General features: G+C 32.2%; 1 protein-coding gene and 1 long non-coding RNA gene across 2 annotated transcripts; both read right to left on the bottom strand.

Moving 5' to 3' along the window:
* Positions 1-26,099: 26,099 nt before the first annotated feature.
* On the bottom strand, positions 26,100-29,406 carry LOC119609632. The gene is given in 1 exon segment (XM_037964476.1): positions 26,100-29,406. A coding segment is annotated over 1 exon segment (2,598 nt). The 5' UTR covers positions 29,013-29,406; the 3' UTR covers positions 26,100-26,414.
* Positions 29,407-66,967: 37,561 nt separating this feature from the next.
* LOC119609633 lies at positions 66,968-140,747 on the bottom strand. Its single transcript, XR_005231944.1, has 3 exons — positions 140,703-140,747; positions 86,769-86,803; positions 66,968-67,044 (listed from the first exon to the last, which is right to left on the bottom strand). It is a non-coding gene; the product is annotated as an uncharacterized LOC119609633 (long non-coding RNA).
* Positions 140,748-144,179: the final 3,432 nt, after the last annotated feature.

Genomic DNA, 144,179 nt, shown 5'->3' with positions numbered 1-144,179 from the left:
TTGGATTGTGGGGCGGTATTTTGGTTTTTATAAAACAAAATTTATTGAATTTCGAAAGGTTTACTTTTGACTTACTTTGTGTGGTACCAATTCTCGTGGAAGTTCAAAAAGTACAGTTCTTTTTATACCCACCATCAAAAAAGATGGGGGGTATATTGATTTTGTCATTCCGTTTGTAACACAGAAATATTGGTCATAGACCCACAAAAGTATATATATTCTGGGTCCTCATTAAATTCTAAGACGATCTAGACATGTCTGTCCGTCTGTCTGTATGTCTGTTGAAAGTACGATAGAGTCCGAGTGGAAAGAGCTAGAGGGTTGAAATTTCACATACGTATTTCTTATAGGTAAGGTTTGTTTGGTATTGAAAATGGGCAATATCAGTCCACGTTTTCGGATAGCCCCCATACAAGTGGCCCCTCGAAAAGCAGCTTTAACAGCCATAACTTGTTTAAAAATACGAATATAGCGATGAAATTCGACATAAGTAAGTTTCTTATGATCCAAAATCAATATGCCAAATTTTATGAGGATCGGTCCATAATTGACCCTATCCCCCATATAAGGTCCCCTTCAGAAAATGACTTTAACGCTCATTACTGGCTTAAAAATACTAGTATATAGATGAAATTCGACATAAGTAAGTTTCATTCGAGTCAAAATCTATCTAAAAAATTTTATGAGGATCGGTCCATGATTGACCCTACCCCCCATATAAGGTCCCCTTCAGAAAATGACTGCAATGCTTATTAATGGTTTAAAAATACGAGTGTAGCGATGAAATTCGACACAAATAAATTTAATACGAACCAAATTCTATCTACCAAATTTTATGAGGATCGACCCATAATTGACCCTACCCCCCTATATATGGTCCCCTTCAGAAAATTACTTTAACGCTTATAACTGGCCTAAATATACGAGTATATAGATGAAATTCGACATAAGTAAGTTTCATTCGAGTCAAACGAGGTTTGATGGTGGGTATATAAGATTCGGCATAGCCGAATATAACACTTTTACTTGTTACTTCTTATTTTATACCACATTTGATATGAGTTGAGTTGTGGGCTATGGTTGCTAGCCATTAAGTAATATAACAAAAAAGAAAATTCTATTCTGTATATAAAATAGATTAATAAAGAAAATATAGAATAATATTAATATTAAGTCGCAACAAAAGTGGGCTACAGTAAAACTTTAAACGTTATCATCCCTTAACAGTTCATTCTATATCCAAAATTAACTCTTTAATCCAAAAGTCTATAGGAACCTCGTTCTCCTACTAACTCCCCTCATGCAAGATATTGTTAATGATAATAACTATGTACTATGGCCAAAATTACTCATACCAGCAATAAAAAATCTTTTGTTGCAAACAATACAACCACATAGCAAACTCTGTTCTTCTATTTAACAAGTGCATTTCCCTTTTGGCAACATGAAAAAGATAATTTTTCTGTTTCATTTTTTTTTTGGTTACTAACTGCAACACAATGAGAATATGCCAGTCTCTCTAGATTAAGTTGCAAGCGGTTTTCATTTCTCTGCACTTTTATTATTTCATTCTTTTTTAATTCATTATTATTTAACTTCTGTTATTAAAAGTTGTACTTGTGTTGAGTCGAGTGAGTTTCCGTTAATAAGTTTAGTTTTACATGTAAATAAACCTTTAAAGTATTTTACTTTTAATAATCACCAACATTAACCATTATACTTTTTTTTACTGTTGCGGTACTTGCAAGTTGCAACATTATTTACCTGCTGCCTTTTTTTGTTTAATGTCTTTTGTGATAACTTAGTTTAAATTGTTATTAACAAGCTTGTATCCGGCAAAAAGAGTTACAGGGAAGTTGGCTGTTGGTAGGGTTTTGTCTGTTTTGTTTTTATGTATAAGAGTTAAAATTAAGATAAATGATGCAAATTGTTAGACAGTATTGTGTTTTAATAAAGCTGCTAGTGAAGATTATAAAACTATTAACTTTTGGTGGTGAAATTTTAAAATAAATTATTACTAAAGTGTTGTTGTTATAGTGTGTAGTGTGCACAGACTATTGTCTATACTTTGAAGAGACTATTGTCTATACTCTAGCTAGATTATAGTCTATGATCAGGACAGACTATAGTCTATATTCTGGACAGTCTACAGTATTTACTTTGGACTGACTATAGTGTACACTCTGGACATACTATAGTCTTTACACTGGACAGACTATAGTCTTTACTCTGGATAGACTATAAAGTATTCTATGAATAGAAGACGATCTATGCTCTGAACAGACTACAGTCTGTACTTTGAACTGGCTATATTCTCCACTCTGTATAGAATCCGGACAGTCTACAGTTTTAATCTGGATAGGGTATATTCTATAATCTGGGTATATTCTATAATCTATAGTCTGGACAGACAATAGTATATAGTCTATTCTATGGACAGACTATAGTCCATTCTCTGGATCTTTACTCTGGACTGACTATAGTCTAAATTCTGGACAGACTTCAGTCTTTACTCTGGACAGACTATTGCTTATTCTCAGACTATAGACTATAGTCTATTCTCTGGACAGACTATAGTATATACTACGTATAGACTGTGGTGTATACTATGGATAGAAAACGGTCTATGCTCTGGACAGATCATAGTCTGTACTCTGAACAGACTATATTCTACACTCTGGATACTCCAGACAGACCATAGTCTCTACTCTGGGCAGACTATAGTTTCTACTCTGGTCAGACTTCAGTCTTTACTCTGGACAGACTATAGTCTATACTCAAGGTAGACTTCAGTATATTCCCTAGACAGACTACAGTCTATACTCTGGACAGACTATAGTCTATACTCTAGACAGACTATAGTCTATACTCTGGACAGACTATAGTCTATACTCTGGATAGACTATATTCTACACTCTGGATAGACTGTACTCCAACAGACTATATTCTACACTATGGATAGACTATAGTCTATACTCCAGACGGACTGTAGTCTCTACGCTGGGTAGACTGTAGTCTCTACTCTGGACATACTATAATCTTTACTTTGGACAGACTACTGTCTATATTCTAGTCTCTACTCTGGTCAGACTTCAGTCTTTACTCTGGACAGACTATAGTCTATAGTCAAGATAGACTTCAGTCTATTCCCTAGACAGACTACAGTCTATACTCTGGACTGACTATAGTCTATACTCTAGACAGACTATAGTCTATACCTTGGACAGACTATAGTTGTTACTCTGGAGGGACTATAGTCTACATTCTGGACAGACTACACCCTTTACTCTTGACAGACTGTAGTCTATAATCTGGAGAGACTAAAGTCAAACTATTATCTATACTCTGGAGAGGCTAGAGATCAGACCATTGTCTATACTCTGGACAAACTATACTTTATACTCTAGATAGTCTTTAGTCTACACTACGGACAGACTTTAGTTTATACTCCGGACAGACTATAAAACATATATACTCTAGATAGAATCTTTTGTATAATCTAGGCAGACTATAGTCTATGCTCTGTCTAGAGTATGGAATGGAGCCTGTCCAGAGTATAGACTAGAGTCTGTCCAATTAAAGAGTATTGTCTGACCATAACAGAGATATTGTTTATCAACATTATGTTCAGAATATAGACTAGTCTATCCAGGGTATATAATATAGTCTGTTCATACTGTAGACTATTTGGAGTATAGACTATAGTCTGGACTGACGGATTGATATACAGGCGGATAGACAGACATACATACAGACTCATAGACAAACACAGACAGTCGGGCACAGAGACATACGTATATAAATACAGAGAGAGACAAACGAGCAGGCACACAGAAACAAGAATAGAGTGACACATACTGATATACAAACTGATAAACAGACAGAGGGACTGCTATGCAAACGAACAGACAGACAGACAGATAAACAGACAGACAGACAGACATACAGACAGACGGATAGACAGACAGACAGACAGACAGTTATATAGAAAGATAGACGAACATATACGGGCACATCGACGGACACACAGACAAACAGATAATCAGACAGAAAGACACATAGACAAACGAACAGACAGGCCAGATTATAGGAGAACCACACAAGCCGGTAGCCTGATTCTCTCTGCTATTGCCGACTTAAAGCCTATACGCTGGATAGTTTATAGTCCATACTATAGATAGAATATAGTCTATAGTTATACAGATTATTTTTTTCTTCTGTTTCCAGCTTTAATAACAAATCAAGAAATGTGACAACAATCTCCCCAACCCTTCTCAAGTTCCTACGTATGGCAAAAACGGAAGTTAAATTTTTTTAATACCCAAAAATATTAAAATTAAATTCAAACTTATTTCTATAGTTTTAAAAATTTTTACACATTTTTGTCATGTTTCACAATTGTTCAGTAAGAAAACGCGTGCTGAACGAAGCGCTCTAACTTTGTTGAATCTGCAAAAAAAAAGGAAACACAATTGACTACATTTATACTATTGACACGTGATCACAAGGAAAGTGCTGTGATGCTGCTATTATGCGTTAACCAGCTTATTCATTTTAAAAAGCTTCTATTTGGCAGAGGGTGTGTAAACTCAACGGGAGGGGGGTTTTGCATTATGCAACAACAATCTATATTTAATATGATAATGCAATTTTCAACTATTTGTTGTTTTGCTACATGACTCTTTAAACTTCTAAACGAACTTATCTTTTAGAACATTATTACGTTTATCATTGTCATAATCATGTTCGGAATGAAAACAGAGAAATATAAGAGTCATGCAAAAATACCATGAATTTTCTGATACTTTCACTTATGTACAGCTGCTTATAGGAGAAAGGATATGTATGTAGGTGGTTTATGTAAGGGAAATATTTATAAGGATACACGCTCAAATAATAAAGAAACTGTTTTAAAGACTATAATCGTTTAAAAGGGGGGGTTATTGTTATGCAATCTGTGCATGAGGATTTTGTTAGGGAAAATTTTGCAGTTTCATATAAATTTTAATAAAAATATGATTATAAGTGGCAATGATTTAATAAAAATTTTTGTTTAATTTTAGAAATTTTTTTGAAGATTTAAAAATTAGGTAAAAAATATGAAATTAGGGCAAACTACACGATAGACTGTGGTTAGATTTTATTCTCTGGTCAGACTATGCATAGACTATAGTTTATACTGTATTCAGATTATAGCAAGACTTTGTACAGATCTGTTCAGTAATTACAATGGCCAGACTATAGTCTGTATTCTATTCTGACTATAGTCTAAACACTGTTCCCACTATTGTTTATCCTCTGTTCAGATTATAGTCTATGCTCTGTATAGACTGTAGTCTATATTCTGTTCAGACTATAGTCTATAATCTGTTCAGATTATAGTCTATACTCTATTTAGACTATAGTCTATACTCTGTTCAGACTATAATCTATACTCGGTTCAGACTATAGTCTATACTCTGTTTAGACTGTAGTCTATTCTCTGTTCAGACTATAGTCCATACTCTGTTCAGACTATAATCTATACTCTGTTCAGACTATAGTCTATACTCTGTTCAGACTATAGTATATACTCTGTTCAGACTATAGTCTATACTCTGTTCAGATTATAGTCTATACTCTGTTTAGACTATAGTCTATACTCTGTTCAGACTACAATCTATACTCTGTTCAGTCTATAGTCTATACTCTATTCAGACTATAGTATATACTCTGTTCAGACTATAGTCTATACTCTGTTCAGATTATAGTCTATACTCTGTTCAGACTATAGTCTATACTCTGTTCAGACTGTAGTATATACTCTGATTAAACTATAGTCTATACTCTGTTCAGACTATGGTCTATACTCTGTTCAGACTATAGTCTATACTGTGTTCAGACTATAGTCTATATTTTGTTCAGACTTTAGTCTATACTATGTACAGACTATAGTCTATTCTCTTAAGAGACTATAGTCTATACTCTGGACAGTCTATTTACTGGACAGTCCCTAGTCCATACTCTAGTATAGACTATAGTTTATTCTCTGCTCATTCTATAGTCTATACTCTGTTCAGATTATAGTGTATACTATGTTTAGACTATAGTCTATGCAATGGCTAAACTTTAGATATAATTTGCTCAGACTTTAGTCAGATTATAGTCTATACTTTGTTCAGACTATAGTCTATACTCCATTCAGACTATAGTCTATACTTTGTTCAGACTTTAGTCTATACTCTGTTCAGACTATAGTCTTTACTCTGATCAGACTATAGTCCATACTCTGTTTAGACTATAGTCTATGCAATGGCCAGACTTTAGTTTATAATTTGCTCAGACTATAAGCTATACCTACTCTGCTCAGGCTATAGTCTTTACTCAGTTCATACTATAGTCAATACTCTGTTCAGACTATAGTCTATACTCTGTTCAGACTTTAGTTTATACTCTATTCACACTATAGCCTATAATCTGTTCATACCCTATTACAATCATTTATATTAAAATTTTTATTTCATTTTTTAAAATTTTCCACATTTAACACTTCCATTTTTATTAATTTAAAAATAAACTTATTTAAATTACATTTCTTCCTAATACGTAAAAAATGAAAACAGCATTTCATTAGCACTGAAATTACTTTCATCATGTACTTGAGTCAATATATTGATGCTGTAATTTAACACTTACACCACCTACCAATTCAATTCAAATTCATTCAACTCAATTTGATACAAAAAATCAGCAGAAATATAAATCTTTATCATCATCATGAGTGTATGAATGCTGTATATACTTAAATATAATTTAGAATATAAAACATGTACATTTTTTTGTTACAACATAAATACCACAATATTTCAATTACAGTGCAACATTTAGACGCACATTGAAATTTTTCAATGTCAATGTTTCAATTTATATGTATAAGAAAACATACCCACACAAAAGGCAACATTGGAATATTAAGAAGAAAAAAAAGAATGAAATGTTTACAACATACGAAAGTGTATGTTATATTTGTAGTTGTTGCTGCAGCCCACCTTATTCTCCTTAATAGAATGGGGGACGTTAAGACACGTAACAAAAATCTGAAACCGACCCATTCATTTATTTCAAACATTAAAGAAAGTTGGTGGTTGAACGACTACAACAGCAGCTTGCAACATTTTAAATTATATATTTATACTCTTCACCTTCATGGGAGAAGGGTATATATAAGTTTGACATTCTGTTTGTAATTTCCACGATATAATTTTCCGACAATTTAAAGTATATACATATATATAGGATCTTTATAGATAGCGGATTTAATTAAGCCATGTCCGTCTGTCTATCTATCCATCTGCACGTCTGTCTGCTGTCTGTCTGTCTATCAGTCTGTTTGTCTGTCTAGCCGACCGTCTGTGTATCTGTTAAAATAAATTTTCTGAAGACCACAGACATCTGTGGGATCCAAGTTTTCAACAATTCTCTCAAGCATGTTTTCGAGAAGTTTCCTATTTAAAATCAGCTATGGGCAGAGAATAGAGTATAGTGTGAACAGAGTATAAACTTTGTATTGATAATGATATGAATAGTATATATATTATATATATATTGCCCAGAGTATATAGTCTGTACAGAGTATAGACAATAGTGTGATTTTAGTATAGACCACATTATGATCAGTGGATAGCCTATAGTCTGTATAGAGTATGTTCTGTAGTCTGAACAGTGTATACAATATATATTATCCAGGGTATAGACTATATTGTGTCCATGGTATGTACTAGAGTGTGTCCAGTGTGTAGACTATACTCTGTCCAGGGTATAGATAAAATTGTGACCAGGGTTATACAGCATATAGTCTTTAATGTGAACAAAGTATAGACTATAGTGTAAACAGAGTATAGAGTACTGTCTAAACAGGGTGTGGACTATAGTCTGACCAAAATATTGTCTATAGTCTAAATAATATTATTTAATGAGTATAAACAATAGTCTTCCAGAGTAGTGACTATAGTCTGGCCAGAGTACAGACTATAGTCTGGCCAGAGTACAGACTATAGTCTAGCCAGAGTACAGACTATAGTCTGGCCAGAGTACAGACTATAGTCTGGCCAGAGTACAGACTATAGCCTGGCCAGAGTACAGACTATAGTCTGGCCAGAGTACAGACTATAGTCTGGCCAGAGTACAGACTATAGTCTGGCCAGAGTACAGACTATAGTCTGGCCAGAGTACAGACTATAGTCTGGCCAGAGTACAGACTATAGTCTGGCCAGAGTACAGACTATAGTCTGGCCAGAGTACAGACTAGTCCGGCCAGAGTACAGACTATAGTCTGGCCAGAGTACAGACTATAGTCTGGCCAGAGTACAGACTATAGTCTGGCCAGAGTACAGACTATAGTCTGGCCAGAGTACAGACTATAGTCTGGCCAGAGTACAGACTATAGTCTGGCCAGAGTACAGACTATAGTCTGGCCAGAGTACAGACTATAGTCTGGCCAGAGTACAGACTATAGTCTGGCCAGAGTACAGACTATAGTCTGGCCAGAGTACAGACTATAGTCTGGCCAGAGTACAGACTATAGTCTGGCCAGAGTACAGACTATAGTCTGGCCAGAGTACAGACTATAGTCTGGCCAGAGTACAGACTATAGTCTGCCCAGAGTACAGACTATATTCTGGCCAGAGTACAGACTATAGTCTGGTCAGAGTACAGACTATAGTTTGGCCAGAGTACAGACTACATATAATATAGACTATATTATGTCCATAGTATAGCCAACAGTCTGTCCAGTGGATAGACTATAATATGCCCAGAGTATAGACTATAGTCTAGCCTGAGTATAGACAAAAGTTTGGACAGAGTATAGACAATAGTCTGACAGTAGTATGTACTAAAGTCTAGCCAGCGAGCAGACTATAGTCTTTCCAGAGTACAGACTATAGTCTGGCCAGAGTACTGACTATAGCCTGGGCAGAGTACTGACTATAGTCTGGCCAGAGTACTGACTATAGTCTGGCCAGAGTACAGACTATAGTCTGGCCAGAGTACAGACTATTGTCTGGCCAGAGTACAGACTATTGTCTGGCCAGAGTACAGACTATAGTCTGGCCTGAGTACAACTATAGTCTGGCCAGAGTACAGACTATAGTCTGGCCAGAGTACAGACTATAGTCTGACCAGAGTACAGACTATAGTCTGGCCAGAGTACAGACAATAGTCTGGCCAGAGTACTGACTACGGTCGTGCCAGAATGCTGGCACGCGTACAGACTATAGCCTGCATATAATATAGACTATATTTTGACCATAGTATAGTCAACAGTCTGTCCAGAGGATAGACTATATTATACCCAGACTATAGACTATAGTCTGATTTGAGTATAGACAGTAGTCTGTCCAGAGTATGGACTATAGTGTATAGTCTGTCCAGTGTATCTACCTTAGTCTGTCTGGTTTACTGACTCCTACGATTATGTATTTCTCTGACTTTATTCCTCTTCACCCACTTCTTAGAAGAAAATTCTTTTCATATTATTTAAAAAAATCATAATAAAAGTTAATAATTTTTCACTTTCTACCAATCAATGTTAGCAACAATGTACATATTAAAGTACATAATTCCTTTACCCTAAATTTTCCAAAAACCATTAAAATTAGCAAGAAATTTTGTTATAAAAGAAAGGAATAAAATTCATTTTACTACCACTTTCTCTTATAAATACACAAATAAAAAGTATTATTTCATGTTAATTTTGATGAATTTTAACAAGTACAAAAACATTTTCATTTCATTCTTTTTTTTTACGAATAGATTTTGCAATAATTCTATGTTATATTTTACTAAAATATATACATACGTACATATATATTTTATATTTTATTACTTTCTTTATAAATTTATACATTCATACATACATTTTTCATTTCAACAAAACCCTGTGTAATTTATTTTGAGGGTTTTACTCAAGAAACCGACCCAACAGCCATCAACAACAAAATACTGCTAAGGCAAGCAGACGAACGAATGGACGACTAGATAGAAAAACAGATGAACAAACTGACAGACAATTCCTTCAACTCACTTTAACCGAAAATTTACATATAAATTAGTAAATTGTACAATAACAACAACAACAATATCTTTATAGAAGTTGAAGAATAAAGGAAAAACTGAACAGCAGCAGTAGCAACAGAAAACTGTTAGAAAAAAGTTCAAATATTAAATGAAAGCAAAAGCTTACAAATTTAAGCTATAACAAGAACATGCTTTTAGAAAATACTCCAAGTATATCCTTTTCATGTTTTCACCCATAAAGGATAGATGGCTGAAACGAAAATAAAACCCTATAGAAATTTTTAATTCATAGTACAGTGGGTAGTTTGGTTTGGAGTTAGTAAGAGTGTTGTTGTACATGCTGTTCTAATTGAATATTACAGTCCACAATTAAATGCATACAAACTTGTGGTAAACCCTTTTTTTTTGCTATTTTTGTTGTTTTATTTTTCCTTCATCATCTAGCTGGAAAAAAAAGAAACAAAGTTTTCAGTTTCTTAATTTTTTCGGTTTGTTTTTGTAACAAGTTTGTTTTTCTAAATTATCTTAAGAAAATTGTGCAAATTAGAAAGTACACGGCGAAAAATACATGATGAAATAACTTACTCTACAAAGATTATTAAATGGCTCTGGAGAGACTATAGACTGTACTCTGGCCGGACTAAAGTCTGTACGCTGGCCAGACCATAGTCTGTACGCTGGCCAGACCATAGTCTGTACTCTGGCCAGAATATAGTCTGTGCTCTGGCCAGACTATAGTCTGTACTCTGACCAGACTCTAGTCTGTACTCTGGCCAGACTATAGTCTGCACGCTGGCCAGACTAAAGTCTGTACCCTGGCCAGACTAAAGTCTGTACCCTGGCCAGACTAAAGTCTGTACTCTGGTCAGACTATTGTCTGTATTCTGGCCAGACTATAGTCTGTATTCTGGCCAGACTATAGTCTGTACTCTGGCCAGACTATAGTCTGTACTCTGGCCTGACTATAGTCTGTACTCTGGCCAGACTATAGTCTGTACTCTGGCCAGACTATAGTCTGTACTTTAACCAGACTATAGTCTGTTCTCTGGCCAGACTATAGTCTGTACTTTAACCAGACTATAGTTTGTACTCTGGCCAGACTATAGTTTGTACTCTGGCCAGACTATAGTCTGTACTCTGGCCAGACTATAGTCTGTACACTGGCCAGACTATAGTCTGTACTCTGGCCAGATTATAGTCTGTACTCTGGCCAGACTATAGTCTGTACTCTGGCCAGACTATAGTCTGTACTCTGGCCAGACTCTAGCCTGTACTCTGTCCAAACTATAGTCTGTACTCTGGCCAAACTATAGTCTGTACTCTGGCCAAACTATAGTCTGTACTCTAGCCAGACTATAGTCTGTACTCTGGTCAGGCTATAGCCTCTACTCTAGCCAGACTATAGTCTGCACTCTAGCCAGACTTTAGTCTCCACTCTAACCAGACTATAGGCTGTACTCTGGCCAGACTATAGTCTGTACTTTGGCCAGACTATAGTCTGTACTCTGGCCCAACTATAGTCTGTACTCTGGCCAGACTATAGTCTGTACTCTGGCCAGACTATAGTCTGTACTCTGGCCAGACTATAGTCTGTACTCTGGCCAGACTATAGTCTGTACTCTGGCCAGACTATAGTCTGTACTCTGGCCAGACTATTGTCTATACTCTGGCCAGACTATAGTCTGTACTCTGGCCAAACTATAGTCTGTACTCTGGCCAGACTATAGTCTGTACTCTGACCAGACTATAGCCTGTACTCTGTCCAAACTATAGTCTGTACTCTGGCCAAACTATAGTCTGTACTCTGGCCAAACTATAGTCTGTACTCTAGCCAGACTATAGTCAGTACTCTGGCCAGGCTATAGCCTCTACTCTAGCCAGGCTATAGTCTGCACTCTAGCCAGACTATAGGCTGTACTCTGGCCAGACTATAGTCTGTACTTTGGCCAGACTATAGTCTGTACTTTGGCCAGATTATAGTCTGTACTTTGCCAGAATATAGTCTGTACTCTATAAAGACTATATATGTATTGGTTGGTTTTGAGATTGTTTTTAATAATACTCCCATAATTTCTCTCAGTGCTTACAAATACATGCAATTTGTTCCACTTAAAAGTTCACTTTTGTTTTCTTTTCAAAAAAATATTCAAATTCACTTAAAAATAAAAGCGTCAAGAAGTTTTCTTACCCATTTTATCCAAAAAGAAATGGAAAACAGCAAAATAATAAATATTTATTAATGAAAATTTGTTTTAAATATCAAAAATGAAAAATTAGATATTGACATGGTAGTAAGGGAAATGCCAAACCCTGTAGATGTAAATGTAATAATAGAGTACTTACTTGACTGGTACAAACTTTACAATTTTATAAAATTTAGCCAGAAACCATCGATTATGATTATGAGCGAAATTATATTTCTAGAATTAGCTACTTTTATATCACCAAGTAATGCAAGCTTGCGAATTTGGAAGGAATTTACGTACAATTAGGGTTCTGGTAACATGTCCATACTCATGGAGCAGTTTCCTAAAAGTTTTTTTTATTGAAATATTTAAAACAATCACATGATAAAGAAAATAATAATTTTTTTCTTTGACAATAATAATCACAAAAGGTCTATAATTTAACGCCAATTATCACCAGCTTGTATTAATCACAAAATTGTTTTTATTTTTTAATTTTTTATTAAATATTATTACAACTTTGGTCTGCTTTTTTGTTGCGTCTCTGGTGGTATTTAAAAAAAAAAAAAAATATATTAAAAAAAATATATTCATAATTTTTTTTCTCTCCTACTGACAGATTCACTGAACTGATCTGTAATTTATTGTAAATTAATTGATTCTGTCTTTATTATTTGAATGAATGCTTTACATCGCAATTTTTTTTCAGAATTTTTTACGATTTTTTTATTCATTCTATAAAACCATAAAAGTAAATAAATGTGTACAATGTTAAAATAGGGGAAAATATTGATAATACTTGTCAGGCCTTCATCCATGTATCACGAGTGCATACAGGGGAGTTTAGAGTAAATCATTTATTTTGATTAATTACAAATGTTTAATGGTAAGAGCTTTTATATAGATAGCTTTTTGTTTAACAAAGAATTTTAATCTAGCAATGCTTGAAATTGCATTTTTTTTTATCAAGCAAAATGGTATAAAATTTATTTATTGGAATTAAAACATTTAATTTATTTAAATATTAAATTTGAAGGTTTTAATTTTTCCTAGGCACATGGATTGTACTCTAACCAGAGTATACAGAATTGTCTGCGAGAGTACACACAATTTTTAAATTTTTTTTATAGATTATAGTCCGTCCAGAGTATAGACTACAGTTGGTCAGAATACATATTACAGTTTGTTTTGAGTATAGACTACAGTCTGTCCAGTGTATAGACAATAGTATGTTCAGAATATAGACTATTGCATATTCAGAGTAGAGACTATAGACTATACCATTTGTACAGAGTATGGAATATAGTCTGTTTACAGTATAGACTATTATTTGGTTAAAATATAGACTATAATCTATCTCAAATATAGAATATATGTATATAGACTATAGTCTATGCAGAATATAGACTATAGTCTAGTCTGAGTATGCTATGTGCAGACTATAGACTGCAGTTTGCACAAAGTACAGACTATTGTCTGCCCGGCGTAAAGACTATAGTCTGTCTATAGTAATGTCTTTTGTCAAAGTATCTAGAGTATACACTATAGTCTGTATTGAGTATAGACTACAGTTTGTCCAGAAGATAGAATATAGTTTGTCCAGAGCACAGAATATAGTCTGTACATAGCATAGAATATAGTCTGTCTAGAGTAAAAACTATTGCCTGTCTAGAGAATAGACTATAGTCTGTCCTGCGTATAGACTCCAGTCTGTCCTAGAGTATAGACTATATCCTGTAAAGAGGAAAAACTATAGCCTGTCTAGAGTATAGAATACGGACTATAGTCTGCCTAAGTATAGAATATAGTCTATCCAGATTATAGACTATAGCCTGTCTAGAGTATGTACTACAGTCTGTCCAGAGTATAGACTATAGACTGTCCAGAATATAGACTATAGTCTATCCAGAATATAGACTATAGGGTGTATTGGTATAGACTACAGTCTGTCCAGAGCACAGACTATAGTCTGCACATAGCATAGACTATAGTCTTTCTAAAGTAAAAGCTATTGCCTGTCTATGGAATAGACTATTGTCTGTCCTGAGTATAGACTCCAGTCTGTTCTAGAATATAGACTATAGCCTGTAAAGAATAAAGACTATAGTCTGTCCAGAGTATAGACTATAGACTGTCTAGAGTATAGACTATAGTCTATCCAGAATATAGACTATAGTTTGTCCAGGATACGGACTATAGTCTGCCTATGTATAGAATATAGTCTATCCAGAGTATATACTATAGACTGTCTAGATTATGTACTACAATCTGTTCAGAGTATAGACTATTTTGTCCAGAGTATAGACTATAGTTTGTCCAGAACACGGACTATAGTCTGCCTAAGTATAGAATATAGTTTGTCTAGTGTATAGACTCCAGTCTGTCCTGAGTAGAGACTATAAACTGTCCTGAGTATATACTATAGTCTTTCTAGAGTAAAGACTATTGTCTGCCTAGAGTATAGACTTTAGCCTGTCCTGAGTATAGACTACAGCTTATCCTGAGTATAGACTATAGACTGTCCAGAGTCAGACTGTAGTCTATCCAGAGTATAGACTATAGTTTATACAAAGTATATAGTATAGTTTGTCCAAAATACGGACTATAGTCTGTCTGAGTATGGAATATAGTTTGTCTAGAGTATGGACTTCAGTCTGCCCAGAGTAGATACTATAAACTGTCAAGAGTGTAGACTATAGTCTATCTAGAATAAAGACTATTTTCTGTCTAGAGTACGGGCTATAGTCTGTCCAGAATTTAGACTATAGACTGTCCTGAGTATAGACTTTAGTCTGTCCAGAGTATAGGTTTCTGTCTGTCCAGAGTATATACTATAGAATGTCCAGAGTAGAGACTATAAACTGACCTGAGTATAGACTATAGTCTGTAAAGTTTAAAGACTATTGTCCGTCTAGAGTATAGACTATAGTCTGACCTGAGTATATACTACAGTGTGTCCATAGTAGAGACTATAGACTGGCCTACCCATAGTGCAGACTATAGTCTGTACTGAGTATAGAATATAGTTTGTCCAAAGTATTATATAGTCTGTCAGGAGTAAATACTATAGTCTGGAATATATACTATAGTCTGTCATGATTGTAGACTACAGCCTGTTCTTAGTATATAATACAGTGTGTCCAGAGTAGAGGCTATATACTGTCCTGAGTATATACTGTAGTTTGCCCAGAGTATAGGCTATAGTTTTTCCTTATAAACAGTCTAAAGTAAAGAGTATTGCCTGTTTAGAGTATAGACTGTAGTCTGTCCTTAGTATGGACTTTATTTGGTCCAGAGTAGGGACTTTAGTGTGTCTAGAGTACAGACGATTGTCTGTCCAAAATATATAATAGTGTCTGTCTAGTAGAGATTTTAGACTGTGCTGAGTATAGACTATAATCTGTTTAGAGTAAAGACTATTGCCTGTCTAGAGTATAGGTAATATTGTTTAGACTATAGGCTGTCCTGAGTATAGACTATAGTCTGTCTGGAATTTAGACTATAGTCTGTCTAGAGTATAGACTGTCTAGAGTATAGACTATAGTCTGTCTAGAGTATAGACTATATTCTGTCCAAAGTATAGACTATAGTCTGTCTTGAGTATAGACAACAGTCTGTCTAGAGTATAGACAATAATCTGTCTAGAGTAGAGACTATAAAGTGCCGTGAGTATAGACTGTAAAGAGTAAAGTCTTTTGTCTGTCTAGAGTATAGACTATAGTCTGTTCAGAGTATATACTACAGTGTGTCCAGAGTAGAGGCTATAGTCTGACCTAATTAAAGATTAAAGTCTGTCCAGAGTAGAGACTATAGTCTGTCCAATAATCTGTCAAAAGTATATATTAGAATCTGTCCAGTGTATAGACTATAGTCTGTCCAGAATTTAGTCAGTATTTCCAAATGTTTCCAAAACCTTTTTATACTTACCTTTTCAGAATATTTCTACTAGTTTAAAAATCCATCAAGCATTTTAATAAAAACTTCACTATTTTAATTTTTTTAATAATAATAATTTTTATTTTTTCTTAAAGTTTTTTTTTTATATTAAATATTTTTTTTTTTCTTTTTCATTTATTTTCAATAATTTTAAGAAATTACTAAATATTTTTTTTTCATATTTGTTCTCAGTATTTGTTTCAATTTAATTTGTATTATTCTAGGTTTAACTTTAGTTTTATAATTTTATATAGAGTTTTGTTTAAGAATGTATGTATGATTTCTTAGGGGTTTTTACTATAATAATAATAATCCTTGTTTCTTTGATATTACTTTTCATTTGTATATTTGTTTGGGAAAAAATTTTAATGAAATAAATGATGATGTGATAAAAGGCAATTAACAGAGTCGAGTAGAAAAGGTTATTTATAAGTTCCGTAAAAACTGAAAAACATAATTTTCTGCAACCCTTGACGTATGCAGAAGTCTTTGTTTTTAAAAACACCTAACAGTATGCAACTTTTTACAATCAAACCCTGTTAATTGCATTTATCGTTTAACAAAAATTTTATTTAAAAATACTTTTTTTTAAATTTTATACTATTTCATTTTGTCTTAAGTTTGTTTTCTGTTAATTATTTAAATTTATTTAACTTTTTTCTCTTGTCTTTTACTTACACTTCATTAAGAATTCAATTACTTTTGTGGCTGTATTTTACCTAAATTTAAATTAATTTTAATTTTTTTCTCTTTTATATATTTAAATAAATAGTTTATATTTATTTAAATTTTAAATAATTACTTTTTTCTTTTATTTAAACTATTTTAATAATTAATCTTTTTTTTCATTTCTGTTTTTGTTTTCTTTAGTATATTTTATCCCTTGTATTGGTTTTTCAATAATTTGTTCCTTATAATGTTTTTTTTTAACTTATTTCTAAAATATTTATTTAATTCTATTTATTTTATAAATATATATTGCTAAACTAGTAAGAAATTTTATTTTTTTATGTATTTTTCTATTTATTTACTTTTAATATACCAATGATGAAAGTTTGAAACCAAATAACTTATATATTTTTAATAAGAAATATCGATTATAAAGATTTTCAAATAACTTTGAACAAGATCGGCTTTTATAATTTAAATTTGAAAATATGTTAGTTACCGGTTATCAACATTTCATCATTGATATTTGTACTCATTGCATATCTACATAGTAGTTTATACTAGAGTATTTATTTAATTTAGTTGTTTTTCTTGTTGTTTTGTTTTTTTTGTTTTCATTTCATTATTTATTTTTTAGATTTTTATGTTTCTGACATGTGTTTTGTTGTAGTTGTTGTTGTGTTTGCTTACGAATGTTAAATAATGGACAAAAAAAAAATAATTGAAAATTAAAGTGTTAAATTGAGGCCAGATTGCTGAGAAGGTACAATGAAAAATGTAATGGAAAATGTAAAAAAAAAACTTATCAAGACAATTCAGTTCTTTTTTCGTTTAATCAAGAACAGTCGATATAATTGTGATTGAATATTAATTAAATAAACTTAAAACGAAACTTGAATAGGACGGAACTAGAACAGAACTAGAAAAGAACTAGAAAAGAACTAGAATAGAAACAGGAACAGAACTAGAACAGAACTAGAACAGAACTAGAACTAGAACTAGAACAGAACTAGAACAGAACTAGAACAGAACTAGAACAGAACTAGAACAGAAACTAGAACAGAACTGAACAGAACTAGAACAGAACTAGAAACAGAACTAGAACAGAACTAAAACAGAACTAGAACAGAACTACAACAGAACTAGAACAGAACTAGAACAAACTAGAACAGAACTAGAACAGAACTAGAACAGAACTAGAACAGGACTAGAACAGAAACTAGAACAGAACTGGAACAGAACTAGAACAGAACTAGAACAGAACTAGAACAGAACTAGAACAGAACTAGAACAGAACTAGAACAGAACTAGAACAGAACTAGAACAGAACTAGAACAGAACTAGAACAGAACCAGAACAGAACTAGAACAGAACTAGAACAGAACAGAACTAGAACAGAACTAGAACAGAACTAGAACAGAACTAGAACAGAACTAGAACAAACTAGAACAGAACTAGAACAGAACTAGAACAGAACTAGAACAGAACTAGAAACAGAAATAGAACAGAACTATAACAGAACTAGAACAGAACTAGAACAGAACTAGAACAGAACTAGAACAGAACTAGAACAGAACTAGAACAGAACTAGAACAGAACTAGAACAGAAACTAGAACAGAAACTAGAACAGAACTAAACAGAACTAGAACAGACTAGAACAGAACTAGAACAGAACTAGAACAGAACTAGAACAGAACTAGAACGAAACTAGAACAGAACTAGAACAGAACTAGAACAGACCTAGAACAGAACTAGAACAGAACTAGAACAGAACTAGAACAGAACTAGAACAGAAATCTAGAACAACTAGACAGAACTAGAACAGAACTCGAACAGAACTAGAACTGAACAGAACTAGACAGAACTAGAACAGAACTAGAACAGAACTAGAACAGAACTAGAACAGAACTAGAACAGAACTAACTAGAACAGATAACCAGAACCAGGAACAGCAACTAGACACAGAAATAGAACAGAACTAGAACAGAACTAGAAACAGAAACTAGAACAGAAACTTAGAACAGCACTAGACAGAACTAGAACAGAACCTCTAGAACAGAACTAGAACAAGAACTAGTAGAACAAGAACTAGAACAGAACTAGAACAAACTAGAACAGAACTAGAACAGAACTAGAACAGAACTAGAAACAGAACTAGAAAGCAGAACTAGAACAGACTAGAACTAGAACTAGACGAACTAGAACAGAACTAGAACCAGAACTAGAACAGACCTAGAACAGAACTACAAACAGAAATAGAACAGAACTAGAACAGAACTAGAACAAGACTAGAACAGAACTAGAACAGAACTAGAACACTAGAGAACTAGAACAGAACTAGAACAGAAACTAGAACAGAAGTAGAACAGAACCTAGAACAGAACTAGAACAGAACTAGAACAGAACTCGACAGAACTGACAGAACTAGAACAGAACTAGAACCGAACTAGAAACAGAACTGAAAACAGAACTAGAACAGAACTAGAACCGAACTAGAACCGAACTAGAACAGAACTAGACAGAACTAGAAACCAGAACTAGAACAGGACACTAGAACAGAACTAGAACAGAACTAGAACAGAACTAGAACAGACTAGAACAGAACTAGAACAGAACTAGAACAGAACTAAGAACAGAAACTAGAACAGAACTAGAACAGAACTAGAACAGACTAGAAAACTAGAACAGAACTAGAACAGAACTAGAAACAGAACTAGAAACAGAACTAGAACAGAACTAGAACAGAACTAGAACAGAAGAAACTAGAACAGACAGAACTAGAACAGAACTCGAACAGAACTAGAACAGAACTAGAACAGAACTAGAACAGAACTAGAACAGAAACTAGAACAGAACTAGAACAGAACTAGAACGAACAGAACAGACTAGAACCGAACTAGAACAGAACTAGAACATGAACTAGAACAGAACTAGAACAGACTAGAACAGAACTAGAACAGAACTAGAACAGAACTAGAAACAGAACTAGAACAGAACTAGAACAGAACTAGAACAGAACTAGAACAGAAACTAGAAACAGAACTAGAAAGAACTAGAACAGAACTAGAACAGAACTAGAACAGAACTTAGAACAGAAACTAGAACAGAACAGAACAGAACTAGAAACAGAACTAGAACAGAACTAGAAACAGAACTAGAACAGAACTAGAACAGAATAGACAGAACTAGAACAGAACTAGAACAGAACTAGAACAGAACTAGAACAGAACTAGACAGAACTAGAAACAGAACTAGAACAGAACTAGAACAGAAACTAGAACAGAACTAGAACTAGAACTAGACAGAACTAGAACAGAACTAGAACAGAACTAGAACAGAACTAGAACAGAACTGAGAACAGAACTAGAACAGCAACTTAGAACAGAACTAGAACAGAACTAGAACAGAACTAGAACAGAACTAGAACAGAACTAGAACAGAACTAGAAACAGAACTAGAACAGAACTAGAACAGAACTAGAACAGAACTAGACAACAGAACTAGAACAGAACTAGAACAGAACTAGAACCAGAACTAGAACAGAACTAGAACAGAACTAGAACAGAAAGTAGACAACAGAACTAGAACAGAACAGACAGAACTAGAACAGAACTAGAACAGAACTAGAACAGAACTAGAACAGAACTAGAACAGAACTAGAACAGAACTAGAACAGAACTAGAACAGAACTAGAACAGAACTAGAAACAGAACTAGAACAGAACTAGAACAGAAACTAGAACAGAACTAGAAACAGAAGAAACTTAGAACAGAACTAGAACAGAACTAGAACAGAACTAGAACAGAACTAGAACAGAACTAGAACGAACTATAAAGAACTAGAACAGAACTAGAACAGAACTAGAACAGAACTAGAACCAGAACTAACAGAACAGAACTAGAACAGAACTAGAACAGAACTAGAACAGAACTAGAACAGAACAGAACAGAACTAGAACAGAACTAGAACAGAACTAGAACAGAACTAGAACAGAACTAGAACAGAATGAACAGAACTAGAACAGAACTAGAACAGAACTAGAACAGAACTAGAACAGAACTAGAACAGAACTAGAACAGAACTAGAACAGAACTAGAACAGAACTAGAACAGAACTAGAACAGAACTAGAACAGAACTAGAACAGAACTAGAACAGAACTAGAACAGAACTAGAACAGAACTAGACAGAACTAGACAGAACTAGAACGAACTAAAGAACGGAACTAGAACAGCACTAGAACAGAACTAGAACAGAACTAGAAAGACTAGAACAGAACTAGAACAGAACTAGAACAGAACTAGAACAGACTAGAACAGACTAGAAAGAACTAGAACAACTAGAACAGAACTAGAACAGAACTAGAACAGAACTAGAACAGAACTAGAACAGAACTAGAACAGAACTAGAACAAACTAGAACAGAACTAGAACAGAACTAGAACAGAACTAGAACAGAACTAGAACAGAACTAGAACAGAACTAGAACAGAACTAGACGAACTAGAACAGAACTATAACAAACTAGAACAGAACTAGAACAGAACTAGAACAGAACTAGAACAAACTAGAACAAACTAGAACAGAACTAGAACAGAACTAGAACAGAACTAGAACAGAACTAGAACAGAACTAGAACAGAACTAGAACAGAACTAGAACAGAACTAGAACAGAACTAGAACAGAACTAGAACAGAACTAGAACAGAACTAGAACAGAATAGAACAGAACTAGAACAGAACTAGAACAGAACTAGAACAGAACTAGAACAGAACTAGAACAGAACTAGAACAGAACTAGAACAGAACTAGAACAGAACTAGAACAGAACTAGAACAGAACTAGAACAGAACTAGAACAGAACTAGAACAGAACTAGAACAAACTAGAACAGAACTAGAACAGAACTAGAACAGAACTAGAACAGAACTAGAACAGAAATAGAAACGAAACTAGAAGAGGAACTAGTACAGAACTAGTACAGAACTAGAAACAGAACTAGAACAGAACTAGAACGGAACTAGAACAGCACATAGAACAGAACTAGAACAGAACTAGAACAGAACTAGAACAGAACTAGAACAGAACTAGAACAGCACTAGAACAGCACTAGAACAGAACTAGAACAGAACTAGAACAGAACTAGAACAGAACTAGAACAGAACTAGAACAGAACTAGAACAGAACTAGAACAGAACTAGAACAGAACTAGAACAGAACTAGAACAGAACTAGAACAGAAACTAGACAGAATGAAGAATACGTTCGAAGACAGACACACTTAGCTATGTTCGGACACGCATTAACAGGACAAACAAAACGTATCATCTTAGAATTGTATAAAGACCCTTATATTTAAGCTTGTGAGGTTTGAGGGGAAACTTTTGGATGTTTTCCAAAAGGAATGATAAATCAATATGCACTTCATCTTTTTTTTATTGGATGTATGTAACATAAGGAGTCCTGTGTGGTTAGCAATCTCATCTATAAATAATAAATATAATTTATAATAATAATATTATAAAAAACCCAACACTTTACGCAAATAATAACCTAGTAAATAAAATTAATTAAACCAAAAACCAAACGATAATAAAAACCAAACTTGTTTTTTAGTTAATATATTTCATTAATAGCAATTAATTTATTATTCTTGGAAAATGGTTATAAAGTTTTTTGTTCAATGTAAAACTATGTATGTGTTAGTGTTGAGCATACAGTGAGTGACAAATAAAGTTCTGAAATTCATATGAAATAGTACTTACCTGTAGAAAAAGGTTAGGGAGGAATTCTTCGCCAAGTGATAGTTTGAAAACAGGGCTACAAGACAGACAACCTTTGGCACGCCAGATGTATGGACAAACCGAATAAAAGTGAAATTTATAGTTAAGACGTATATATCTTATTACTGTTTGGTATTAGAATATCTCATTCTTCAAAACCATGGAAATATTGAACAAAATATAAAAAAATAGTGGAAGACATAACTGGCAGTTTTAGCTTTGTTAGACTAATATTTGGAACCTTTTAACTGGAGAACTGTTTGATGAATTTCGTAGAAGGTTATATCTAAAGAAAGGTTAAGAATTCAGCTTTACATCAATGGTATTTTTGTGCAAAAAAGTATATGGGAGTTGTCTTAAATAGCATAAATAAGCTTACGCCCATTTTTTAAAACAACTAGTGGGCGTGTCCAAACATAAAACTCTTGCTGTGTTAGTTTTGTCTCTTACTGTATGTGGGAAAATGATACTTCATTTCGATCTGAGTTTCTTTTTTCATTTTAATGATAAATTATAGGATTTTGTATAAATATGAAATATTATTTTTTAAATATTTATTTGTTTATATTTATAAATATAATTTGTTTTTCTTTTTTGTTTGTGGTGTATTTTTAGTTAATATTGCATATGTATGAAGTTGTTGTTTTGTGGTTCAATATATATATTTTTTTTAAATATATTTTACATAAATAATATTTATGTTTTTTCTCGCTTTCTATAGGAAATAATAAAAAAATAAAAAACTAACTATTTTTGTGATTGGTTTTTATTTATATTTATAAATTTTTATTTGTATTTTTTTTCTCGTTTTTTTTAATATATATAGTTTTTTTATAATTTGTTGTTATAGTTAGAGGTTTGTTTTATAATATTAAATTTAAATTTTATTTGTTTTTGTTTTAAATAAATATAAAAAAATAATATAAAAAAAAATAATTTCAAATAACAAAAAAATACATAAAATAAACAATAATTTTACTTAAAATACTTGATTATTTTTATTAAAAAATAAAATGACTGAGAATCCCCAAAGGAAATTTGTAGTTCAGAATAAAAATTTAAAAAATCTTAATTTGTTTTTTTTAAAAAAATATTAAACTATGGCAAGATTAGGCTGCAAATAACAAAAAAATTTTCTTTGTAAATTAGTTTCAAAAAATTTTATTAGTATATTTATTAATCATGCTAAATTTCCTTTAGGGATTTTTTTTATATTAAATTATTATTAATATTATTTCTATAATATATTTTCACCTTGTTCTATTAATTTTCATATTTATTTATTAAAGTTTTTTTTTCATTAATGTATTGTATACACCTTGTTTCGTATTAAATTTTAATTATTTATTATATTTGTTTATATACAATGTAATATAAATTTTTCAAACTTAAACTAAAATCACTGGAATTTTTTTTGTGTGTGTCTTTTTATTAAAAAAAAATTAAACTTCCAAACAATTTTACAAAACATTTTCTTTAAAACTGTTCAATTTGTTTCCTTTAACCTTAGCTAAAGAGAAATGTTTTAATTTGTTTCTTCAAAATTTTAATATTTTGTTACTATAAATTATTTACAAAAACCTTTAAGATATATTATAAAAATTTTAATTGGTTTTCGACTTAAAAATTAAATATTAATCAATTGCTTAACATTTCCCAGACAGTTTCATTTTTTGAAATCAAGGTCGTTTATGCAGAATCAATTCAATAGAAATGAAGTAACACAGAATTTGAACAGAATTAGAAAAGAACTAGAACAGAACTAGAACAACTAGAATAGAACTAGAACAGAACTAGAACAGAACTAGAACAGAACTAGAACAGAACTAGAACAGAACAGATCAGAACTAGAACAGAACTAGAACGGAACTAGAACTAGAACAGAACTAGAACAGAACTAGAACAGAACTAGAACAGAACTAGAACAGAACTAGAACAGAACTAGAACAGAACTAGAACAGAACTAGAACAGAACTAGAACAGAACTAGAACAGAACTAGAACAGAACTAGAACAGAACTAGAACAGAACTAGAACAGAACTAGAACAGAACTAGAACAGAACTAGAACAGAACTAGAACAGAACTAGAACAGAACTAGAACAGAACTAGAACAGAACTAGAACAGAACTAGAACAGAACTAGAACAGAACTAGAATAGAAACTAGAACAGAACTAGAACAGAACTAGAACAGAACTAGAACAGAACTAGAACAGAACTAGAACAGAACTAGAACAGAACTAGAACAGACTAGAACAGAACTAGAACAGAACTAGAACAGAACTAGAACAGAACTAGAACAGAACTAGAACAGAACTAGAACAGAACTAGAACAGAACTAGAACAGAACTAGAACAGAACTAGAACAGAACTAGAACAGAACTGAACAGAACTAGAACAGAACTAGAACAGAACTAGAACAGAACTAGAACAGAACTAGAACAGAACTAGAACAGAACTAGAACAGAACTAGAACAGAACTAGAACAGAACTAGAACAGAACTAGAACAGAACTAGAACAGAACTAGAACAGAACTAGAAACAGAACTAGAACAGAACTAGAACAAACTAGAACAGAACTAGAACAGAACTAGAACTAGAACAGAACTAGAACAGAACTAGAATAGAACTAGAACAGAACTAGAACAGAACTAGAACAGAACTAGAACAGAACTAGAACAGAACTAGAACAGAACTAGAACAGAACTAGAACAGAACTAGAACAGAACTAGAACAGAACTAGAACAGAACTAGAACAGAACTAGAACTAGAACAGAACTAGAACTAGAACTAGAACTAGAACAGAACTAGAACAGAACTAGAACAGAACAGAACAGAACTAGAACAGAACTAGAACAGAACTAGAACAGAACTAGAACAGAACTAGAACAGAACTAGAACAGAACTAGAACAGAACTAGAACAGAACTAGAACAGAACTAGAACAGAACTAGAACAGAACTAGAACAGAACTAGAACAGAACTAGAACAGAACTAGAACTGAACTAGAACAGAACTAGAACTGAACTAGAACTGAACTAGAAACTGAACTAGAACTGAACTAGAACTGAACTAGAACTGAACTAGAACTGAACTAGAACTGAACTAGAACTGAACTAGAACTGAACTAGAACTAGAACTGAACTAGAACTGAACTAGAACTGAACTAGAACTGAACTAGAATGAACTAGAAACTGAACTAGAACTAACTAGAAACTGAACTAGAACTGAACTAGAACTGAACTAGAACTGAAACTAGAATGAACTAGAAGACTGAACTGAACTCGAACTGAACTAGAACTGACCTAGAAACTGACACTAGAACCTGAACTAGAACTGAACTAGACTGAAGTAGAACTGAACTAGAACTGAACTAGAACTGAACTAGAACTGAACTAGAACTGAACTAGAACGAACTAGAACTGAACTAGAACTGAACTAGAACTGAACTAGAACTGAACTAGAACTGACTAAACTGAACTAGAACTGAACAAGAACTGAACTAGAACTGTACTAGGACTTTAAACTGTCATGAATGTTTTTTTGAATTGTCTTTGACTAAACGAATTTTTGATTTTTAACTAAATGTTTTAGTCATGCGCACAATTAAATATCTGCACCGAAATGAATTTTACTTTTAAGCTGCCCTACACGACCCTTAATCTAATGCAAAAAAGCTGTCATTTCTATAGTCTCAAATGTACCCATTTTACCATCCCATATCAAATCGCCCCGAGAACCGCCTCCTCCTCCTTTCAGACCATTGTGTTCTCGACACTTTTTCAACGAGTATCAGTGATATTGATGTCTCAAGCTGCCTGTATGATTATTGTTGTTATTAATATTTAAGGTGTTATTTTTGTGTAGTGTTGCTGCCATACTATTGTTGTTATTGTTGAGAGAATTGCCATTGAGGGAACTTAAAGTGGAACGCCGACCCGTGGTATTACAGCTGCCATTACGTAAAGGTAGGGCAGGCGGTGGTGGTGTGGGAGGTGTGGGGCTGGCGGAAGGACTAGCATGGTGATCGGCAGGATTGATGCTATGATCGATGGGCAGCGAATAGTGGGAATTGTTGTGCAAGTAATCACCATCCAAAGTTTGGGAATATAATTTGGGATATTTTAGGGCAGAGGAATTATTGTGATTGAAATGGTCCTGTGTTAGACGTATATGACGATCGGTTGTGTTAAATTTTGGGGTGGTATTGATATAGGAACCAACACCATTGGGCACTATGGGCTGGCTGTAGATATGATTATTGGTTAGAGAACTTTCTTGCTGCTGCTGTTGTTGTTGCTGTTTACTGCAGCTATTGCTGTGACGTGGTAGAGATGTTATATTGGGATTTTTTGTATTAGACAGTTTACGCATATCCTGCTGAGAGTGATAATTACTGGGTGTTCTGGTATTATTGGTCATATATTTGATTTGATTAAGTTGGTTGACAAAGGTGGTGGTATTCGTAGCAGGGTTATCAGGTAGAGGAACGCAGCCATTATACAGTGAAGCGCCATTGGGCACTTGTAATTGTTGCAAAGTATTATTGGCTGATCCCCGACCTCTGTGTTGAGGTGGGGGTGGTGCTTCTAGCTATAGCTCTGTTACTGGTATGGGACGGGTGCCCATGTAGGGCATAGCATGTTGTCCATAACCACTAGTGGTGGTGGCATAAGGTGCTGTGGAATTCATGGCACAGGGTATTTGGGGTTGCCGAGTCATATAGTCTTCATCCGAGAAGGTTTTTTGATATTCACGTTCTTTGCGTCCTAAAGCTGAATTGCCCCATCCGCCCTTTAGTAGCTCGCGGATTCTACGTCGACAAGCATAAATGCTTAAGGCTAAAATGGTTATAGCTGCAGCAGTGGCCACTAAGAGAACTCCAATCAAGGCCTGTTGCTTAGGATCGCTGTGTGAACAACCCAACATGGCGGGTGTTACAGATTGTAAAGTTTGCGCCTTTAGATTGGGTGGTGAGGCGCAGGTCACTCCTTTTATTTGCACATTGCTGCCATTGCGTGTCATTATCAATGATCTCAACCACAACAAACGACAGTCACACATCAAGGGATTATCCGAAAGATCTAATGTCTCCAAATCGGACCAGGGAAAGAGACCCTCGTCTAAAGTAAATATTTGATTTTCTTTTAGGATCACATGTTTCAGATGTGGCAAACCCAAAAAGGCATTTTCTTGTATATCACTTAACAACTTATTGGCCGACAGATTGATGTATTCCAAATTGGCATTATTGCTAAAGGCGGAATTTTCCAATTTCCTTAAACGTTGGGCTCCCGTGATCTCCAATTTCTTTAGATTTTTCAAGCCCATTAAAGCATTGGTGGGTATAACCTCAAAATCATTTTGTCCCAAAGACAAATCCTCCAATCTTTCTAAATGCGATAAAGCCAGTTGAGGTATAAACTGCAAACGGTTGTCGGATAAATCCATATATCTAACACCCTCTAAACCTTTCATGGCTTCTAGAGATATATTATGGAGTCCGGCTCCTTTCAAATCCAAACGTGTTAAACCCTTCAAATCCACAAAAGCTTTATTGGGTATAGACATAAAGGAATTAGTGCCCAAGTATAGTTCCGCCAAGGAAGGCATGGCTCGGAAATTTTCTGGTGCTGGTACAGTGGTCAAGGTATTGTCATCTAGATATAGTACCCTCAAATTCTTTAAACCATCAAAGGCATGTTCTCCTATACGACTAATGCGATTTTGTCCCAAATTCAATTCCTCCACCTTTTGCAGGGGGGCAAAGGTTAAATCTTCCAGTTCAGCCAACAGATTGCCTCGTAGATTCAATACTGTTACCGCTGATAAACCCGATAAGGTCTTATTATTGATCTGACCTATCTTATTGTGATTCAAATGCAATTCCTGTAATTTACGTTGAAAGGCAAAAGTTCTCTGGGGTATGGTGACCAGATCATTGTAGGATAAATCCAAGAAAGTTAATTCAGCATAGAATTGTATGCTTGAATCTATGGTCTTGATTTTATTATTCTTAATAATCAAACGTTGTATGGAGGGATTCAAAGCAATGGGTAAAACATCCAAAGTACCTTCACCACATTTAACTACCAAAGTGTCATCATCACATTGACAGCCATTGGGACAATTGGCTAAGGCATTAGCCAAGGGCACCTTAGAGCAAAGACATGCGATTACCGCCAATAAAGCCACTAACCAGGTTAAAGTTGCTGCTGATGTTGTTGTTGTTGTTGGTTTTAGGAGGCTGGTATGTGGTTTTTGCTTAAGAGCGGACATGTTAGTCATTTTCAGATTACTGCGGGTTTTGTGACATGTGTTTAATTGTGGTTTACTGCAGTCGCTACGACCAGACGTCAAACGTTGCTGACACTCTAAATCTATGGGCATTATAATGCTGCTTGTGGTCGTTTGTTGCTGTTCTTCTTCCTTGTCTTGTGTGGCTTCCGTTAGTTTGTTTATTGGTTTCGTTTTTATTTCCGTTTTCTTTTCGTTGTAAGTCTCATTGTTTTCTTTTTTTCTGGGATTTATTTGTTTTCTTGTTGGTTTGTGTTTAATTCGTTTGTAAGTTTTCTTCTTCGTTACTTTGGCTCGATTTTGTTTTTTGTGTTTGCTAGTATTTGGTTTCCAATAGTTTTTGTTTTATTTCTTGGTAAATTTACTATAGTTTTTGTATATAGCTGCTGGTATTTGTTGCCGCTGCTGCTGTTGTTGTTGATTTCTAGCATTTGTTGCCAATAGTTTTGCAATGCAGCACTCGTCATTAGAATTCGTTTTTAATAAACTGCAATGAAAAGAAGAAGGAATTTTATGATTAAAAAAAATTTATAACGAAAGTTTAAGGAATTAAGAAAATAACAAAGAAAAATTTTTTTCTCCAGAAAATTATTTTCTTTGGAAAATTTGATCATGAAGCAAGTTTAAGTCCTAGTTCAGTTCTAGTTCAGTCTAGTTCGTTCTAGTTCAGTTCTAGTTCAGTTCTAGTTCAGTTCTAGTTCATTCTAGTTCAGTTCTAGTTCAGTTCTAGTTCAGTTCTAGTTCAGTTCTAGTTCAGTTCTAGTTCAGTTCTAGTTTAGTTCAGTTCTAGTTCAGTTCTAGTTCAGTTTAGTTCAGTTCTAGTTCAGTTCTAGTTCAGTTCTAGTTCAGTTCTAGTTCAGTTCTAGTTCAGTTCTAGTTCAGTTCTAGTTCAGTTCTAGTTCAGTTCTAGTTCAGTTCTAGTTCAGTTCTAGTTCAGTTCTAGTTCTTCTAGTTCAGTTCTAGTTCAGTTCTAGTTCAGTTCTAGTTCAGTTCTAGTTCAGTTCTAGTTCAGTTCTAGTTCAGTTCTAGTTCAGTTCTAGTTCAGTTCTAGTTCAGTTCTAGTTCAGTTCTAGTTCAGTTCTAGTTCAGTTCTACACAGAGAGAAAAGGAAATATACACGCCTGGTACCAAATTGACACCAAAAAGTATATAATTTTTCAATAACATCCATTGTCAAAGTATATACATACGTACGACAACACTATGTAATCTTGACAACGCAACGTTGTCAACATTGCAACAATTCGTTGTCGAAATCTAAATTTTATATACATCCGTTGTCTAAATGTTAACAACGTGGTAAGCTCACTATTGGCAACGGATTGTTTGTCAATAGTGAGCTAACCACGTTTGTTAACATTTAGACAACGGATTGTATAAAATTTAGATTATGACAACGAATTTTGCAATGTTGTCAACATTACATAGTGTTGTCGTACGTATTTATATACTTTGAGAACGGATGGTATTGAAAAATTATAAACAGTTTGGTGTTAATTTGGTACCAGGCGTATATATGATTCTTTGTTCAGTTCTAGTTCAGTTAGTTCAGTTCTGTAGTTCATGGTTCATTCTAGTTCAGTTCTAGTTCAGTTCTAGTTCAGTTCTAGTTCAGTTCTAGTTCAGTTCTAGTTCAGTTCTAGTTCAGTTCTAGTTCAGTTCTAGTTCAGTTCTAGTTCAGTTCTAGTTCAGTTCTAGTTCAGTTCTAGTTCAGTTCTAGTTCAGTTCTAGTTCAGTTTCTAGTTCAGTTCTAGTTCAGTTCTAGTTCAGTTCTAGTTCAGTTCTAGTTCAGTTCTATTCTAGTTCAGTTCTAGTTCAGTTCTAGTTCAGTTCTAGTTCAGTTCTAGTTCAGTTCTAGTTCAGTTCTAGTTCTAGTTCAGTTCTAGTTCAGTTCTAGTTCAGTTCTAGTTCAGTTCTAGTTCAGTTCTAGTTCAGTTCTAGTTCAGTTCTAGTTCAGTTCTAGTTCAGTTCTAGTTCAGTTCTAGTTCAGTTCTAGTTCAGTTCTAGTTCAGTTCTAGTTCAGTTCTAGTTCAGTTCTAGTTCAGTTCTAGTTCAGTTCTAGTTCAGTTCTAGTTCAGTTCTAGTTCAGTTCTAGTTCAGTTCTAGTTCAGTTCTAGTTCAGTTCTAGTTCAGTTCTAGTTCAGTTCTAGTTCAGTTCTAGTTCAGTTCTAGTTCAGTTCTAGTTCAGTTCTAGTTCAGTTCTAGGTTCTAGTTCAGTTCTAGTTCAGTTCTAGTTCAGTTCTAGTTCAGTTCCAGTTTTGTTCTTGTCCTTTCGGGAAAAGTGAAAAACTTGCTATCTTCGTTAAGAAAATATATATTTAAAAGAAATTTAGTTTAAATTTAAAACATAATTTAACAACTTTTCCTATCTCCTTTTTTAACTTCTCTTGTATTTTTTTCCTTTCACTTAATAAAAGAAATTATAAAAACAGTTCCTCGATAACCTAAAAAACCAGCAACTAGCAAAGAAAAAGGAAAAGTTTTTTCCAAAACTACAAAACTAGTAAATAACTATAGCATGTTTTTCTACGCTAAACTTTTTCTTTAACACAATATGTTCACTTGTTATCTATTGTTTTTAAATGTTTTGTCCCAACAACACCCTCTCTACCACTAATCTGTAACGCCTTTATACTTTAAAACAAAAACGAAAAATCAACTCACTTTAAAGACCTACAAAATGAAAAACTTAATTCTGTGTAAAAATAAAAACCTTATAAAATAAAGAAGCCAAAATTCTTAAGTCTTCTTACTATAAACAGCATGTCTAACATTTGCTAGTGTTAGCGAATGTTTTTTTTTTTTTTTTTTTTGAGAGTGCGCTAAACTTGTGACACAAAAACAAACCAAAGAATGTATATAGTTTATTTGTTAACTTAAGTTATTATCATAGGTTTGGCGCCAAGGTTTACTGAGGCAACCTACATGAAAAAGACCTTATGAAAGAAATCTAGTGGTTTTCATGTTTTGCTACTAACAACAACCGAAATGTTTATGTATATTGGTTTTGGCCATAAAGTCCCCTTCCCTTTCCCTAGACAATGTTTAAGTTCGTGCTTAAGAAAAGAAAAAAACCAACGACTAAAAAGGACATAAATTTTAGTCTTAAACAGTAAAATTGCTTCCTTTTGTATAACACCAAGTAGACATGTAACTCATACTACCACCACCACTATTTCGCAATAGTCCATTTGTTAAAGTCGTGTGTGGCAGCTTAAACATACATATGTAAGAATACACTCATAGAAAAGATTAATAGGATTTGAGGAAATAGTGTCCTTAATAAATTAAGCAATAATATTAAGGTCAGGGATTGTGTTTTGAGGAAACCGTTCTACAGAAAAGTAGTTTAGAATTTAAGCAACTTTTGTATACAGTTGTTAACTATTGAATCAACTTTGTTTTTCTCAAATGAACAGTTGTTCATAATTGAGGCATCTTTTCTATAGAAAAGTTATGACAATTGATGCGAATTTCTTATAGAAACATGTTTGACAATTGAAGCAACTCTGATATTGATAGATTGTTCACAATTGAAGCATCTTTGCTATGAAGAAGTTGTTCACAATTGAGGCCACTTTTTGATAGAAAATTTGTTCTCAATTGAAGTCACTTTTTGATAGAAAAGTTGTTCATAATTGAAGCCACTTTTATATAGAGAAGTTGTTCACAATTGAAGCAACTTTCCTATAGAAAGAATGTTTATAACGGAAACAACTTTTTTATAGAAAAATGGTTCATAATTAAAGCAACTTCTCTATTGAAAAGTTTTTTACATTTAATGCAACTTTTCTGTAGAAAAGTTGTTCACAATTGCTGCACCTTTTCTAAAGGAGAATTGTTCACAATTGAAGCAATTCTCTTGTAGAAAAGTGATTCATAATTGAAGCAACTTTTATAAAGAAGGGTGTTAATAATTAAAGCAACTTTTCTAAAGAAAAATTATTCACAATTGAAGCAACTCTTTTATAGAAAAATTGTTCACAATTGAAGCAACTCTCTTATAGAAAAGCTGTTCACATTTGAAGCATCACTTCTATGGAAAGTTGTTCACAATTGAAGCAATACTCTTACAGAAAAGATGTTCAGAATTGAAGCAACTCCCCTATAGAAAAGAGATTCACAATTGAAGCACCTTTTATAAAAAAGTTTGTTAATAATTGAATCAACTTTTCTAAAGAAAATGATTCACAATTGAAGCAACTCTCTTATAGAAAAGTTGTTCACAATTGAAGCAACTATCTTATTAGAAATGTTGTTCAGAATTAAAACAATTTTCCCACAGAAAACATGTTCACAATTGAAGCAACTCTCTTATAGAAAAGTTGTTCACAATTGAAGCAACTCCCTATAGAAAAGCAATTCACAATTGAAGCAACTTTTATAAAAAAGGTTGTTAATAATTAAAGCAACTTTACTAAAGAAAAATTATTCACAATTGAAGCAACTCTCCTATAGAAAAGTTGTTCACAATTGAAGCAACTCTCTTATAGAAAAGTTGCTCACAATTGAAGCAACTATCTTATTAGAAATATTCTTAACAATTGAAGCAACTCTCTTATAGAGAAGTTGTTCACAATTGAAACAATTTTCTCATAGAAGCTCTGTTCACAATTGAAGCAACTCTCCTATAGAAAAGTTGTTCACAATTGAAGCAACTCTTTTACGGAAAAGTTGTTCACAATTGAAGCAATTCTCCTATAGAAAAGTTATTCATAATTGAAGCAACTTTTATAAAAAAGGTTGTTAATAATTAAAGCAACTTTTCTAAAGAAAAATTATTCACAATTGAAGCAACATTGTTGTTTATAATTTGAGCAACTTTAGTATTAATCTTTTTGCTTCGAGCGTATTAGTGTTTGTTTTGTTGTTGTGTCAAAGTTCAATATAATAAGATTTATACAATTTAAGTTAACTTCTTCTAGAAATTCTTTCTCCTTTTTATGTTTTTGAGAAAAAGTCGTTAGTTTTAAGTTTCTTTTTATGACCTTGAGTTTATTTCTTAGTTTTTACTTCCTTTTAAGGCCAAGCAACAAACATTCACAAATAGTAAAAGTTTTCATGTGTAAATTTTCCTTTGAAAACTTTTCGGGGAAACTTAAAACGAAATGGTAACCTTAAAAAGCAGTAAATTTTAAAAGAATAATGATAAAAATGGCGTCAACAGTTAAATTTTTTAAACCAACAATCTGCGATAAAAAGTAAAAGCGATGTGAGTTAATATATACATGAATAATATTGACTTTATGGTGGAAGAATTATGATAGGAAAAGTGCTGATAGTTTGATTTTAAATAAGTTTTAAACAAATGCCTCCACTTTGTAATAATTGTCACCTGTCATGTTTTTTTTTCTGAATACACTTCCCTTTCACCATAATATTTGGCTCAAAGTCTCTATAATTTTCCAAAAAAAAAAAAAAAAAACAAATCACCATTTTAATATCAAAAACCCCCACTGCTATAAACGATTTTCTCTTAACCAAAGAAATCTATTTTACTTATTTTGTGTTATTTTTATGAGACGTAAGTTATAACTAACAAATTTCTATTTTTACTAATATTTGCTTCCTTTATTGCCAAAAACTTTGTTTCCTTTACAAAAAATTAAAAAAAAAAATTCTAAGAATTTAGGCTTAACAATAAAGTTAAACAACAAATAGCAAATATTTCCAGCAATTTTTTTTAATAATTTTAACTAAAACTGGCAACAAATGTTAAATTTGTGGTTTATTAAAAGCTCCCTGTGGGTTAATAGTAAAATAGATGGTCATAACCACACACACACACAAACACATATACACAATTATCCTCACACTTGGCCTAAGGGGAAATTAAAATTTGTTAAAGTTGTGCGTGTGAGTGAAACTGAATTACAACAACTAAATAATAAAAAAAAACTTTGTTTCCTTTTTATGACAAAAAAAACTAAAGTTTTACGAAACAACAAACTTAATGTTTTTGTTCAAATGAATTATAATTTTCACCTTAAAAGATTTCAAAACCATGGTGATTTTGTTGCTATTGTTAAGCTTTAAGTAATTTGAAGAAACATAATTATTAAGTAAAAATTTAAATTCTTGGAATATGTCTGTATTATTTACTTGTTTATTCTTTAGGAAATGTTTTATTTATACTTCAAATTTAATAAGCAAAATGTAGCATAGCTGGCGGTAAAAGAAATTTGTGTAAAATTTAATAAGATTTTTATATAACTGAACCAGATCTAAAGTAGAACTGAACTAGAACTAAACCGAACTAGAACTAACTGAACTAGAACTGAACTAGAACTGAACTAGAACTGACTAGAACTGAACTAGAACTGAACTAGAACTGAACTAGAACTGAACTAGAACTGAACTAGAACTGAACTAGAACTGAACTAGAACTGAACTAGAACTGAACTAGAACTGAACTAGAACTGAACTAGAACTGAACTAGAACTGAACTGAATGAACTGAACTAGAACTGAACTAGAACTGAACTAGAATGAACTAGAACTAGAACTGAACTAGAACTGAACTAGAAATGAACTAGAACTAGAACTGAACTAGAACTGAACTAGAACTAGAACTAGAACTGAACTAGAACTGAACTAGAACTGAACTAGAACTGAACTAGAACTGAACTAGAACTGAACTAGAACTGAACTAGAACTGAACTAGAACTGAACTAGAACTGAACTAGAACTGAACTAGAACTGAACTAGAACTGAACTAGAACTGAACTAGAACTGAACTAGAACTGAACTAGAACTGAACTAGAACGAACTAGAACTGAACTAGAACTGAACTAGAACTGAACTAGAACTGAACTAGAACTGAACTAGAACTGAACTAGAACTGAACTAGAACTGAACTAGAACTGAACTAGAACTGAACTAGAACTGAACTAGAACTGAACTAGAACTGAACTAGAACTGAACTAGAACTGAACTAGAACTGAACTAGAACTGAACTAGAACTGAACTAGAACTGAACTAGAACTGACTAGAACTGAACTAGAACTGAACTAGAACTGAACTAGAACTGAACTAGAACTGAACTAGAACTGAACTAGAACTGAACTGAACTAGAACTGAACTAGAACTGAACTAGAACTGAACTAGAAAGAACTAGAAGAACTAGAACTGAACTAGAACTGAACTAGAACTGAACTAGAACTGAACTAGAACTGAACTAGAATTGAACTAGAACTGAATTAGAACTGAACTAGAACTGAACTAGAACTGAACTAGAACTGAACTAGAACTGAACTAGAACTGAACTAGAACTGAACTAGAACTGAACTAGAACTGAACTAGAACTGACTAGAAACTAGAACTGAACTAGAACTGAACTAGAACTGAACTAGAACTGAACTAGAACTGAACTAGAACTGAACTAGAACTGAACTAGAACTGAACTAGAACTGAACTAGAACTGAACTAGAACTGAACTAGAACTGAACTAGAACTGAACTAGAACTAGAACTGAACTAGAACTGAACTAGAACTAACTGAACTAGAACTGAACTAGAACTGAACTAGAACTGAACTAGAACTGAACTAGAACTGAACTAGAACTGAACTAGAACTGAACTAGAACTGAACTAGAACTGAACTAGAACTGAACTAGAACTGAACTAGAACTGAACTAGAACTGAACTAGAACTGAACTAGAACTGAACTAGAACTGAACTAGAACTGAACTAGAACTGAACTAGAACTGAACTAGAACTGAACTAGAACTGAACTAGAACTGAACTAGAACTGAACTAGAACTGAACTAGAACTGAACTAGAACTGAACTAGAACTGAACTGAACTAGAACTGAACTAGAACTGAACTAGAACTGAACTAGAACTGAACTAGAACTGAACTGAACTAGAACTGAACTAGAACTGAACTAGAACTGAACTAGAACTGAACTAGAACTGAACTAGAACTGAACTAGAACTGAACTAGAACTGAACTAGAACTGAACTAGAACTGAACTAGAACTGAACTAGAACTGAACTAGAACTGAACTAGAACTGAACTAGAACTGAACTAGAACTGAACTAGAACTGAAGTAGAACTGAACTAGAACTGAACTAGAACTGAACTAGAACTGAACTAGAACTGAACTAGAACTGAACTAGAACTGAACTAGAACTGAACTAGAACTGAACTAGAACTGAACTAGAACTGAACTAGAACTGAACTAGAACTGAACTAGAACTGAACTAGAACTGAACTAGAACTGAACTAGAACTGAACTAGAACTGAACTAGAACTGAACTAGAACTGAACTAGAACTGAACTAGAACTGAACTAGAACTGAACTAGAACTGAACTAGAATTGAACTAGAACTGAACTAGAACTGAACTAGAACTGAACTAGAACTTGTATCTGGTAAGTAGTATTTCTCTTTAAATCTCCTCATATATCTCACATATAGTTCATTTCATAAATTACCTTCAATTCTATAACATGTGTAATAAAAAATACGTTTTGTTGTTATTTTTTTTCTTTTCTTCAATATTGTTAAAAACAATTTCAATACTTGCGTACATACATTTAACACATGTCACATCTTTTATTTAAACAACAATTTCATGAATTTTATTCTTCTTTTTTTCATTCTTTTGTGCTTTTTTGTTGTACAATATTGCCTTTTTATATTCCATCAACCATGATATGGAAAATGCTTTTTTTTTGTGTTGCTGTTTTGTTTCGACTGAATACAAAAAAGTACGAATGAGTTTGAAAAAAAAAGTTAAATTGATGTGAAATACAAAAACAAAAAAATCTATATACCCTGCCAAGGCACAGAATTTATAGTATTCTATATAAACAATATTTATTCAGAATAAAAATATACAAAAAAACACAAAAAAGTAAATGTAAAGCTTCTTTAACATGTGAATGAATGACTGACTGATTTTATATTATAATAAAAAAAAAAATGTTTTCCATGAATGAATACTATTCGATAGAAAAAGAAAAATTTACTATAGACTCTAACTAATGTTTATACGAATTCCTTGTAGTTTTTTAGTTTTAACAAAAACATTTTTAAGAGAAATTTTTCAAATACTATTAAACTAATACTAAAACTATATGTTTTGTATAGTTTTTTTTTTGGGGGGGGAGAGCAAACAAAAAGGAAAATTTTTATTTATCTATGATTTAGAGTTTTAGATTTTCATATTATTTGAAAAAAAAAAGCTATCAGTCTTCCAAACGACTGGTGTGTGAGTGTTGAAAAATATCACATTGATATTGGATATAAAAAGTATAGAACGAGAAGACTGATTGCTGTTAGCGAGTATTTTGTAAATATTTAACATTTATACTTGAAAATATAAGAAGCAAGTGTAATACATATTGAAATATTCACAAATATTTATATATTATGTAATACATAAAATTTAAACACATGATACAGGAGTTGAGTTGGGGAAAAGGTAATTTTGAAACTAAAGACCTAAGCTTTTCTTTAGAAAAGTTAAGTTTTCTTTAGAAAAGCTGCTGAAACTCGAAGTAGATTACGGAGAAAAACACTTGGTTTGTACGGAAATTGATTTTCGGAAAGTAGCTCAAGTATTATGAAAGTTTTCTTTATGAAAAGTTTTTTTTTATAAAAAGCTCTTTTATAAAAGGGCTTTTTTTTATGAAAAGCTAATTTTTATAAAAAAGCTTTTATTATAAAAAGCTAATTTTTATAAAAAAACTCTTTTTGATAAAAAGCTAATTTTTATAAAAAAGCTTTTTTATAAAAAGCTAATTTTTATAAAAAGCTATTTTTATAAAAAGCTCTTTTATAGAAAGCTCTTTTTATTGAAAGCTTTTTTGTAGAAACCAATTTCAGGAAAGTTTTTTTAACGATTCTTTTTCCAGAAGTATATCTTTTTTATTTTTAAAAAGCTCTTTTTGATGAAAAGCTTTTTTTAAAAAAAAACACTTTTATGTACAAAGCTTTATTTATAAAAAGCAAATTTTTATAAAAAAGCTTTTGTATAAAAATCGCTTTTTTATAAAAAGCTCTTTTTGGAAAAGGCTTTTTTTACAAAAAGCTATTTTTATAAAAAGTTTTTTTTATTGAAAGCTGTTTTGTAGAAAGAAATTTCAGGGACGTTTTCTTAAAGAAGAGCTTTCTATAAAAATCTCTTTTTATAAAAAGCTCTTTTTATAAAAACATATTTTTTATAAAAAGCTCTTTTTTACAAAAAGCTCCTTTTTACAAAAAGCTCTTTTATAAAAAGCTCTTTTTAACAAAAAGCTTTTTTTTAAAAAAACTTTCTTGAAATTGCGTCAGAGGCAATGAAATAGTTTATTCAATATTCGACATAACTTTTTCTCGCCACCAATATTATTAAGCCAGACAAATATTTCCCAATATTTTTTTTTGCCTCTTCTTGTATTACAATCTATATCTAAGTGGATATAAAATGCAAATACTTGACGAATCGACTATATATATGTATTTGCTGTCAAAATGTACGTTTTATTTAAAAGCAAATTTTGTTGTATCGTCTACATCTGTAGTACAGATTCTGTACACAAACACAAACAATTTTTGTAGTCAGTCATTTGTGTTTATATTTGGATCAAGTATTTGAAGTCAAAATCTATATATGAAACGCGGATGTTGTAAACATATTTCTTTTTTTGCTGTGTAGTAGTTGTAAAAAAATGCTTTAAACAGAAATTGACATATAAATTCTCTATTACTAAAGGGTATACAAATATGTTTATGTGTGTGTGTGTGTAAAAGTATCATGTACTTACAGTTTCAAATTTTCAAATGTACAAAACTACATATTAGAGTCATATATCCCTCCCCCCATATCGTTAGCTCTATGTTTATGGCAATCCATCCTCTTATATATCACTAACTGTTTGCCATATTAAGCAATAAAACAACATAGAAACAGACAGTTTTGCAAATTGTAAATATATGTTTGTTTGTGTTTTTGTGTATAACATGTATCTGTGTTAGAGTTGTAAATTTTAACATACAATGACAAATGTTTACAACAAATAAGATGTATATAGGGATTTGATTTTTTTCGGTAGTTTTTTTTCCCCCAAATAAAGGAGTGTTTTTTTTTCTAAGGAAAACGGAAGTAGAAAATTTTTCTAAATTTAAAGAGTTTTAAAGTTAGTAAGGGAATCTTGTAATCTTTTCAAAATTTATGAAATTGTTTATTACAAAACACGATTTGAAAGTTTTTTCTTTAAATAAACAATGTAACGTTTTGTTTATTAAACCATAAAATGAACTTTCATAATTTTGTTTAGTAATTTTACAGAGAATATTATTTTGTTTATAGTTCATTTAGAAAATTTATTAATGTAATATTGTAAACACATTAAAAACACATGGCTTTTATAAGAAAAAATATAGATTTTTTTTGTTAAATTTATAAACAAACAAAAGAAATTGTAATAATGAAATTCAATTAAATATACAAAATTTGCCTTCGAATCCAAATAAAACATGCTTTCAGTACAAAAAGCTTTCTTAGACAAAACTTTCCAAAAGCACAAGCAACATTCATAAAGAAATCATCATAGAGCCCCAGCAAAACAAAAATATTTCTACAGCATGAGCTTTTTCTATAAAAGCTTTTTGTTCAAAAGAGCTTTTTCTGCAAAAGTTTTTTCTAATAAAGATTTTTCTAAAAAGCTTTCAGAAAAGCTCTTTTGTAGAAAAGCTTTTAAGAAAAAAGCTTTTTCTAAACTTTTTCTTAAAAAAAGCTTTTTCTAAACATATAAACTTTTTAAAAACTAGTTTTTCTTTAAACAGGTGTTTTAAAATAGATGTTTTTTAAACTGAAATGCTTTTTAAATTATAACTTTTTCTTCAGAAAAGCTTTTTTCTAAATAAAAAAGCTTTTTTCTAAATAAAAAGGATTTTTTCTAAATAAAAAGGATTTTTTCTAAATAAAAAGGATTTTTTCTGCAAAAAGACTTTTTTACAATTTTTATTTCCAAAAAATATGTATATCTCTCTAAAACATCTTTTCAACAAAAGAGCTTTTTTGTAGAAAAAGCCAAAATTCTATTCAAAAACGATTTTTTCAAAATTGTTCGCTGTCAACCTTTTTCAAAATATAATAACTTTAATGTCAACTCTTTAAAGGAATACGAAACGATGTCTATATAAAAATGTCTTAAATTTCTTTGTGTCAAAAGCTTTTACGTTATTTTAATGGTAAGTAAATATATGTACTTTCAAAGTATTTGTTACATTTTAAAAAGGGATAATACCCCATGTTAGAAGTACTCTCAAGTAAGTGATGTCTGTGCGTGTATATATTTACTAAGTAATTGTCTGGCTAGAATGTATATAAGAAAATATTTTTTATATGAGAAAAAGTATAAGTCTATCGAGCTTTGGGTAAAGATTTTTAAAATGTATATTGTTTGTTTGTTTTATAAGCTATCGTATCAATATAACGTGTGTGTAAAAATTATTTTTAATATAAAATAGAAATACATATAAAAAGATAAACAAAAGAAGTATATGTAGAGGAAAACTAATATATGTATGCTGAAAGCTTAACAGCACCAACTGGAGTTGAAAAGCTACTAAGTACCACGAATTGTTATACCCTACACCACCATAGTGGGAAGAGTATTATACGTTTGTGCTGATGTTTGTAACGCACAAAAATATTGGTCCTACACCCACCATAAAGTATACCGATCTACTCAGAATCACTTTCTGAGTCGATTAAGCCATGTCCGTCCGTCTGTCCGGCTGGCTGTCCATCTAAACCTTCTGCGCAAAGTACAGGTCGCAATTTTCAAGATATTTTGATGAAATTTGGACCATACGTGTTTTTCGTCGAAGCCTATTGAAAATGTTTGAAATCGGTCCATTATTTCACCTAGCCCCCATAAAACACTACCCCCTAAAAGGACTTTCGAGTTCATAATTTTGTTAAATATTGTAGTATCTCTAAAAATCGGCCAAACTTAGTTCTTTATACTTTTTAATAATACTACTAATTTTCATAATAGTCTAGTCTATAGTCTAGTCTATAGTCTAGTCTATAGTCTAGTCTATAGTCTAGTCTATAGTCTAGTCTATAGTCTAGTCTATAGTCTAGTCTATAGTCTAGTCTATAGTCTAGTCTATAGTCTAGTCTATAGTCTAGTCTATAGTCTAGTCTATAGTATAGTCTATAGTCTAGTCTATAGTCTAGTCTATAGTCTAGTCTATAGTCTAGTCTATAGTCTAGTCTATAGTCTAGTCTATAGTCTAGTCTATAGTCTAGTCTATAGTCTAGTCTATAGTCTAGTCTATAGTCTAGTCTATAGTCTAGTCTATAGTCTAGTCTATAGTCTAGTCTATAGTCTAGTCTATAGTCTAGTCTATAGTCTAGTCTATAGTCTAGTCTATAGTCTAGTCTATAGTCTAGTCTATAGTCTAGTCTATAGTCTAGTCTATAGTCTAGTCTATAGTCTAGTCTATAGTCTAGTCTATAGTCTAGTCTATAGTCTAGTCTATAGTCTAGTCTATAGTCTAGTCTATAGTCTTAGTCTATAGTCTAGTCTATAGTCTAGTCTATAGTCTAGTCTATAGTCTAGTCTATAGTCTAGTCTATAGTCTAGTCTATAGTCTAGTCTATAGTCTAGTCTATAGTCTAGTCTATAGTCTAGTCTATAGTCTAGTCTATAGTCTAGTCTATAGTCTAGTCTATAGTCTAGTCTATAGTCTAGTCTATAGTCTAGTCTATAGTCTAGTCTATAGTCTAGTCTATAGTCTAGTCTATAGTCTAGTCTATAGTCTAGTCTATAGTCTAGTCTATAGTCTAGTCTATAGTCTAGTCTATAGTCTAGTCTATAGTCTAGTCTATAGTCTAGTCTATAGTCTAGTCTATAGTCTAGTCTATAGTCTAGTCTATAGTCTAGTCTATAGTCTAGTCTATAGTCTAGTCTATAGTCTAGTCCTAGTCTAGTCTAGTCTATAGTCTAGTCTATAGTCATAGTCTAGTCTAGTCTAGTCTATAGTCTAGTCTATAGTCTAGTCTATAGTCTAGTCTATAGTCTAGTCTATAGTCTAGTCTATATCTAGTCTATGTCTATAGTCTAGTCTATAGTCTAGTCTATAGTCTAGTCTATAGTCTAGTCTATAGTCTAGTCTATAGTCTAGTCCTATAGTCTAGTCTATAGTCTAGTCTAATAGTCTAGTCTATAGTCTAGTCTATAGTCTGTCTATAGTCTAGTCTATAGTCTAGTCTATAGTCTATAGTCCCTATAGTCTAGTCTATAGTCTAGTCGATAGTCCTAGTCTATAGTCTAGTCTATATCTAGTCTAGTCTAGTCTATAGTCTAGTCTATAGTCTAGTCTATAGAGTCTATAGTCTAGTCTATAGTCTAGTCTATAGTCTAGTCTATAGTCTAGTCTATAGTCTAGTCTATAGTCTAGTCTATAGTCTAGTCTATAGTCTAGTCTATAGTCTAGTCTATAGTCTAGTCTAGTCTATAGCCTACTCTATAATCTAGTCTATAATCTAGCCTATAGTCTAGTCCATAGTCTAGTCTAAAGTCTTGTGTATAGTCTATTCTATAGTCTATACTGCAAATTTCCTGGAGCTTTTCTTGGTAAATTGGTATATTTTTCGGCCAGGCTTCTTTATACACATAGATACAGATATATGTACAAATATTTGGATTCATATTTTAGTAAGCCCTTATATGTTGGTCACCTGCCAAATTTTTTTTTCTTCCCTTTCTTAGCTAATATTGATGATAAACAATATCAAATTTTATAGCTGCCTCTTAGAGTGAGTGCAACATTGAGTGTTTTAATGGATGTTTTATAATGCTTTTCCCTGTTCATTTTTTTTTCAAAAATATACACAAAGAAATAACGTTAATATCCTTCCGTCGCAAGTATTTTTACAGGAAATATTTTTGTTGCTACTGCTGCTACTGTTGTTTTTTTACTCGTTTTTTATTATGTAAATATGAGATAAACAGCCGGAAGCACCTAGAGTTATGCTACAGTATATTTTTAAAATTGTAGAGTTTTTTTGTTTGTTTGTTAACATTTAAAAGGCAACAACTTGGTATAAGGATTTGTCAAATACTCACACCTTTAAACATTAAAGTTAAATCCCAGTATAAATATGTCGAAAACAGTGTTTAAATATACTTTTTTTTGTGTAGAGAAAAAAAAACCCATCATTATCATGTATTTGCCATAAACAACTTGTTGTTTTACAAATATGTGTTTTTTGTATAAAAATATATGCATATATTGGAGTGTGAAGGATCCTTTAGGTTTTCTTTTTAATATTGTATTGTATGTATGTGTAAAATGAAAACAATGTGAGTATGTAGAGGTTTACAGCTGGTATATATTAACAATTTGATTTTAAACAAAAAAAAACTGTTTCTACTCCTTAAGGAAGCTATAAACCTTGTGTTCCTCTAGTTTCCTAGTATGCAACGAACCAAACTCTGACCCTTATAAATAAACATGTATGTTGCCATGTATGTCTGGTACGAGAAAAAAATAAAGAAGGATACTTCATTGTTTTGCCAAGTGTCAGTTTACAAGCTTAACAAGTTTGTAACATAGACAATCTATGGCAACCAAAAAATTTACATACAATAACCCGACATACATGCCATGTATGTATTTCTATTTTTTTCTTATTATTTCTTTTCTATAACAATTGTATAAATTTTTTTCCAGATTTATTTCACAGTAAAACTTTTTCTTATTTCTTTTTTTTAAATTTTGGCAACTTGTTGGGTTCGATTTAGATATAGTATATATTGTTGTCAGTGTTTTTGTTGTTGTTGTTTTGAGTTTGGTTTGCCTTTTAGATAACAACAAAAATAAAAACAAGTTGTTAGGATTTATCTTACTTGTAGGCTTGAGGCATAATTTTATGTGTGTATTTGTATATCATATATGATTTTTTTTTCATGCAGTTAAGGGCAACTTTACTTTTTTCTTACAAATGTGCTTAGCTTTTCCTATCAAAAACTTGGGCCCAAGATTTACTGCTTCTTTACTCTTGCCCCTAACTGCCTCCTATTGCACACTTAGACAAACTTTGCCAAACAACTCGAAACCGTACACATGTTTCAGTTCTCAATATTTTAGATTTTTAAAGTGCTTGTGGTGTTACTTGTATAATTAAATTTGATATTTTGATTTTTAATTTCATTTTAGTAAAATTTAAATTTCCTAAGAGGCTTTTCTGTAACATAAAATTTAAATTGAAGTAGGTACTAAAGTCTAAAAGCTCTTCTTAATAGAAAATCAATTTGTAAATAACAATTAGTAAAAGTTGTTTTTATTTAAAAAGCTTTTTTGTGGCCAAAAACTGATTGAAGGTAACATAAATCTATTTTATCTAAATAGGCACATATCTTTAGTTTTTGTACTATAAAGTTATTTTCCCACCACTTCCACATCCGACCGCCTGTCCCTACCTTGATCTTGTATTTATTAAACTTAGAAACCCACACCCTTTTATAAAGAAATTCGTAGAGAGCTGAAAACAATTGTTTAGTTTATGTTCGCTTCTCTTTGTGAGCTCTCTTTTAAAGCTCTCCACTCAAAACATTAGAATTCTGCTCTATGTTTCATTCTATATAGATTTTTCTTTTAGAAAAATTATATTCTTTCAGAAAAAGCTTTTTTTATTGAATGAAAACTGAATTGGCTTTTCTTTATGAATCATTACTATTCGAAAAAATGTCTGTTCTTAAGAAAAAGCTCGTATTAATGAAATCATTTTAAAGCTTTAAGTAAAAGCTTTTTAGATCCGTCCTTCTTAAGGAAATTTTACTTAACAAAAAGTTCTTTATTAAAGAAATCTCATCTGTCCTTCAAAAAGCGATATCTGTCCTTCTCAATTAAAAGTTCATTATTAAAGAAAAAAAGCTTTTTGGTAGTTTTTTCTTTTGTATTTTTTTGCAAAAATAACTTTTTGTAAAAAAACTTCTTTTGGTAGTTGTTGTAACAGATTGACTTTGACTGGACGTTCTTCCCTGGGTTGATGCAGCTAGTGTTAAGTTGATAATCTTTGGCCTATTGGTAATCGGGTCGTTCCGGATTGAAGACTGTCTTGGGAACGATTTAAAATTGGATATTTTTGTAAAGAAAAAGCTTTTTCTGTGAAAAAAACTTTTTAAAACAAATGTTTTTATTAAAAAAGCTGATTTTAGAAACAATTTTTTTCTAAAAAGAATTTAAACACATTTTTCAGAAAATTCTATTTTTAAAAAGCTTTTTTTTAGAAAAAAGATATTTTTGTAAAAACAAAGACTTTTTAAATCTGTTTTAAACAAAAGCCTTTTTTAAAGTAAGCTTTTTCTATGAATATCTGATAAAAATAATTTTTGTATAAAATAAAAAGCTCTTTTGGAAGAAAACGTTTTTCTGAAGAAATTTTTTTAAGAAAACTTTTTTTGTGAAGATAAGATATTTTAGAACAAGAAGCTCTTTTTCTATGAAAATCTCATAAAAAAAGTTTTTGTACAAAATAAAAAGCTCTTTTGGAAGAAAAATTTTTTTAAGAAAAGTTTTTTTTAAGAAAACTTTTTTTTTGTGAAGAAAAGATATTTTAGAACAATAACCTCTTTTTAAAAGAAAAGCTTTTTTTCAAGAAAAGACGTTTAGTAGGAAGAGCATGTTTTGTACAATAGGCAAAGCTTTTTATTTTTTGTTCAATCAAGCTCTTTCTCCTCTTTTTGAGGAAGAGATCTTTTTTAACAAGAAGTTCATTTTGAAAGAAAAGCTCTTTTTGAAGAAAAAGCTGTTTTGTAGAAACTGTGTTTTTAGTAGGAAGTGCATGTTTCGTACAGTAAAAACAAAGCTTTCTATTTTTTGTTCAATAAAGCAGTTTTTTTTAATGAAAGTTTTTGTAATATTTTTTTGTAAAAAGCTCTATTTATTAAAAAGCTCTTTTGGTAGATAATTTTGTTTTTAAAGAAAAAGCTTTTTTTTTAAGAAAATGCCCTTTTTGAAGAGGAAACTCCTATCTTTTGCAGTAAAAGCTCTTTTTGTAGGAAAACTATTTTGTAGAAACCGTTTTTTTAGTACAGTGCTCTTGTTTTGTACAAAAGACAAAGCTTTTTTTATTCTGTTTGTGTTTTTTTTTTTTTTTTTTGCAAAAAGCTTTTTATATAAATATTTATTGTTCTAGAAAAAGCTTGGTTTTTTTAATTTTAGTAAGAAAGTAATTGCTTTAGTGAGAGAAAGCTTTTTGATGCAGAAAAATCTTTTCTCTAAAGAAGTTTGATTGTATGTTTTTAAAATTTTATGCAAGGTTTTTTTAGTTATATTTCTTAAAAGCTTATTTTATGAAGCTTTGACCAAAGAAACTTTTGTAGTTGAAAAATAATCTCATTTCTTTCAAATAAGCTTTCGATATGTCGAATCCGTCAATGATAGCTATTTTTGATTAACTAATGCGTGCTTTGTCGTTAGCAAAAGCTTACTTAAAGCCTCTAACAAAATAGCAACATCCACACATGCTTTACTTGGGTACATGCGATAATGAGAAGCGCATAGTAAGCAACTTTTATATATAACAACATTTAGTATCATTATTTTCAAGGTGTTTTATGAATATGTATTGAATTTCTTATGTAAAAAAGCTTTTTAGTTAGAAAACTTTTGTAATAGTGGCTTTTTTCAAAAGCTTTCTCATATTGATTCGAAAAAAAAAGTCTTACTATAAGTTCTTAATAAGTTTTTCTGTATAGAAAAAACTTTTTTGTTTTCAGAAACTTTAGTCTTAAAAGCTCTATGTTGTTGAGAGGCGTTATTAAAGTTCTGATGAATTTTAGTTTTCACTAATAACTGATATGTTAAGTGGTATTATATATGAGAAGTTTTGCTTAATTATTTGGAAAATTTCTTAACAATTTGATGAAATATCTCATGGGATTACAGCATATGCTTTAGGAAAAGCTTAAATTCTTAAGCTTAAATTTAATTTTCTCAATATTGAATTGAAAATTTAGTATTGCATTTGTAACCCAACTGTTTGTGTTTCTTTTTCATATCATATATTCGTAAGTTTTTTTTTATCAGTCTGGTTGAAATTCCACAGACAGAATTTATTTCCTTTACTACTATACATTTACTACTATTTTTTTATAGGACATATACTGAAAAAAAAATACCCCAACCGGAATACAAAATAAAATGATTTTTTCTGGAAAAAAAGACAAAAAACTTTTACTTTAACCAATGAATGTTGACAATTCCCCAAATAGTCTTTACTTTAAAAAGTTCTTGGTTTGTTCTCACAACTGCAATAAAGGCCAAAAAAATTAAAACAAAAAAACTGGCAAAAAAATATGAGTAAAAAAAGTATTAGGAGACTGCACATTATTAACGAGTTTTACCTAAACAGTTTATGGTGGCGTTTTTTTAAAGTATTAGGGAGGCAATAACAAAAACATACATGTAGTAAAATCTTCTGGTTTATTTTAAAGTTTTCTTTAATAACAGTTAACTCCCTAATATTTAAACTAGGTTTTTGTCGCCTTTATATTTGGTTGCTTTACTGCTTTTTGCTCCTGTTTTTCCTGTATACACTTCCTGACTGTAAAAATACGACGACGACGACTGTATACATGACTGTTGTGGTGATGACCTTACCAAATGCCTGTGCCAAGTGAAATAAATCTTATGAAAAAAAGAAAAGAAAAACAAAAACCGCGTGAAAAGTTTTCCAATTTTTCTTTGTTTTTTCTCAACATTTTGTGGCATAAAAGTACAATTTATTCCATAAACATACACATGCATACGATGAAACAAAAAAAAAAGTGAAAATAAACTTTTTAAAAACTGTAGTCTATGAAGTAGGAATAAAGTAAAATAATGTATGATGCTACATACATAAGATGGAAACATAAAACTATAAAAAATTTAGAAGAATATTTCTTTCAAAAAAACTTAAAGAGTTGAAAATTTAAAATATTTGCAAAACAATTTTATAAAAACATTTGGAGTGGCAAATTTTCTATTAAACAAGTCTAACCTAGACGGAGTGTGGCTCACTTTTTTTCAAGTAAATATTAAGCTTTAAAGAGTCTAAGGGTATATACATCATTTCTTAAGTTCCTCTCTTGCCTTTTTCTTTCTTAACAATTCCTAAAATTATGTGCATTGAAAAATCCTTCTATGTCCTTAACTTTCAATACATCTAACCTATTCTAAGTATTCTGGTAAAAGTGTAAATATATGTGCATAAATTTGCACATTGAAAAGAAGTATTGTAAACAAGTTAAAGAAACTCACACTTGTACAAATACAAGTTAAACACAGGATATGAAGAAAGAAAAAAATTGGCGGCCATTTTTCAAAAGCAAAACCATAAAAGAACAAACGTTGAGTAAAATTAGCAACTCTTCAAAAATTTTAATTTTGTTTCTTCCTCCATTCAACACAGACCCACTGTCATCTATTTATTACCGAGAATACGTACTCAATGCCTCGTTTCCACTTTGTTTTTATACCCACCATCAAAAAAGATGGGGGGTATATTGTTTTTGTCATTCCGTTTGTCACACCGAAATATTCATCTAAGACCCATAAAAGTATATATATTCTGGATCCTTATTAAATTCTAAGACGATCTAGCCATGTCCGTCCGTCTGTCCGTCGGTCCGTCTGTCTGTCCGTCTGTTGAAAACACGATAGAGTCCAAACGGAAGCAGCTAACGAGCTGAAATTTTGCACAAATATTTTATATTGATGCAGTTTGTTTGGTATTGAAAATGAGCAATATCGGTCCACGAGTTCGCCTAGCCCCCATATAAGGTCCCCTTCAGAAAACGACTTTAACGCTCATAACTGACTAAAAGAAACATCTATAGCGATGAAATTCGACATGAACATATTTTACAGGAACCCTAATATTATTGTAAAATTTTTTAAGGATCGGTCCATAATTCACCCTATCCCCCATATAAGGTCCCCCTCAGAAAATGATATTAACGCTCATAACTGACTAAACGAAGCAGCTATAGCAATGGAATTCGACACAAGAACATATCTTATAGGAATCTTAATATCACTGTAAAATTTTATAAGGATCGGTCCATAATTGACCCTATCCCCCATATAAGGTCCCCCTCAGAAAATGACATTAACGCTCATAACTATCTAAAAGAAGCAGCAATAACGAAGAAATTCGACATAAATAATTTTTATAGGAATCTTAAAATCATTGTAAAATTTTATAAGGATCGGTCCATAAATGACCCTATCCCCCATATAAGTCCCCCTCAGAAAATGACATTAACGCTCATAACTGACTAAAAGAAGCAGCTATAGCGATGAAATTCGACACAGACATATTTTTTAGGAACCTCAATATCTTTGTAACATTTTATAAGGATCGGTCCATGATTGACCCTACCCCCCATATAAGGTCCCCTTCTGAAAACGACATTAACGCTCATAACTGTTTAAAATAAGCATCCATAGCGATGAAATTCGACATAAACATATTTTATAGGAACCTTAATATCATTGTAAAATTTTATAAGGAACGGTCCATAATTGACCCTATCCACCATATAAGGCCCCCCTCAGAAAATGACATTAAAGCTCATAACTGACTAAAAGAAGCAGTTATAGCGTTGAAATTCGACACAAATATATTTTATAGGAACCTTAATATCTTTATAAAATTTTATAAGGATCGGTCCATAATTGACATTAACCCGCCTCCTTCTGAAAATGGCTTTAACTCTCATTACTAGACTAAACTAAAATCGTTCTAGAAAATTTGACGAGGATCGGTCCATAATTGACCAAACGTCCCCCCTAAATAAGGTCCCTCTCAGAAAATAACTTAAACGCTTTTTACTACCATAAAAGTGCAAGTATAGCGACAAAATTCGACAAAAATTTCTCTATACATAGATGTAATAAATGAGAAAATTGGATAATAAAAGCATGGATTCTTAAATATCAAAGTTTATTTATAAGGAAGCATTCCTTTTTGGCAATGATTTGATGGTGGGTATACAAGATTCGGCACAGCCGAATATAACACTCTTACTTGTTTCTTTATACACATGTGTGGGTTTTCTTTACATGGAATTTAATAATAAAAATTTTTTTAGAGAAAACAGTATTTAATTGAAGTGTAAGAATTTAATTAAATCAATTATGAAAAGGCACAAAAAATGCTAAAAATAGAAAAAAAAACACCTAAATTAATCTACTTAAAGGAAATATCCTTAAAATAAAGGAAGGAATGCCTAAAGGCAAAATAAACTTCAACTCAAGCGTGAAAAAAAAACAATTTTAAGAGCTTTGCTTTCGCTTTTTTTTCTCGGTATTTTCCATCAAAAGTTTAAGCATAAGCCAATGTATCACAGAAACTAGAACAGAACAAGATAAGAACTAGAACAGAACTAGACAGAACTAGAACAGAACTAGAACAGAACTAGAACAGAACTAAAACAGAACTAGAACAGAACTAGAACAGAACTAGAACAAAACTAGAACAGAATTAGAACAGTACTAGAACAGAACTGGAACAGAACTAGAACAGAACTAGAACAGAACTAGAACAGAACTAGAACAGAACTAGAACAGAACTAGAACAGAACTAGAACAGAACTAGAACAGAACTAGAACAGAACTAGAACAGAACTAGAACAGAACTAGAACAGAACTAGAACAGAACTAGAACAGAACTAGAACAGAACTAGAACAGAACTAGAACAGAACTAGAACAACTAGAACAGAACTAGAACAGAACTAGAACAGAACTAGAACAGAACTAGAACAGAACTAGAACAGAACTAGAACAGAACTAGAACAGAACTAGAACAGAACTAGAACAGAACTAGAACAGAACTAGAACAGAACTAGAACAGAACTAGAACAGAACTAGAACTAAACAGAACTAGAACAGAACTAGAACAGAACTAGAACTAGAACAGAACTAGAACTAGAACATAACTAGAACAGAACTAGAACAGAACTAGAACAAACTAAAACAGAACTAGAAACAGAACTAGAACAGAACTAGAACACTAGAACAGAACTAGAACAGAACTAGAACAGAACTAGAACATAGAACAGAACTAGAACAGAACTAGAACAGAACTAGAACAGAACTAGAACAGAACTAGAACAGAACTAGAACAGAACTAGAACAGAACTAACAGAATAGAACTAGAACTAGAACAGAACTAGAACAGAACTAGAACAGAACTAGAACAGAACTAGAACAGAACTAGAACAGAACTAGAACAGAACTAGAACAGAACTAAAGACAGAACTAGAACAGAACTAGAACAGAACTAGAACAGAACTAGAACAGAACTAGAACAGAACTAGAACAGAACTAGAACAGAACTAGAACAGAACTAGAACAGAACTAGAACAAACTAGAACAGAACTAGAACAGAACTAGAACAGAACTAGAACAGAACTAGAACAGAACTAGAACAGAACTAGAACAGAACTAGAACAGAACTAGAACAGAACTAGAACAGAACTAGAACAGAACTAGAACAGAACTAGAACAGAACTAGAACAGAACTAGAACAGAACTAGAACAGAACTAGAACAGAACTAGAACAGAACTAGAACAGAACTAGAACAGAACTAGAACAAACTAGAACAGAACTAGAACAGAACTAGAACAGAACTAGAACAGAACTAGAACAGAACTAGAACAGAACTAGAACAGAACTAGAACAGAACTAGAACAGAACTAGAACAGAACTAGAACAGAACTAGAACAGAACTAGAACAGAACTAGAACAGAACTAGACAGAACTAGAACAGAACTAGAACAGAACTAGAACAGAACTAGAACAGAACTAGAACAGAACTAGAACAGAACTAGAACAGAACTAGAACAGAACTAGAACAGAACTAGAACAGAACTAGAACAGAACTAGAACAGAACTAGAACAGAACTAGAACAGAACTAGAACAGAACTAGAACAGAACTAGAACAGAACTAGAACAGAACTAGAACAGAACTAGAACAGAACTAGAACAGAACTAGAACAGAACTAGAACAGAACTAGAACAGAACTAGAACAGAACTAGAACAGAACTAGAACAGAACTAGAACAGAACTAGAACAGAACTAGAACAGAACTAGAACAGAACTAGAACAGAACTAGAACAGAACTAGAACAGAACTAGAACAGAACTAGAACAGAACTAGAACAGAACTAGAACAGAACTAGAACAGAACTAGAACAGAACTAGAACAGAACTAGAACAGAACTAGAACAGAACTAGAACAGAACTAGAACAGAACTAGAACAGAACTAGAACAGAACTAGAACAGAACTAGAACAGAACTAGAACAGAACTAGAACAGAACTAGAACAGAACTAGAACAGAACTAGAACAGAACTAGAACAGAACTAGAACAGAACTAGAACAGAACTAGAACAGAACTAGAACAGAACTAGAACAGAACTAGAACAGAACTAGAACAGAACTAGAACAGAACTAGAACAGAACTAGAACAGAACTAGAACAGAACTAGAACAGAACTAGAACAGAACTAGAACAGAACTAGAACAGAACTAGAACAGAACTAGAACAGAACTAGAACAGAACTAGAACAGAACTAGAACAGAACTAGAACAGAACTAGAACTAGAACAGAACTAGAACAGAACTAGAACAGAACTAGAACAGAACTAGAAACTAGAACAGAACTAGAACAGAACTAGAACAGAACTAGAACAGAACTAGAACTAGAACAGAACTAGAACAGAACTAGAACAGAACTAGAACAGAACTAGAACAGAACTAGAACAGAACTAGAACAGAACTAGAACAGAACTAGAACAGAACTAGAACAGAACTAGAACAGAACTAGAACAGAACTAGAACAGAACTAGAACAGAACTAGAACAGAACTAGAACAGAACCTAGAACAGAACTAGAAACAGAACTAGAACAGAACCAGAACAGAACTAGAACAGAACTTAGAAACAGAACTAGAACAGAACTAGAACAGAACTAGAACATAACTAGAACAGAACTAGAACAGAACTAGAACAGAACTAGAACAGAACTAGAACAGAACTAGAAACTTTTGTCGATCACTCGACAAATTTTCTATAGAAACTTGTGTCGATCACTCGACAAATTTTCTATAGAAACTTGTATCGATCACTCGACAATTTTTCTGTAGAATCTAGTGTCGTTTTTTGGGCAATTTCATAAAAGAATGTGATCCGATATGTGAGCAAATTTTGTATAAAAAAAGTGAATCAATGTCTAGGGATATTTCTAAACTAATGTATGCCAGAGTCTTTTTAAATTATTTTTTAAATATTTTTTGTTTGTTTTTGATTGGCTTCCATCATATTAAACAAATCTCTGCCAAATTGTAAAAAATCCAACCCCATATATTATTTACACATATGTGAGTGTACAAATAAATTTTCTACTTAAAATTCTTTCATATGAAATTTTCATTATACAAAAACTTCAATTTTCCTCCCCTCCCTCTAATACTTCATTTTGCATTCTTTAGCTTTGTTAATAATTAATAAAAATATTTATGTCAACGCAATTATCATCTTTGTTGTGTGAGTTTGTTAAAGAGAAAAAAAAACAATGTTACTGCTGTTATTAAAACATTTGTCTCGTAAATATTTCAAAATTAAATTCCTTCATTATTTTTCATTAAATACAGTACGAGTAGGAATAATGGAAATAAACAACAACTACAACAACAACGAGAAAAAAATGTCATTAATTAAATTGTCGCTTATTTATACAATACTATAGATTGTATGTATAAGTTTAAACAGTGTATGCATGTATGTGCAACTTCCATTTGAAGTACGAATGTGTGGCATAATATTGTTAATGTTGTTGTTGTTACTACTAATACTGCTGCTGGTTGTAGCATTAGCTGCCACTGTAATTGTTGTTGAAGCATGCTTTTCTAGTCACGAGAGATTGAGTGCATTGTAGATACAGTTATATCTATGCATGTATGTATGTATGTACGTATGTAGTTATGTATGCTTCATTGCGAGTGTGTCAGTAAACTCTAAACAACATTTGAAATTCCCTATTGGGAATTATTAACACTTGTTGTTTGCACTGAAATTGGACTGATGTGTATGGTGGGTTTTAAGTTAAATACTGCAGGTCAGATGTTACATCAACATAAAGTTATTAATTTAAAGCTCTAATGCTCTACAAGTTCCACAGCAAAATGTTTTGTTATAATTCAATTAAATGCTAGCAAAGACTTTATAAGGTTTCGCTGTCTTTAAGTTTTTAAATATTAAAAATTTTTAGTTCAAATTTTTCCATTCCAAAATTTTCCTAACGAGCTGCTATTGCTAGCTATAGGTTTTCAGTGCATTTTATTATATTATATGGCTGTGAGGAAATATTTGCTTAACTTTTTATACAAGTGGATGTGTATGGAATACACATGTATTTAATTTTATGCTGCATTGTATTTTATTTAAGTTTATTTATGCTGCTGTTGTCATTGTACTAAAATATTTCATACGATGTTTGGATAATGGCATAAAGTTGCATAATATTTTGTTATTAAATTAGATTTTATGAAATTATGTACAACTGGAAAGAAAGAGTAAAAACCACGACTAATAACTATACGCTATACTGCTCCAGAGTTCTTATAGAGAAAATTTGTAGCAACAAGTCCAAAAGATTCCACAGACTATTTTCTGTGACAAAGTACATAACTAGAACAGAACTAGATCAGAACTAAAACAGAACTAGAAGTAGAACAGAACTAGAATAGAACTAGAACAAAACTAGAACTGAACTAGAACAGAACTAGAACAGAACTAAAACAGAACTAGAACAGAACTAGAACAGAACTAGAACAGAACTAGAACAGAACTAGAACAGAACTAAAACAGAACTAGAACAGAACTAGAACAGAACAAAACAGAACTAGAACAGAACTAGAACAGAACTAGAACAGAACTAAAACAGAACTAAACAGAACTAAAACAGAACAAGAACAGAACAAGAAAAGAACTAGAACAAAACTAGAACAGAACTAGAACAGAACTAGAACAGAACTAGAACAGAACTAGAACAGAACTAGAACAGAACTAGAACAGAACTAGAACAGAACTAGAACAGAACTAGAAACAGACTAGAACAGAACTAGAAACAGAACTAGAACAGAACTAGAACAGAACTAGAACAGAACAGAACTAGAACAGAACTAGAACAGAACTAGAACAGAACTAGAACAGAACTAGAACAGAACTAGAACAGAACTAGAACAGAACTAGAACAGAACTAGAACAGAACTAGAACAGAACTAGAACAGAACTAGAACAGAACTAGAACAGAACTAGAACAGAACTAGAACAGAACTAGAACAGAACTAGAACAGAACTAGAACAGAACTAGAACAGAACTAGAACAGAACTAGAACAGAACTAGAACAGAACTAGAACAGAACCTAGAACAGAACTAGAACAGAACTAGAAACAGAACTAGAACAGAACTAGAAACCGAACTAGAACTAGAACAGAACTAGAACAGAACTAGAACAGAACTAGAACAGAACTAGAACAGAACTAGAACAGAACTAGAACAGAACTAGAACAGAACTAGAACAGAACTAGAACAGAACTAGAACAGAACTAGAACAGAACTAGAACAGAACTAGAACAGAACTAGAACAGAACTAGAACAGAACTAGAACAGAACTAGAACAGAACTAGAACAGAACTAGAACAGAACTAGAACAGAACTAGAACAGAACTAGAACAGAACTAGAACAGAACTAGAACAGAACTAACAGAACTAGAACAGAACTAGAACAGAAATAGAACAGAACTAGAACAGAACTAGAACAGAAACTAGAACAGAACTAGAACAGAACTAGAACAGAACTAAAACTAGAACAGAACTAGAACAGAACTAGAACAGAACTAAACTAGAACAGAACTAGAACAGAACTAGAACAGAACTAGAACAGAACTAGAACGGAACTAGAACTAGAACAGAACTAGAACAGAACTAGAACAGAACTAGAACTAGAACTAGAACTAGAACTAGAACAGAACTAGAACAGAACTAGAACAGAACTAGAACAGAACTGGAACAGAACTAGAACAGAACTAGAACAGAACTAGAACAGAGCTAGAACAGAACTAGAACAGAACTAGAACAGAACTAGAACAGAACTAGAACAGAACTAGAACAGAACTAGAACAGAACTAGAACAGAACTAGAACAGAACTAGAACAGAACTAGAACAGAACTGGAACAGAACTAGAACAGAACTAGAACAGAACTAGAACAGAACTAGAACAGAACTAGAACAGAACTAGAACAGAACTAGAACAGAACTAGAACAGAACTAGAACAGAACTAGAACAGAACTAGAACAGAACCAGAACAAAACTAGAACAGAACTAGAACAGAACTAGAACAGAACTAAAACAGAACTAGAACAGAACTAGAACAGAACTAGAACAGAACTAGAACAGAACTAGAACAGAACTAGAACAGAACTAGAACAGAACTAGAACAGAACTAGAACAGAACTAGAACAGAACTAGAACAGAACTAGAACAGAACTAGAACAGAACTAGAACAGAACTAGAACAGAACTAGAACAGAACTAGAACAGAACTAGAACAGAACTAGAACATTGTACTAAATATTTGTACTAAAATATTTCATACGATGTTTGGATAATGGCATAAATTTGCATAATATTTTGTTATTAAATTAGATTTTATGAAATTATGTACAACTGGAAAGAAAGAGTAAAAACCACGACTAATAACTATACGCTATACTGCACCAGAGTTCTTATAGAGAAAAGTTGTAGCAACAAGTCCAAAAGATTCCACAGACTATTTCTGTGACAAAGTACATAACTAGAACAGAACTAGATCAGAACTAAAACAGAACTAGAAGTAGAACAGAACTAGAATAGAACTAGAACAAAACTAGAACTGAACTAGAACAGAACTAGAACAGAACTAAAACAGAACTAGAACAGAACTAGAACAGAACTAGAACAGAACTAGAACAGAACTAGAACAGAACTAAAACAGAACTAGAACAGAACTAGAACAGAACAAAACAGAACTAGAACAGAACTAGAACAGAACTAGAACAGAACTAAAACAGAACTAAAACAGAACTAAACAGAACAAGAACAGAACTAGAACAGAACTAGAACAGAACTAGAACAAAACTAGAACAGAACTAGAACAGAACTAGAACAGAACTAGAACAGAACTAGAACAGAACTAGAACAGAACTAGAACAGAACTAGAACAGAACTAGAACAGAACTAGAACAGAACTAGAACAGAACTAGAACAGAACTAAAACTAGAACAGAACTAGAACAGAACTAGAACAGAACTAGAACAGAACTAGAACAGAACTAGAACAGAACTAGAACAGAAGTAAAACTAGAACAGAACTAGAACAGAACTAGAACAGAACTAGAACAGAACTAGAACAGAACTAGAACAGAACTAAAACTAGAACAGAACTAGAACAGAACTAGAACAGAACAGAACTAGAACAGAACAGAACAGAACTAGAACAGAACTAGAACAGAACTAGACAGAACTAGAACAGAACTAGAACAGAACTAGAACAGAACTAGAACAGAACTAGACAAACTAGAACAGAACTAGAACAGAACTAGAACAGAACTAGAACAGAACTAGAACAGAACTAGAACAGAACTAGAACAGAACTAGAACAGAACAGAACTAGAACAGAACTAGAACAGAACTAGAACAGAACTAGAACAGAACTAGAACAGAACTAGAACAGAACTAGAACAGAACTAGAACAGAACTAGAACAGAACTAGAACAGAACTAGAACAGAACTAGAACAGAACTAGAACAGAACTAGAACAGAACTAGAACAGAACTAGAACAGAACTAGAACAGAACTAGAACAGAACTAGAACAGAACTAGAACAGAACTAGAACAGAACTAGAACAGAACTAGAACAGAATTAGAACAGAATTAGAACAGAACTAGAACAGAACTAGAACAGAACTAGAACAGAACTAGAACAGAACTAGAATAGAACTAGAACAGAACTAGAACAGAACTAGAACTGAACAAGAACAGAACTAGAAAAGAACTAGAACAGAACTAGAATAGAACTACAACAGAACTACAACAGAACTACAACAGAACTAGAACAGAACTAGAAACAGAACCTGCTAGTTTTCTGTTTTAAATACATACATGTGGACTATGTATATGTAAATATGTTATTTAATTCTTTAACTAGTTGATTTTAATTACATTTGCAATTGTAAACATATACTTTGACAAACACCATCATCATCGTCATGTCATTGGTCGTTTGAAAAGAACATTTTTGTGCAGATAATGTTTGTTTTTAATTGTTGACAATTGACATAAAAATGCAAACATAACTATAACTTCATATTGAATATAATAAACATTAAATTACAGACATTTTAAAATTAAAACATTCATATGATAAATTTAAAAATGTCATAAAGATATAGAGAGAAAAAAAGACAAATGTGCAAACATTATTTTTGTTTGCAATTATAATTGTCACGCAATTGTCAAATTGATGTTTAAACTGCACATACAACGAAGACAACATGTCATAGACAACAGACAGGATGTCTGATTGTCAAGTTAGAACGGGTTCATGCTAATGTACGACTATTCCTCTGTATGGGAATGTAGAATTTCAATAAAAACTATAGCACATCCTCAAAACATATAACATTTTTAGAATGTAAAAGGAAAATGTAGTATGTTTGATTGTATATTAAATATGGTTGCATATCATTTTATATCGTTGCCACGCTTTATTGCAATAAACATGTTTTGTTTCAGAGTAGCAGCTTGTTAATGTCGCTGATTTACTGCTGCAATAAGCAAAATGAAAAAAAATCCAGCATCAACAGATGTTAGATGCCTGTTTTCCCGTTCATGAAACAACAAATAGAAGCGGCCTTATTTTCATGTTATTGTAATTATTATTGTCATTGTAGTCGGGGTAAGAAGAAAAGAACTGCTGAGTTTTTTTCTTATTTATGTAATTTGTTTAATTTTCTTTTGTTGCAGCAGTGATGAAGCATGCAACTCAGCAAGTTATAACTAACTTGTCATGCAATTAACACAACGTTTTGCAACAAGTTTTAATTTGATATTTTTACTATTTTTTTAGTTTTTCTGTTTTTTTCTAGTGATGCGTATGTGTTTCGGTTTTGTGCTGTGTTATTTTTAATGTTGCATGCAGTATAATTCTTTGTTGCATGTTTGCTCATTGGCAGTTTTGTCGTTTAGTTTTTTGTGTTTTTTTTGTAGTTCTTTCTATTTGTTTTATCATGCCGTTAGTTAATGAACACAATGATTGTAATGGTGAAAACATTAGGATGGATGAACTAGAACTGAACTAGAAATGAACTAGAACTGAACTAGAACTGACTAGAACTGAACTAGAACTGAACTAGAACTGAACTAGAACTGAACTAGAACTGAACTAGAACTGAACTAGAACTGAACTAGAACTGAACTAGAACTGAACTAGAACTGAACTAGAACTGAACTAGAACTGAACTAGACTGAACTAGAACTGAAAGAACTGAACTAGAACTGAACTAACTAGAACTGAACTAGAACTGAACTAGAACTGAACTAGAACTGAAACTAGAACTGAACTAGAACTGAACTAGAACTGAACTAGAACTGAACTAGAGAACTGAACTAGAACTGAACTAGAACTGAACTAGAACTGAACTAGAACTGAACTAGAACTGAACTAGAACTGAACTAGAAAGAACTGAACTAGAACTGAACTAGAACTGAACTAGAACTGAACTAGAACTGAACTAGAACTGAACTAGAACTGAACTAGAACTGAACTAGAACTGAACTAGAACTGAACTAGAACTGAACTAGAACTGAACTAGAACTGAACTAGAACTGAACTAGAACTGAACTAGAACTGAACTAGAACTGAACTAGAACTGAACTAGAACTGAACTAGAACTGAACTAGAACTGAAACTAGAACTGAACTAGAACTGAACTAGAGAACTGAACTAGAACTGAACTAGAACTGAACTAGAACTGAACTAGAACTGAACTAGAACTGAACTAGAACTGAACTAGAACTGAACTAGAACTGAACTAGAACTGAACTAGAACTGAACTAGAACTGAACTAGAACTGAACTAGAACTGAACTAGAACTGAACTAGAACTGAACTAGAACTGAACTAGAACTGAACTAGAACTGAACTAGAACTGAACTAGAACTGAACTAGAACTGAACTAGAACTGAACTAGAACTGAACTAGAACTGAACTAGAACTGAACTAGAACTGAACTAGAACTGAACTAGAACTGAACTAGAACTGAACTAGAACTGAACTAGAACTGAACTAGAACTGAACTAGAACTGAACTAGAACTGAACTAGAACTGAACTAGAACTGAACTAGAACTGAACTAGAACTGAACTAGAACTGAACTAGAACTGAACTAGAACTGAACTAGAACTGAACTAGAACTGAACTAGAACTGAACTAGAACTGAACTAGAACTGAACTAGAACTGAACTAGAACTGAACTAGAACTGAACTAGAACTGAACTAGAACTGAACTAGAAACTGAACTAGAACTGAACTAGAACTGAACTAGAACTGAACTAGAACTGAACTAGAACTGAACTAGAACTGAACTAGAACTGAACTAGAACTGAAACTAGAACTGAACTAGAACTAGAACTGAACTAGAACTAGAACTGAACTAGAACTAGAACTGAACTAGAACTGAACTAGAACTGAACTAGAACTGAACTAGAACTGAACTAGAACTGAACTAGAACTGAACTAGAACTGAACTAGAACTGAACTAGAACTGAACTAGAACTGAACTAGAACTGAACTAGAACTGAACTAAACTGAACTAGAACTGAACTAGAACTGAACTAGAACTGAACTAGAACTGAACTAGAACTGAACTAGAACTGAACTAGAACTGAACTAGAACTGAACTAGAACTGAACTAGAACTGAACTAGAACTGAACTAGAACTGAACTAGAACTGAACAGAACTGAACTAGAACTGAAATAGAACTGAACTAGAACTGAACTAGAACTGAACTAGAACTGAACTAGAACTGAACTAGAACTGAACTAGAACTGAACTAGAACTGAACTAGAACTGAACTAGAACTGAACTAGAACTGAACTAGAACTGAACTAGAACTGAACTAGAACTGAACTAGAACTGAACTAGAACTGAACTAGAACTGAACTAGAACTGAACTAGAACTGAACTAGAACTGAACTAGAACTGAATAGAACTGATTAGAACTAACTAGAACTGAACTAGAACTGAACTAGAACTAAACTAGAACTGAACTAGAACTGAACTAGAACTGAACTAGAACTGAACTAGAACTGAACTAGAACTGAACTAGAACTAGACTGAATAGAACTGAACTAGAACTGAACTAGAACTGAACTAGAACTTAACTAGAACTAAACTAGAACTGAACTAGAACTGAACTAGAACTGAACTAGAACTGAACTAGAACTGAACTAAAACTGCACTATAATATCTCATACAAATCTTTGTAAGAATTTTAATTTCTTATAAAAATATGCCTCCCTAATGTCCTCCTATTCTACGACTTCATAGTCACCATAGAGCTAAAGTCTCTTGGTAAAAGTACCATGGTTTTATTTAAGTTAATTTTTTTGTGTTTAATTGTTGTACTCGTATGTTTTAAATTTATTATAAAAAATATAACTAAATTATTATACAAGCTACATTGTCGACAGTTGTTTAGTGGAACAGAAAAAATGCAACTTGTGCACTTACAATTGCGTACAAATGTTGACAAAAAAAAAAAAAAACATACAAATATTTTCTATGCTTAACAGTAAAGAACATAAACTAATTGACTGGGAACATTTGAAAGGAGACTGTATGTCTTTTTTTGTTGTTTTTGTTTGAAATACTAATTAAACTAAAAGGAAAATGCAACCAGGAAGAATAATAATAAATATTATTTAAATTACACACATGTTAAAGTTCAACAGCGGGTCATTTTGATAAGAAAATGGAATTAGAGTAGAATGGGATATAATCGAGGTTAAAGTGATGTTGAGTGTTTTTTAAAATTTTATTAAAATGTTAAAATTTTAACAATATACTGTACTAGGATGTGTTGCCTACTTTAAGGCTTAAGAGTACATATTTTGAAAATGCTCCATACTTTTCCTCTTTCCTACTGCATTTTTAAGTTAGCTAGTTTTCATTCTTAAAAGATTTTAATGTGCCTTATTATCCAATTAGCGCTTTAACTCTAAATATTAGCTATGTAAATCAGTTTTGAATACAAAAAATTTTTTTCACATTTCAAAAGTACTTTTCTCTGTAATCCCATTTTCAAGGAAATCAAACAAACCGTATGAAATCATTTTCCAGCAAATTCGACTAATTATAATTATTTTCGGTTAACAATCTTTTAAAAACTATGTTTGGTTTGGTTTTTTGAAAAAAGAGGACTGAAAATAAAAAAGTCATTGTTTCTAAAGAAATGTTAAGATCTAAATGAAATAAACAGCGAATCTAGCAGAAGTATGTAAAGAAAATAGCATGAGTTTTCTCTTAATTGTAGTTCAGTTAAAGTAAGTTTGGAATCAGTTTTAGTCAGCTTAAGTTCCAGTCGGCTCTAGAAAAATCTTAGTGTCAGCTCTAGACCAATTTCAATTCTAGTTCAGTTCTAGTTCTAGTTCTAGTTCAGTTTTAGTTCAGTTCTAGTTCAGTTCTAGTTCAATTCTAGTTCAGTTCTAGTTCAGTTCTAGTTCAGTTCTAGTTCAGTTCTAGTTCAGTTCTAGTTCAGTTCTAATTCAGTTCTAGTTCAGTTCTAGCTCAGTTCTAGTTCAGTTCTAGTTCAGTTCTAGTTCAGTTCTAGTTCAGTTCTAGTTCAGTTCTAGTTCAGTTCTAGTTCAGTTCAGTTCAGTTCTAGTTCAGTTCTAGTTCAGTTCTAGTTCAGTTCTAGTTCAGTTCTAGTTCAGTTCTAGTTCAGTTCTAGTTCAGTTCTAGTTTAGTTCTAGTTCAGTTCTAGTTCAGTTCTAGTTCTAGTTCTGTTCTAGTTCAGTTCTAGTTTAGTTCTAGTTCAGTTCTAGTTCAGTTCTAGTTCAGTTCTAGTTCAGTTCTAGTTCAGTTCTAGTTCAGTTCTAGTTCAGTTCTAGTTCAGTTCTAGTTCAGTTCTAGTTCAGTTCTAGTTCAGTTCTAGTTCGGTTCTAGTTCAGTTCTAGTTCAGTTCTAGTTCAGTTCTAGTTCAGTTCTAGTTCAGTTCCAGTTCAGTTCTAGTTCAGTTCTAGTTCAGTTCTAGTTCAGTTCTAGTTCAGTTCTAGTTCAGTTCTAGTTCAATTCTAGTTCAGTTCTAGTTCAGTTCTAGTTCAGTTCTAGTTCAGTTCTAGTTCAGTTCTAGTTCAGTTCTAGTTCAGTTCTAGTTCAGTTCTAGTTCAGTTCTAGTTCAGTTCTAGTTCAGTTCTAGTTCAGTTCTAGTTCAGTTCTAGTTCAGTTCTAGTTCAGTTCTAGTTCAGTTCTAGTTCAGTTCTAGTTCAGTTCTAGTTCTAGTTCAGTTCTAGTTCACTTCTGGTTTAGTTCTAGTTCAGTTCTAGTTCAGTTCTAGTTTAGTTCTAGTTCAGTTCTAGTTCAGTTCTAGTTCAGTTCTAGTTCAGTTCTAGTTCAGTTCTAGTTCAGTTCTAGTTCAGTTCTAGTTCAGTTCTAGTTCAGTTATAGTTCAGTTCTAGTTCAGTTCTAATTCAGTTCTAGTTCAGTTCTAGTTCAGTTCTAGTTCAGTTCTAGTTCAGTTCTAGTTCAGTTCTAGTTCAGTTCTAGTTCAGTTCTAGTTCAGTTCTAGTTCAGTTCTAGTTCAGTTCTAGTTCAGTTCTAGTTCAGTTCTAGTTCAGTTCTAGTTCAGTTCTAGTTCAGTTCTAGTTCAGTTCTAGTTCAGTTCTAGTTCAGTTCTAGTTCAGTTCTAGTTCAGTTCTAGTTCAGTTCTAGTTCAGTTCTAGTTCAGTTCTAGTTCAGTTCTAGTTCAGTTCTAGTTCAGTTCTAGTTCAGTTCTAGTTCAGTTCTAGTTCAGTTCTAGTTCAGTTCTAGTTCAGTTCTAGTTCAGTTCTAGTTTAGTTCTAGTTCAGTTTCATCAGTTCAGTTCCAGTTCAGTTCTAGTTCAGTTCTAGTTCAGTTCTATTTCAGCTCTAGTTTAGTTCTAGTTCAGTTCCAGTTCAGTTCTAGTTCAGTTCTAGTTCAGTTCTAGTTCAGTTCTAGTTCAGTTCTAGTTCAGTTCAGTTCTAGTTCAGTTCTAGTCCAGTTCTAGTTAAGTTCTAGTTCAGTTATAGTTCAGTTCTAGTTCAGTTCCTAGTTCAGTTTTAGTTCGAATTCAGTTGTAGCAGTTCTGGTTCTGTTACTTTCTTTGTTGCTATATAGTTACTATTCTTCTGTAATTTTTATACCCACCATCAAAAAAGAACACATCGAAAATATGGGTCATAGACCCACAAAAGTATATATATTCTGGGTCCTCATTAAATTCTAAGACGATCTAGCCATGTTTGTCCGTCTGTCTGTCTGTCTGTCTGTTGAAACCACGAGAGAGTCCCACATACATATTTCTTATAAGTAAGGTTTGTTTTGTATTGAAAATGGGCAATATCGGTCCACGTTTTCGGATAGCCCCCATACAAGTGGCCCCTCGAAAAGCAGCTTTAACAAGCCATAACTTGTTTAAAAATACGAATATAGCGATGAAATTCGACATACGTTAATTTCTTGTGATCCAAAATCACTATGCGAATTTTATGAGGATCGGTCCATAATTGACCCTACCCCCCCCATATAAGGTCCCCTTCAGAAAATGACTTTAACGCTCATTACTGGCTTAAAAATATTAGTATATAGATGAAATTCGACATAAGTAAGTTTCATATGAGTCAAAATCTATCTAAAAAATTTTATGTTGATCGGTCCATGATTGACCCTACCCCCCATATAAGGTCCCCTTCAGAAAATGACTGCAACGCTCATTAATGGCTTAAAAATACGAGTGTAGCGATGAAATTCGACACAAATAAATTTAATACGAACCTAATTCTGTCTACCAAATTTTTTGAGGATCGACCCATAATTGACCCTACCTCCCTATATAAGGTCCCCTTCAGAAAATTACTTAACGCTTATAACTGGCCTAAAAATACGAGTATATAGATGAAATTCGACATAAGTTTCATTCGATTCAAACGAGGTTTGATGGTGGGTATATAAGATTCGGCATAGTCGAATATAACACTCTTACATGTTTCATTTGTTTCCTTTCACAGTTAAGACAAAGTCTGCACTACTTTTTCTGAATTTCGTTTCGTGTAGCAGTTTGTATTGTTTTACGGTAGCAGACACGTTCCATAGTAGATGTCTCTATTTATATACGTGAGCTCAATGTTGCATGTCATTGTCTGTATTAAAATATTTGTTGCAATGTCTACTTTTTTACAATTTTGGTAATAAGCTTTTTGTCTTTGTATGTGGCAAAAATAAAAATGATATCTTAAAGCTTACATTTATAAAAATTATTTAAATAATTTTTGATTGCACTATTTAATACCAAAGGCACTATTTGTAAAAATTATTTTTAAATTTTATTAAAAACCAAAATTATATTTACCTTAAGCTTTTTATGCGTTAAAGGATGAATAGTTGCATCAACTGACTATATGCAGTCTCAACGGCAGCAAAAAGAGGCAATGTCCGGCTACAGAGACCGTTTGACGCACTGAACGTTTACACTCACTAACTGCCACACACAGTGTGTGTGGATGAATGTGTTTTATATTGTTATTTTTGATCCACTTTACAAATTTATTTAATTAAAATACACACTACTATTTTTATTATTTTATTTTCATGTTTTTTGTAGTTGTTCTGTTCAACGTTTCTTTTATTATTTAAACAAAATAATGGTAAAATTGTTGTTTTCCCTTGTTTCCATTTAGCCTTATGGCCATATTAAACTATTGTTGTTGCCGTTATTGCTGCTGCTGAATTGCTGCTATTGTTGTTATACTGCTGTTGGATGCCTGTGGCAAATTGCAATAATTATCTACAATGAAAATGAGAGACACAGACAGAAAAGAGAATATATTAATACAACGCGAAAAAAACGCATAAACTTTAAATAAATACAATAAGAATTAAGCGAAAAATAAAAATATTTAAAAAATTTAAGTGAAATTAATGAATTTAACTTTCAATCGTATTTACAAAAATAATTATTTTTTAAGATTTTTTCGACACAAAAAACAAACAAAAAGCAAGTGAATGTTTTCTCATGTATGTGAATAAATGCTGTTTGTGTATTTACATAAACGAATTAAATGGTAAAAAATCCATAAAATACTTTTGTAGGTGTGTATTTTTAAATACATACACACCTACTTAAATGTAATATCCTTTATAAATAAAATACTAACACAGTGAAGGCTAAAAGAGGTCAAACAGCGGTTATATAGAAAATTAGTTAGAGTTTATTTCTAGTTCAGTTCTAGTTGAGTTCTAGTTAAGTTCTAATTGAGTTCTAGTTGAGTTCTAGTCAGTTCTAGTTCAGTTCTACTTAGTTCTAGTTCAGTTCCAGTTGTCAGTTTCTAGTTCAGTTCTAGTTTCAGTTCTAGTTTCAGTTCTAGTTCAGTTCTAGTTCAGTTCTAGTTCAGTTCTAGTTCGTTCTAGTTCAGTTTCTAGATCAGTTCTAGTTCAGTTCTAGTTCAGTTCTAGTTCAGTTCTAGTTCAGTTCTAGTTCAGTTCTAGTTCAGTTCTAGTTCAGTTTCTAGTTCAGTTCTAGTTCAGTTCTAGTTCAGTTCTAGTTCAGTTCTAGTTCAGTTCTAGTTCAGTTCTAGTTCAGTTTCTAGTTCAGTTCTAGTTCAGTTCTAGTTCAGTTCTAGTTCAGTTCTAGTTCAGTTCTAGTTTCAGTTCTAGTTCAGTTCTAGTTCAGTTCTAGTTCAGTTCTAGTTTCAGTTCTAGTTCAGTTCTAGTTCAGTTCTAGTTCAGTTCTAGTTCAGTTCTAGTTCAGTTCTAGTTCAGTTCTAGTTCAGTTCTTTCAGTTCTAGTTCAGTTCTAGTTCAGTTCTAGTTCAGTTCAAGTTCAGTTCTAGTTCAGTTCTAGTTCAGTTCTAGTTCAGTTCTAGTTCAGTTCTAGTTCAGTTCTAGTTCAGTTCTAGTTCAGTTCTAGTTCAGTTCTAGTTCAGTTCTAGTTCAGTTCTAGTTCAGTTCTAGTTCAGTTCTAGTTCAGTTCTAGTTCAGTTCTAGTTCAGTTCTAGTTCAGTTCTAGTTCAGTTCTAGTTCAGTTCTAGTTCAGTTCTAGTTCAGTTCTAGTTCAGTTCTAGTTCAGTTCTAGTTCAGTTCTAGTTCAGTTCTAGTTCAGTTCTAGTTCAGTTCTAGTTCAGTTCTAGTTCAGTTCTAGTTCAGTTCTAGTTCAGTTCTAGTTCAGTTCTAGTTCAGTTCTAGTTCAGTTCTAGTTCAGTTCTAGTTCAGTTCTAGTTCAGTTCTAGTTCAGTTCTAGTTCAGTTCTAGTTCAGTTCTAGTTCAGTTCTAGTTCAGTTCTAGTTCAGTTCTAGTTCAGTTCTAGTTCAGTTCTAGTTCAGTTCTAGTTCAGTTCTAGTTCAGTTCTAGTTCAGTTCTAGTTCAGTTCTAGTTCAGTTCTAGTTCAGTTCTAGTTCAGTTCTAGTTCAGTTCTAGTTCAGTTCTAGTTCAGTTCTAGTTCAGTTCTAGTTCAGTTCTAGTTCAGTTCTAGTTCAGTTCTAGTTCAGTTCTAGTTCAGTTTAGTTCAGTTCTAGTTCAGATCTAGTTCAGTTCTAGTTCAGTTCTAGTTCAGTTCTAGTTCAGTTCTAGTTCAGTTCTAGTTCAGTTCTAGTTCAGTTCTAGTTCAGTTCTAGTTCAGTTCTAGTTCAGATCTAGTTCAGTTCTAGTTCAGTTCTAGTTCAGTTCTAGTTCAGTTCTAGTTCAGTTCTAGTTCAGTTCTAGTTCAGTTCTAGTTCTCAGCTTACAGTTTAGTCAGTTCTAATTTCAGTTCTAGTTCAGTTCTAGTTCAGTTCTTGTTCAGTTCAGTTCAGTACACAGTTCACTTTTGTCTTTCACTGTTTGTGTGTTTTTATTCCATTAACTATTTTATATAATTGTTACAAATAAATAATATTTTTATAAATTATTACATTTAATATGTTATTTCCCTTTTCATTATGTACATATGGTTGATAAAGTGTTTTTCAATTCTTTTTTTTTTTTTTTTCTCTTAAATATTTGTATTTTAAATTCTGTCATACATTTAAAATAAAAATTGAGGTTGGAAAAAGATATCTGAAATATCAAAGGTCAATTATTTGAAAGACAATTTATTTTTTTGTATTTAAATAATGGGAAATGCATAAAAACTTATTAATAGGAAAAGAGATAACAGCCCCGGACTTTCTTTAAACACCACCTGACTGAAACGAATTGTCGGTTTCCCTCACCTATTTAAATGATATATTATTTACATATACATATAAATATTATATAACATTTAAAATGCTTGTTTTCGTATAGCGATGTATGTTTATATACAAAAATAAAATAAAACCTTTAACACAATTTTATTCATATATTTTTAGCCAGATAATGTAAATTGTAAATGTATACTTTAGCTTTTTATCATAAATCAAAATTAAAATTATGCTTTTTTTTCAACAGTAAATAAATATTAGTTTTCAATGATAAATAGCCTTTATAAGGTATATAAATAGTATACCTTATGTAATATTGACAATAAATTATTATTAATATTTAATAATTAATATGCATTAAAAAACACATAATTTTTATTTTAAAAGATATTCCAAGGTGCAAAATATGAATAAAATTGTGCAAATAAAAGGTATCAGATATTAATCAGATTTGCATGGGGAACGGAGCAAATGCATGAGGACTGAACTAAAACTGAACTAGAACTGAACTAGAACTGAACTAGAACTGAACTAGAACTGAACTAGAACTGAACTAGAACTGAACTAGAACTGAACTAGAACTGAACTAGAACTGAACTAGAACTGAACTAGAACTGAACTAGAACTGAACTAGAACTGAACTAGAACTGAACTAGAACTGAACTAGAACTGAACTAGAACTGAACTAGAACTGAACTAGAACTGAACTAGAACTGAACTAGAACTGAACTAGAACTGAACTAGAACTGAACTAGAACTGAACTAGAACTGAACTAGAACTGAACTAGAACTGAACTAGAACTGAACTAGAACTGAACTAGAACTGAACTAGAACTGAACTAGAACTGAACTGAACTAGAACTGAACTAGAACTGAACTAGAACTGAACTAGAACTGAACTAGAACTGAACTAGAAGCGAACTAGAACTGAACTAGAACTGAACTAGAACTGAACTAGAACTGAACTAGAACTGAACTAGATCTGAACTAGAACTGAACTAGAACTGAACTAGAACTGAACTAGAACTGAACTAGAACTGAACTAGAACTGAACTAGAACTGAACTAGAACTGAACTAGAACTGAACTAGAACTGAACTAGAACTGAACTAGAACTGAACTAGAACTGAACTAGAACTGAACTAGAACTGAACTAGAACTGAACTAGAACTGAACTAGAACTAAACTTGAACTCAACTAGAACTGAACTAGAACTGAACTAGAACTGAACTAGAACTGAACTAGAACTGAACTAGAACTGAACTAGAACTGAACTAGAACTGAACTAGAACTGAACTAGAACTGAACTAGAACTGAACTAGAACTGAACTAGAACTGAACTAGAACTGAACTAGAACTGAACTAGAACTGAACTAGAACTGAACTAGAACTGAACTAGAACTGAACTAGAACTGAACTAGAACTGAACTAGAACTGAACTAGAACTGAACTAGAACTGAACTAGAACTGAACTAGAACTGAACTAGAACTGAACTAGAACTGAACTAGAACTGAACTAGAACTGAACTAGAACTAGAACTGAACTAGAACTGAACTAGAAGTAGAACTGAACTAGAAGTAGAACTGAACTTGAACTGAACTAGAACTGAACTAGAACTGAACTAGAACTGAACTAGAACTGAACTAGAACTGAACTAGAACTGAACTGAACTAGAACTGAACTAGAACTGAACTAGAACTGAACTAGAACTGAACTAGAACTGAACTAGAACTGAACTAGAACTGAACTAGAACTGAACTAGAACTGAACTAGAACTGAACTAGAACTGAACTAGAACTGAACTAGAACTGAACTAGAACTGAACTAGAACGGAACTAGAACGAACTAGAACTGAACTAGAACTGAACTAGAACTGAACTAGAACTGAACTAGAACTGAACTAGAACTGAACTAGAACTGAACTAGAACTGAACTAGAACTGAACTAGAACTGAACTAGAACTGAACTAGAACTGAACTAGAACTGAACTAGAACTGAACTAGAACTGAACTAGAACTGAACTAGAACTGAACTAGAACTGAACTAGAACTGAACTAGAACTGAACTAGAACTGACTAAACTGAACTAGAACTGAACTAGAACTGAACTGAACTAACAAACTGAACTAGAACTGAACTAGAACTGAACTAGAACTGAACTAGAACTGAACTAGAACTGAACTAGAACTGAACTAGAACTGAACTAGAACTGAACTAGAACTGAACTAGAACTGAACTAGAACTGAACTAGAACTGAACTAGAACTGAACTAGAACTGAACTAGAACTGAACTAGAACTGAACTAGAACTGAACTAGAACTGAACTAGAACTGAACTAGAACTGAACTAGAACTGAACTAGAACTGAACTAGAACTGAACTAGAACTGAACTAGAACTGAACTAGAACTGAACTAGAACTGAACTAGAACTGACTAGAACTGAACTAGAACGGAACTAGAACTGAACTAGAACTGAACTAGAACTGAACTAGAACTGAACTAGAACTGAACTAGAACTGAACTAGAACTGAACTAGAACTGAACTAGCACTGAACTAGAACTGAACTAGAACTGAACTAGAACTGAACTAGAACTGAACTAGAACTGAACTAGAACTGAACTAGATCTAAACTAGAACTGAACTAGAACTGAACTAGAACTGAACTAGAACTGAATTAGAACTGAACTAGAACTGAACTAGAAATGAACTAGAACTGAACTAGAACTGAACTAGAATTGAATTAGAACTGAACTAGAACTGAACTAGAACTTAACTAGAACTGAATTAAAACTGAATTAGAACTGAACTAGAACTTACTAGAACTGAACTAGAACTGAATTAGAACTGAACTAGAGCTGAACTAGAACTGAAACAGAACTGACATAGACTAGAACTGAACTATAACTCAACTAGATCTTGAATTAATTAAAATACCATTTTTTAACGAAATTTCCATTTTTTTTAACAAAAATTCCATTTTTTAATCAAAATACATTTTTTAATCAAAATTACATTTTTTAATAAAAATTCCATTTTTAATAGAAATTTTAACGAAATTTCTTTTTTAACAAAAATTCCATTTTTTAAAATCAAAATTACATTTTTAATAAAAATTCCTTTTTAATAAAAATTTCATTTTTTTAATAAAAATTCCATTTTTTAATAAAAATTCAATTTTTTAATAAAAATTCCATTTTTTTAAAAATTCCATTTTTTAATAAAAATTCCATTTTTTAATAAAATTACATTTTTTAATAAAAATTCCATTTTTTAATAAAAATTTCCTTTTTTGAATAAAAATTCCTTTTTAGAATAAAATTCCATTTTTTATTAAAAATTCATTTTTTAATAAAAATTCCATTTTTTAATAAAATTATATTTTTTAATAAAAATTCCATTTTTTAATAAAAATTCCATTTTTTAATAAAAATTCCATTTTTTAATAAAAATTCCATTTTTTAATAAAAATTCCATTTTTTAATAAAATTCCATTTTTTAATAAAATTCCATTTTTTAATAAAAAAAAAAAACAATTTTATCAAAAGTAAAATTTTTCATTCAAATTCAATTTCATTATTTAGCCAAATTCTCCTCACCCGCAAAACTTCTTTGAGAATGTGTCATTCGTTTGTTAATATCATAAGAAGCGTGTTTCCGCCGTTCGTAAAAGTTAACTTAAGGCCCTATTTGTTACCGTTAGCAAAAACAACACCACACGTTCATAGGCTAAATGACTGGGTTACACTAAATAATGAGAAGCGCATAGTAAGCTGTGTTAAACAAGAATAAAATTTAGTAGAACATTTTTATAGACTATGATTTGCCTGCTTTATTTTAAAGCTTTATGTTTAATAAAATATAAAGTGTTATATATCACTGAAAAGGTAATGAAGTCTAGTTTTAGAAAATTCTAATGTTTTCTTAATTAAAGTAATAGTTTAGGCAACAATTTAAAGTAAATTCAAATTTTTACAAATTATGATTTTGATTAAAATTTTATTACGAATATCTTATAATTTTGTTAGAATTTCGAGAAAAAGAGTGTTATACTTAGTTGATTGTTATTAAAACTGCCGGAATATGTATAAAAGTTAAAAACTTCTAATATTTGTAACTTTTCAATTTATTTATTTTCAATTTGTTTTGCAAAATTTTATAACAATTTTGTCAACCTAAAGTTAAGTTGAGCAGAAATTTAATTAAACATTGTTTTATTACTAAGTTTGGTTCATTGTAGGCTGTTTTGTAAATTACCCTTTTAGCAAAACAATAATGGCTTCGAAAAAACATTTTAAAATAATTTGTTAATGTTTGCTGATTTGGATTTTCCGACAAAGTCAACAAATTTTTGTTTAAATTATGAAATTCGATATTAAGCAATTTTTTGTTCTCTTAAGCTAAAATAGTTTTCTTTAATGATTTCTGGTTTAAATAAACAAATAAATGTAGTTTGGCATTATTAAACTTGATATTTGTTATATTAAGTTAATGTTTATAAGAGGGCAGACTTAAAAGTTATTTGAAAATTAAAATGTTTTTTAGGGATATATGAAAATACTTTGCTGTTGGTCTGTTAAGAAAACAAACTTTTTTATTTCTCCCAAATAACAACATCTATTTTGTAGTCACAGCAAAAAAAAAAAATATTTTTTTTATTGTTTATTTCTTGGAATAAAAAATGTAATTTAATGCTGTCAGCAGTAAATGGTTTTTGTAAAATAAAAACTCCGACTTCCCAGAGTAGCAAGTAAATGTAGTTGAATAATATTGAATTGAAATTGTAAAGTAAACAAACGCTTAAATTTGAAATGACATATGAGCATGTGTGTTTAACTGTGTGTAAGTTGAGCTGTATTTAAACTACAATCCCACACATTTACATACTTACTACTAGAAATACATTTAAATAACTTTGTTTCAGTATGTTTTTTTGTTATTTTTGCTTTAATATAGCAAACAAAAAAAAGCTTACTAACGGATTTTCTGTTTTATCATCTCTCGGATTTTACATTATTTTTCACATGATAAATATTTTATGGATTTTAAGCCAAAAAATTGAAAAGTAAAGAACAAACAAATGTTTATTAAATATTTATGTGCTAACGAGAGAGTGAGAGTGAAGGGGAGGTTGGTGTAGCTGCTATTGTTCTGTGAATTTAAAATTAAATTAAAAGTGAAAATATACGTTTATGTTGATATTTAAGTATCACAAGTTTTTAGTTAGTTTTGTTTATTAATCTTGAATGTTTATAAAACTATTCATCACGATTCCATTATCTCACAGATTAAAAATTTCCTAAAAGTTCATTTTAAAAATTCAAGAGGAAATATGCTAAATATTAAAAGCTAAATATTAAAATCACAATAATTATATAAATAACATTAAATATACTAAAAGTTTGCTAATGTTTAAACTAACTAATAAGAAAGCTTTAAATTTTTATATATTTTCGTGTTCTTTTTTCTTAAAAGCCAATAAATATTTCAAGTTCAGTTCAAGCTCAATAGAGCATATAACTCATTTTCTCTAATTACTTAACAAAGCTATAAGATTTCCTGAACAAAATTAAAAGAAAAATCACAATTAGTAAAAATTTTAATTTACTTAAGTTTTTTGCTTAAACGATTTCTATAATTAAGAAAACATTACAATTTCCTAAAACTAGACTTCATTACCTTTCCAATGATATATAATACTTTATATTTTCTTATCTATAAAGCTTCAAAATAAGCAGGCAACTCATAGCCTATAAAAATGTTCTACTAAATTTCATTCTTGTTTAACACTGCTTACTATGCGATTCTCATTATTTAGTGTAGCCAAGTCATTTGAACATGTGGATGTTGTTTTTGTTAAACGAGTAAGAAATAAGGCCTTAAGTAAACTTTTACGAACGGTGGAACACGCTTTTTGATGGTAATAACAAACGAGTGAAAACTATCTCAAAATACGGTTTCGCCGTGAGGAGAATTTCGTTAAATAACGAAAATAGGAATTTGAATGAAAAATGTGACTTTTTTATAAAATTTTGTTTTATTAAAAAATGTAATTTTTATTAAAAAATGTAATTTTTATTAAAAAATGTAATTTTTATTAAAAAATGTAATTTTATTAAAAAATGTAATTTTTATTAAAAAATGTAATTTTATTAAAAAAATGGAATTTTTATTAAAAAATGTAATTTTATTAAAAAAATTGAATTTTATTAAAAAATTGAATTTTTATTAAAAAATTGAATTTTTATTAAAAAAATGGAATTTTTTATTAAAAAATGCAATTTTCTATAAAAAAATGGAATTTTTATTAAAAAATGGAATTTTTATTAAAAAATGGAATTTTTATTAAAAAATGGAATTTTTATTAAAAAATGGAATTTTTATTAAAAATGGAATTTTTATTAAAAAATAGAATTTTTATTAAAAAATGGAATTTTTATTAAAAAATGGAATTTTTATTAAAAAATGGAATTTTTATTAAAAATGGAATTTTTATTAAAAAATGGAATTATTATTAAAAAATGGAATTTTTATTAAAAAATGGAATTTTTATTAAAAAATGGAATTTTTAGTAAAAAATGGAATTTTAGTAAAAAATGGAATTTTGTATTAAAAATCGAATTTTTATTAACAATTCAAAAATTGATAGTTCAAATTCATTTCAAGTTCAGTTCTAGTTCAGTTCTAGTCAGTTCTAGTTCAGTTCTAGTTCAGTTCTAGTTCAGTTATAGTTCAGTTCTAGTTCAGTTCTAGTTCAGTTCTAGTCAGTTCTAGTTCAGTTCTAGTTCAGTTCTAGTTCAGTTCTAGTTCAGTTCTAGTTCAGTTCTAGTTCAGTTCTAGTTCAGTTCTAGTTCAGTTCTAGTTCAGTTCTAGTTCAGTTCTAGTTCAGTTCTAGTTCAGTTCTAGTTCAGTTCTAGTTCAGTTCTAGTTCAGTTCTAGTTCAGTTCTAGTCAGTTCTAGTTCAGTTCTAGTTCAGTTCTAGTTCAGTTCTAGTTCAGTTCTAGTTCAGTTCTAGTTCAGTTCTAGTTCAGTTCTAGTTCAGTTCTAGTTCAGTTCTAGTTCAGTTCTAGTTCAGTTCTAGTTCAGTTCTAGTTCAGTTCTAGTTCAGTTCTAGTTCAGTTCTAGTTCAGTTTAGTTCAGTTCTAGTTCAGTTCTAGTTCAGTTCTAGTTCAGTTCTAGTTCAGTTCTAGTCGATCTAGTTCAGTTCTAGTTCAGTTCTAGTTCAGTTCTAGTTCAGTTCTAGTTCAGTTCTAGTTCAGTTCTAGTTCAGTTCTAGTTCAGTTTAGTTCAGTTCTAGCTCAGTTCTAGTCAGTTCTAGTTCAGTTCTAGTTCAGTTCTAGTTCAGTTTTAGTTCAGTTCTAGTTCAGTTCTAGTTCAGTTCTAGTTCAGTTCTAGTTCAGTTTAGTTCAGTTCTAGTTCAGTTCTAGTTCAGTTCTAGTTCAGTTCTAGTTCAGTTCTAGTTCAGTTCTAGTTCAGTTCTAGTCAGTTCTAGTTCAGTTCTAGTTCAGTTCTAGTTCAGTTCTAGTTCAGTTCTAGTTCAGTTCTAGTTCAGTTCTAGTTCAGTTCTAGTTCAGTTCTAGTTCAGTTCTAGTTCAGTTCTAGTTCAGTTAGTTCAGTTCTAGTTCAGTTCTAGTTCAGTTCTAGTTCAGTTCTAGTTCAGTTCTAGTTCAGTTCTAGTTCAGTTCTAGTTCAGTTCTAGTTCAGTTCTAGTTCAGTTCTAGTTCAGTTCTAGTTCAGTTCTAGTTCAGTTCTAGTTCAGTTCTAGTTCAGTTCTAGTTCAGTTCTAGTTCAGTTCTAGTTCAGTTCTAGTTCAGTTCTAGTTCAGTTCTAGTTCAGTTCTAGTTCAGTTCTAGTTCAGTTCTAGTTCAGTTCTAGTTCAGTTCTAGTTCAGTTCTAGTTCAGTTCTAGTTCAGTTCTAGTTCAGTCTAGTTCAGTTCTAGTTCAGTTCTAGTTCAGTTCTAGTTCAGTTCTAGTTCAGTTCTAGTTCAGTTCTAGTTCAGTTCTAGTTCAGTTCTAGTTCAGTTCTAGTTCAGTTCTAGTTCAGTTCTAGTTCAGTTCTAGTTCAGTTCTAGTTCAGTTCTAGTTCAGTTCTAGTTCAGTTCTAGTTCAGTTCTAGTTCAGTTCTAGTTCAGTTCTAGTTCAGTTCTAGTTCAGTTCTAGCTCAGTTCTAGTGCAGTTCTAGTTCAGTTCTTCAGTTCTAGTTCAGTTTAGTTCAGTTCTAGTTCAGTTCTAGTTCAGTTCTAGTTCAGTTCTAGTTCAGTTCTAGTTCAGTTCTAGTTCAGTTCTAGTTCAGTTCTAGTTCAGTTCTAGTTCAGTTCTAGTTCAGTTCTAGTTCAGTTTAGTTCAGTTCTAGTTCAGTTCAGTTCTAGTTCAGTTCTAGTTCAGTTCTAGTTCAGTTCTAGTTCAGTTCTAGTTCAGTTTAGTTCAGTTCTAGTTCAGTTCTAGTTCAGTTCTAGTTCAGTTCTAGTTCAGTTCTAGTTCAGTTCTAGTTCAGTTCTAGTTCAGTTCTAGTTCAGTTCTAGTTCAGTTCTAGTTCAGTTCTAGTTCAGTTCTAGTTCAGTTCTAGTTCAGTAGTTCAGTCTAGTTCAGTTCTAGTTCAGTTCTAGTTCAGTTCTAGTTCAGTTCTAGTTCAGTTCTAGTTCAGTTCTAGTTCAGTTCTAGTTCAGTTCTAGTTCAGTTCTAGTTCAGTTCTAGTTCAGTTCTAGTTCAGTTCTAGTTCAGTTATACTCCACTTCTACTTCAGTTCTACTCCAGTTTATTTTAGTTCTAGTAAATAATTGCTGATTTATGTTGTGAATTATATTATAACTGTTCAAGTGATCGTAAAATTACTCAATTTCTAAGATTCTGATTCATTATTAAAATTGACTTTAAAAATTTCCCCAATATGTTTGCATAATGACTTCATTGTTATTGTTAAACTTAATATTCACAAATTTTATTATTTCGCTTCTTTTCGTTTCCTTTTCCACAATTTATGACGGCCACTTAATGAAAATGACTCGCTGTTATTATTATTACTGGTAAATTGAGATGCGGACTGTGGTCTCGCTGGAGTTCTGGCAAAAGAAAAACAAACAGCGATAATTACGAAATTATTATTATTTTTCTCATTATTATAACAGTTTATTTGTTGTTATGAATAAGCAGCACAATTTCTTTGTTAAAAACAAAACAGATGAAGAGAAAAAGGTTAAAAATATTTAAACATTTAAATATCATGAAAATTAAGGTTGAAATAAAGCAATTGTTAAAGGGTTAATAGCCCTTAAATATGTATATATAAAAAAAATTGCTAAAGCCATAGACAGATCTGTTAACGATCTTGTTGATTTTATTCTCTGTTCTCAGTTTAATACTTCTGTTACTTTAAGCGCCATCACTTTCTTTGAAGAAATTCTTTGCCATAATGTCTTTCCAACTACTTTTCATCATCTGTGTGTTTATTTAATTTGTCTTTATAAGGTCATGTTTAAATGTTTTCAACTTGTTGTTTTTGTTTGTTGCAACATGTGTAAGTGTAAACGGTCTGTCTATATTGAAAACAGATTCTCCCCGACTCTTACCAAGTGCAACAACGTGTGTCTGTAAAAGTTTAATTACAGCTGAGTTTTACAAGAGGAGTAGCTGCACCCAGCAAACATGTTGGTTATAAAATGTTATTGAAAATATATCAAAACTACTTAAGTACACTGATGCTACTCCGTAAGATATCTGGGAACTTTAAAAACTTTTAACTATACAGGCACTTGAAAACATTTTTTCCCTTCTAAAATGCTCTTCAATATCCTAATTCTTCCAAAATTGTTCGCTGCCTTATCCATGCCTCCCAACCAGCCTACCTTTCAAGGTGTTTTCTTTATTAAATCATATAGTTTATCTCATTTCTTCTTATACTTATACTTTTTTATATATAATTTGTTGTTGCTACTTTTGCTCTTTTAATTCTTTTGCTACAATATATTTGTTGCTGACTCTTATTATTATTGTTGTACCGGTAAATATTTCTTGTTCATATTAAAAAACTTTATCATGGTATTTTTGAAATTGCTCTTAATTTCCGGTCACATAAGTTGCAAGTGTAATTATGAGATTTTAAATTGCCGACTTTAATTCTTGTTTTACCTTTTATCTACAACTTCAAGTATGAGCAATACATAATTGGATTGAAATTAAATGAAATATTTTTGAAAACTTAAAGAATGTTGAGCAATAAAAATTTTCAAATAATTAAAACTAAAATTGGATTTCCTGTCTTTTTTTTTTGAAAGCTCCGTAAACAAGCTTTAAGTAAACTATAGTATTTAACAATTACTAGGCTATGCTTGGCAGCTGATGACGAATTATAGTTTAAATTCGTGAAATCTTTTAAAAAACTGAACTAGAACTGAACTAGAACTGAACTAGAACTGAACTAGAACTGAACTAGAACTGAACTAGAACTGAACTAGAACTGAACTAGAACTGAACTAGAACTGAACTAGAACTGAACTAGAACTGAACTAGAACTGAACTAGAACTGAACTAGAACTGAACTAGAACTGAACTAGAACTGAACTAGAACTAGAACTAGACTGAACTAGAACTAGAACTAGAACTAGAACTGAACTAGAACTAGAACTGAACTAGAACTAGAACTGAACTAGAACTGAACTAGAACTGAACTAGAACTGAACGAACTAAAACTGAACTAGAACTGAACTAGAACTGAACTAGAACTGAACTAGAACTGAACTAGAACTGAACTAGAACTGAACTAGAACTGAACTAGAACTGAACTAGAACTGAACTAGAACTGAACTAGAACTGAACTAGAACTGAACTAGAACTGAACTAGAACTGAACTAGAACTGAACTAGAACTGAACTAGAACTGAACTAGAACTGAACTAGAACTGAACTAGAACTGAATTAGAACTGAACTAGAACTGAACTAGAACTGAACTAGAACTGAACTAGAACTGAACTAGAACTGAACTAGAACTGAACTAGAACTGAACTAGAAAGAACTGAACGAAGAACTGAACTAACTGAACTAGAACTGAACTAGAACTGAACTAGAACTGAACTAGAACTGAACTAGAACTGAACTAGAAACTGAACTAGAACTGAACTAGAACTGAAACTAGAACTGAACTAGAACTGAACTAGAACTGAACTAGAACTGAACTAGAACTGAACTAGAACTGAACTAGAACTGAACTAGAACTGAACTAGAACTGAACTAGAACTGAACTAGAACTGAACTAGAACTGAACTAGAACTGACTAGAACTGAACTAGAACTGAACTAGAATTGAACTAGAACTGAACTAGAACTGAACTAGAACTGAACTAGAACTGAACTAGAACTGAACTAGAACTGAACTAGAACTGAACTAGAACTGAACTAGAACTGAACTAGAACTGAACTAGAACTGAACTAGAACTGAACTAGAACTGAACTAGAACTGAACTAAACTGAACTAGACTGAACTAGAACTGAACTAGAACTGAACTAGAACTGAACTAGAACTGAACTAGAACTGAACTAGAACTGAACTAGAACTGAACTAGAACGAACTAGAACTGAACTAGAACTGAACTAGAACGAACTAGAACTGACCTAGAACTGAACTAGAACTGAACTAGAACTAACTAGAACTGAACTAGAACTGAACTAGAACTGAACTAGAACTGAACTGAACGAACTAGACTGAACTAGACTGAAATAGAAATGAACTTAGAACTGAACTAGAACTGAACTAGAACTGAACTAGAACTGGAAACCTAGAACTGAACTAGAACTGAACCAGACTGAACTAGAACTGAACTAGAACTGAACTAGAACTACCTAGAACTAGACTGAACATAGGAACTGAACTAGAAGAACTGAACTAGACTGAACTAGAACTGAAAGAACTGAACTCGAAACTGAAACTAGAACTGAACTAGAACTATGAACTAGGAACTGAAACTAGAACTGAACTAGAACTGAAACTAGAACTGAACTAGAACTGAACTAGAAACTGAAGAACTGAACTAGAACTGAACTAGAACTGACTAGAAACTGAACTAGAACTGAAATATACCTGAGCTAGTGTGTCCCGTGTATAGACTATAGTTTGTCGAGAGAATAGATTACAGTCTGTCAAGAGTAGTATATTATCTGCATTATATTTTATCAGAGAGCTCATCTTACTACAAATTCTATTTAGCTGCAATATCATTAATCCCTTTAAAATTTGACATATGCTGACTTCTTAACATTTTTTCTTCGATTTTTTTTTCTGTTCAATTTTTATTTTTCCCATATATAATCAATAAAGATTGTGTATCAGCAACGGTGAAACAAAATCAAAAGCCAACTGTTTTCATTAAAATTATACTACACATTCGAGACTGTTGATGGATTGATTTCATGCAACACGTCACACACGATTAAACTTCACTCTCACAATGAATAAGAAGAGTAATTTATGAAAAAAATCAACAAAAAAAGAAATAAATCGAAGAAATATACTAAAGCAACAACAGCACGTATTTATTAACAACAGCAACAACAATAAGAACTTATAACATGTTATTATTGTAGCATTAAGTCTATATAGAGAGCATGAAAAGGGTTTAACGTTGCAAAAGAACAGTATGAGGCAAGTGGAAAAAGTATAAACAATTTTGAGGAAAAAAGAATTCTGTTTAAAATTTTGTAAAAATGTTATGAAATTTAAATTTTTCGAAACATTTTAAATGTGAACTTAGTTTTTAAGCCTTTACTGTTATTTCCAGTATTGATTAATTTTTGTTTTTGTTCGAACTTCATATAGAGTGTTGCTTTTCTTGTAAAACTTTACAAGTGATTTAAAGTCATCTGAGAAAATAAAAAAAGAAGTCAAACTAACAGCAGCTGCCTTTTTTTTTTTGCCATACAGGATGATGATGCTATTGCTTCCACATCAGGCCCATATGTTGTTGTACAATTATTTTGTATAGTTTGTTGTAATTTAATATAAGCAACAACATGTTGTGAAAATAATATTGCAACAGCAGCATTATACAAAAAAAACTTGTTATAACCCCTTTTTTATTAATTTACAGATCCAAACGATCATCTCTAGATGAAGAGTACTTGCCTGCTGCATAAAAAACACACAAACATTTTATAGAATCCACAATTCTACAAATTCTTTGGCTTACAATGCCTGCCTTTAAATTGGAGCAATAAAACATAATTTACAAACTTTAAAAGCACAACAGTAATAATAAAGAAAAATAAAACAATAATTTAAGAATTATTGCTGTTGCTCTAAAAAAACACTTATAAAATTGCTGGCTGCATCAAGCTGGGCATGAAACGGTTGGCAAATAAAGTTGCTGTGGAAATGTAAATACAACTAATACTTGTGGAGAGATCAGTTTTTATTTGTTGTTTTTTATTTAACTCGATCTCTTTCAATTATGTAGGTTTAATATCATATTAAGCCGAAAAATTTATAAAAAAAATTGCAATTGTTTCTTTGAATCAAAAGTTTCATTCCTCAAGAGTTTTTCTGTTAGCTGATGTTTATTTTACGCATATAACAGGATGATTACGGAAGACTGATTTATTAAGCTGGCCGGAATTCTAAAGCACCCTATTGAGTGTTAAGTGAGGTCAGAGAAAATTTAAGACTGGTAAGAGTAAAGCCTATGGTCGGACCAAAGTATATACTACAGTCTGTCTAGAGTATACATTAAAGTCCGGGCAAAGCATAGACTGCAGTCTGGCCAGAGTATAGACTGTAGTCTGGTCAGAATATAGACTGTAGTCTGGCCAGGTTATAGATAGTAGTCTGTCCTGGGTATAGACTGTAGTCTGACCAGAAAATAGGCTGTATTCTGGCCAAATTATAGACTGAAGTTTGGCCGAGTATAGACTGTAGTCTGGCCAGAGTATAAACTGTAGTCTGGCTAGAGTATAGACTGCAGTTTGGCCAGAGTATAGACTATAGTCTGGCCAGAGTATAGACTGTAGTCTGGCCAGAGTATAGACTGTAGTCTGGCCAGAGTATAGACTGTAGTCTGGCCAGAGTATAGACCGTAGTCTGGCCAGAGGATAGACTGTAGTTTGGCCAGAGTATAGACTGTAGTTTGGTCAGAGTATAGACTGTAGTCTGGTCAGAGTATAGACTGTAGTTTGGTCAGAGTATAGACTGTAGTCTGGCCAGAGTATAGACTATAGTCTGGCCAGAGTATAGACTATAGTCTGGTCAGAGTATAGACTATAGTCTGGCCAGAGTATAGACTATAGTCTGGCCAGTGTATAGACTGTACTCTGGCCAGAGTATAGACCGTAGTCTGGCCAGAGGATAGACTGTAGTCTGGCCAGAGTATAGACTGTAGTCTGGCCAGAGTATAGACTGTGGTCTGGCCAGAGTATAGACTGTGGTCTGGCCAGAGTATAGACTGTGGTCTGGCCAGAGTATAGACTATAGTCTGGCCAGAGTATAGACTGTAGTCTGGCCAGAGTATAGACTGTAGTCTGGCCAGAGTATAGACTGTAGTCTGGCCAGAGTATAGACTGTAGTCTGGCCAGAGTATAGAGTGTAGTCTGGCCAGAATATAGCCTATAGTCTGGCCGGAGTATAGACTATAGTCTGGCCGGAGTATAGACTATAGTCTGGCCGGAGTATAGACTATAGTCTGGCCAGAGTATAGACTATAGTCTGGCCGGAGTATAGACTATAGCCTGGCCGGAGTATAGACTATAGTCTGGCCGGAGTATAGACTATAGTCTGGCCGGAGTATAGACTATAATCTGGCCGGAGTATAGACTATAGTCTGGCCGGAGTATAGACTATAGTCTGGCCGGAGTATAGACTATAGTCTGGCCGGAGTATAGACTATAGTCTGGCCGGAGTATAGACTATAGTCTGGCCGGAGTATAGACTATAGTCTGGCCGGTGTATAGACTATAGTCTGGCCGGAGTATAGACTATAGTCTGGCCGGAGTATAGACTATCGTCTGGCTAGAGTATAGACTATAGTCTGGTCAGAATATAGACTGTAGTCTGGCCAGAGTAAAGACTGTAGTCAGGCTACAGTATAGACTGTAGTCAGGCCACAGAATAGACTGAAGTCTGTCTAGAATATATACTGTATTCTCGCCAGAATATAGACTGCAGTCTGACCAGAATATAGGATGTAGTCTGGCCAGATTACAGACAGAAGTCTGGCCAGAGTGTAGACTGTAGTCTGGCCAGAGTACAGACTGTAGTCTGGCCATAGTATAGACTATAGTCTGGCCATAGTAGAGACTATAGTCTGGCCAGAGTATAGAATGTAGTCTGGCCTGGATACAGACAGAAGTCTGGCCAGAGTATGGACTGTAGTCTGGCCAGAGTATAGACTGTAGTCTGGCCAGAGTATAGACTGTAGTCTGGCCAGAGTATAGACTATAGTCTGGCCAGAGTATAGACTGTAGTCTGGCCAGAGTATAGACTGTAGTCTGGCCAGAGTATAGACTATAGTCTGGCCAGAGTATAGACTATTTTCTGGCCAGAGTATAGACTATAGTCTGGACAGAGTATACGCTCTCGTCTGGCCAGAGTATAGACTGTAGACTGGCCAGAGTATAGACTGTAGTCTGGACAGAGTATAGACTCTCGTCTGGCGAGAGTACAGACTCTAGTCTGGTCAGAGTATAGGCCATAGTCTAGCAAGAGTGTAGACTATAGTCTGGCTAGAGTGTAGATCATAGTATGCCCAGAGTATAGGTCATAATATGGCCAGGGTAGAAATCATAGTCTGGCAAGAGTATATATCATTGTCTGGCCAGTTTATAATTCATAGTCTGGCTAGAGTATATATCATAGTCTGGCTAGAGTATTGACTATCGTCTGTTCCAATTAGTCCATTCAAACTTCTGCTTCTCATAGATTAATATAACTTCGCTTAATCACCCTCAAAGAGTTAAAAAATAAACATTCCTTTGTATTCTTACCGTCTTCCGTTTGTTTTAAAATTTCTTATTGCTTTAGTTTTTTATTTTTTTTTTTTTTTGATTTTGTTCTTTTACAGACCAATTCAAAGTCATGATTATTTAACATCAGTTTATATAAAATGATTTTTCTTGAGAAATTCTTGTCGTATTTTTATTACTTCTTTCCAGAGCTCTGGCACATGCAATATTTGCTGTGTTTTTTTTTCCAAAAGTATGATATTATATACATCAGTGTGCTTTTATGTGCTTTGCTGAGGCTTTGAGGATGTTTTGAAATGATTTTTTTTTTTGTTTAAGAGTTTGACAAGAAACTTCAGTTTGAATGAAGAAAGAATAAGAAGAAAAAAATGGCATTCATTACAATCATCAAATGTGGATTATTTCAGTTTTATTTAAGTTTTTTTTTTAGAATTTTTTTGTATATATGAATGTTTGGCAACATTTACTGCTCTTTTAGTAAAGAACTGTGAGAGAATAGTATAAGTGTATAATAAAATTTACACTGAGAAAATTTTGCCTGAAGAACAGTTAATAGCTGGGGAAGTTTTGAATTGAAATCTGCAGCAATTACGTTCCTTACAACTTTATAAATTTTACCCCTATATTTTCGCTTAGTGTAACCCATTCAGTTTTAGCAGCAGTTTTTGTAGTAGTCGGTCGCAGTAATTGTAGCAATAGCAGTCATCTCAGTAATAATAGTTTTAGTATAGATTTCCTCATCATTGGCTTTCATGTTTGTTGTTTTAAAAAAACCCCAACAACTACTACTAACAGTGCAAAATCTGTCGAGTTAGAGTAGGAAACTGGTCAGAGGAAAAAAAAAAAAAAAAAAAAACAGAGTCAGTGTCTTCTGTGTCTATGATTGTTGGATTAAAAGTGCTTAAAGTCATTAATGGTTTCCGTTCTATACTGTTTTGTTCATTTCAGTTCAGTTCAGCACAATTCTACTTATGCACTGGTCATTTACAGTTCTTAATGTTTAGAATGTCTCTTTTTATACAAAGTAATTTTTTCCATAATATTTTACAAGAAGAGTTTACATCCATACACACAGAGATAGATAGAGAGACAGACAGACAGACCGACAGCCGAACTTGGTAAGCAATTATGTATATAAGTATATGAACTATATATATATTAGTGTATTTACTACTCTAATACAGCTGGACTTTAATGTATATAATGTAATTTTATTATACTTGAACTTTAGTTTTTATGTTGTAGAGGTAAAGTTTTATTTTTAATGCTTCATATAATTTTAAAATGACACACTTTTAGCTTAAGACTGTTAAATGTTAGAAATGTAAGAGTGAAATAAAATAGAAATAGTTTGGTATAAAAAATATTATTATTTTTATAATAAAATGTACATTGCTTAATTGCCCAGTTAGAACTTACCTTAGTTAAAGTAAAAGTATGAAGACTATATGGAGCTGTAAGTAGAAAATTAGAAGAAAAACTTAATTAGAAAAATGTGTTTTAAAATATAGGTCAAAGGCAAAAGTTTATTAGAATGGGGTGATTTAAATAGACTATACTTGAATTCAAATAAATAGTCTTAATCGTGATCAGATAATAGTCTATATTTTGGTACGACAAGAGCCTATAATCTGGCCAGATAAAAGTCTATAATCAATATTCGTACTCTAAAATCAGTACTCTGACCATACTAAAGCCTGTACTGTGGCCAGGCTATAGTCTGTACTCTGGTCAGTCTATAGTCGGTAATTTGGCCAGATTAAAGTCTGCACTCTGACCAGACTAAAGTTAGTACTCTGACCATACTAAAGCCTGTACTGTGGCCAGACTATAGTGTGTACAGTGATCAGACTATAGTCTGTACACTGGCCAGACTATAGTGTGGCCAGAGTATAGACTATTCAGTTCTAGTTCAGTTCTAGTTCAGTTCTTAGTTCTAGTTCAGTTCTAGTTCAGTTCTAGTTCAGTTCTAGTTCAGTTCTAGTTCAGTTCTAGTTCAGGTTCTAGTTCAGTTCTAGTTCAGTTCTAGTTCAGTTCTAGTTCAGTTCTAGTTCAGTCTAGTTCAGTTCTAGTTCAGTTCTAGTTCAGTTCTAGTTCAGTTCTAGTTCAGTTCTAGTTCAGTTCTAGTTCAGTTCTAGTTCAGTTCTAGTTTCAGTTCTAGTTCAGTTCTAGTTCAGTTCTAGTTCAGTTCTAGTTCAGTTCTAGTTCAGTTCTAGTTCAGTTCTAGTTCAGTTCTAGTTCAGTTCTAGTTCAGTTCTAGTTCAGTTCTAGTTCAGTTCTAGTTCAGTTCTAGTTCAGTTCTAGTTCAGTTCTAGTTCAGTTCTAGTTCAGTTCTAGTTCAGTTCTAGTTCAGTTCTAGTTCAGTTCTAGTTCAGTTCTAGTTCAGTTCTAGTTCAGTTCTAGTTCAGTTCTAGTTCAGTTCTAGTTCAGTTCTAGTTCAGTTCTAGTTCAGTTCTAGTTCAGTTCTAGTTCAGTTCTAATTCAGTTCTAGTTCAGTTCTAGTTCTAGTTCAGTTCAGTTCTAGTTCAGTTCTAGTTCAGTTCTAGTTCAGTTCTAGTTCAGTTCTAGTTCAGTTCTAGTTCAGTTCTAGTTCAGTTCTAGTTCAGTTCTAGTTCAGTTCTAGTTCAGTTCTAGTTCAGTTCTAGTTCAGTTCTAGTTCAGTTCTAGTTCAGTTCTAGTTCAGTTCTAGTTCAGTTCTAGTTCAGTTCTAGTTCAGTTCTAGTTCAGTTCTAGTTCAGTTCTAGTTCAGTTCTAGTTCAGTTCTAGTTCAGTTCTAGTTCAGTTTTGTTCAGTTCTAGTTCAGTTCTAGTTCAGTTCTAGTTCAGTTCTAGTTCAGTTCTAGTTCAGTTCTAGTTCAGTTCTAGTTCAGTTCTAGTGCAGTTCTAGTTCAGTTCTAGTTCAGTTCTAGTTCAGTTCTAGTTCAGTTCTAGTTCAGTTCTAGTTCAGTTCTAGTTCAGTTCTAGTTCAGTTCTAGTTCAGTTCTAGTTCAGTTCTAGTTCAGTTCTAGTTCAGTTCTAGTTCAGTTCTAGTTCAGTTCTAGTTCAGTTCTAGTTCAGTTCTAGTTCAGTTCTAGTTCAGTTCTAGTTCAGTTCTAGTTCAGTTCTAGTTCAGTTCTAGTTCTAGTTCAGTTCTAGTTCAGTTCTAGTTCAGTTCTAGTTCAGTTCTAGTTCTAGTTCAGTTCTAGTTCAGTTCTAGTTCAGTTCTAGTTCAGTTCTAGTTCAGTTCTAGTTCAGTTCTAGTTCAGTTCTAGTTCAGTTCTAGTTCAGTTTCTAGTTCAGTTCTAGTTCAGTTCTAGTTCAGTTCTAGTTTCAGTTTCTAGTTCAGTTCTAGTTCAGTTCCTAGTTCAGTTCTAGTTCAGTTCTAGTTCAGTTCTAGTTCAGTTCTAGTCAGTTCTAGTTCAGTTCTAGTTCAGTTCTAGTTCAGTTCTAGTTCAGTTCTAGTTCAGTTCTAGTTTAGTTCTAGTTCAGTTCTAGTTCAGTTCTAGTTCAGTTCTAGTTCAGTTCTAGTTCTAGTTCTGTTCTTGTTCTTGTTCTGTTCTAGTTCTGGCCAGAGTACTATAGTCTGTACTCTGGCCAGACTGTAGTTCCGTACTCTGGCCAGACCATAGTCTGTACTCTGGCCAGACTATAGTCTGTATTCTAGGCAGATTATAGTCTGTACTCTGGCCAGACTATAGTCTGTACTCGGGCTATACTATAGTCTGTACTCTGGCCAGACTTTAGTCTGTACTCTGGCCAGACTATAGTCTGTACTCTGGCTAGACTATAGTCTGTATTCTAGGCAGATTATAGTCTGTACTCTGACCAGAATATAGTCTGCACTCTATTTGTGATTACATTCCTTTCAACAACTGCCCTTCCCATTTCCAGCAGTTGTTCATTGTACATTGACTCTCATCTGAATATGGGTTAAAATTTTGCGGCATTCACTTTTGTTTATTGAACTGATCTAGATTACAGTTTTTTTTTTCTTTTTGCCCCGTTATTTTCTGTTTGTGGCCAGACTATAGTCTGTACTCTGGCCAGACTATAGTTTGTACTCTGGCCAGACTATAGTTGGTACTCTGGCCAGACTATAGTCTGTACTCTGGCCAGACTATAGTCTGTATTCTAGGCAGATTATAGTCCGTACTTTGGCCAGACTATAGTCTGTACTCTGTCCAGACTATAGTCTGTACTCTGGCCAGATTATAGTCTGTACTATGGCTTAACTATGGTCTGTACTCTGACCAGACTATATGCAAACTATTTATGATTACATTCATTTCAACAACTGCCCTTCCCATTTCCAGCAATTGTTCTTTGTACATTGACTCTCATCTGAATATGGGTTAAAATTTTGCGGCATTCACTTTTGTTTATTGAACTGATCTAGATTACAGTTTTTTTTTTCTTTTTGCCCCGTTATTTTCTGTTTGTTGTCAATTTTAAATTAAAATAACAACAACTACTATAACAATAATAAAAAAAATATACAATATTATTTATTTAAACGAATATTTATGACATGAATATAATATGTATAATGAAAAAATACTTTAAAGTGTACGATTTTTTTTTACATTTATTTATTTAATGATTTTTATTTTTTTTTTTTTTTTATTTATTAAAGTATTTTCAGTATAAAAACCAGAAAATATACACAAAAATCTCATTGTAACTAGGCAACAAAAAGATTTTTCGTATTTCGATTTCGACCACAATTTCGAGGTATTATATACCTGTGAAATTTTTGTTCTTGATATTTGCGTGTGTGTGTGTGGAATTGTGCGAAATAATGAGTTTTTTTTTTAGTGGAAATGTATTTATATAAAATAATTATTATAAGGTATTAAAAACGTTGTTTTATATTAAATGATTTAAATTAAAATTAAATAATGAGTTTTTTTCTGTTGTTGTTAGTTAATGGCATCAACATATAATGAAGGCATTTAAGGGAATTTATTATTTTTTTTGGTAAATAAACACAAAACCATAAATGAGAAATTTATTAACTTGTTAAAAAAGCTTATGAAAAGTATTAAATTTTGTTTTTATTAAATAAATTTAATAAAACAGGTGCTGTTTTCCGTAGAGGAGATTTCTGTATTGTTTGCTAAGTAGCTTGGACTATCAATAGTTTTATTATACTCATATTTTTATTTATATTTAAAAATTTGTATTTTTGCAAATTTATCTAAAATATTTTTTTTTTTTAATCTTTATACACACAAGTGTAATTATTGTTTAAACTTCCCTGAGGGATTTAAAACATCTGCTGGAATTCCCATTTTATTTTATTTAAATTTAATAGATTTTATTTTAGAATTTCTTTTTTATTTCATCTTTTGCCAATTATTTATTTCAATAACAGTTCAGTTATCGTTGTATGGGTCAAATTCTATAGAATTTCTATTTTATTTACACTCAGTCAAACTCTAGTCCTCTCTTCTGTTCAATAGAAAATCAAAGTAAAAATACAGTCTTTTTTCAACAAAATTTTATTTCCAGTTACTTCCCATGGCCTCTTGAATTTATTTTGTTGCTTTGATTTTTTAGTTCTTGTTGTTGTTGTTGCTATTGGTATTTTGTTATGCCTTTGGCAAATAACAAATTTTGTATTTTTTTATTAAAAAAAAAATTATATTTTAATTTGATTTTCTATGGCTGATAACAGTCAGCAACAGCTTTACCATCAACACCACATCTATAGCCAATATATAGCACAACAACAACAACAACCACCATCACAAAACATTACAAAACTAGCAAATAATGAAATATATATAGAGAAAATATATATCGCTTAAACATGAACTACTTTAACATTCAAAAACATCCATAAAATACTGCTAAAATGAGAGAAAGAGCAAAAAAACAAAAAAAAAGTTTAAAGGCGTGAACCCATTGAAATTCAGCCACTCAACAAGTTTTCATCTTTAACGATTCTTTACAGTTTCCCATTAGATCCAATTCATACAACAGGTATTTCAGTTCACTTAATTTTTTTTTTTCAAAATTTCCTGTTGAAATTGTTTTTGTATTTAAAGTTAGTAAAATGTAGCTGATTTTGTGGTTTAATGCTAATGTTATGGTTTTTTTTCTTTCTTCAAACCTCTCCAGCTTATTTTTCATTTTTTGTTCAAGTGCTCTCAACCAGAAACTGTTATTTCTCGTTATCGTTTTAAATAAAATGAAAAAAATTTATTTAACAGTTTACTAAATTATAGAAATTAAATTTACTTAAATAACAAAAAGAAATATATACATTGCAGCAGTAAAAAGAACAAGATGTGTTTAAGTATTAGTTAAACAGAAAGGAAACTGAATTGTAGTAAAAGTTATTAATTAAAGTGTGTGAACTAGTTGTGCTACAGCCTATACACAGTAACAACTATAGTCTGTGCACAGTATATTCTAGTCTATAGTCTATTACATAGTCTAATCTATAGTCTAGTCTATAGTCTATTCTATAGTCTGTTCTATAGTCCAGTCTATAGTATAGTAGTCTATAGTCTAGTCCTATAGTCTAGTCTTATAGTCTAGTCTATAGTCTAGTCTATAGTCTAGTCTATAGTCTAGTCTATAGTCTAGTCTATAGTCTAGTCTATAGTCTAGTCTATAGTCTAGTCTATAGTTACTATAGTCTAGTCTATAGTCTAGTCTATAGTCTAGTCTATAGTCTAGTCTATAGTCTAGTCTATAGTCTAGTCATAGTCTAGTCTATAGTCTAGTCTATAGTCTAGTCTATAGTCTAGTCTATAGTCTAGTCTATAGTCTAGTCTATAGTCTAGTCTATAGTCTAGTAGTCTATAGTCTAGTCTATAGTCTAGTCTATAGTCTAGTCTAGTCTAGTCTATAGTCTAGTCTATAGTCTAGTCTATAGTCTAGTCTATAGTCTAGTCTATAGTCTAGTCTATAGTCTAGTCTATAGTCTAGTCTATAGTCTAGTCTATAGTCTAGTCTATAGTCTAGTCTATAGTATCTAGTCTATAGTCTAGTCTATAGTCTAGTCTATAGTCTAGTCTATAGTCTAGTATAGTCTAGTTTATAGTCTAGTCTATAGTCTAGTCTATAGTCTAGTCTATAGTCTAGTCTATAGTCTAGTCTATAGTCTAGTCTATAGTCTAGTCTATAGTCTAGTCTATAGTCGTCTATAGTCTAGTCTATAGTCTAGTCTATAGTCTAGTCTATAGTCTAGTCTATAGTCTAGTCTATAGTCTAGTCTATAGTCTAGTCTATAGTCTAGTCTATAGTCTAGTCTATAGTCTAGTCTATAGTCTAGTCTATAGTCTAGTCTATAGTCTAGTCTATAGTCTAGTCTATAGTCTAGTCTATAGTCTAGTCTATAGTCTAGTCTATAGTCTAGTCTATAGTCTAGTCTATAGTCTAGTCTATAGTCTAGTCTATAGTGTATTCTATAGTCTGGTCTATAGTCTAGTCTATAGTCTAGTCTATAGTCTAGTCTAATAGTCTAGTCTATAGTCTAGTCTATAGTCTAGTCTATAGTCTAGTCTAGTAGTCTATAGTCTAGTCTAGTCTAGTCTATAGTCTAGTCTATAGTCTAGTCTATAGTCTAGTCTATAGTCTAGTCTAGTCTAGTCTATAGTCTAGTCTATAGTCTAGTCTATAGTCTAGTCTATAGTCTAGTCTATAGTCTAGTCTATAGTCTAGTCTATTTCTATAGTCAGTCTATAGTCTAGTCTATAGTCTAGTCTACAGTCTAGTCTATAGTCAAGTCTATAGTCTAGCCTATGGTCTATTCTATAGTCTAGTCTATAGTCTAGTCTATAGTCTAGTATATAGTCTAGTCTATAGTCTAGTCTATAGTCTAGTCTATAGTCTAGTCTATAGTCTAGTCTATAGTCTAGTCTATAGTCTAGTCTATAGTCTAGTCTATAGTCTAGTCTATAGTCTAGTCTATAGTCTAGTCTATAGTCTAGTCTCTAGTCTAGTCTATAGTCTAGTCTATAGTCTAGTCTATAGTCTAGTCTAAAGTCTAGTCTATAGTCTAGTCTATAGTCTAGTCTATAGTCTAGTCTATAGTCTAGTCTATAGTCTAGTCTATAGTCTGGTCTATAGTCTAGTCTACAGTCTAGTCTATAGTCTAGTCTAGTATAGTCTACTAGTCTAGTCTATAATCTAGTCTATAGTATAGTCTACTAGTCTAGTCTATAATCTAGTCTATAGACTAGTCTATAGTCTAGTCTAGTCTATAGTCTAGTCTATAGTCTAGTCTATAGTCAAGTCTATAGTCTAGCCTATAGTCTAGACTATAGTCTAGTCTATAGTCTAGTCTTTAGTCTATTCTATAGTCTAGTCTTTAGTCTATTTCATTGTCTATAGTGTAGTGTATAGTCTAGTCTATACTTTTTTCAATAGTATAGTCTAATCTCTAGTCTAGTCCACAGTCTAGACATATTATAGTCATTAATATATGAAACTACTGATTCTATTTGTCACAAACTGTGAACAGTTTTTGTCGAATTAATGACCTTTGACCCTTAGTTTGCTGTTATATCTGCAATTAAAGACATTTTTCACATTTTATTAAATAATTTATTGACTAATACTTCAAAGGCTCTGCATGTCTGCTAAATTACACATTATCTTCCCTTTCAATCTCTAGCTCTAATTCTTTTATTTCAATTGCTGCCACTAAGAATTTCTGTAGCAATTCCAATAAAATTTTATTTCAAAAATATACATTTATTTGCCATAAAAAATGTGTTGCAATAATAATAAAACTATGCAGCTTACGAAATATGCAATGCAATGGACAGCTGTTAAACCTACATGCATAAATTGTGCACAATTACAATGCAATTGCGAGAAGAATGAGTGTCATTAATGCATTCCAAGTCCACACACCCTCATCAATATTAAAATTTTTTAATGTTTTTCTCTTTTATTTGCTTTTTTGTTTGCATTTTGTGTTAATTTTTCAAGATAAAGATTTTGGCTCTGTTTTTATTGTTTGCTTTTCTGTTCTTTGTAGCAAATTTGCAACATTTATTTTTCAAGGGGTGTTTGTTAACAATGGTCATTGAGTGTGCAGTGCACAAAATACACACGCGCTCTTCGGACTAATACTGGCAAACTTTCATTAGGCATTTATTTGAGAGCCCTGTCACACATTTACTGAAAGCAGCAAAATTATGCTGTTTTTAATGATTATTGTTTTTGGTGAAAATATTGTAATGCAAATGTAGCAAACGTAACAACAATAATATTTAATGTAGAGTTTTTTGTGTTTTTAATGTTAAGGGCAATTAAAATGATGCTTATAGCAAATGTTTTTATATGTAGGACTTGGAGAGTTTATACTTAACCTTTTTAGGGGGTTTAGGTTACAAATGGTTTTTCATTTGCATTAAAGCAGTTGTTGGCAAATGAATTACATATATATATTATAGGCTAAGATACACTATAGAGACTATATTATATTCGAAGTAAAGTACATACAGAGTATATACAATAATCTGCAGAGATTAGTCAGTTCTAGTTCAGTTCTAGTTCAGTCTAGTTCAGTTCTAGTCAGTTCTAGTTCAGTTCTAGTTCAGTCTAGTTCAGTTCTAGTTCAGTTCTAGTTCAGTTCTAGTTCAGTTCTAGTTCATTTCTAGTTCAGTTCTAGTTCAGTTCTAGTTCAGTTCTAGTTCAGTTCTAGTTCATTTCTAGTTCAGTTCTAGTTCAGTTCTAGTTCAGCTCTAGTTCAGTTCTAGTTCAGTTCTAGTTCAGTTCTAGTTCAGTTCTAGTTCTAGTTCAGTTCTAGTTCAGTTCTAGTTCAGTTCTAGTTCAGTTCTAGTTCAGTTCTAGTTCAGTTCTAGTTCAGTTCTAGTTCAGTTCTAGTTCAGTTCTAGTTCAGTTCTAGTTCAGTTCTAGTTCAGTTCTAGTTCAGTTCTAGTTCAGTTCTAGTTCAGTTCTAGTTCAGTTCTAGTTCAGTTCTAGTTCAGTTCTAGTTCAGTTCTAGTTCAGTTCTAGTTCAGTTCTAGTTCAGTTCTAGTTCAGTTCTAGTTCAGTTCTAGTTCAGTTCTAGTTCAGTTCTAGTTCAGTTCTAGTTCAGTTTCTAGTTCAGATCTAGTTCAGTTCTAGTTCAGTTCTAGTTCAGTTCTAGTTCTAGTTCAGTTCTAGTTCAGTTCTAGTTCAGTTCTAGTTCAGTTCTAGTTCAGTTCTAGTTCAGTTCTAGTTCAGTTCTAGTTCAGTTCTAGTTCAGTTCTAGTTCAGTTCTAGTTCAGTTCTAGTTCAGTTCTAGTTCAGTTCTAGTTCAGTTCTAGTTCAGTTCTAGTTCAGTTCTAGTTCAGTTCTAGTTCAGTTCTAGTTCAGTTCTAGTTCAGTTCTAGTTCAGTTCTAGTTCAGTTCTAGTTCAGTTCTAGTTCAGTTCTAGTTCAGTTCTAGTTCAGTTCTAGTTCAGTTCTAGTTCAGTTCTAGTTCAGTTCTAGTTCAGTTCTAGTTCAGTTCTAGTTCAGTTCTAGTTCAGTTCTAGTTCAGTTCTAGTTCAGTTCTAGTTCAGTTCTAGTTCAGTTCTAGTTCAGTTCTAGTTCAGTTCTAGTTCAGTTCTAGTTCAGTCTAGTTCAGTTCTAGTTCAGTTCTAGTTCAGTTCTAGTTCAGTTCTAGTTCAGTTCTAGTTCAGTTCTAGTTCAGTTCTAGTTCAGTTCTAGTTCAGTTCTAGTTCAGTTCAGTTAGTAGTTCAGTTCTAGTTCAGTTTTGTTCAGTTCTAGTTCAGTTCTAGTTCAGTTCTAGTTCAGTTTCTAGTTCAGTTCTAGTTCAGTTCTAGTTCAGTTCTAGTTCAGTTCTAGTTCAGTTCTAGTTCAGTTCTAGTTCAGTTCTAGTTCAGTTCTAGTTCAGTTCTAGTTCAGTTCTAGTTCAGTTCTAGTTCAGTTCTAGTTCAGTTCTAGTTCAGTTCTAGTTCAGTTCTAGTTCAGTTCTAGTTCAGTTCTAGTTCAGTTCTAGTTCAGTCCTAGTTCAGTTTTAGTTCAGTTCTAGTTCAGTTCTAGTTCAGTTCTAGTTCAGTTCTAGTTCAGTTCTAGTTCAGTTCTAGTTCAGTTCTAGTTCAGTTCTAGTGCAGTTCTAGTTCAGTTCTAGTTCAGTTCTAGTTCAGTTCTAGTTCAGTTCTAGTTCAGTTCTAGTTGTCAGTTCTAGCTCTAGTTTAGTCTAGCTCTAGTTTAAATCTAGTTCAGTTCTATTCATTATCTAGTTATTATCTGATTTCGGTTCCAGTTCTACTTTCACCAGACTCTACTTTTTATGTTCAAAATATTGTATCGATTCCTGTAGCGTCTGTATACGTCTGTAATACTTCGTTTTTATCCATTAAATTTATTTAATCTTTCTATTTATTGTTTGATTTAATGAGTTTTTGTAATTGTTAAACTTTCTATTGTTTTCAGTACAAATCAGGGTGGATTTTTAAATACTTTTATAAAGAAATAAATTTTACTCACACTTTCTATATTTCGAAAATTTCGCATTGTAGTAGTAGGCCTAACAATTAGTTATTGTCGAATAAAGACGGGCAGAGAAAAACTTTTATATATTTCACAAAAAAAAAATGTATAACAATTATAACACACATGTAGAGTACTTACAATACATAAGCCAATCACGAAAAAATTAAACAAATTTTTATCATGTAATCAGAAATTATTATTTATACAGAGATTTGTCTTTGAAATTTTTTAATAACTTTATTATTTCTTATTGATTTATAAAGCAATTATAGTGATTGTTTAATGGCTTTTTTTCAAAAAATCATTTAAAAATTAAACAATTTAAAATGTAAATGTAATATATTCAAAATACTTGTTCGTTAGGAAAAACTGAATCATAATACAGTCATAAATTATTTAACAGATCGCATTTCAGTTTCAATAAAAGCTTTCCCCCTCCCTCGTAATTTAAAATAAAAATCTCTTATAATCATGCCCATGATCACCATTAAAATCAACACTATGATGATGACGTTTATAATCATCTAGATTTCAAGATCGGTGGCATACTTTAGTGTGATCATTAGAAATGCAATGCCACCACCGCCACACAAAAGAAAAATATGCTGGTTGTGTGTGGCGCATTATTTCCATAAATTATAACACATGTTATGCCTTTGCCATTGAGACATTTGTTACAATTTTTTTTCTACCGAAACTATTAAAAATATTTCGTTTCTTTTATGTGGGGATTCTCCTCCACCTAAACACAATCACTTTCGTTTTTTTCTTATTTTTTCATTTAAAGCTTTTAATTTTTTTTCAGTCTTTGTGTTGTCTATTTGTTTTGTGACACATTTGAAATTGTATAAGTTTTTCTTTGGCGTTAAAAAAAGTAAATAAATAAATAAATTTCAAGTGAAAATAATACTAAAAATGCCAGAAAATAAAAGTGCTTTTTTTATATGATCGTGACACATGCCCGGCGTATGTGTCAACATGTTTAAGATGTATTTTATTTCAATTTTTTTGCTTTTAAAATATACAAACTTTGAACTTTCGTTTTTAGATACTTAAAAGTATTATGTGTTTTTTTCGTATTTATTTTATTTCGTGGGTTGTTTATTTGTTGCATTTTGTATGAAGCCATTAGATGGAAGGTAAATGGCAATTTTATTTAAATGATGCTTATAATCTAGCCAGGCAATAGTATCTACTCTAGACAGTATATAGCCTTAACTCTGGCCAAACTACAGACCTAGTTCAGGCTAAAGTCTGTACTATATTCTGTACTCCCGAAATCTATAGTACTGTGAACTAGAACTAAATTAGAGCTGAACTAGAACTGAACTAGAACTGAACTAGAACTGAACTAGAACAGAACTAGAACAGAACTAGAACAGAACTAGAACAGAACTAGAACAGAACTAGAACAGAACTAGAACAGAACTAGAACTGAACTAGAACTGAACTAGAACTGAACTAGAACTGAAACTAGAACTGAACTAGAACGAACTAGACTGAACTAGAACTGAAACTAGAACTGAACTAGAACTGAACTAGAACTGAACTAGAACTGAACTAGACGAACTAGAACTGAATTAGAACTGAAACTAGAACTGAACTAGAACTGAACTAGAACTGAACTAGAACTGAACTAGAACTGAACTAGAACTGAAGAACTAGGACTGAACTAGAACTGAACTAGAACTGAACTAGAACTGAACTAGAACTGAACTAGAACGAACTAGAACTGAACTAGAACTGAACTAGAACTGAACTAGAACTGAACTAGAACTGAACTAGAACTGAACTAGAAACTGAACTAGAACTGAACTAGAACTGAACTAGAACTGAACTAGAACTGAACTAGAACTGAACTAGAACTGAATAACTGAACTAGAACTGAACTAGAACTGAACTAGAACTGAACTAGAACTGAACTAGAACTGAACTAGAACTGAACTAGAACTGAACTAGAACTGAACTAGAACTGAACTAGAACTGAACTAGAACTGAACTAGAACTGAACTAGAACTGAACTAGAACTGAACTAGAACTGAACTAGAAACTGAACTAGAACTGAACTAGAACTGAACTAGAACTGAACTAGAACTGAACTAGAACTGAACTAGAACTGAACCTAGAACTGAACTAGAACTGAACTAGAACTAAACTGAACTAGAACTGAACTAGAAACTGAACTAGAACTGACTAACTAGAACTGAACTAGAATGAACTAGACTGAACTAGAAACTGAACTAGAACTGAACTAGAACTGAACTAGAACTGATAGATGAACTAGAACTGAACTAGAATGAACTAGAAACTGAACTAGAACTGAACTAGAACTGAACTAGAACTGAACTAGAACTGAACTAGAACTGAACTAGAACTGAACTAGAACTGAACTAGAACTGAACTAGAACTGAACTAGAACTGAACTAGATACTAGAACAGAACTAGAACAGAACTAGAACAGAACTAGAACAGAACTAGAACAGAAACAGAACTAGAACAGAACTAGACAGAACTAGAACAGAACTAGAACAGAACTAGAACAGAACTAGAACAGAACTAGAACAGAACTAGAACAGAACTAGAACAGAACTAGAACAGAACTAGAACAGAACTAGAACAGAACTAGAACAGAATAGAACAGAACTAGAACAGAACTAGAACAGAACTAGAACAGAACTAGAACAGAACTAGAACAGAACTAGAACAGAACTAGAACAGAACTAGAACAGAACTAGAACAGAACTAGAACAGAACTAGAACAGAACTAGAACAGAACTAGAACAGAACTAGAACAGAACTAGAACAGAACTAGAACAGAACTAGAACAGAACTAGAACAGAACTAGAACAGAACTAGAACAGAACTAGAACAGAACTAGAACAGAACTAGAACAGACTAGAACAGAACTAGAACAGAACTAGAACAGAACTAGAACAGAACTAGAACAGAACTAGAACAGAACTAGAACTAGAACAGAACTAGAACAGAACTAGAACAGAACTAGAACAGAACTAGAACAACAGAACTAGAACAGAACTAGAACAGAACTAGAACAGACTAGAACAGAACTAGAACTACTAGAACAGAACTAGAACAGAACTAGAACAGAACTAGAACAGAACTAGAACAGAACTAGAACAGAACTAGAACAGAACTAGAACAGAACTAGAACAGAACTAGAACAGAACTAGAACAGAACTAGAACAGAACTAGAACAGAACTAGAACAGAAGAACAGAACTAGAACAGAACTAGAACAGAACTAGAACAGAACTAGAACAGAACTAGAACAGAACTAGAACAGAACTAGAACAACTAGAACAGAACTAGAACAGAACTAGAACAGAACTAGAACAGAACTAGAACAGAACTAGAACAGAACTAGAACAGAACTAGAACAGAAACTAGAACAGAACTAGAACAGAACTAGAACAGAACAGAACTAGAACTAGAACAGAACTAGAACAGAACTAGAACAGAACTAGAACAGAACTAACTAGAACAGAACTAGAACAGAACTAGAACAGAACTAGAACAGAACTAGAACAGAACTAGAACAGAACTAGAACAGAACTAGAACAGAACTAGAAACAGAACTAGAACAGAACTAGAACAGAACTAGAACAGAACTAGAACAGAACTAGAACAGAACTAGAACAGAACTAGAACAGAACTAGAACAGAACTAGAACAGAACTAGAACAGAACTAGAAATGAACTAGAATGAACTAGAACTGAACTAGAACTGAACTAGAACTGAACTAGAACTGAACTAGAACTGAACTAGAACTGAACTAGAACTGAACTAGAACTGAACTAGAACTGAATTAGAACTGAACTAGAACTGAACTAGAACTGAACTAGAACTGAACTAGAACTGAACTAGAACTGAACTAGAACTGAACTAGAACTGAACTAGAACTGAACTAGAACTGAACTAGAACTGAACTAGAACTGAACTAGAACTGAACTAGAACTGAACTAGAACTGAACTAGAACTGAACTAGAACTGAACTAGAACTGAACTAGAACTGAACTAGAACTGAACTAGAACTGAACTAGAACTGAACTAGAACTAAACTAGAACTAAACTACAACTGAACTAGAACTGAACTAAAACTGAACTAAAACTGAACCAGAACTGAACTGCAAGTGTGCTCCTACTAATCTAGTATTAAACGCGAGCTAAAAGTATTATGTTTACAAAAAAATTACAGATTTTAAGTATTTAGCAATTAGGTAGTATTATGCAAGATATATTTTAGATTATGTCATCTAAGTCTGCCACTTAAAAAGTATTTTTTTAAGAAAAACACAATATTATCTTAATACATCATTTATAAAATTATGTTTTGCAACTAAGCTTCAAATGCCAGACGTGCTTAAAGAAAAATGAAAAAATCACAAATTTGACGTAAATTATCTTAAATGTTTGCTATAAATTGCTGATAATTATACCAAATTTTGTTGCGCGTTTTTTTTACAAAAAAAAAAAACTGAGTTTTTGTCGAATATAACTACTTTTTGTTAAGTAATTTATTATAATAATCTTTAACAGGTTTTTAAACACAGTTTTTCTGCTGGCTCACTTAGAACAGTGATCATTTGTTTAAGCCGAGTTAAGTGTGAGAAATGAAATCATGACCCTGCATGTTATGGAGGGCAAGACAAAAGGTAACAAAATAAATTTAACTAAAGTAGATTTAGAATAAACAAAATTTATATAAATAAATACAAATAATCTAACCTGTTTGTTAGAGTTTTTTTGCGCTCGAAGCTTAATTTAGAAAAAAAAAAATATTTATATGTATTTGTTAAGACTGAAAACGACATAAAATTGTTGCCATTAAAAACCCGTTGAGACTATAAATCTTAATGTCTGTTTGGCAAATGCGCTCTTGGCTGGGAAAGGGGAGTTAAATGAAGTAAAAATATATTTAAAAAACAAGTGCCAAAAAATTTATTTTAAATTTACATAAATTGCAAGTGTTCTTAGCATTTAAATTGTTTAGTTAAATTGGAGTTAAAGTTTTGCTTTTTCAAAGCTAAGTTCAGCATGAGAAAATGTTTTTATGAATGAGAAAATTTGATTTATTTATTTTGTTATTTATTTGACTATGTGTCGGCTTAATTCAAACATTGATTTGTTTTAGTTTTCTTAAATTGCTTTGCTTGTTTATTTAAATATGTATCTAAACATATTAAGATTTGTATCTGAGATAAGTTAAACATTAAAACTTTCTCTTAATTAAACAACATTTTTTTGTTGTACAAAATGATGAAATTATTACTGATAAGCAAAAGAGAAATGTAACACAATTCATTTACTTAATTAATTTTTTAAAAATATAATTAATAAATTAAATCTAGTCAGGCCGGACTACAGTCTGTACAGTGGCCAGACTATAGTCAGTACTCTGGCCAGACTACAGTCTGTACTCTAGCCAGACTACAGTCTGTACTCTAGCCAGACTACAGTCTGTACTCTAGCCAGACTACAGTCTGTACTCTAGCCAGACTACAGTCTGTACTCTAGCCAGACTACAGTCTGTACTCTAGACAGACTAAAGTCTGTACTCTAGCCAGACTACAGTCTGTACTCTAGCCAGACTACAGTCTGTACTCTAGACAGACTAAAGTCTGTACTCTAGCCAGACTACAGTCTGTACTCTAGCCAGACTACAGTCTGTATTCTAGCCAGACTACAGTCTGTACTCTAGCCAGACTACAGTCTGTACTCTAGCCAGACTACAGTCTGTACTCTAGCCAGACTAAAGTCTGTACTCTAGCCAGACTACAGTCTGTACTCTAGCCAGACTACAGTCTGTACTCTAGCCAGACTACAGTCTGTACTCTAGCCAGACTACAGTCTGTACTCTAGCCAGACTACAGTCTGTACTCTAGCCAGACTACAGTCTGTACTCTAGCCAGACTACAGTCTGTACTCTAGCCAGACTACAGTCTGTACTCTAGCCAGACTACAGTCTGTACTCTAGCCAGACTACAATCTGTACACTAGCCAGACTACAGTCTGTACTCTAGCCAGACTACAGTCTGTACTCTAGCCAGACTACAGTCTGTACTCTAGCCAGACTACAGTCTGTACTCTAGTCAGACTACAGTCTGTACTCTAGCCAGACTACAGTCTGTACTCTAGCCAGACTACAGTCTGTACTCTAGCCAGACTACAGTCTGTACTCTAGCCAGACTACAGTCTGTACTCTAGCCAGACTACAGTCTGTACTCTAGCCAGACTACAGTCTGTACTCTAGCCAGACTACAGTCTGTACTCTAGCCAGACTACAGTCTGTACTCTAGCCAGACTACAGTCTGTACTCTAGCCAGACTACAGTCTGTACTCTAGCCAGACTACATACTGTACTCTAGCCAGACTACATACTGTACTCTAGCCAGACTACATACTGTACTCTAGCCAGACTACATACTGTACTCTAGCCAGACTACAGTCTGTACTCTAGCCAGACTACAGTCTGTACTCTAGCCAGACTACAGTCTGTACTCTAGCCAGACTATAGCCTGTACTCTAGCCAGACTACAGCCTGTATTCTATCCAGACTATAGTCTATACTCTGGCCAGACTATAGTCTATACTCTGGCCAGACTATAGTCTATACTTTGGCCGGACCATAGTCTGTACTCTGGCCAGACTATAGTCTGTACTCTAGCCAGACTATAGTCCGTACTCTAGCCAGACTATAGTCTGTACTTTAGCTATAGTCTGTACTTTAGCTATAGTCTGTACTCTGGCCAGACTATAGTCTGTTCTCTGGCAGGACTATAGTCTGTACTCTGGCAGGACTATAGTCTGTACTCTGGCAGGACTATAGTCTTTACTTTGGCCAGATTATAGTCTGTATTCTGGCTAGATTATAGTCTGTATTCTGGCTAGATTATAGTCGGTTCTCTAACCAGACTATAGTCGATTCTCTAACCAGACTATAGTCGGTTATCTAACGAGCTATAGTCGGTTCTCTAACCAGACTATAGTCGGTTCTATACTGTGGCCAGGCTATAGTTTTAACTATATCCTCTACTCTGATCAGACAATATTTTATATTCTGGCCTGACTATAGTCTCTACTCTGTAAAGATTTCAGTTTTATTATTTGTCTTAGGTTTTGTTGTTATTTACCGACTATGTTGTATATAAGTTTTTAATTACATTTCTCAAATATTTTCACTTTTATTTTATAATAAAATTTGAAATTGAAATTTGTAAATTATTTTTTCTTTTATAAATAAACCACATTTATTTTAACAATTTCCATTTTGCAGACACATTTTAACAATACTCTGGTAAAAATTTTGTTAAAATGTATTCATTCTTTGTTTATTTGCACAATAAAGCATTGTTTACATACAAAAAGTACACACTTGCAAATTTCTCACGTTTTACATAACGAAATTTTTTCGCAAAAAAAAAATTCTACAAAAAATTTACAAAAATATAAGAAATAAATGTTAAAAAAGCTCAAAAACTTCATGGATACATTATATTTCAACATCAAGGTGTTTGTTTTTTGTTGTCTATCTGTTTATTTGGCTGACGTTTTGCTAGTACGTCTATCTGTCTGTCTGTATATTCATTTGCCTGGTTAGTTGTTTGGTAGAATGAGTGACTGAGTGAGTGGCATGCACCAAAAACAAGCATTCAAGCATATAGCTTTTATATGGAATGTATATTAAACATATACTCGACAAAACAACAGCAATAACAACAAACAAAACAGAAAAAAAACATACATAAACAAAAGTGTACTTTACAACATCACTACCATTAACAGAATTTGTATTTTTTTTCTGTTGTGTCTTCATGCCACCACCACCATCACTATACCAACAACCATCAACACAATTCTTTGCAACAATTCATCCATTCATTCATGCATTCATACATCCATCGCCACCATCCCAACCATTTAAAATATACATACATTTTCTTTATTGTTTACTACTGCCACATTGTACTACGTTTTGCAATTGCAACAAGCAACTCTTCTGTATTACAAACATAAAAGGATATAGAATATTTGTTGCAAAGCCATTATACCATCCATACAAATACAAAAACTACACATTTACGCACATATACATACATATGTATGTATGTTTGTAAAAAAACATCAGTTTTTGTCGGAAACGTATTTACAAGTGTAAGTATTAAAAATATGTTTATGTTTGTTTTATTATTATTATTTTTTTCGGTTTTAACAAAGTATCACTTCACTCTGCCACAACAAAAAATAACTACAATAATAATAACATGCATTTTTTAATAAATTTACCCAAACATACTTGTTGTTATTGTTGCTTTTCCTTTTTTTTTTGACTCAGCCAGCTGAAAGTATTTGTTTGTTATTGTTTGTGGCATGTGCTAGAATTACTGTGGCAAACTATTTTTGGTGAAAAGTGTGGCACAACCAGGCCCATGATGTTATTGTTATGGTTTGCATCTTTTTTATTTCATGGTGGTAGTTAAAAACAACAATAAACATCGTCAAGGAGAAAGCTTTTAGGTAACATCTAAAATTGTTATGCGCAAAATAAAACAAAAAATACTCGAAAGTAAGAGCAACAGTTTAAAAAACCGTGTAAATCTGCTAGTGTTTAAATTTCCTAAGTAAATAACATTATTGACATTAGGTAGACTAAATGTAGAATTAAATGTTTTATAAATTGTTTGTTATAAAAATTTAAAGAATCGAAAAGGGAAATTTTAGACTGAATCAGCACAGAATTAGAATCGAACTAGAACTGCAGTGGAACTGAACTAGAACAGAACTAGAACTGAACTAGAACAGAACTAGAACAGAACTAGAACAGAACTAGAACAGAACTAGAACAGAACTAGAACAGAACTAGAACAGAACTAGAACAGAACTAGAACAGAACTAGAACAGAACTAAAACAGAACTAGAACAGAACTAGAACAGAACTAGAACAGAACTAGAACAGAACTAGAACAGAACTAGAACAGAACTAGAACTGAACTAGAACAGAACTAGAACAGAACTAGAACAGAACTAGAACAGAACTAGAACAGAACTAGAACAGAACTAGAACAGAACTAGAACAGAACTAGAACAGAACTAGAACAGAACTAGAACAGAACTAGAACAGAACTAGAACAGAACTAGAACAGAACTAGAACAGAACTAGAACAGAACTAGAACAGAACTAGAACAGAACTAGAACAGAACTAGAACAGAACTAGAACAGAACTAGAACAGAACTAGAACAGAACTAGAACTGAACTAGAAAAGAACTAGAACAGAACTAGAACAGAGCTAGAATAAAACTAGAACAGAACTAGGACAGAACTAGAATAGAACTGGAACAGAACTAGAACTGAACTAGAACAGAACAAGAACTGAACTAGAACTGAACTAGAACTGAACTAGAACAGAACAGAACTGAACTAGAACTGAACTAGAATGAACTAACTGAACTAGAACTGAACTAGACTGAACTAGAACTGAACTAGAACTGAACTAGAACTGAACTAGAACTGAACTAGAACTGAACTAGAACTGAACTAGAACTGAACTAGAACTGAACTAGAACTGAACTAGAACTGAACTAGAATGAACTAGAACTGAACTAGAACTGAACTAGAAACTGAACTAGAACTGAACTAGAACTGAACTAGAACTGAACTAGAACTGAACTAGAACTGAACTAGAACTGAACTAGAACTGAACTAGAACTGAACTAGAACTGAACTAGAACTGAACTAGAACTGAACTAGAACTGAACTAACTAGAACTGAACTAGACTGAACTATAACTGAACTAGAACTGAACTAGAACTGAACTAGAACTGAACTAGAACTGAACTAGAACTGAACTAGAACTGAACTAGAACTGAACTAGAACTGAACTAGAACTGAACTAGAACTGAACTAGAACTGAACTAGAACTGAACTAGAACCTGAACTAGAACTGAACTAGAACTGAACTAGAACTGAACTAGAACTGAACTAGAACTGAACTAGAACTGAACTAGAACTGACCTAGAACTGAACTAGAACGAACTAGAACAGAACTAGAACTGAACTAGAACTGAACTAGAACTGAAGTAGAACTGAACTAGAACTGAACTAGAACTGAACTAGAACTGAACTAGAACTGAACTAGAACTGAACTAGAACTGAACTAGAACTGAACTAGAACAGAACTAGAACTGAACTACACTGAACTACAACTGAACTACAACTGAACTACAACTGAACTAGAACTGAACTAGAACTTAACTAGAACTGAAGTAGAACTGAACTAGAACAGAACTAGAACAGAACTAGAACAGAACTAGAACAGAACTAGAACAGAACTAGAACAGAACTAGAACAGAACTAGAACAGAACTAGAACAGAACAAGTAAGAGTGTTATATTCGGCCATGCCGAATCTTATATACCCACCATCAAATCATCCTTATAAATAAACTTTGATATTATCGTTCTATGTTGAATCATGTGTCGATATTAATATGAACATCAGGGAAATATTTGGTAGAGGGAATTTAATAAGGGCTTAAGCATGGACCGTGCTCTTCTGAATTAAAAATATTAATTTTGTTTGATCCAATATTTATAACCATAAACTGTTTTTTTGTAAGAGTGGTTATATGGAGGGTAGAGTCACTTATGGACCTATCCTTGTCGGTTTATACAATAATTATTTGTATCTAATGTAGCTGTACTTGTATCTTTAATTCAGTCATGAGGTTTAAAATATTTATCTGAAGGGAACCGAAAATGGGTGTTTGATTAGTTATCCTCATCAAATTCAGTTGAAAACTTCCAGTTCCTATAACACTACCGTAATTTGGAAGAACTTTTGAGCCATACATGAGCGTTAAAGTGATTCTCTGGAGTGAATCGTTAAAGGCGCCCCTATACGCCCACCCCCGTATAAGTCAATTATGGATCGATACTTCTAAAATTTAAAACGATTTTTAGTTTTTGGCTAGTACAAAACTTGTTTACGTAGATTTCCACTGCTGTAATCGCATTTTTGAGTCAGTAATGAGCGTTAAAGTCATTATCTGAAGGGGACTTTATAGGGGGGTAGGCTCAATTACAGACCGATCCTCATAAAATTTAGTGGGAGATTTTAGCTAATACGAAAATTGTTTATGTCGAAATTCATCGATGTACTCACATTTTTGAGTCAGTAATAAGCCTTAAAGTCATTTTCTGAAGGGGACCTTATATGGGGGGGGGGGGGGGTAGGGTCAATTATGAACCGATCCTTATAAAATTTTACGAAGAGATTTAAATTTTTATAAAACACGTTTGTGCCGAATTTCGCCTCCTATCTTATAAAATTTTACAAATAGATTGTTTGTGCCAAATTTCACCGCAATTGATGCTTCTCTTAGCCAGTTATGGCCGATAAAGTAATTTTCTAAAGGGGACTTTATATGGGGGTTAAGGTCAATTATGGACCGATTCTTGTAAAATTTTACAAAGAGATTTAAGTTCTCATTAAACATTTTTGTGACAAATTTCACCGCAATTGATGCTTTTCTTAGCCAGTTATGGGCGATAAAGTCATTTTCTGCAGGGGACTTTATATGGGTAGGGTCAATTATGGGCCTATCCTTATAAAATTTTACAAAGAGATTTATGTTCCCATAAAACATGTTTGTGCCGAATTTCACCGCTATTAACGCTTCTTTTATCCAGTTATGGGCGATAAAGTCATTTTCTGAAGGGGACTTTATATGGGGGGTAGGGTCAATTACGGACCGATCCTTATAAAATTCTACGAAGAGATTTATGTTCCCGTAAAACATGTTTGTGCCGAATTTCACCGCTATTGATGCTTCCCTTAGCAAGTTATGAGCGATAAAGTCATTTTCTAAAGGGGGCCTTATATGGGGTCTAGGCGAAATCGTGGACCGATATTGCCCATTTTCAATACCAAACAAACTGCATCAACTATAAGTATCTGTGCAAAATTTCAGCTCGCTAGCTACTTCCGTTTGGACTCTATCGTGTTTTCAACAGACAGACAGACAGACAGACGGACAGACGGACAGACGGACAGACGGACGGACATGGCTAGATCGTCTTAGAATCTAATAAGGATCCAGAATATATACACTTTTATGGGTCTTAGACGAATATTTCAATGTGTTACAAACGACAAAAACAATATACCCCCCATCTTTTTTGATGGTGGGTATAACTAGAACAGAACTAGAACAGAACTAGAACATAACTAGAACAGAACTAGAACAGAACTAGAACAGAACTAGAACTGAACTAGAACTGAACTAGAACTGAACTAGAACTGAACTAGAACTGAACTAGAACTGAACTAGAACTGAAATAGAACTGAACTAGAACTGAACTAGAACTGAACTAGATCTGAACTAGAACTGAACTAGAACTGAACTAGAACTGAACTAGAACTGACTAGAACTGAACTAGAACTGAACTAGAACTGACTAGAACTGAACTAGACTGAACTAGAACTGAACTAGAACTGAACTAGAACTGAACTAGAACTGAACTAGAACTGAACTAGAACTGAACTAGAACTGAACTAGAACTGAACTAGAACTGAACTAGAACTGAACTAGAACTGAACTAGAACTGAACTAGAACTGAACTAGAACTGAACTAGAACTGAACTAGAACTGAACTAGAACTGAACTAGAACTGAACTAGAACTGAACTAGAACTGAACTAGAACTGAACTAGAACTGAACTAGAACTGAACTAGAACTGAACTAGAACTAGAACTGAACTAGAACTGAACTAGAACTGAACTAGAACTGAACTAGAAACTGAACTAGAACTGAACTAGAACTGAACTAGAACTGAACTAGAACTGAACTAGAACTGAACTAGAACTGAACTAGGACTGAGCTAGAACTGAACTAGAACTGAACTAGAACAGAACTTAATTCCATTGCGTCTCATATCTCCCTTAGGTCTTTAATACTATTTTTTATGCCAAATCTATTTTGTCGCAACATGGTTAGTATGTGTTAAAGAATTTCGGTGTATATTTTATATAATTTACTTTGTTCCCTGCCTGTTATATTTTTTGCTGTGATCTTGTGTTTTCAGCATACCAACATTTTAAGTGTCGTTATTTCAATTTAAATGTTTTTTGACAGCTTTGTAGTTCGCTTTTTAGAGCGTACTTTTAGAGCATTTTTTCACTTAACCTGTCTGTCCACCACGTTCATAGTAAAAGTAAAAAAGAATAAATATTACAGAGAAATACATAAATTCATAGTACTTGCTTACAGGCTGTCTATCTGTTTGTTTGTATGTCTGTCTGTCTAGAGTACATTAAACAAATATTACATTACAACAAGTGTGGTGTTTATGGTCTGGAGTACAGTGTTTTAAAGTGTCTTGTCCAGGCAGTTACATTTTGAAATAAATTACTTTGAATATTTCTATTTGTTTGTTACTTTTCAATAAATTGTTAGTGTTTGTGACTTTTTAAGAGCTTTTAGTAGAAATACTTTAAGAAAATATTGTTTTATTGACACATTTAAGAGTTTTGTTTATTATTGAGATTACATTTCTATCTATATGTTTGAATTCAGTTGAAAGTCTATATATCACACCTGTTGCTGTTGCAAGTCTAGAAAATCAATAAGCTTTTAAAAGTTCTAACTTTGACACACCTTAAGAAAAAGTTACACAAAAAAGCGACATACACTTAGCTCAGGTTACACAAGTAACAGCTGACAGGTGACCGGGTGTCAATATATAAATGAAACTCAGAAACAAGCAACAGCCCAATATATCAACCAAACTTTAATAATTTTGAAAAAAAAAATCGTTTAAGCCAATACCAACCTATTCAATTTCCCTTAAACCTGACCTCAAATTAAATAACTTTAATTCTGTTAAACAACAATTTATAATTTTTTTTTTTTTTATTCCAAACATTTATAATAAGTTGACCATGACAAAAAAAAAGGTTCTTCATTCAGTTCTGTTTTTTGTTAAGGATCAAACGACAAGAGAATAAAAAAGAGAAAAGACTGAATTTCCTTTTAAAGGAAATCAAATAAAAACGGAAGTAGCCTTGGCAACTTCAAGCATATGCTTGAGTAAATCTTTACAAATTGTAAAATTTGTTCTCTGTAAAAAGCAGCAAAACAAAAATATAAAAATAATTCAACAAAAGGAGTAAATAAAAGTTTTTTTTTGCTTTAAATAACTCACAAAGCCAATAGCAATAAATTTAAATCCATAAATTATTATTTGCCGCTTGATGTAATGAAAAATTGCATAATTTTCTTATTGTATTTATTTATTTCTACTTTATCTGGATTTTTATCTTTTTTATTTCTTGATGTCTGCAATTCTTCAGTTGTATGGCTGTTTTATAATAATACTTTCATATTTTTTATATATTTTTTGCTATTTAACCAACATCTGCTTGTCAATCATTTCATATTACATCACATCATATTGTGTTCTTTTCAGTGTATTCATTTTTATTTGTTTCATATTTTTTCTTGCTGTGAAATTATAACATTTCTTGTCTGAGTATGTATCACAATAAACTTGGTTGTTGCAACAAATGTCTCATCATCAGAAACAACAGAACTACTAGAATAGCAAAAAAATTATAGATACGAAAAAGAAACCTAGAAGGAAATACTAGAACTTTGAATTGGAACTCACACATAAACAGAAAAGAAATGGAACAGAACTAGAACAGAAATAGAAAAGAACTAGAACAGTTCTAGTTCTGTTGTAGTTCTGTTCTAGTTCAGTTCTAGTTCAGTTCTAGTTCAGTTCTAGTTCAGTTCTAGTTCAGTTCTAGTTCAGTTCTAGTTCAGTTCTAGTTCAGTTCTAGTTCAGTTCTAGTTCAGTTCTAGTTCAGTTCTAGTTCAGTTCTAGTTCAGTTCTAGTTCAGTTCTAGTTCAGTTCTAGTTCAGTTCTAGTTCAGTTCTAGTTCAGTTCTAGTTCTGTTCTAGTTCTGTTCTAGTTCTGTTCTAGTTCTGTTCTAGTTCTGTTCTAGTTCTGTTCTAGTTCTGTTCTAGTTCTGTTCTAGTTCTGTTCTAGTTCTGTTCTAGTTCTGTTCTAGTTCTGTTCTAGTTCTGGTTCTGTTCTAGTTCTGGTTCTGTTCTAGTTCTGTTCTAGTTCTGTTCTAGTTCTGTTCTAGTTCTGTTCTAGTTCTGTTCTAGTTCTGTTCTAGTTCTGTTCTAGTTCTGTTCTAGTTCTGTTCTAGTTCTAGTTCTTTAGTTCTGTTCTAGTTCTGTTCTAGTTCTGTTCTAGTTCTGTTCTAGTTCTGTTCTAGTTCTGTTCTAGTTCTGTTCTAGTTCTGTTCTAGTTCTGTTCTAGTTCTGTTCTAGTTCTGTTCTAGTTCTGTTCTAGTTCTGTTCTAGTTCTGTTCTAGTTCTGTTCTAGTTCTGTTCTAGTTCTGTTCTAGTTCTGTTCTAGTTCTGTTCTAGTTATGTTCTGTTCTAGTTCTGTTCTAGTTCTAGTTCTGTTCTAGTTCTGTTCTAGTTCTGTTCTAGTTCTGTTCTAGTTCTGTTCTAGTTCTGTTCTAGTTCTGTTCTAGTTCTGTTCTAGTTCTGTTCTAGTTCTGTTCTAGTTCTGTTCTAGTTCTGTTCTAGTTCTGTTCTAGTTCTGTTCTAGTTCTGTTCTAGTTCTGTTCTAGTTCTGTTCTAGTTCTGTTCTAGTTCTGTTCTAGTTCTGTTCTAGTTCTGTTCTAGTTCTGTTCTAGTTCTGTTCTAGTTCTGTTCTAGTTCTGTTCTAGTTCTGTTCTAGTTCTGTTCTAGTTCTGTTCTAGTTGTGTTTTAGTTGTGTTCTAGTTGTGTTCTAGTTGTGTTCTAGTTGTGTTCTAGTTGTGTTCTATGTGTTCTAGTTGTGTTCTAGTTGTGTTATAGTTGTGTTCTAGTTGTGTTGTAGTTGTGTTCCAGTTGTCTTCTAGTTGTCTTCTAGTTCTGTTCTAGTTCTGTTCTAGTTCTGTTCTAGTTCTGTTCTAGTTCTGTTCTAGTTCTGTTCTAGTTCTGTTCTAGTTCTGTTCTAGTTCTGTTCTAGTTCTGTTCTAGTTCTGTTCTAGTTCTGTTCTAGTTCTGTTCTAGTTCTGTTCTAGTTCTGTTCTAGTTCTGTTCTAGTTCTGTTCTAGTTCTGTTCTAGTTCTGTTGTTCTGTTCTAGTTCTGTTCTAGTTCTGTTCTAGTTCTGTTCTAGTTCTGTTCTAGTTCTGTTCTAGTTCTGTTCTAGTTCTAGTTCTGTTCTAGTTCTGTTCTAGTTCTGTTCTAGTTCTGTTCTAGTTCTGTTCTAGTTCTGTTCTAGTTCTGTTCTAGTTCTGTTCTAGTTCTGTTCTAGTTCTGTTCTAGTTCTGTTCTAGTTCTGTTCTAGTTCTGTTCTAGTTCTGTTCTAGTTCTGTTCTAGTTCTGTTCTAGTTCTGTTCTAGTTCTGTTCTAGTTCTGTTCTAGTTCTGTTCTAGTTCTGTTCTAGTTCTGTTCTAGTTCTGTTCTAGTTCTGTTCTAGTTCTATTCAAGTATTGTTCTAGTTCTATTCTTGTTCTGTTATAGTTCTGTTCTAACTTGAATAACTGTGAATGCGAACTGAACCAATTCTCAAGCGATATTTCAAATTTCCTACAGGTATTTTACAAGCAGCCCGACAATTTCAACAAAAACTATTATTGCTTGCATGACATATTGAAGCAATCATATTTTTTTTTCTTAATATTTTTTTTTTCAATTGAAAACAACTATAGAAAACTTCTATCATAAAGCAAAACTAAAGTAAAGGAAAAATTACTATTGTTTTGATTTCTTGTGTGTTCATACAGTTTTTATTCCTATTATTGCTCCATCACTACTACTATTTCAACAACCCCATTATGATCATTATCTTTATATCTGTTTTCATTTCTAGTTTTCTACATCTTTTGCTAAAATTATAAGAAAAAACTAATAAAAACCAACTCACTCATCATAAATGAAAACAATCATAACAAATTACAAAATAAAGAAGAAAAAAATAATCATGAAAAGACAAAAGATTGTAGACAATTTTTTCCCAGTTTGCTATTAATAAATTCATATCTCTCTGGAAAAACAGGGAAGGTTTTTTCATTCAGATACTTATCTGTGGCCAGCATATTTGTTACAACAATTATAAAACGGCCACCCTTTAAGAGTCCAAACCTATTCCTGCCAACCAGCTTTTGCAAAACATTATCAAGGGACAAATCACAACATTATTCATCTTTTTAACTCGACCATTAAAATATTTGTATTCTATAACATTTTTATGGTTTAACGCTTTTTCAAAATTGTTTTGTTCGGAAAAAAATTAAACACAACAAAATAAGGAAAAAAATTATTATCTCTTTATAATCTAGATTGTGCTTAACACAAAAAAAAAAAAAGAACAAATATAATAAAAATATAAAATACATTTTATTTATTTTCTCTAAAAAACGACAACATATTTTTGCATAAAATTTTATCTGTATTTGTTCATTTAAGCAAAGTCGTGACCAAATAAGAAATCATTCAGAAATAAACAAAATTCTATAAAATTTAACTTTATTAAATAAATTTAAAAGAGAAAGAGAGGAAAGCTTAATTTCATTTATTGATATAAGAAAAACAAGAAAAAAATTCTTAACAATTTTCTTAGAAATTATTAAAGTTTTCTTGTTTATTAAAGAAAAGACCTTGGTAAGTTGCTGAGGTTTTTTTTTATAAAACTTATTTACAAAACTAAATATTTTCATAAATTGTATTTGTTTAATAAATAAATGAATAAGAATTTACAAATTTTCTTGTTAAAGCAAGTAGACACATAGATACATACATAGTTATGTATTAAAGTCAATTTAGTTCTAGTTCTCTCTTAGTTCTGTTCTAGTTCTGTTCTAGTTCTCTTCTAGTTCTGTTCTAGTTCTGTTCTAGTTCTGTTCTAGTTCTGTTCTAGTTCTGTTCTAGTTCTGTTCTAGTTCTGTTCTAGTTCTGTTCTAGTTCTGTTCTCGTTCTGTTCTAGTTCTGTTCTAGTTCTGTTCTAGTTCTGTTCTAGTTCTGTTCTAGTTCTGTTCTAGTTCTGTTCTAGTTCTGTTCTAGTTCTGTTCTAGTTCTGTTCTAGTTCTGTTCTAGTTCTGTTCTAGTTCTGTTCTAGTTCTGTTCTAGTTCTGTTCTAGTTCTGTTCTAGTTCTGTTCTAGTTCTGTTCTAGTTCTGTTCTAGTTCTGTTCTAGTTCTGTTCTAGTTCTCTTCTAGTTCTGTTCTGTTCTAGTTCTGTTCTAGTTCTGTTCTAGTTCTGTTCTAGTTCTGTTCTAGTTCTGTTCTAGTTCTGTTTCTAGTTCTGTTCTAGTTCTGTTCTAGTTCTGTTCTAGTTCTAGTTCTGTTCTAGTTCTGTTCTAGTTCTGTTCTAGTTCTGTTCTAGTTCTGTTCTAGTTCTGTTCTAGTTCTGTTCTAGTTCTGTTCTAGTTCTGTTCTAGTTCGTTCTAGATCTGTTCTAGTTCTGTTCTGTTCTATTCTAGTTCTGTTCTAGTTCTGTTCTAGTTCTGTTCTAGTTCTGTTCTAGTTCTGTTCTAGTTCTGTTCTAGTTTGTTCTAGTTCTGTTCTAGTTCTGTTCTAGTTCTGTTCTAGTTCTGTTCTAGTTCTGTTCTAGTTCTGTTCTAGTTCTGTTCTAGTTCTGTTCTAGTTCTGTTCTAGTTCTCTAGTTCTGTTCTAGTTCTGTTCTAGTTCTGTTCTAGTTCTGTTCTAGTTCTGTTCTAGTTCTGTTCTAGTTCTGTTCTAGTTCTTCTAGTTCTGTTCTAGTTCTGTTCTAGTTCTGTTCTAGTTCTGTTCTAGTTCTGTTCTAGTTCTGTTCTAGTTCTGTTCTAGTTCTGTTCTAGTTGTGTTTAGTTGTGTTCTAGTTGTGTTCTAGTTGTGTTCTAGTTGTGTTCTAGTTTGTGTTCTATTGTTCTAGTTGTTCTAGTTGTGTTATAGTTGTGTTCTAGTTGTGTTGTAGTTGTGTTCCAGTTGTCTTCTAGTTGTCTTCTAGTTCTGTTCTAGTTCTGTTCTAGTTCTGTTCTAGTTCTGTTCTAGTTCTGTTCTAGTTCTGTTCTAGTTCTGTTCTAGTTCTGTTCTAGTTCTGTTCTAGTTCTGTTCTAGTTCTGTTCTAGTTCTGTTCTAGTTCTGTTCTAGTTCTGTTCTAGTTCTGTTCTAGTTCTGTTCTAGTTCTGTTCTAGTTCTGTTCTAGTTCTGTTCTAGTTCTGTTCTAGTTCTGTTCTAGTTCTGTTCTAGTTCTGTTCTAGTTCTGTTCTAGTTCTGTTCTAGTTCTGTTCTAGTTCTGTTCTAGTTCTGTTCTAGTTCTGTTCTAGTTCTGTTCTAGTTCTGTTCTAGTTCTGTTCTAGTTCTGTTCTAGTTCTGTTCTAGTTCTGTTCTAGTTCTGTTTTTCTGTTCTAGTTCTGTTCTAGTTCTGTTCTAGTTCTGTTCTAGTTCTGTTCTAGTTCTGTTCTAGTTCTGTTCTAGTTCTGTTCTAGTTCTGTTCTAGTTCTGTTCTAGTTCTGTTCTAGTTCTGTTCTAGTTCTGTTCTAGTTCTGTTCTAGTTCTGTTCTAGTTCTGTTCTAGTTCTGTTCTAGTTCTGTTCTAGTTCTGTTCTAGTTCTGTTCTAGTTCTGTTCTAGTTCTGTTCTAGTTCTGTTCTAGTTCTGTTCTAGTTCTGTTCTAGTTCTGTTCTAGTTTTGTTCTAGTTTTGTTCTGGTTCTGTTCTAGTTCTGTTCTAGTTCTGTTCTAGTTCTGTTCTAGTTCTGTTCTAGTTCTGTTCTAGTTCTGTTCTAGTTATGTTCTAGTTCTGTTCCAGTTCTGTTCTAGTTCTGTTCTGTACAGTTCAGCTCTATTTTAATTAAAAAGTTGTTTTTTCGTAATTTTGTGGCAAATGCTTTTTTGCAAAGCTTTGGGCTAGAGTTTAATTATACGGTACGTTTACGTTACCCTGAGTGACAAAGGTTATCGAGATGGGCTTAGTTACCTAGAAAAAAATAAAGTTTTTATTAGTTTACTTTTTAAATGAATATTAAAATCTTATAAAAAATATTACATGTGAAGCTTTTAGATTTTAGGATTTTGAATAAATTTTGATTTTAAATAAATGAACAGGGGATGTATTCTAAATGCAGTCTTTATAGTTTTGATCAACATTTAACTTTTTATATTTGAGATAAATAAAAAAGGACACAAATATTTGCAATTGTTTTCTCATTGTTTTTTGGCTCCAATCAAACTGACATTGAAAACTCTAAGCAGATGCCAAAACAGATAAAAGCAACGAGAAAAAGCACTAATAATCAAAAGAACTAGAAAAATAAAACGGAAATGAAATAAACAAGCAATTGTAGCAGTATTTTAAAAGCTAGAAAAAAGAACAGAAATGAAAAACTAAATGCAATAACCGTGAAATGCGACAACCGTTTAATAGGTTTGTCCAAGGGCCAACTACTGGCAACAAACAACACCCCTACCTAGTTAAAATGGAAAAACGCAAAAAAGAAGACCAAGAAAAAAGAACGGAACCTAAAACCGTGAAATGGCCAAATGTTCACGTTAAATGGCTGCAGCATGAAACTAAAAATAAAATCATTGAACAAATGGACAAAAAAAAAAAAAGAAATGAGAGAAAAAAATTAAACATGACCTAATTTTCCCCAGAATAACGTAACGAAAGAAGCTAAAGAATTTTTTGTACAACTTCAAAACCCACAATTTATTTCACATTTTGTTTTACGTTTCTAAGTAAATGAAACAGAAATATAAAAAAAGGATTTTACCTTCTCCTGCCCCTTCAGCGATGGCGGAAAAGGTCATTTAAACAAAATTTTTTTTCTATGAAAAAAATAACACAAACAAAAATAAGCAGGAAAATATGCTAGAATAGAGAAATAATAAAAACTAAAATAAAAAGATTAAATTACTTTAATGAAATTAGAAAAATAACATAACAAGGTTAAAGTATTAAGAATTCTCTATGTGGAAGACTAGTAGTAGTAGTACTACCACTGCAAATAGTAAAAGCAGCTTTGAAAAAACTGTGCAAGCTATACCCTGCAGTTCGAGGATGCCTATAATGTAGTCTAGTCTAGTCTTTAGTCTAGTCTATAGTCTAGTCTATAGTCTAGTCTATAGTCTAGTCTATAGTCTAGCCTATAGTCTAGTCTATAGTCTAGTCTATAGTCTAGCCTATAGTCTAGTCTATAGTCTATCCTATAGTCTAGTCTATAGTCTAGTCTATAGTCTAGTCTATAGTCTAGTCTATAGTCTAGTCTATAGTATAGTCTATAGTCTAGTCTATAGTCTAGTCTAGTCTATATTTAGTCTAGTCTATAGTCTAGTCTATAGTCTAGTCTATAGTCTAGTCTATAGTCTTTATAGTCTAGTCTATAGTCTAGTCTATAGTCTAGTCTGTAGTCTAGTCTATATTTTAGTCAATAGTCTATTCTATAGTCTAGTCTATAGTCTAGTCTATAGTCTAGTCTATATTCTAGTCTAGTCTATAGTCTAGTTTATAGTCTAGTTTATAGTCTAGTCTGTAGTCTAGTCTATAGTCTAGTCTATAGTCTAGTCTATAGTCTAGTCTATAGTCTAGTCTATAATCTAGTCTATAATCTAGTCTATAATCTAGTCTATAGTCTAGTCTATAGTCTAGTCTATAGTCTAGTCTACAGTCTAGTCTATAGTCTAGTCTATAGTCTAGTCTATAGTCTAGTCTATAGTCTAGTCTATAGTCTAGTCTATAGTCTAGTCTATAGTCTAGTCCATAGTCTAGTCTATATATTATATTTTAGTCAATAGTCTATTCTATAGTCTGGTCTATAGTCTAGTCTATAGTCTAGTCTATAGTCTAGTCTATAGTCTAGTCTATAGTCTAGTCTATAGTCTAGTCTATAGTCTAGTCTATAGTCTAGTCTATAGTCTAGTCTATAGTCTAGTCTATAGTCTAGTCTATAGTCTAGTCTATAGTCTAGTCTATAGTCTAGTCTATAGTCTAGTCTATAGTCTAGTCTATAGTCTAGTCTATAGTCTAGTCTATAGTCTAGTCTATAGTCTAGTCTATAGTCTAGTCTATAGTCTAGTCTATAGTCTAGTCTATAGTCTAGTCTATAGTCTAGTCTATAGTCTAGTCTATAGTCTAGTCTATAGTCTAGTCTATAGTCTAGTTTATAGTCTAGTTTATAGTCTAGTCTGTAGTCTAGTCTATAGTCTAGTTTATAGTCTAGTCTATAGTCTAGTCTATAGTCTAGTCTATAGTCTAGTTTATAGTCTAGTATATAGTTTAGTCTATAGTATAGTCTATAGTCTAGTCTATAGTTTAGTTTATATTCTAGTCTATAGTCTAGTCTATAGTCTAGTCTATAGTCTAGTCTATAGTCTAGTCTTTAGTCTAGTCTATAGTCTAGTCTATAGTCTAGCCTACAGTCTAGTCTATAGTCTAGTCTATAGTCTAGTCTATAGTCTAGTCTATAGTCTAGTCTATAGTCTAGTCTATAGTCTGGTCTATAGGATAGTCTATAGTCTAGTCTATAGTCTAGCCTATAGTCTAGTCTATAGTCTAGTCTTGTCTACTCTAGTCTAGTCTATAGTCTAGTCTAGTCTAGTCTAGTCTAGTCTAGTCTAGTCTATAGTCTAGTCTATAGTCTAGTCTATAGTCTAGTCTATAGTCTAGTCTAGTCTAGTCTAGTCTACTCTAGTCTAGTCTATAGTCTAGTTTATAGTATAGTCTATAGTCTAGTCTATAGTTAGTCTAGTCTAGTCTATAGTCTAGTCTATAGTCTAGTCTATAGTCTAGTCTATAGTCTAGTCTATAGTCTAGTCTATAGTCTAGTCTATAGTCTAGTCTATAGTCTAGTCTATAGTCTAGTCTATAGTCTAGTCTATAGTCTAGTCTATAGTCTAGTCTATAGTCTAGTCTATAGTCTAGTCTATAGTCTAGTCTATAGTCTAGTCTATAGTCTAGTCTATAGTCTAGTCTATAGTCTAGTCTATAGTCTAGTCTATAGTCTAGTCTATAGTCTAGTCTATAGTCTAGTCTATAGTCTAGTCTATAGTCTAGTCTATAGTCTAGTCTATAGTCTAGTCTATAGTCTAGTCTATAGTCTAGTCTATAGTCTAGTCTATAGTATAGTCATAGTCTAGTCTATAGTCTAGTCTATAGTCTATGTCTAGTCTATAGTCTAGTCTATAGTCTAGTCTATAGTCTAGTATAGTCTAGTCTATAGTCTAGTCTATAGTCTAGTCTATAGTCTAGTCTATAGTCTAGTCTATAGTCTAGTCTATAGTCTAGTCTATAGTCTGCTATCTAGTCTATAGTCTAGTCTATAGTCTAGTCTATAGTCTAGTCTATAGTCTAGTCTATAGTCTAGTCTATAGTCTAGTCTATAGTCTAGTCTATAGTCTAGTCTATAGTCTAGTCTATAGTCTAGTCTATAGTCTAGTCTATAGTCTAGTCTATAGTCTAATCTATAGTCTAGTCTATAGTCTAGTCTATAGTCTAGTCTATAGTCTAGTCTATAGTCTAGTCTATAGTCTAGTCTATAGTCTAGTCTATAGTCTAGTCTATAGTCTATTCTATAGTCTAGTCTATAGTCTAGTCTATATTCTAGTCTATAGTCTAGTCTATAGTCTAGTCTATAGTCTAGTCTATAGTCTAGTCTATATTCTAGTCTATAGTCTAGTCTATAGTCTAGTCTATAGTCTAGTCTATAGTCTAGTCTATAGTCTAGTCTATAGTCTAGTCTATAGGCTAGTCTATTGTATAGTCTATAGTCTAGTCTATAGTATAGTCTAGTCGCATTTTAAATCTCATGGGAGCTGTCGTAAATACCACAAAGCCCTGCACTCAAAGAAATAAGTGTGCTAGTTGTGTGTATGTTTAACAAACGAAAAAATACTGAAAAAAAAACCAACACAAAACTTGAGTGGATCTTCTTGATGTCAACAACAGAAGTGGGTACTTGACAAACAATGTTTGTTATAGAATTTTCGTTTGTTTTGTAATTTTTTTTTTTTTTTTTTGAACTGACACTTTAAGATATGGACCATAGATATACAACGTACATATGTATGTTATTTTTGGCAACATATATTTCAGTTATTTTTATAACAAATACAATTCCATCTTGCTTTTTCTCTTCGTTAATTTTTTTCATATATTTGAAGTTTTGTAAGAGTGTGTCATATTTATTTTGTGGTTTTCAAAAGCTTTAAAAAAAAAACACTGTTAGACCAGAAGTCTTGATAGCAGTAGCAGCAAAATTCAACAACTTTTTCAAGTGTTTACTTACATTCTATTACATGTATATGACGGACGGTCTAGTTTTCTAATATCAGCTTTGACATATTTTTTTCAGCTTATTTGCAACACTTTCTTTTTGTCCGTTCGTCATAGTTGTGTTAGTTTAACAAAGTAGTGTGTTAGACAAGTCAATGACAATTAAAAGTTTTAGTTTTTTCTGGCAAAACTTCTGTAAACGATTTAAGGATTTTGTAAAAAATAAAGAACCATAATGATGTTATGTCAGTTGGTGACAAGTCATTAGCATGACCTACAATATTTGATTTGTTTGTGTCACAACAGTAAGATGTTTGAGGTCATATGGTTTCGACCAACATCAAAGACAGAATGAGTCGACTTATTTGTTGTGACTTTAACTAAGAAGTAAAAAGATAAATACATCAGAATATTTGTTTAATTTGATAAGGAATTAAACTGGAACTAGATTAGAACATAACTTAAAGAGAACTAGAACATAATTAGAAATGAACTAGAACAGAACTAGAACAGAACTAGAACAGAACTAGAACAGAACTAGAACAGAACTAGAACAGAACTGGAACAGAACTAGAACAGAACTAGAACAGAACTAGAACAGAACTAGAACAGAACTAGAACAGTACTAGAACAAAACTAGAACAGAACTAGAACAGAACTAGAACAGAACTAGAACAGAACTAGAACAGAACTAGAACAGAACTAGAACTGAACTAGAACTGAACTAGAACTGAACTAGAACAGAACTAGAAACGAACTAGAACAGAACTAGAACAGAACTAGAACAGAACTAGAACAGAACTAGAACAGAACTAGAACAGAACTAGAACAGAACTAGAACAGAACTAGAACAGAACTGGAACAGAACTAGAACAGAACTAGAACAGAACTAGAGCAGAACTAGAACAGAACTAGAACAGAACTAGAACAGAACTAGAACAGAACTAGAACAGAACTAGAACAGAACTAGAACAGAACTAGAACAGAACTAGAACAGAACTAGAACAGAACTAGAACAGAACTAGAACAGAACTAGAACTAGAACTAGAACAGAACTAGAACAGAACTAGAACAGAACTAGAACAGAACTAGAACAGAACTAGAACAGAACTAGAACAGAACTAGAACAGAACTAGAACAGAACTAGAACAGAACTAGAACAGAACTAGAACAGAACTAGAACAGAACTAGAACAGAACTAGAACTAGAACAGAACTAGAACAGAACTAGAACAGAACTAGAACAGAACTAGAACAGAACTAGAACAGAACTAGAACAGAACTAGAACAGAACTAGAACAGAACTAGAACAGAACTAGAACAGAACTAGAACAGAACTAGAACAGAACTAGAACAGAACTAGAACAGAACTAGAACAGAACTAGAACAGAACTAGAACAGAACTAGAACAGAACTAGAACAGAACTAGAACAGAACTAGAACAGAACTAGAACAGAACTAGAACAGAACTAGAACAGAACTAGAACAGAACTAGAACAGAACTAGAACAGAACTAGAACAGAACTAGAACAGAACTAGCAGAACTAGAACAGAACTAGAACAGAACTAGAACAGAACTAGAACTAGAACAGAACTAGAACAGAACTAGAACAGAACTGGAACAGAACTAGAACAGAACTAGAACAGAACTAGAACAGAACTAGAACAGAACTAGAACAGAACTAGAACAGAACTAGAACAGAACTAGAACAGAACTAGAACTAGAACAGAACTAGAACAGAACTAGAACAGAACTAGAACAGAACTAGAACAGAACTAGAACAGAACTAGAACAGAACTAGAACAGAACTAGAACAGAACTAGTACAGAACTAGAACAGAACTAGAACAGAACTAGAACACAACTAGAACAGAACTAGAACAGAACTGGAACAAAACTAGAATAGATTTAGAACTAAACTAGATCTAATGTGAATCGATATAATCTAGTCTATATTGCAGTTAATAGTTTTGTCTACGGTGTAGACTTTTCTATAGCCTAGCCCCTCCTTAAAACAAGATATTTTAAGGAATTTTTTTTAACACATTTTTGCTCATTATATCTCTGCCAAGTCTCGACTCTTCACTGATTTACGCTACTACCGTTAACAAGCTTGTTTTTAAATACATTTTATTATTCAAGCAAAATTTTTGCATCATTAATTATAAAACTTGACGCTTGTTTGTCTAACATGAAAAGCACCTTTATGGCAAAACAGCAGAGTTTAACTAAATAGTAGTGTTAAGGTAAACAAAATAAAAAGTTTCTAAATTCTCCAATATTTATAGCAATTTTTTGAAACATTTTATGAAAGTTTTGTTTAACAAAAAGGATATTTTTATAAAATGTTGCTGCTATTTTTCCTATCCTGGCTGTTTAGGTAAATTTCAAGACGAATGACAAATGATTTGGGAATATACTATATACAAGTTATTTATCATTTAAGTATTCATATAAACATTTTGATTTTTATTTTAAGTTTGTATTAAATACAAGTGACTCTTGCTTATAGCCTGCCTTTTACATTAACATACCTTGGACGTGGCGTGGAAGAGGTGACATCACCACCTTTTATTGCGTTGTTGTATTGTCTGTCTGTCTGTACTAAAAACCGGTGTATTTTAAATAAATGACACTTAATTTGTTATCTTTTCAACTTTTATATTATAACTAATAATTTTTGCTGCTGTTGGCATGTATTAAAAATTATTACTCATAAATACGTTTGTTTTGCATTTTAACTAAAAGTTGTACAATTATAAATAAAATCTGCTGTGAATTTAACTAAATAATATAAACTTTTATGTGTTTGTTTTGCAAAAATATAAATTGCATATAAATGAAAAAAAAAAAATGCAATTAATTTATTTACCTTACTGTTGCGCTATTTCAAAATGACGCTAATATATTCAAGGCGATTCTAGAGAACACACACGTTCAGATAATATTCAAGTAAATAAATAAATAATTATAGAGAGAGAAAGAAAAATTAATTAAATTTTTTGAATTACAAAATATTAACATTTTAATGAGATTTTTTTAAATTCAAAGAATTGTAAACAAAAAAGTACTTTTTCAAGCAAAATAGTTTTAAGAAAGAAATTTCAGATATATTTTTAATTTAAAGAAATTGTAGTTAAAAGTATATCATGTTTTGAAAAAAGTACTTTTCTAAAATAGTACTTTTTTGAAAAAGTACTTTTTTGAAAAAAGTACTTTTTTGAAAAATGTACTTTTTTTAAAAAGCAATTTTATTTTTAAACTTCTTCACTTCTTAACTTTAAAAAAAAAGTACTTTTATCAAAAAAGTACTTTTTTTCTTAAAAGCACTTCTATAATTAAACTTCTTCAAAAACAACTTCAAAAAAGTCCTCTTTTAAAAACCAGATCTTAATTATTTGTTTTCGCTTATCTTGATTTTGCAAATAATTTATTTACTTTTTTTTTTCAAAACAATTCACTTAATTATCTTTAAACACGCAAAAAATATGTTTTCGATTAAAATTTAATTTTAAAACATTTGTTTTAAAATTTATGCAAAAAAAAAATTATATATAAAAATGTGCATTTTTGTTTAAACAATGATGTCATAAGTAAATAAAATAAATATGCGTGTTTCTAATAAGTATTTCGTTTTTAAAAAATACAAACAATTTTTTTTTCAAAAATCTATTAAAATGAAAACACCATTTAAGGTCAATTGTATGCAAATCATTCAATAAATGTCAATGATTTTGTGACAAGAAAATACACAGTTGTGCAACGCCGCAGCTTAAGGTAAAAATCACCATAATTGTTTGCAGTTTTTTTTTTTTTTTTTCTTATTTTATTTAAATATAGTATATGACATATGAGAATATTTGAGCAAGAATGAATGAGTGATTTTGAAAAGTGGATTTTAAAAAGAATAATATTTATTGTTAGTGAATTATGCAATAAATATATTCAGTTCAGATGAGATGCTTAAAAAGGCTAAAGGTTGACGTAATATGAAACAACTAATATTAGACTAGTGGAAGGCAATATTATGGACAAGACTGACTGAACTTTATGCTATCAAGCGCAAAAGAGACCATAGATTTTAATACAGACTAGACTATAAACCAGATTATAGACAAAGCTATAGAATAGACTATACACTATACTATAGAACAGACCACAGACTAGTCTATAGATTAGACTAGACTATAGAATAGGCTATAGACTAGACTATAGACTAGGCTATAGACTAGACTATAGACTAGGCTTTAGACTAGACTATAGACTAGGCTATTGACTAGACTATAGACTAGACTATAGACTAGACTATAGACTAGGCTATAGACTAGACTATAGACTATGCTATAGAACAGAATATAGAATAAGCTATAGACTAGACTATAGACTAGGCTATAGACTATAGGCTAGGATGTACACTAAACTATAGACTAGACTACACAACAGGCTAGAGTGTACCCTAGACTATAGACTAGACAGCAGACTACAGTCTAGATTGGACTACAGGCTAGACTACAGTCTATAAAATCGACTAGACAGGCTAGACTACAGTCTATACAATAGACTAGACTATAGTCAATAGACTAGAGACTAGACTATAGGCTAAGCTATAGAACAGACAATAGACTAGCCTATATACTAGACTATAAATATGACTGTAGACTAGATTGTAGACTAAAATATAGACTACACTATATACTAGACTATGGACTAGGTCCAAGACTAGACTACAGACTAGGCTATAGTCTAAAGTATATACTATATTATAGACTAGACTGCAGACTACACAACAGACTAAACTGTAGACTCGACTATAGATTAGATTACAGTCTATACAATAGAACAGACTATAGTCTATAGGTTCTAGGCTATCCTATGAACTAGGCAGTAGACTAGACTATAGACTATGCTACAGACTAGGCAGTAGACTAGACTATGCTATAGACTAGACTATAGAGTAGAGTGTAACCTAGACTGCAGACTAGACTACAGACTACAGTGCAGCTTCGACTACAGGCTATGCAATATACTATATTAGAGGGTATAGACTAGCCTATTGAATAGACTGTGGACTGAGCTATAAAGTAGTAATCTAGTCTATAGTCTAGTCTAAAGTCTAGTCTATAGTCTAGTCTATAGTCTAGCCCATAGTCTAGTCTATAGTCTAGTCTATAGTCTAGTCTATAATCTAGTCTATAGTCCAGTCTATAGTCTAGTCTACAGTCTAGTCTATAGTCTTGTCTAAAGTTTAGTCTATAGTCTAGTCTATAGTCTAGTCTATAGTCTAGTCTATAGTCTAGTCTATAGTCTAGTCTATAGTCTAGTCTATAGTCTAGTCTAGTCTATAGTCTAGTCTATAGTCTAGTCTATAGTATAGTCTAGTCTGAAGTCTAGTCCATAGTCTAGTATATAGTCTAGTCTATAGTCTATTCTAAAGTATTGTCTATAGTCCAGTCTATAGTCTAGTCTAAAGTCTAGTCTATAGTCTAGTATATAGTTTAGTCTACCATATAGTCTAGTCTAGTCTATAGTCTAGTCTACCCTATAGTCTAGTCTATAGTCTAGTCTATAGTCTATTCTATAGTCTAGTCTATAGTCTAGTCTATAGTCTAGTCTATAGTCTAATCTATAGTCTAGACTATAGTCTAGTCTATAGTCTAATCTATAGTCTAGTCTAAAGTCTAGTCTATAGTCTAGTCTATAGTGTAGTGTATAGTCTAGTCTATAGTCTAGTCTATAGTCTAGTCTATAGTCTAGTCTATAGTCTAGTCAATAGTCTAGTCTATAGTCTAGTCTATAGTCTAGTCTATAGTCTAGTCTATAGTCTAGTCTATAGTCTAGTCTATAGTCTAGTCTATAGTCTAGTCTATAGTCTAGTCTATAGACTAGCCTATAGTACAGTCTATAGTCTAGTCTATAGTCTAGTCTATAGTCTAGTCCATAGTCTAGTCTATAGTCTAGTCTATAGTCTAGTCTATAGTCTAGTCTATAGTCTAGTCTATAGTCTAGTCTATAGTTTGGTCTATAGTCTAGTCTATAGTCTAGTCTATAGTTTGGTCTATAATCTAGTCTATAGTCTAGTCTATAGTCTAGTCTATAGTCTAGTCTATAGTCTAGTCTATAGTTTAATCTATAGTCTGGTCTATAGTCTAGTCTAAAGTCTATTGTCTAGTCTACTGACTATTGTCTAGTCTATAGGCTATTGTATAGTCTATGTTCCAGTCTATAATCTAGTATATAGTCTAGTCTACCCTATAGTCTAGTGTATAGTTTAGGCTATTGTATAGTCTATAGTCTAGTCTATAGTCTAGCCTTAGTCTAGTCATAGTCTAGTCTATAGTCTAGTCTATAGCCTAGTCTATAGTCTGGTCTAGTCTATATTCTAGTCTATAGTCTAGTCTATAGTCTAGTCTATAGTCTAGTCTATAGTCTAGTCTATAGTCTAGTCTATAGTCTAGTCTATAGTCTAGTCTATAGTTTAGTCTATAGTCTAGTCTATAGTCTAGTTTATATTCTAGTCTATAGTCTAGTCTATGGTCTAGTCTTATTTGTAGCTTAGTCTTTTGTTTACTCTATAGTTTTTTCTGTAGTCTAATGTTTAAAAAAATTTTACATAATATTAAGAAAAACTTGTTTAAGTTAAGCCTCATTTTCTCATGTTAAGACGAAATATGTCATAATCTTTTAAAAGTTATTGTCTAGATCTCTAGACTTTATTCTAATAATTTCCAAAAAAAAAAATACTTAATCAAAGTTTATTTATTGACATCAATCTTCATTATATAATACATTAAAAATATAAACGCAATGAACACTCAATACAGAAATTTCCATATAAATAAAAAATGTATTTGAAATATTCATTAGACATTGAGAATTTACAAAGTGACAACATAAATTAACATTAATAATATAGGATTGTTGTAGTTGTTGTTTTTTTGCTATAAGTTATTTAACAACAAAATGACAAATCAATTAACACTTATTGAACAATTTTTTCGTTATGTTATATATTAAGTATCGATATAGTGGGTAACAAAAGTAAAGATGTAAAATTAAAGAATTCTGTATATAAAAATAAAGATGGGACATAACTTTTATAGTGTACTATACTATCAGTTTTATTAAATAATTGATGACAAAACGTAAACTGTTCTGTGTGTTTACTGTGCCATTACTTTTAGCTGCCACTGTTAGTTACCATTTGTTTTGAAAAAAGTTTGTTGCTTAAAATTCTTTCATCAAAATTTTCTGTTTGAAATAAATAATAAAAACATATTTGCATATTAATTTTCTATGAGAAAATTTTGCATTATTTAAATATGTTTTTTATTTTATTTAACTAACCCTGAATAGTTTTAGTTTTACATAGTTTCTATTTTACATTTAATATTTTTGAATTTTCACTTTTTTCTCTAATAAAAACCTCAAGTCGAGTGGAAAAATGTTACAAAGTTAAAACAAGAAAAAACTGTTTTGTTTTATAAAAAAACAAAATGTTTTTTTTTTTTTTCTCTATCTACAAACAATAATAACAATTTTCTACGTAAATTTAGTGGAAACCTTGACTTGCTATTGTTTTGTTTTATTAAAGCAGAAACAAATAGTTTTTGAAAATATTAAAAAAATCTAGGATAACAAAATATATACAAAGTTCCTTTTTGTTACAGAAATTCTAAACAATAAATGGTTTCGTAAAATACTAAAAAAGTGAGGCAGCTGAAAGCTCTTAGTGACAATTGCTTTTCATGAAAGGTGGAAAAAGAAAAGGCCGTGAAAAAAATAAAATAGAACAACATTTAAAATTAGAGAAGTGATGAAAACAACGGAAATTTAAAAACTGTATATATTAATAGGAAAACCTGTAACGTAGACCTCTAGATTAGACTATAAACTAGACTATACACTAAACTAGACTATATACTAGACAATAGACTAGACTATAGAATCGGATATAGACTAAACCATAGACTATAGGCCAGACTATAGAATAGAATATCAACTAGACTATAGAATAGATTATGGACTAGAGTATAAACTAGACTATAGACTAGACTAAAGACTAGACTATAGACCAGACTATTGACTAGACTATAGACTAGACTATAGATTAGACTATAGACTATACTATAGACTAGACTATAGACTAGACTATAGACTAGACTATAGACTAGACTATAGACTAGACTATAGACTAGACTATAGACTAGACTATAGACTAAATTATAGACTAGACTGTAGACTACACTATAGACTAGACTATAGACTACACTATAGATTAGACTATAAACTAGACTATAGACTAGGCTACAGACTAGGCTACAGACTAGACTACAGACTAGACTACAGACTAGGCTATAGACTAGGCTACAGACTAGACTATAGACTAGACCATAGACTAGACTAGACTATAGACTAGACTATAGACTAGACTATTGACTAGACCATAGACTAGACTATAGACTAGACTATAGACTAGACTATAGACTAGACTATAGACTAGACTATAGACTAGACTATAGACTAGACTATAGACTAGACTATAGACTAGACTATAGACTAGACTATAGACAGACTATAGACGCCAGACTATAGACCAGACTATAGACTAGACTATAGACCTAGACTTGATACTAGACTATAGACTAGACTATAGACTAGACTATAGACTAGACTATAGACTAGACTATAGACTAGAACTATTGACTAGACTATAGACTAGACTATTGACTAGAGCTATAGACTAGACATTGACCATACTATAGACTAGACTATAGACTAGACTATAGACTATACTATAGACTAGACTATAGACTAGACTATAGACCAGACTATGGACTAGACTATAGACTAGATTAGACTAGACTATAGACTAGACTATAGACTAGACTATAGACTAGACTATAGACTAGACTATAGACTAGACTATAGACTAGACTAAAGACTAGACTATAGACTAGACTATAGACTAGACTATAGACTAGACTATAGACTAGACTATAGACTAGACTATAGACTAGACTATAGACTAGACTATAGACTAGACTATAGACTAGACTATAGACTAGACTATAGACTAGACTATAGACTAGACTATAGACTAGACTATAGACTAGACTATAGACTAGACTATAGACTAGACTATAGACTAGACTATAGACTAGACTATAGACTAGACTATAGACTAGACTATAGACTAGACTATAGACTAGACTATAGACTAGACTATAGACTAGACTATAGACTAGACTATAGACTAGACTATAGACTAGACTATAGACTAGACTATAGACTAGACTATAGACTAGACTATAGACTAGACTATAGACTAGACTATAGACTAGACTATAGACTAGACTATAGACTTGACTATATATTAGACTATAGATTAGGCAATAGAAAAGCCAAAATACTATGCTATAGACTAGACTACAGATTAGACTATAGATTAGACTATAGACTAGACTATAGACTAGATTAAAGACTAGACTAGACTATTGAGTAATCTATAGACTATAGACGATATATACGTCTACTATTTTGTATTCTATAGTATAGTCTATAATCTAGTCTATAGTCTAGTCTAAAGTCTAGTCTATAGTCTAGTATATAGTCTAGTCTACAGTCAGTCTACCGTCTAGTCTATAGTCTAGTCTATAGTCTATTATATAGTCTATTCTATAGTCTAGTGTATAGTCTGGTGTATAGTCTAGTCTATAGTCTAGTCTATAGTCTAGTCTATAGTCTAGTCTATAGTCTAGTCTATTGTATTGTCTATAGTCTAGTCTATAGTCTAGTCTAGTCTACAGTCTATTCTATAGTCTAGTCTATAGTCTAGTCTATAGTCTAGTCTATAGTCTAGTCTATAGTCTAGTCTATAGTCTAGTCTATAGTCTAGTCTATAGTCTAGTCTATAGTCTAGTCTATAGTCTAGTCTATAGTCTAGTCTATAGTCTAGCCTATAGTCTAGTCTATAGTCTAGTCTATAGTCTAGTCTATAGTCTAGTCTATAGTCTAGTCTATAGTCTAGTCTATAGTCTAGTCTATAGTCTAGTCTATTGTATTGTCTATAGTCTAGTCTATAGTCTAGTCTAGTCTACAGTCTATTCTATAGTCTAGTCTATAGTCTAGTCTATAGTCTAGTCTATAGTCTAGTCTATCGTCTAGTCTATAGTCTAGTCTATAGTCTAGTCTATAGTCTAGTCTATAGTCTAGTCTATAGTCTAGTCTATAGTCTAGTCTATAGTCTAGTCTATAGTCTAGTCTATAGTCTAGTCTATAGTCTAGTCTAGTCTACAGTCTATTCTATAGTATATTCTATAGTCTAGTCTATAGTCTAGTCTATAGTCTAGTCTATAGTCTAGTCTATAGTCTAGTCTATAGTCTAGTCTATAGTCTAGTCTATAGTCTAGTCTATAGTCTAGTCTATAGTCTAGTCTATAGTCTAGTTTATAATATAGTCTATAGTATAGTCTATAGTATATTCTATAGTCTAGTCTATAGTATAGTCAATAGTATAGTCTATAGTCTAGTCTATATCCTATTCTATAGTATAGTTTATAGTCTAGTCTATAGTCTAGTCTAGTTTAGTCTGATCAATAGTCTATTCTATGTTCCAATCTGTAGTATAGTCTATAGCGTATTCTATTCTATATTCTAATCAATAGACTATTCTATAGTCTAGTCTATGGACAAGTCTATTGTCTAGTCTATGGGCAAGTCTATAGTCTATTCTGTGGTTTAGGCTTTAATCTAGTTTATGATATAGTATATATTTTTTATGATTTTTCTCCGCTGTATTAAATAGCAATTACTTCAAAACCACTTTTCATTTAAAATTAAAACTTTCCTTTTTTAATATCTGCCGCAAATTGCAACATTTCTAAACTTCCAAAACAAAAAGCTATTTTCCATTAATTTAGCAAATTTCCCTTTCAATAACACCAAAATAGCTTAGAAACTTTAAAACATATTTTAGCAACTTTATCATAGTCGTAGGAAAATTAAAGAATTTACAATTTAAAATTGCATTTTTTTGGTATTTGCCGAAACAAAAATTTTACAATCGAACTATTTCTGTTAAATTTTTTTCTGTTACAAATTTAGGTCACTTTCAATTAATCTATACCGCCTATAGTCTTCCAACTAGTTCGTAAAAAACAAAACACATACCTGGTTCATACAATGCTGCATGCATCTGCATGCTACATGTTGCTAGTAAACAAAAAACAAAATAAAAGCCAACTAACGAAATCTACATAGAAAATGCCTCTAAAAAGAGCAATTTTTGTGAAAAAAGATCGAAATAACGTAGTATGCAAACGTATAAACTACAATACATATAAACTTATCAATTGACTTTGCCTCAATTGTTTTAACCAAATTTAGTTTAACGTGAGTTGCATTCTAGGAAAATATATTTGGACTATATCAGGTAACGTTTTTGGCATTTGTTAACGTTATTATTTCTCTGTATCCTAGTGTAAAGTTTTAATTGCATTTTTTCTGCTTATACGTTGTTTTTTTTGGAAATTTAAACAAAATATCACTTTAGTAATAAAATAAATTTAACACGTTTGGTCGTTTTCAATTTTCAGCAGATAAAGGAAATACCGAAACTGAAATATAAATGTTTATAAGTATCTATAACGTGCTAAATTTAATTGTAAATAAATTGTGCAAAAAAATGTAATAATTTAATAATAAACTGGTAAAAAATTTGCATATAAAGTGAAACAAAATACGACAGGATGAGCGGAAATAATAACTACAAATTTGGAAAACAATGAAGTGAATAAGAGAAAAAAAATGTCAAGTTAATGATGCTCAATAAGAATATATAGATGATAGAATTGACTATAAACAAGACTATCGAGTAAATTATAGTCTGGACAATGGAATAGACTATAGAGTTGACTATTGACTAGACTATAAACTACATCCTGGAGTGGACAATGGACTAGACTATAGAGTTTGTTATAGGCTGGACTATACTCGACTAAAGTAGAATATAGGCAAGAGGGGACTATAAACTAAACAATAAAATAAACTATAGTTCAGTTCTAGTTCAGATCTAGTTCAGTTCTAGTATCTAGTTCAGTTCTAGTTCCGTTCTAGTTCCGTTCTAGTTCAGTTCTAGTTCAGTTCTAGTTCAGTTCTAGTTCAGTTCTAGTTCAGTCCGTTCAGTTCTAGTTCAGTCCTAGTTCAGTTCTAGTTCAGTTCTAGTTCAGTTCTAGTTCAGTTCTAGTTCAGTTCTAATTCAGTTCTAGTTCAGTTCTAGTTCAGTTCTAGTTCAGTTCTAGTTCAGTTCTAGTTCAGTTCTAGTTCAGTTCTAGTTCAGTTCTAGTTCAGTTTAGTTCAGTTCTAGTTCAGTTCTAGTTCAGTTCTAGTTCAGTTCTAGTTCAGTTCTAGTTCAGTTCTAGTTCAGTTCTAGTTCAGTTCTAGTTCAGTTCTAGTTCAGTTCTAATTCAGTTCTAGTTCAGTTCTAGTTCAGTTCTAGTTCAGTTCTAGTTCAGTTCTAGTTCAGTTCTAGTTCAGTTCTAGTTCAGTTCTAGTTCAGTTCTAGTTCAGTTCTAGTTCAGTTCTAGTTCAGTTCTAGTTCAGTTCTAGTTCAGTTCTAGTTCAGTTCTAGTTCAGTTCTAGTTCAGTTCTAGTTCAGTTCTAGTTCAGTTCTAATTCAGTTCTAGTTCAGTTCTAGTTCAGTTCTAGTTCAGTTCTAGTTCAGTTCTAGTTCAGTTTCTAGTTCAGTTCTAGTTCAGTTCGTTCAGTTCTAGTTCAGTTCTAGTTCAGTTCTAGTTCAGTTCTAGTTCAGTTCTAGTTCAGTTCTAGTTCAGTTCTAGTTCAGTTCTAGTTCAGTTCTAGTTCAGTTCTAGTTCAGTTCTAATTCAGTTCTAGTTCAGTTCTAGTTCAGTTCTAGTTCAGTTCTAGTTCAGTTCTAGTTCAGTTCTAGTTCAGTTCTAGTTCAGTTCTAGTTCAGTTCTAGTTCAGTTCTAGTTCAGTCCTAGTTCAGTTCTAGTTCAGTTCTAGTTCAGTTCTAGTTCAGTTCTAGTTCAGTTCTAGTTCAGTTCTAGTTCAGTTTAGTCAGTTCTAGTTCAGTTCTAGTTCAGTTCTAGTTCAGTTCTAGTTCAGTTCTAGTTCAGTTCTAGTTCAGTTCTAGTTCAGTTCTAGTTCAGTTCTAGTTCAGTTCTAGTTCAGTTCTAGTTCAGTTCTAGTTCAGTTCTAGTTCAGTTCTAGTTCAGTTCTAGTTCAGTTCTAGTTCAGTTCTAGTTCAGTTCTAGTTCAGTTCTAGTTCAGTTCTAGTTCAGTTCTAGTTCAGTTCTAGTTCAGTTCTAGTTCAGTTCTAGTTCAGTTCTAGTTCAGTTCTAGTTCAGTTCTAGTTCAGTTCTAGTTCAGTTCTAGTTCAGTTCTAGTTCAGTTCTAGTTCAGTTCTAGTTCAGTTCTAGTTCAGTTCTAGTTCAGTTCTAGTTCAGTTCTAGTTCAGTTCTAGTTCAGTTCTAGTTCAGTTCTAGTTCAGTTCTAGTTCAGTTCTAGTTCAGTTCTAGTTCAGTTCTAGTTCAGTTCTAGTTCAGTTCTAGTTCAGTTCTAGTTCAGTTCTAGTTCAGTTCTAGTTCAGTTCTAGTTCAGTTAGTTCAGTTCTAGTTCAGTTCTAGTTCAGTTCTAGTTCAGTTCTAGTTCAGTTCTAGTTCAGTTCTAGTTCAGTTCTAGTTCAGTTCTAGTTCAGTTCTAGTTCAGTTCTAGTTCAGTTCTAGTTCAGTTCTAGTTCAGTTCTAGTTCAGTTCTAGTTCAGTTCTAGTTCAGTTCTAGTTCAGTTCTAGTTCAGTTCTAGTTCAGTTCTAGTTCAGTTCTAGTTCAGTTTCTAGTTCAGTTCTAGTTCAGTTCTAGTTCAGTTCTAGTTCAGTCTAGTTCAGTTCTAGTTCAGTTCTAGTTCAGTTCTAGTTCAGTTCTAGTTCAGTTCTAGTTCAGTTCTAGTTCAGTTCTAGTTCAGTTCTAGTTCAGTTCTAGTTCAGTTCTAGTTCAGTTCTAGTTCAGTTCTAGTTTCAGTTCTAGTTCAGTTCTAGTTCAGTTCTAGTTCAGTTCTAGTTCAGTTCTAGTTCAGTTCTAGTTCAGTTCTAGTTCAGTTCTAGTTCAGTTCTAGTTCAGTTCTAGTTCAGTTCTAGTTTCAGTTCTAGTTCAGTTCTAGTTCAGTTCTAGTTCAGTTCTAGTTCAGTTCTAGTTCAGTTCTAGTTCAGTTCTAGTTCAGTTCTAGTTCAGTTCTAGTTCAGTTCTAGTTCAGTTCTAGTTCAGTTCTGTTCAGTTCTAGTTCAGTTCTAGTTCAGTTCTAGTTCAGTTCTAGTTCAGTTCTAGTTCAGTTCTAGTTCAGTTATAGTTCAGTTTAGTTTCAGTTCTAGTTCAGTTCTCTAGTTCAGTTCTAGTTTAGTTCTAGTTTAGTTCAGTTTAGTTCTAGTCAGTTCTAGTTCAGTTCTAGTTCAGTTCTAGTTCAGTTCTAGTTCAGTTCTAGTTCAGTTCTAGTTCAGTTCTAGTTCAGTTCTAGTTCAGTTCTAGTTCAGTTCTAGTTCAGTTCTAGTTCAGTTCTAGTTCAGTTCTAGTTCAGTTCTAGTTCAGTTCTAGTTCAGTTCTAGTTCAGTTCTAGTTCAGTTCTAGTTCAGTTCTAGTTCAGTTCTAGTTCAGTTCTAGTTCAGTTCTAGTTCAGTTCTAGTTCAGTTCTAGTTCAGTTCTAGTTCAGTTCTAGTTCAGTTCTAGTTCAGTTCTAGTTCAGTTCTAGTTCAGTTCTAGTTCAGTTCTAGTTCAGTTCTAGTTCAGTTCTAGTTCAGTTCTAGTTCAGTTCTAGTTCAGTTCTAGTTCAGTTCTAGTTCAGTTCTAGTTCAGTTCTAGTTCAGTTCTAGTTCAGTTCTAGTTCAGTTCTAGTTCAGTTCTAGTTCAGTTCTAGTTCAGTTCTAGTTCAGTTCTAGTTCAGTTCTAGTTCAGTTCTAGTTCAGTTCTAGTTCAGTTCTAGTTCAGTTCTAGTTCAGTTCTAGTTCAGTCTAGTCTTCTAGTTCAGTTCTAGTTCAGTTCTAGTTCAGTTCTAGTTCAGTTCTAGTTCAGTTCTAGTTCAGTTCTAGTTCAGTTCTAGTTCAGTTTCTAGTTCAGTCTAGTTCAGTTCTAGTTCAGTTCTAGTTCAGTTCTAGTTCAGTTCTAGTTCTAGTTCAGTTTTAGTTCAGTTCTAGTTCAGTTTCTAATTCAGTTCTAGTTCAGTTCTAATTCAGTTCTAGTTCAGTTCTAGTTCAGTTCTAGTTCAGTTCTAGTTCAGTTCTAGTTCAGTTTAGTTCAGTTCTAGTTCAGTTCTAGTTCAGTTCTAGTTCTGTTCTAGTTCTGTTCTAGTTCAGTTCTAGTTCAGTTCTAGTTCTGTTCTATTTCTGTTCTATTTCAGTTCTAGTTCAGTTCTAGTTCAGCTGTAATTTTCAATTTTAGTAGAACTTGCGAAGCACCCTGTTTACTTCAGTTTTTCTTATCAGATTTATAGAGCAACCATTCATGTGATTTTTATTTATTATTTTTATAGACATACAAGCATACAAGTATTTATGTACGTTTATATTCAAATTATATATTTTTTCTACAGTACCCTACCAAAAGCAAAGTTTTGTTGGGAACATTCAATAAGTTTGTAACCTTTCTTTGGAAAGTGTAGTTGGAATTCTTGGCTATTCTGATATCATTTCCAGCCCTTTTTTATACCAACAAAATAAAAACTTGTATTTTTTTAAATTTTTTTTATCGATTTTTTTGTTTAGCACATTTTTGTATACATTTTCAATTTCATTGTTTTCATGTTGTTTCATAAATGTGTAGTTGATGTTTTTTTTTTACTTTTTTTGTTTTTAATGTTTTTAACATTCTATAGACTGGTTTTTAAAAAAACTATTGTTAAATTGTTGGAGATTTATGTTAACATTTAATAAAAACAATGCAATAGATTTTAAAACATGTACAAATTTTGTTTCTGTTTTACAAAAAAATAAAGGTGGGTCATTTAAATCAAATAAATACATGTAGTTTGGTTATGTTTTTACTTTTGTTAATCAAATGATATAAATTACATTTAAAATAAATCACTAAATGAACACAGAACAACTCGAAGTAATTTGAAAGTAAAAAATTATAAAAAAGTTATTACTTATAATACTCAATAGAGGGAAAAACTTTAAAATAAATGTATGTAAATAACAAAAATTTAATTTAATAAAAGCAAATGATATTGTTTCTATAAACTTCTATCTAAAGAATTCCAAAAATACATATTTCCTACTAAACACTTGTCAATAAGTTTTTTGCATTCAAAAATTGCCTTTAAACTTTCGAGGCCTTCAAAACAGAAAATATTTCTCATTTTAACAAACAAAAAACATTTCCAAAAAAAAAAAAAAAATACACTCTGGGGCTGCTGCATAAAAAACTCCATACATAAATAATTTGCAAATATTTGAATTCATATACCACATATCGAATGAGTTGAAAAGTAACGTGCCTGTACGTGCATAGACAATACCGTACCATATACAAAAATTGACCATATATTGCATTGGAACCATTTTTGCACAAAAGTGGAATACAAACATACTGGTCATGGATACTTTTCACATACAGGCAGCCACATGTAGAGCATACAGATGACAATTTTGTCAATGAAAGAAATACAGGGCGATCGGAAAAGCTCAAATAGACTAGGAATGAAATTAGCAGAGAAATAGAACAAACTTGAACAGAACTAGAACAGAACTAGAACAGAACTAGAACAGAACTAGAACAGAACTAGAACAGATCAGAACAGAACAGAACTAGAACAGAACTAGAACATAACTAGAACAGAACTAGAACAGAACTAGAACAGAACTAGAACAGAACTAGAACAGAACTAGAACAGAACTAGAACAGAACTAGAACAGAACTAGAACAGAACTAGAACAGAACTAGAACAGAACTAGAACAGAACTAGAACAGAACTAGAACAGAACTAGAACAGAACTAGAACAGAACTAGAACAGAACTAGAACAGAACTAGAACAGAACTAGAACAGAACTAGAACAGAACTAGAACAGAACTAGAAAGAACTAGAACGAACTAGAACAGAACTAGAACAGAACTAGAACAGAACTAGAACAGAACTAGAACAGAACTAGAACAGAACTAGAACAGAACTAGAACAGAACTAGAACAGAACTAGAACAGAACTAGAACAGAACTAGAACAGAACTAGAACAGAACTAGAACAGAACTAGAACAGAACTAGAACAGAACTAGAACAGAACTAGAACAACTAGAACAGAACTAGAACAGAACTAGAACAGAACTAGAACAGAACTAGAACAGAACTAGAACAGAACTAGAACAGAACTAGAACAGAATAGAACAGAACTAGAACAGAACTAGAACAGAACTAGAACAGAACTAGAACAGAACTAGAACAGAACTAGAACAGAACTAGAACAGAACTAGAACAGAACTAGAACAGACTAGAACAGAACTAGAACAGAACTAGAACAGAACTAGAACAGAACTAGAACAGAACTAGAACAGAACTAGAACAGAACTAGAACAGAACTAGACAAACTAGAACACTAGAACAGAACAGAACAGAACTAGAACAGAACTAGAATAGAACAGAATAGAACTAGAACAGAACTAGAACAGAACTAGAACAGAACTAGAACAGAACTAGAACAGAACTAGAACAGAACTAGAACGAACTAGAACAGAACTAGAACAGAACTAGAACAAACTAGAACAGAACTAGAACAGAACTAGAACAGAACTAGAACAGAACTAGAACAGAACTAGAACAGAACTAGAACAGAACTAGAACAGAAATAGAACAGAACTAGAACAGAAATAGAACAGAACTAGAACAGAACTAGAACAGAACTAGAACTAGAACAGAACTAGAACAGAACTAGAACAAACTAGAACAGACTAGAACAGAACTAGAACAGAACTAGAACAGAACTAGAACAGAACTAGAACAGAACTAGAACAGAACTAGAACAGAACTAGAACAGAACTAGAACAGAACTAGAACAGAACTAGAACAGAACTAGAACAGAACTAGAACAGAACTAGAACAGAACTAGAACAGAACTAGAACAGACTAGAACAGAACTAGAACAGAACTAGAACAGAACTAGAACAGAACTAGAACAGAACTAGAACAGAACTAGAACAGAACTAGAACAGAACTAGAACAGAACTAGAACAGAACTAGAATAGAACTAGAACAGAACTAGAACAGAACTAGAACAGACCTACAACAGAACTAGACCAGATCCAGAACAGAACTAGAACAGTTCAAGAACTGAAGTGGACTAAAATTAAAATCGTTCCTTTCTAATTGCTCACTCTGACTGAAAACATTTTAAGTGACTCTACGAGTGTGTGGTGCACTTCAATGCAAGAGCCTTCTCAATGAGTGTGTATCCGTATATGTCTGTATGCTTTATTTCAAACTTTACATTCTTGGGGGTATTAGATTTCAGCATCATTGCTTTAAACTGCAAAACTTAAACCCGAAAAAACTCTAAAATCAAACAAACAAAAAAGTAAGAAAAATATCTCTGCATTATTTGTGCATATGCACGTATCAATTGTAAGAACCAATGGATTTTTCATTTCAAATTTTTTAGTTTTTATTCGTTTTTTTTCCATTTCACTAAAATCTTTAGTACTTCTCTGGAATACCAGCCACCATTGGCGTTATTGGTCATGTACATTGTCAATATCTGTGCATGTTATTTGTTGCTGTCATTTGGTAGTAGAGAAAAACGTTTGTTTCTGTCTGCCCAAAAATATAATGCTGGACGGTTGGTTCACCGGACGGACGGACGGTTGATAGTTTGGTTGGTTGCAGGGTTCAGTTGGCTTGTTTGTTTTAAATGTAGCAAACATTTTTATTTCTTGGGATTTTTCAATGGTAACACTTGAATTTTTTATTTCGTTAAAAATACTTAGGTTACGAAGTAAGTGTGTTTTGTAAATGACCTTAGCTATTTGCTATGTTGCAGTCATCGTATCTCAGACTGGCTTTTTGTTCTAACTGTCTATATCTTTCAGATTTATATGTCTGTTTTCCCTATGGCCTTTTTCCATTTGCTATTTTACTTTGTACTATTTTAAGTTTTTTTCTACAATTTTTCTATTTATTTTGTTTTTGGTACATTTGCTATTTGACATTTTCTAATGTTCAGTTCTGTGTAACAAACATTATTTTGTGTCGGTGCAGCTGTTGTATGTTACTTACTCTCAATGTCTTGCTCTGACAGTTTTCGTATTATTTGATTAAAGAATTTTCTTTTACTTTGGCAGTTTTGTTTTATCGTGTTATTCTTTCCTCTCATGCTCAGATTAAGATAAATTTTGAACAACTTAACTGGTTTCAATTTGGCTATAATGTCTAAACGACCTGTTGACAGTGAATTTTTGTCTTCGATTAATAATGAACAAGTGTTTTGGAGTCAATGAAATTGTTGAAATGCCTAAGGAAAAATCATAGATTGAAGTGCAAAAAGCCAAAAAAATTCTTATGGAATTTTTTGATTGAATCAAAAATAATAGTTTGGAATTAAATGAATTAAATGAAATCTTAGCTAACTTAATTAAATAGTGAAAAATATACATTTGTAAACATATTTACCTTATCAAATAGTTAATTAAAGTTCAACAGCTGTGGTATTAATCTGAAAAATAAAGAAAAAACACAAAATTAGTACATATGTTTTGAAATATTCTTAAATTGTGGATTTATTGTTACATGATTGGCACTGAATTATAACTCAATTAGCTCTGAACTCGAACAGAGCTAGAACAGAACTAGAACATAACTAGAACAGAACTAGAACAGAACTAGAACAGAACTAGAACAGAACTAGAACAGAACTAGAACAGAACTAGAACAGAACTAGAACAGAACTAGAACAGAACTAGAACAGAACTAGAACAGAACTAGAACAGAACTAGAACAGAACTAGAACAGAACTAGAACAGAACTAGAATAGACTAGAACTAGAACTAGAACAGAACTAGAACAGAACTAGAACAGAACTAGAACAGAACTAGAACAGAACTAGAACAGAACTAGAACAGAAACTAGAACAGAACTAGAACAGAACTAGAACAGAACTAGAATAGAACTAGAACAGAACTAGAACAGAACTAGAACAGAACTAGAACAGAACTAGAACAGAACTAGAACAGAACTAGAACAGAACTAGAACAGAACTAGAACAGAACTAGAACAGAACTAGAACAGAACTAGAACAGAACTAGAACTAGAACTAGAACAGAACAGAACAGAACAGAACTAGAACAGAACTAGAACAGAACAAAAACAGAACTAGAACAGAACTAGAACAGAACTAGAACTAGAACAGAACTAGAACTGAACTAGAACTGAACTAGAACTGAACTAGAACTGAACTAGAACTGAACTAGATCTGAACTAGAACTGAAGTAGAACTGAACTAGAACTGAACTAGAACTGACTAGAACTGAACTAGAACTGAACTAGAACTGAACTAGAACTGAACTAGAACTGAACTAGAACTGAACTAGAACAGAACTAGGACAGAACTAGAACAGAACTAGAACTAGATCAGACAGAACTAGAACAGACAGAACAGAACTAGAACAGAACTAGAACTAAACAGAACTAGAACAGAACTAGAACAGAACTAGAACATAACTAGAACAGAACTAGAACAGAACTAGAACAGAACTAGAACAGAACTAGAACAGAACTAGAATAGAACTAGAACAGAACTAGAACAGAACTAGAACAGAACTAGAACAGAACTAGAACAGAACTAGAACAGAACTAGAACAGAACTAGAACAGAACTAGAACATAACTAGAACAGAACTAGAACAGAACTAGAACAGAACTAGAACAGAACTAGAACAGAACTAGAACAGAACTAGAACAGAACTAGAACAGAACTAGAACTAGAACAGAACTAGAACAGAACTAGAACAGAACTAGAACAGAACTAGAACAGAACTAGAACAGAACTAGAAGAGAACTAGAACAGAACTAGAACCGAACTAGAACAGAACTAAACAGAAACTAGAACTGAACTAGAACTAGAACAGAACTAGAAAACTAGAACTAGAACAGAACTAGAACAGAACTAGAACAGAACTAGAACAGAACTAGAACAGAACTAGAACAGAACTAGAACAGAACTAGAACAACTAGAACTAGAACTAGAACTAGAACAGAACTAGAACAGAACTAGAACAGAACTAGAACTGAACTAGAACAGAAACTAGAACAGAACTAGAACAGAACTAGAACAGAACTAGAACAGAACTAGAACAAAACTAGAACAGAACTAGAACAGAACTAGAACAGAACTAGAACAGAACTAGAACAGAACTAGATAGAACTGGAACGGAACTGAGCTCATATTGAACTAGTGCTAAATAGCAAGTGAACAACATGTTTCTTATAAAAATTAAAAAAATCTTTAATTCTTGAGTTCATTCAGTAGTTTCCTAAAGACTTATTAAATTTAAAAAAATCAACTTTAATATTTAATACTAGTCCATTATCTCAGACCAGAAGAAGCTCGTTTACACGAGAGCACCATAAATATTAGACCTTTTTATTAACAAAACAAAAACAACAAATTAAAGTTCTACGTAACATTTCATTAGTCCTAACAATCCAAAACCCAAACCTAAGCAGCCTCCTTATGCCACATTCTTCTCCAGAAAGAAATGTAATAATAAAAGAAATAAAACAATCCTTATTATTACCTTGTTTTCAGACTTAGACCTACAGACTTCTTTCTACATTTGTCTTCTCATAAAACAACAATTCATTTCAAGTCTATTTACTTTTTCTTCATTTCTTTTATAAACATTCTGCCTCTAGAACAAGTAAAAAATAATAATAACGCCGAAACAAATGAAAGCAATAGAAAGATACAAATACATTTTCTTCTGTCATGTCTTCTCAAATAAAATGACTCATACGTACAGTAGCAACAAATTACATACATATACGAGTGTGTAACAATGTACGAAGACTTCATAAAACAACAACTACAGCAGAAAAAAAATCTCATAAATTTACCTTAAGTAAATATTCATTTTCGGAATGTTACTTAAAGATTTTTTTTTTGCAAAAGACATATAAAAATATATATATATATTTTTGCTAAATTATATTTAAGTATATGCTTAACAAAGGTTTTCTACTTCTTCATTTTGATGATTGTCCATTCACCCAAGTCCCGAAAAAATAAATTGTCTAACATTAAATTTGTAGACCAAACTCCAGAAAGGACATAATGAAAATATAAATAAATAGCAACTTTCGGCATGTGTTTTATTACCTTTTTTATACCCACCATCAAAAAAGATGGGGGGTATATTGTTTTGTCATTCCGTTTGTAACACATTGAAATATTCGTCTAAGACCCATAAAAGTATATATATTCTGGGTCCTTAGATTCTAAGACGATCTAGCCATGTCCGTCCGTCTGTCCGCCTGTCCGTCTGTCCGTCTGTCTGTCTGTCTGTCGTCTGTCTGTTGAAACACGATAGAGTCCAAATGGAAGCAGCTAGCGAGCTGAAATTTTGCACAGATACTTCTAGTTGATGCAGTTTGTTTGGTATTGAAAATGGGCAATATCGGTCCACAATTTCGCCTAGCCCCCATATAAGGCCCCCTCAGAAAATGACTTTATCGCTCATAACTTGCTAAGGGAAGAACCAATAGCGGTGAAATTCGGCACAAACATGTTTTATGGGAACCTAAATCTCTTCGTAGAATTTTATAAGGATCGGTCCATAATTGACCCTACCCCCCATATAAAGTCCCCTTCAGAAAATGACTTTATCGCCTAACTAAACTGCTAAGAAAGCACCAATAGCGGTGAAATTCGGCACAAACATGTTTTATGGGAACCTAAATCTCTTGTAAAATTTTATAAGGATCGGTCATAATTGACCCTACCCCCCATATAAAGTCCCCTTCAGAAAATGACTTTATCGTCATAACTTGCTAAGGGAAGAACCAATAGCGGTGAAATTCGGCACAAACATGTTTTATGGGAACCTAAATCTCTTTAAAATTTTATAAGGATCGGTCATAATTGACCCTACCC

Source organism: Lucilia sericata, unplaced genomic scaffold, assembly GCF_015586225.1.
Source record: "Lucilia sericata isolate MDLA Ls3-8-SP2 unplaced genomic scaffold, ASM1558622v1 Contig001022F_arrow, whole genome shotgun sequence".
In the NCBI taxonomy this organism is placed as follows: domain Eukaryota; kingdom Metazoa; phylum Arthropoda; class Insecta; order Diptera; family Calliphoridae; genus Lucilia; species Lucilia sericata.
Note: the sequence above shows the minus strand (reverse complement) of the source record. Positions and strands in the feature narration are given on the sequence as shown.